The 144,179-nt window shown below is 40.6% G+C and overlaps 3 protein-coding genes and 1 pseudogene across 7 annotated transcripts; 1 reads left to right on the top strand and 3 right to left on the bottom strand.

Moving 5' to 3' along the window:
- The first annotated feature begins 21,541 nt into the window (after positions 1-21,541).
- Positions 21,542-28,088, top strand: LOC132437693 (chromobox protein homolog 1 pseudogene; annotated as a pseudogene).
- An 8,094-nt stretch (positions 28,089-36,182) lies between these two features.
- TMEM248 (transmembrane protein 248) lies at positions 36,183-68,337 on the bottom strand. Of its 3 annotated transcripts, none has more exons than XM_060032196.1 (7): positions 68,046-68,337; positions 48,676-48,855; positions 44,497-44,782; positions 42,671-42,821; positions 40,966-41,149; positions 39,474-39,617; positions 36,183-38,906 (listed from the first exon to the last, which is right to left on the bottom strand). In XM_060032196.1, the coding sequence occupies exons 2-7, from the start codon at positions 48,832-48,834 to the stop codon at positions 38,886-38,888; spliced, it is 945 nt and encodes a 314-aa protein (XP_059888179.1). In that variant the 5' UTR covers positions 48,835-48,855; positions 68,046-68,337; the 3' UTR covers positions 36,183-38,885. The 3 variants fall into 3 exon arrangements, with proteins under 3 accessions (XP_059888179.1, XP_059888180.1, XP_059888178.1); XM_060032197.1 differs by lacking the exon at positions 68,046-68,337 and adding an exon at positions 67,273-67,997; XM_060032195.1 differs by lacking the exon at positions 68,046-68,337 and adding an exon at positions 61,761-63,420.
- Positions 68,338-76,679: 8,342 nt separating this feature from the next.
- Positions 76,680-140,024, bottom strand: RABGEF1 (RAB guanine nucleotide exchange factor 1). Of its 3 annotated transcripts, none has more exons than XM_060032191.1 (9): positions 139,932-140,024; positions 112,057-112,242; positions 109,584-109,750; positions 96,389-96,558; positions 89,154-89,235; positions 88,130-88,262; positions 86,775-86,866; positions 81,787-82,043; positions 76,680-79,247 (listed from the first exon to the last, which is right to left on the bottom strand). In XM_060032191.1, exons 2-9 carry the CDS (start codon positions 112,233-112,235, stop codon positions 78,849-78,851), a joined length of 1,479 nt encoding a protein of 492 aa, XP_059888174.1. In that variant the 5' UTR covers positions 112,236-112,242; positions 139,932-140,024; the 3' UTR covers positions 76,680-78,848. The 3 variants fall into 3 exon arrangements, with proteins under 3 accessions (XP_059888174.1, XP_059888173.1, XP_059888175.1); XM_060032190.1 differs by having other exon boundaries at positions 139,937-139,995; XM_060032192.1 differs by having other exon boundaries at positions 96,389-96,555; positions 139,937-139,995.
- A 3,712-nt stretch (positions 140,025-143,736) lies between these two features.
- On the bottom strand, positions 143,737-144,114 carry LOC132438845 (large ribosomal subunit protein eL31-like). Its single transcript, XM_060033126.1, has one exon. The coding sequence runs from the start codon at positions 144,112-144,114 to the stop codon at positions 143,737-143,739; it is 378 nt and encodes a 125-aa protein (XP_059889109.1).
- Between the last annotated feature and the right edge of the window lie 65 nt (positions 144,115-144,179).

Here is a 144,179-nt window from a genome sequence, read left to right as displayed (position 1 = left end):
ATTTACCTATATAGGTTCTGTCCTTTCCTTTTTCCCTTTTGTGTTTTTCTTGTCTCAAATTATCCCTTTTTATTCTGTGAGTATGTTACCAAATTGAAGTAGCTATAGTTATTTTTCTACTCCCCTCTTTTAACCTTTATGCTATAATATAGTGTTTAAAAACCACTTCTGATACAGAGTTGCAATTTTCTGATTGTCTATCACCTTAATCAATGTTTTGTGTAGTTTTGCCTTTTTGTTTCTGGTAGAATTTCTTCTAACATTTCTTGTAAGATAGGTCTAATGTTGATGAATTCTCTCAGCTTTTGTTTGTCTGGAAAAGTCTTTCTTTCTCCTCCACATCTGAATGATAACTTTGCTGGATAGGGTATTCTTGTGTGGCAGTTTTCATCTTTCAGTATTCTGAGAATGTCATTCCATTCCCTCTGGGCCTGCAGAGTTTCTGCTGACAAATCTGCTCATAGCCTAACAGGAGCTCCTTTGTAGGTTACCATCCTTTTTTCCTTGGTTGCCTTGAAAATTCTTTGTCATTGAATTTTGACAATTTTAATGTAATGTGTCTTGTAAAAGGCCTTTTTGCATTGAGGTTATTAGGTGTTCTCTTAGCTTCATGAACTTATATATCCAGTTCCTTCCCCAGGTTTGGGAAGTTCTCAGCTATTATTTCTTTAAATAAACTCTCTGATCCCTTCTCCCTCTCTTCTCCTTCTGGGACACCCATTACCCTAATGTTACCCTTCCTAAAAGAATTGAATATCTCTCATAGAATTTCCTCATTTTTTAATATCTTATTTCTCTTTCCTCTTCTACTTATATCATTTCTAGGTTTGTATCTTTGAGCTCACTAATTCTCTCTTCCATATGGTCTGCTCTATTTCCAATGCTTTCTGATGCATTCTTCATCTCATTTACTGAGTTCTTCAGCTCCTGAATTTCTGTTTGGTTCTTTTTCGAATTTCACTCTCCTGGGTAAAGTATTGCTTCTGTTCATTAGTGTTATTCCTGAGCTCATTGCACTGCCTTTCTGAGTTTCTTGTATCTTACTGAGTTTATTCCTGGCAGTTATTTTGAATTTTAGATCACAATATTCCATCAGTTTAAGATTGGTTTTTGGAGAATTGTAAGTTTCATTTTGTGGCACGGTGTTACTGTGGTTCTTCATGGTGCTTGATGAGTTGTCCCTCTGCTGGTGCGTTTGAAATAACAAAAGCGTTTTTATTTGACTCTAAAGAATCATCCGGTAAAAATTTGGAGGCCATTCTTTTGTTTCTCAGTAGGTGGCGCTATAGCACAAGTTTTTGGTTTCTCTTACCTGAGCTGCTTCTGTTCATATTTGAGAGTTTGCACTTTCCACTGTCCACAGCCTCTGTCAGAGGTGTTGCCCTGTGCCCTTGCTGTTGCTTCTTGTGCCTCTGGGGTCTTAGGTACCTAGCTGCTCTCAGTGACTCTGGCATCACTGCCTAGGGCACTTGGATAGTGAGCTCTTTTTGCCATGACTGAGATCCCCTGATTCACAGGCTCTGCTGCAGCTGGGGGGTTGTGAGGGTGAGGAGGTAGCCAGGATAGTGGGGGCACCTCTGCTGCCTCCAGTGTTGTAAGGTTTGTAGGTTCCACCACTGTGGGGCATGGGAGTCGGGGCCAGAGTTGTGGGCGCCTCAGCAGCTGGAAGAATGGGTCCCAGGCTCCACTGCCACTGCTTCCTAGTTACCTGTGGCCACAGATGCCTTTTTGCTGCCTGAAGGCTGGAGTCATGTGCACCGCCTCCCCTGATGCTACCAGATTCTCTGGTGCTGTGGGTTTAGCCGTCCTAGCCAGAAGACAAGGGCTGCAGACACCACCTCCAGGTTCCCTGGCTCCACATCCTCTATGTGTTCCAGTCCACCCACCTTTAGACGCACAGACGTGTGGAATTCTCTGGAACCTTGTTGGGCAGAGGTATCTTTGTTGAGCTGTAGATGTTCTACTGGGTGTAGAGTGAAAAGGAGAGGCAGAGGGAGTGTTTCAATCGGGCGTGGTGCTGACGTCACTCTGCCCCCATTCTACATTTTGCCTCTATGGTTCTGACTATTCTAAGCTCTGCACACAAGTGGAATCATGTAGTATTTGTCTTTTGGGAACTGGCATATCTTCCTTAGCGAAATGTCCTCAAGGTTCCTCCACTTTGTAGTGTATGTCAGAATTTCCTTCTTTTTAGATGATGGATATTTCATTGTATTATACGTCACACTTGGGTTGCTTCCACAGATTTCCCGGTCCCAGAGTCCCAATGCACAGCAGCATATAAAGGTTCAGAGACATGCAGGAGACAGGAAACCGTGTTTATAAATTTTAAGCGTATGTCTGTGTATAGGCAGAGACAAGGACTCCTCCTCCTCTCTTTATTTATGTATTTTTTTTTTGCGGTACGCGGGCCTCTCACTGTTGCGGCCTCTCCCGTTGCGGAGCACAGGCTCCGGACGCGCAGGCTCAGCGGCCATGGCTCACGGGCCCAGCCGCTCCGCGGCATGTGGGATCTTCCTGGACTGGGGCACGAACCCGTGTCCCCCTGCATCGGGAGGCGGACTCTCAACCACTGCGCCACCAGGGAAGCCCCAGCCCCTCTTAATTTTTAAGTGTATCGTATAGTATTGTTAACTGTATGCACATTGTTATACAACAGATCCCAATAATTTTTTTCATCTCGCATGACAAACTATTGTAAACAGTGCTGCAATGAACATAGGGGTGCATATATCTTTTCAAATTAGTGCTTTAGAATTCTTTGGGTAAATACCCACAAGTGTGATAGCTGGATCACATGGTAGTTCTTTTCTTAATTTTTTGATGAATCTCCATGCTGTTTCCATAGTAGTAACACCAAATCACATTCCCACCAACACTGTAGGAGGGGCTCCCTTTTTTCCATATCCTCACCAGCGCTTGTTATTTCTTGCCTATTTGATAATACCCATTCTAACAAGCATGAGGTGATCGCTAATTGGGGTTTTGATTTGCACCTGCCTAATAATTAATGATGTTGAACATCGTTTCCTGTGTGGGAGAATCGACAGAATTCAAGGGAGGATGGAGACATAGTCTTGGAACAGACAGGAATCTGGCACCTTTGGGGGGGACAGTCAATAGTAGGAACTGCTCAACAGTCCTGCCTTGGAGCTACTGCCAGAGTGGCTTTAGCCGTTTTTCTGCCCTGTGTCACTGCCTTTGAGATGTGCAGTCCCGTGACAGATATACTGACCAGCTACATGTAGATCACACGTCAAGCTCTTGGCTGGGAGAGGGGAGAGAAAGTGACCAGTGAGGGGACCACATGGGTTTCTATAGCAGAATAGCAGGTGACTTGGATTTGCCGTCCCAGCAAGACGACACACAGTGGCAGAGAGGCGTTCCACTTTGGGAAATGACACTTTCTCCACATGAGCATTATACAGCACTCATCAGCAAAATATCTTTGGGCGCCTACAAGGGATATGGTAGAAAACAAAACCAAGAGAGTCCCTGCCGTCGTAGAAGACGGCAAAATAAACGAGTGTGGTGGTGGTCTTAGAACATGGCCCCAGTTCTCTGGCGCTCCTCTCAGGCAGAGGTGGAGTTGATACCTCTCCGCCCTGAGTCTGGGCGGGCCTGGGGTTGCTTCAGCCAATAGAGAACGGCACAAGTGACCTCCCAGACTAGCTCATAAAAGGCCATGTCTCTCGGAACACTTGCTCTTCTGACTCCTCTTGCGGGCGCACCTGTAAATGAGCTCAGAAGCGCATACCAGGTGGAAAAGCCACATGGTGGCACTGTACTCACAGTCCCAGGTGAGCATCGTCTTCCAATGAGCACAGCGCAGGAATCCAGACACGTGATTCTAGCCCCCAGCCATCAAGGTCACCCCCGACATCGTGGCACAGAGACAATTCATCCTTGCTGTGCCCTGTCCAAATTCTGACCCACAGAATTCGTGAGCACCGCAAAATGGCTATTGCCTCACCAAGTTTGGGATGGTTTGTTATGTAGCAGTATATATTCAGAACAAGCAAATATATAACGTTAGTGTTATGCAACAGCAGTGTTAAAAAGAAAAGCAGGGGAGGGGAAGTGCTGACGAGGAAAGTGGCAAATGAAGTGACTTCAGCCAAAGCTGTTAAGGAAGAAAAAAAGCGAGCCAGGACGAGGGGCAGAGCAAGAACTGAGAACCGTGACTTGTGGCGTCCAGGAGGGTGTAAAGCTGCCGAGCACTGCTTGCCTCGGGCTCACAGCTTCCCAGGGTGGCCCCTTCCCACCAGAGAACCACACATTGTGGCTCCTACATTCAGGCCAGCTGCTTCTCTGGGAGAACTCAACCAAATTTTTATAATTGATTTTTGTTTAATCCTGGGTAATTTAAGGGATCTTTACGGGCACTTTTGACCAAAGGCAATATTCCTACCCACTTTTTAATTTACTTTTTTGCACAGGGTATAAAATTTGAAAGGTACAAAAGTTCCAGAGCAAAAAGTCTCCCTCCCACTCCTCTCCCCACCCCACCCAGTTACCCTCCCGCTGAGGCAACTCTCTTACCAGTTTTTGGGGGGCGTCTTTCTAGAAGCGGTCTCAGCATTTACAATCAAACAATAGCAAACAATACCTATCATTCTACGACTTGATTTTTTTTCACTTATGTCTCAGAGTTTTCTCCAGATCATTCCATAGACATGTTTCTCATTCTTTAACACTTTTTCTTTTTTGCATTGGAATAATTTTAGTTTTACAGAAAAATTGCAAAGACAATATACAGTTACTATACACCCTTCACCCAGCTTCCCCTGATATTAACATCTAACAACTGTGGCACATTTATCAAAACTAAGAAGTTATCATTAGTACAATACTATTAATGAAATGACATAATTTATTCCAGTTTCACCAATTTGTCCACTGACAGTATTTTTCTGTTCCGGAACCCAACCCAGGGTACCATAACACCTAATCATCGTGTCCCCTTCGTCTTTTCCAATCTGTGACAATTTCTCAATCTATTTGTATTTTTAGGACCTTAACACTTTTGAAGAATACTGGCTAAGTATTTTATAGAATGTCCTTCCATTTTTCTGATATTTTCTCATGATTAGAATGGGGTTGTAGGTTTCTGGAAAGAATATTCAGAGTGAAGTACCCTTCTCAATGCATCATATTAGGGCGTTAACAGCATGACATTAATGGCGATATAACTTTAATCAGTAGGTTAAGATTGCATCTGCCAGGTTTCTCCACTGTAAAGTTATTATTTTTTTCCTTTCTGAGCTCTATTCCTTGGAAGTGGGTCACTCAGTCCAGATCACACACCAGGGGAAAGTAATTAAGCTCCATCTCCCAGAAGGGGGCAGGGATAATTTACACATATTATTTGGAATTCTTCTGTGTGGAAGATTTGTCCCTTCTCCCCCATTTATTCGTCATTCAGTCATGTTTTAAAATTTGAAATATAATTGATTTACAATATTAGTTTCAGATGTACAACATAGTGATTCAAAAAATTTATAGTTTATACTCCACTTAAAGTTCTTATAAAATGTTGGCTGTATTCCCTGTGCTGTACATTACATCTTTGTAGCTTATTTTTCTTCTATGCAGTAGTTTGTGCCTCTTAATCCTCTAAACCCCTTCCCTCTCCCCACTGGTAACCACTAGTTTGTTCTCTGTATCTGTGAGTCTGTTTCTGATTTGTTCATATTCATTCATCAGTTTTGTTTTTTTAGATTCCAAATATAAGTGGTAACATACAGAATTTGTCTTTCTCTGTCTGACTTATTTCACTAAATATAATACCCTCCAGGTCCATCTATGCTGTTGTAATGGCAAATTTTCATTTTTTTATTGCTGTGTAATATCCTACTGTGTGTGTGTGTGTGTGTATATATATATATATATATATATATATATCACATCTTCTTCATTCATTTGTTGGTAGACACTTAGGTTGCTTCCATTTCTTGGCTATTGTAAATAACGGTGCTATGAACATTGGGGTGCACGTATCTTCTTGAATTACTGTTTTCCTTTTCTTCAGATATATGCCCAGCAGTGGGATTGCTGGATCATATGGTAGTTCTATTCTTAGTTTTTTGAGGAACCTCCATACTGCTTTCAACAGTGGTTGCACCAATTTACATTCCTACCAATAGTGTACAAGGGTTCCCTTTTCCCACATCCTCACCAACATTTCTTATTTATGGTCTTTTTGATGATAGCCATTCTGATGGGTGTGAGGTGATATCTCATTGTGGGTTTGATTTGCATTTCTCTGGTGATTAGCAATATTGAGCATCTTTTCATGTGTCTGTTGGCCATCTGTATGTCTTCTTTGGAAAAATGTCTATTCAGGTCTTCTGCCCATTTTTATTTTTTTATTTTTTATTTTTTTTTCTTTTCCGATTTGGATTCCTTTTATTTCCTTTTCTTCTCTGATTGCTGTGGCTACAACTTCCAAAACTATGTTGAATAAGAGTGGTGAGAGTGGGCAACCTTGTCTTGTTCCTGATCTTAGTGGAAATGCTTTCAGTTTTTCACCATTGAGGACGATGTTGGCTGTGGGTTTGTCATATATGGCCTTTATTATGTTGAGGAAAGTTCCCTCTATGCCTACTTTCTGCAGGGTTTTTATCATAAATTGGTGTTGAATTTTGTCAAAAGCTTTCTCTGCATCTATTGAGATGATCATATGGTTTTTCTCCTTCAATTTGTTAATATGGTGTATCACGTTGATTGATTTGCGTATATTGAAGAATCCTTGCATTCCTGGAATAAACCCCACTTGATCATGGGGTATGATCCGTTTAATGTGCTGTTGGATTCTGTTTGCTAGTATTTTGTTGAGGATCTTTGCATCTATGTTCATCAGTGACATTGGCCTGTAGTTTTCTTTCTTTGTGACATCCTTGTCTGGTTTTGGTATCAGGGTGATGGTGGCCTCGTAGAATGAGTTGGGGAGTGTTCCTCCCTCTGCTATATTTTGGAAGAGTCTGAGATGGATAGGTGATAGCTCTTCTCTAAATGTTTGATAGAATTCGCCTGTGAAGCCATCTGGTCCTGGGCTTTTGCTTGTTGGAAGATTTTTAATCACAGTTTCAATTTCAGTGCTTGTGATTGGTCTGTTCATATTTTCTATTTCTTCCTGATTCAGTCTTGGCAGGTTGTGCCTTTCTAAGAATTTGTCCATTTCTTCCAGGTTGTCCATTTTATTGGCATAGAGTTGCTTGTAGTAATCTCTCATGATCTTTTGTATTTCTGCAGTGTCAGTTGTTACTTCTCCTTTTTCATTTCTAATTCTATTGATTTGAGTCTTCTCCCTTTTTTTCTTGATGAGTCTGGCTAATGGTTTATCAATTTTGTTTATCCTTTCAAAGAACCAGCTTTTAGTTTTATTGATCTTTGCTACCGTTTCCTTCATTTCTTTTTCATTTATTTCTGATCTGATTTTTATGATTTCTTTCCTCCTGCTAATTTTGGGGTTTTTTTGTTCTTCTTTCTCTAATTGCTTTAGGTGCAAGGTTAGGTTGTTTATTCGAGATGTTTCCTGTTTCTTAAGGTAAGATTGTATTGCTATAAACTTCCCTCTTAGAACTGCTTTTGCTGCATCCCATAGATTTTGAGTCGTCATGTCTCCATTGTCATTTGTTTCTAGGTATTTTTTGATTTCCTCTTTGATTTCTTCAGTGATCACTTCGTTATTAAGTAGTGTATTGTTTAGCCTCCATGTGTTTGTATTTTTTACAGATCTTCTCCTGTAATTGATATCTAGTCTCATAACGTTGTGGTTGGAAAAGATACTTGATACAATTTCAATTTTCTTAAATTTACCAAGGCTTGATTTGTGACCCAAGATATGATCTATCCTGGAGAATGTTCCATGAGCACTTGAGAAAAATGTGTATTCTGTTGTTTTTGGATGGAATGTCCTATAAATATCAATTAACTCCATCTCGTTTAATGTATCATTTAAAGCTTGTGTTTCCTTATTTATTTTCATTTTGGATGATTTGTCCATTGGTGAAAGTGGGGTGTTAAAGTCCCCTACTATGAATGTGTTACTGTCGATTTCCCCTTTTATGGTTGTCAGTATTTGCCTTATGTATTAAGGTGCACCTATGTTGGGTGCATAAATATTTACAATTGTTATATCTTCCTCTTGGATCGATCCCTTGATCATTATGTAGTGTCCTTCTTTGTCTCTTCTAATAGTCTTTGTTTTAAAGTCTATTTTGTCTGATATGAGAATTGCTACTCCAGCTTTCTTTTGGTTTCCATTTGCATGAAATACCTTTTTCCATCCCCTTACTTTCAGTCTGTATGTGTCTCTAGGTCTGAAGTGGGTCTCTTGTAGACAGCAAATATATGGGTCTTGTTTTTGTATCCATTCAGCCAATCTGTGTCTTTTGGTGGGAGCATTTAGTCCATTTACATTTAAGGTAATTATCGATATGTGTGTTCCCATTCCCATTTTCTTAATTGTTTTGGGTTCGTTATTGTAGGTCTTTTCCTTCTTTTGTGTTTCTTGCCTAGAGAAGTTCCTTTAGCAGTTGTTGTAGAGCTGGTTTGGTGGTGCTGAACTCTCTCAGCTTTTGCTTGTCTGTAAAGGTTTTAATTTCTCCATCAAATCTGAATGAGATCCTTGCTGGGTAATCTTGGTTGCAGGTTTTTCTCCTTCAACACTTTCAATATGTCCTGCCACTCTCTTCTGGCTTGCAGAGTTTCTGCTGAAAGATCAGCTGTTAACCTTATGGGGATTCCCTTGTGTGTTATTTGTTGTTTTTCCCTTGCTGCTTTTAATATGTTTTCTTTGTATTTAATTTTTGACAGTTTGATTAATATGTGTCTTCGCGTGTTTCTCCTTGGATTTATCCTGTATGGGACTCTCTGTGCTTCCTGGACTTGATTAACTATTGCCTTTCCCATATTAGGGAAGTTTTCAACTATAATCTCTTCAAATATTTTCTCAGTCCCTTTCTTTTTCTATTCTTCTTCTGGAACCCCTATAATTCGAATGTTGGTGCATTTAATGTTGTCCCAGAGGTCTCTGAGACTGTCCTCAGTTCTTTTCATTCTTTTTTCTTTATTCTGCTCTGCAGTAGTTATTTCCACTATTTTATCTTCCAGGTAACTTATCCGTTCTTCTGCCTCAGTTATTCTGCTATTGATCCCATCTAGAGTACTTTTAATTTCATTTATTGTGTTGTTCATCGTTGCTTGTTTCATCTTTAGTTCTTCTAGGTCCTTGTTAACTGATTCTTGCATTTTGTCCATTCTATTGTCCATTCTATCTCCAAGATTTCGGATCAACCTTACTATCATTATTCTGAATTCTTTTTCAGGTAGACTGCCTATTTCCTCTTCATTTGTTAGGTCTGGTGGGTTTTTATCTTGCTCCTTCATCTGCTGTGTGTTTTTCTGTCTTTTCATTTTGCTTATCTTACTGTGTTTGGGGTCTCCTTTTTTGCAGGCTGAAGGTTCATAGTTCCTGTTGTTTTTTGTGTCTGTCCCCAGTGGCTAAAGTTGGTTCAGTGGGTTGTGTAGGCTTCCTGGTGGAGGGTACTAGTGCCTGTGTTCTGGTGGATGAGGCTGGATCTTGTCTTTCTGGTGGGCAGGTCCACGTCTGGTGGTGTGTTTTGGGGTGTCTGTAGACTTATTATGATTTTGGGCAGCCTCTCTGCTAATGGGTGGGGTTGTGTTCCTGTCTTGCTAGTTGTTTGGCATAGGATGTCCAGCACTGTAGCTTGCTGGTCGTTGAGTGAAGCTGGGTGCTGGCGTTGAGATGGAGATCTCTCGGAGATTTTTGCTGTTTGATATTATGTGCAGCTGGGAGGCCTCTTGTGGACCAGTGTCCTGAAGTTGGCTCTCCCACCTCAGAGGCACAGCACTGACTCCTGGCTGCAGCACCAAGAGCCTTTCATCCACAGGGCTCCTTAATTTGGGATGATTCGTTGTCTATTCAGGTATTCCACAGATGCAGGGTATATCAAGTTGATTGTGGAGCTTTAATCCGCTGCTTCTGAGGCTGCTGGGAGAGATTTCCCTTTCTCTTCTTTGTTCTCACAGTTCCCAGGGGCTCAGCTTTGGATTTGGCCCCGCCTGTGCGTGTAGGTCGCCGGAGGGCGTCTGTTCTTTGCTCAGACAGGACGGGGTTAAAGGAGCCGCTGATTCGGAGGCTCTGGCTCACTCAGGCCGGGGGGGTAGGGAGGGTCACGGAGTGTGGGGCGGGCCTGAGGCGGCAGAGGCCGGCGTGACGTTGCAGCCTGTGGCGAGCCGTGCGTTCTCCCGGGGGAGTTGTCCCTGGATCCCGGGACCCTGGCAGTGGTGGGCTGCACAGGCTCCCCGGAAGGGCGTGTGGCTAGTGACCTGTGTTCGCACACAGGCCTCCTGGTGGCGGCAGCAGCGGCCTTAGCGTCTCATGTCTCTCTGGGCTCCGCACTTTTAGCCGCGGCTCGCGCCCGTCCCTGGAGCTCTCTCAAGCAGCGTTCTTAATCCCCTCTCCTCGTGCACCAGGAAACAAAGAGGGACGTAAAAGTCTCTTGCCTCTTCGGCAGGTCCAGACTTTTCCCCGGCCTCTCTCCCGGCTAGCCGCGGTGCACTAACGCCCTGCAGGCTGTGTTCACGCCGCCAACCTCAGTCCTCTCCCGGCGCTCCGACAAAAGCTGGAGCCTCAGCTCCCAGTCCCGCCCGCCCCGGCGGGCGAGCAGACACGCCTCTCGGCTGGTGAGTGCCGGTCGGCCCGATCCTCTGCGCTGGAATCTCTCCGCTTTGCCCTCCGCACCCCTGTTGCTGTGCTCTCCTCCGCGGCTCCCAAGCTCCCCCTCTCCGCCTCCCGACGTCTCCACCCGCGAAGGGGCTTCCTAGTGTGTGGACACTTTTCCTCCTTCACAGCTCTCTCCCGCTGGTGCAGCACCCGTCCCTATCCTTTTATCTCTGTTTAGTTTTTTCTTTTGCCCTAACCAGGTACGTGGGGGGTTCCTTGCCTTTTGGGAGGTCTGAGGTCTTCTGCCAGCGTTCAGTAGGTGCTCCGTAGGAGTTGTTCCACGTGTAGATGTATTTCTGGTGTATCTGTGGGGAGGAAGGTGATCTCCGCGTCTTACTCTTCCGCCATCTTCCCGGAAGTCAATTCTACTTACTTCTAAGTTCTCAGGAGATGCCTCCCTTCTGCCCATTTTTAAAATCAGGTTATTTTTTTGTTTGATACTGAATTAAATAAACTGTTTATATATTTTGGATGTTAACTCCTTATCAGTCATATCATTTGCAAATATTTTCTCCCATTCAGTAGGCTGTCTTTTTGTATTGTCAAGAGTTTCCTTTGCTGTGCAAAAGCTTTTAAGTGTAATTAGGTCCCATTTGTTTATTTTTTCTTTTGTTTCTTTTGCCTTAGGAGACAGATCTAAAAGAATATTGCTATGATTTATGACAAAGAGTATTCTGCCTACATTTTCTTCTAGGAGTTTTATGGTTTCCAGTCTTAAGTTTAGGTCTTTAATCCATTTTGAGTTTATTTTTGTATATGATGTGAGAAAATGTTCGAATTTCATTGATTTATATGTACCTGTCCAGTTTTCCCAGCACAACTTATTGCATAGACTGTCTTTTCCCCATTGTATATTTTTGCTTCCTTTCTCATAGATCAATTAGCTATACGTGTGTGAGTTTGTATCTGGGCTGTCTATTCTATTCCATTGATCTGTGTGTCTGTTTTTGTGCCAGTACTTTACTGTTTTGATTACTGTAGCTTTGTAGTATAGTTTGAAGTCAGGGAGTGTTATACCAACAGCTCTGTTCTTTCTCAAGATTGCTTTGGCTATTTGAGGTCTTTTGTGTTTCCATACAAATTTTAGAATTATTTATTCTAGTTCTGTGAAATATGCCATTGGTATTTTGATAGAGATTGCATTGAATCTGTAGATTGCCTTGGGTGGTATGATCATTTTAGCAATATTGGTTATTCTAGTCCATGAACACATTATACTTTTCCATCTGTGTGTGTCGTCTTCAATTTCAGTCTTATAGTGTAACATCCTGAAAATGCTCCAAGTGTGCTTGAAAAGAATGTGTAATCTGCTGCTACTGTGTGGAGTTAACTGAATAAACATCAGGTTCAATTTTTTTTTTTTTCTGTGGTACGCGGGCCTCTCACTGTTGTGGCCTCTTCTGTTGCGGAGCACAGGCTCCGGACGCGCAGGCTCAGAGGCCATGGCTCACGGGCCTAGCCACTCCGCGGCATGTGGGATTTTCCCGGACTGGGGCACGAACCCATGTCCCCTGCATCGGCAGGCGGACTCAACCACTGCACCACCAGGGAAGCCCCAGGTTCAATTTTTGATAGTGTTTTTCAACTCTTCCATTTCTTATTGATTTTATGTCCAGTTATCCTAATAATTTTTGAGAGTGTGGTATGGAAATTTCCAAGTATAATTTTTGAACAAACTGTCTTTTTCTCCATGTAGCTGTTCAGTTTTCCCAGGACCACATATTGAAGAGAATGTCTTTTCCCCATTGTGTTTTCTTGTATCCTTTGTTATAGATAAATTGGCCATAAGTGCATGGGTTTATTTCTGGGCTCTCTATCATGTTCCATTGATCTATGTGTCTGTTTTTGTGCCAGTACTATACTGTTCTGATTACTGTAGGTTTGCAGTACAGTCTGCAGTCAGAGAGCATGATACCTCCAGCTTTGTTTGTTTGTTTTCCCTCAAGATTGCTTTGACTATTTGGGGTCTTTTATGGTTCCATATAAATTTTAGGATTATTTGTTCTAGGCCTGTGAAAAATGTCATGGGTATTTTGATAGGAATTGCATTAAATCTGTAGATTGCTTTGGGTAGTAAGGACACTTTAACAATATTAATTCTTCCAATCTATGATCACAGGACATCTTTCCATTTCATGTCATCTTTCAGTTTCCTTCATCAATATTTTATAGTTTTCAGAGTATAGGTCTTTCACCTTGTTAGTTAAGTTTATTCCTAGGTCTATATTCTGTTTGATGTGATTTTAAATGGAATTGTTTTCTTGTTTTCTCTTTCTGATAGTTGATTATTAGTGTATAGAAAAGCAACAGATTTCTATATATTAATCTTATTTTTGAATTTTATTTTTTTATACAGCAGGTTATTAGTCATCAATTTTATACACATCAGTGTATACATGTCAATCCCAATCGCCCAATTCAACACACCACCATCACACCACCCCGCGCCGCTTTCTCCCTTGGTGTCCATACGTTTGTCCTCTACATCTGTGTCTCAATTTCTGCCCTGCAAACTGGTTCATCTGTAAAATTTTTCTAGGTTCCACGTATATACAATAATATACAATATTTGTTTTCCTCTTTCTGTCTTACTTCACGTTGTATGACAGTGTCTAGATCCATCCATGTCTCAACAAATGACCCAATTTTGTTCCTTTTCATGGATGAGTAATATTCCATTGTATATATGTACCACATCTTCTTTATCTATTTGTCTGTTGAAGGGCATTTAGGTTGCTTCCATGACCTGGCTATTGTAAATAGTGCTGCAATGAACATTGGGGTGCATGTGTCTTTTTGAATTATGATTTTCTCTGGGTATATGCCCAGTAGTGGGATTGCTGGATCATATGGTAATTCTATTTTTAGTTTTTTAAGGAACCTTCATACTGTTTTCCATAGTGGCTGTATCAGTTTACATTCCCACCAACAGTGCAGGAGGGTTCCCTTTTCTCCACACCCTCTCCAGCATTTGTTGTTTCTAGATTTCCTGATGATGCCCATTCTAAATGGTGTGAGGTGATACCTCATTGTAGTTTTGATTTGCATTTCTCTAATAATTAGTGATGTTGAGCAGCTTTTCATGTACTTCTTCACCATCTGTATGTCTTCTTTGGAGAATTGTCTATTGAGGTCTTCTGCCAATTTTTAGATTTGGTTGTTTTTTTTCTTAATATTATTGAGCTGCATGAGCTGTTTATATATTTTGGAGATTAATCCTTTGTCCATTGATTCGTTTGCAAATACTTTCTCCCATTCTGAGGGTTGTCTTCTCATCTTGTTTGTGGTTTCCTTTGCTGTGCAAAAGCTTTTAAGTTTCATTAGGTCCCATTTGTTTATTTTTGTTTTGATTTCCATTACTCTAGGAGTTGGATCAAAAAAGATCTTGCTGTGATTTATGTCAAAGAGTGTCCTTCCTATGTTTTCCTCTAAGAGTTTTATAGTGTCCAGTCTTACATTTAGGTCTCTAATACATTTTGAATTTATTTTTGTGTATGGTGTTAGAGAGTGTTCATTCTTTTACATGTAGCTGTCCAGTTTTCCCAGCACCACTTACTGAGGAGACTGTCTCTTCTCCATTGTATATCCTTGCCACCTTTGTCATAGATTAGTTGACCATGGGTGTGTGGGTTTATCTCTGGGCTTTCTATCCTGTTCCATTGATCTATGTTTCTGTTTTTGTGCCAGTACCAGATTGTCTTGATTACTGTAGCTTTGTAGTATAGTCTGAAGTCAGGGAGTCTGATTCCTCCAGCTCCGTTTTTTTTCCTTCAAGACTGCTATGGCTATTTCAGGTCTTTTGTGTCTCCATACAAATTCTAAGATTTTTTGTTCTAGTTCCGTAAAAAATGCCATTGGTAATTTGATAGGGATTGCATTGGATCTGTAGATTGCTTTGGGTGGTAGAGTCATTTTCACAAGATTGATTTTTCCAGTCCAACAACATGGTATACCTCTCCATATGTCAGTATAATCTTTAATTTTTTTCATCAGTGTCTTAACAGTTTTCTGCCTAAAGGTCTTTTACCTCCCTAGGTATTTTATTCCTAGATATTTTATTCTTTTTGTTGCAATGGTAAATGGGAGTCTTTTCTTGATTTCACTTTCAGATTTTTCATCATTAGTGTATAGGAATGCCAGAGATTTCTGTGCATTAATTTTGTATCCTGCTACTTTACCAAATTCATTAATTAGCTCTAGTAGTTTTCTGGTAACATCTTTAGGATTCTCTATGTATAGTATCATGTCATCTGCAAACAGTGACAGCTTTACTTCTTCTTTTCCAATTTGGATTCCTTTTATTTCCTTTACTTCTCTGATTGCTGTGGCTACAACTTCCAAAACTATGTTGAATAAGAGTGGTGAGAGTGGGCAACCTTGTCTGGTTCCTGATCTTAGTGGAAATGCTTTCAGTTTTTCACCATTGAGGACGATGTTGGCTGTGGGTTTGTCATATATGGCCTTTATTGTGTTGAGGAAAGTTCCCTCTATGTCTACTTTCTGGAGAAGTTTTATCATAAATTGGTGTTGAATTTTGTCGAAAGCTTTCTCTGCATCTATTGAGATGACCATATGGTTTTTCTCCTTCAGTTTGTTAATATGGTGTATCACATTGATTGATTTGCATATATTGAAGAATCCTTGCATTCCTGGAATAAACCCCACTTGATCATGGGGTATGATCCGTTTAATGTGCTGTTGGATTCTGTTTGCTAGTATTTTGTTAAGGATTTTTGCATCTATGTTCATCCATGATATTGGACTTTAGTTTTCTTTCTTTGTGACATCCTTGTCTGGTTTTGGTATCAGGGTGATGGTGGCCTCGTAGAATGAGTTGGGGAGTGTTCCTCCCTCTGCTATATTTTGGAAGAGTTTGAGAAGGACAGGTGTTAGCTCTTCTCTAAATGTTTGATAGAATTCGCCTGTGAAGCCATCTGGTCCTGAGCTTTTGTTTATTGGAAGATTTTTAATCACAGCTTCAGTTTCATTACTTGTGATTGGCCTGTTTATATTTTCTATTTCTTCCTGGTTCAATCTTGGCAGGTTGTGCCTTTCTAAGAATTTGTCCATTTCTTCCAGGTTGTCCATTTTATTGGCATAGAGTTGCTTGTAGTAATCTTTCATGATCTTTTGTATTTCTGCGGTGTCAGTTGTTACTTCTCCTTTTTCATTTCTAATTCTATTGATTTGAATCTTCTCCCTTTTTTTCTTGATGAGTCTGGCTAATGGTTTATCAATTTTGTTTATCTTCTCAAAGAACCACGTTTTAGTTTTATTGATCTTTGCTATCGTTTCCTTCATTTCTTTTTCATTTATTTCTGATCTGATCTTTATGATTTCTTTCCTTCTGCTAACTTTGGGGGGTTTTTTGTCCTTCTTTCTCTAATTGCTTTAGGTGCAAGGTTAGGTTGCTTATTCGAGATGTTTCCTGTTTCTTAAGGTAGGATTGTATTGCTATAAACTTCCCTCTTAGAACTGCTTTCGCTGCATCCCATAGGTTTTGGGTGGTCGGGTCTCCATTGTCATTTGTTTCTAGGTATTTTTTTATTTCCTCTTTGATTTATTCAGTGATCACTTCGTTATGAAGTAGTGTATTGTTTAGCCTCCATGTGTTTGTATTTTTTACAGATCTTTTCCTGTAATTGATATCTAGTCTCATAACGTTGTGGTTGGAAAAGATACTTGATACAATTTCAATTTTCTTAAATTTACCAAGGCTTGATTTGTGACCCAAGATATGATCTATCCTGGAGAATGTTCCATGAGTACTTGAGAAAAATGTGTATTCTGTTGTTTTTGGATGGAATGTCCTATAAATATCAATTAAGTCCATCTTGTTTAATGTATCATTTAAAGCTTGTGTTTCCTTATTTATTTTCATTTTGGATGATTTGTCCATTTGTGAAAGTGGGGTGTTAAAGCCCCTACTATGAATGTGTTACTGTCCATTTCCCCTTTTATGGCTGTTAGTATTTGCCTTATGTATTGAGGTGCACCTATGTTGGGTGCATAAATATTTACAATTGTTATATCTTCTTCTTGGATTGATCCCTTGATCATTATGTAGTGTCCTTCTTTGTCTCTTCTAATAGTCTTTGTTTTAAAGTCTATTTTGTCTGATATGAGAATTGCTACTCCAGCTTTCTTTTGGTTTCCATGTGCATGGAATATCTTTTTCCATCCCCTCACTTTCAGTCTGTATGTGTCTCTAGGTCTGAAGTGGGTCTCTTGTAGACAGCATATATATGGGTCTTGTTTTTGTATCCATTCAGCCAGTCTGTGTCTTTTGGTGGGAGCATTTAATCCATTTACATTTAAGGTAATTATCAATATGTATGTTCCTATTCCCATTTTCTTAATTGTTTTCAGTTTGTTATTGTAGGTCTTTTCTTCTCTTTTGTTTCCTGTCTAGAGAAGATCCTTTAGCATTTGTTGTAAAGCTGGTTTGATGGTGCTGGACTCTCTCAGCTTTTGTCTGTAAAGGTTTTAATTTCTCCATCAAATCTGAATGAGATCCTTGCTGGGTAGAGTAATCTTGGTTGTAGGTTTTTCTCCTTCATCACTTTAAATATGTCCTGCCAGTCCCTTCTGGCTTGCAGAGTTTCTGCTGAAAGATCAGCTGTTAACCTTATAGGGATTCCCTTGTGTGTTATTTGTTGTTTTTCCCTTGCTGCTTTTAATATGTTTTCTTTGTATTTAATTTTTGACAGTTTGATTAATATGTGTCTTGGCGTGTTTCTCCTTGGATTTATCCTGTATGGGACTCTCTGTGCTTCCTGGACTTGATTAACTATTGCCTTTCCCACATTAGGGAAGTTTTCAACTATAATCTCTTCAAATATTTTCTCAGTCCCTTTCTTTTTCTCTTCTTCTTCTGGAACCCCTATAATTCGAATGTTGGTGTGTTTAATGTTGTCCCAGAGGTCTCTGAGACTGTCCTCAGTTCTTTTCATTCTTTTTTCTTTATTCTGCTCTGCAGTAGTTATTTCCACTATTTTATCTTCCAGGTAACTTATCCGTTCTTCTGCCTCAGTTATTCTGCTATTGATCCCTTCTAGAGTATTTTTCATTTCATTTATTGTGGTGTTCATCATTGCTTGTTTCATCTGTAGTTTTCTAGGTCCTTGTTAAATGTTTCTTGTATTTTCTCTATTCTATTTCCAAGATTTGGGGTCATCTTTACTATCATTATTCTGAATCCTTTTTCAGGTAGACTGCCTATTTCCTCTTCATTTGTTAGGTCTGGTGGGTTTTTATCTTGCTCCTTCATCTGCTGTGTGTTTTTCTGTCTTCTCATTTTGCTTATCTTACTGTGTTTGGGGTCTCCTTTTTGCAGACTGCAGGTTCATAGTTCCCATTGTTTTTGGTGTCTGTCCCCAGTGGCTAAAGTTGGTTCAGGGGGTTGTGTAGGCTTCCTGGTGGAAGGGACTAGTGCCTGTGTTCTGGTGGATGAGGCTGGATCTTGTCTTTCTAGTGGGCAGGTCCACGTCTGGTGGTGTGTTTTGGGGTGTCTGTGGACTTACTATGATTTTGGGCAGCCTCTCTGCTAATGGGTGGGGTTGTGTTCCTGTCTTCCTCCTCAGAGGCACAGCACTGACTCCTCCTCAGAGGCACAGCACTGACTCCTGGCTGCAGCACCAAGAGCCTTTCATCCACACAGCTCAGAATAAAAGGGAGAAAAAGTAGAAAGAGAGAAAGAAAGAGGATAAAAGAAAAAATAAAGTAAGATAAAATAAAGTTATTAAAATAAAAAATAATTATTAAGAAAAAAAATTTTTTTAAGTAAACAAAATCGGACAGATAGAACCCTAGGACAAATGGTGAAAGCAAAGCTACACAGACAAAATCTCACACAGAAGCATGCACATACACACTCACAAAAAGAGGAAAGGGGGAAAAAAATCATAAATCTTGCTCTCAAAGTCCACCTCCTCAATTTGGGATGATTCGTTGTCTATTCATGTATTCCACAGATGCAGGGTACATCAAGTTGATTGTGGAGCTTTAATCTGCTGCTTCTGAGGCTGCTGGGAGAGATTTCCCTTTCTCTTCTTTGTTCTCACAGCTCCTGGGACTCAGCTTTGGATTTGGCCCCACCTCTGCGTGTAGGTCGCCCGGAGAGCGTCTGTTCTTCGCTCAGACAGGACGAGGTTAAAGGAGCCGCTGATTCGGGGGCTCTGGCTCACTTAGGCCGAGGGGAGGGAGGGGTACGGAGTGCGGGGCGAGCCTGCGGTGGCAGAGGCCAGCATGATGTTGCAGCAGCCTGAGGCGTGCTGTGCGTTCTCCTGGGGAAGTTGTCCCTGGATCCCGTGACCCTGGCAGTGGCGGGCTGCACAGGCTCCCCTGAAGGGAGGTGTGGAGAGTGACCTGTGCTTGCACACAGGCTTCTTGGTGGCGGCGGCAGCAGCAGCCTTAGCGTCTCATGCCCGTCTCTGGGGTCCGCACTGTTAGCTGCGGCTCGCGCCCTTCTCTGGAGCTCCTTTAAGCAGCGCTCTTAATCCCCTCTCCTCGCGCACCAGGAAACAAAGAGGGAAGAAAAAGTCTCTTGCCTCTTTGGCAGGTCCAGACTTTTCCCAGGCAGATTCTTTTTGTTTATTTATTTGTTTTGTTTTTAATTTTATTTTTTAAAATTATTTTTACATTTTTACATTTTATTTTTTTATACAGCAGGTTCTTATGAGTTATCTATTTTATACGTATTAGTGTATATATGTCAATCCCAATCTCACAATTCATCACAGCAGCACCACCATCCCCGGCTTTCCCCCCTTGGTGTCCATACATTTGTTCTCTACATCTGTGTCTCTATTTCTGCTCTGCAAATCAGTTCATCTGTACCATTTTTCCATGCATTAATATACGATATTTGTTTTTCTCTTTCTGACTTACTTCACTCTGTATGACAGTCTAGGTCCATCCACATCTCTACAAATGACCCAGTTTTGTCCCTTTTTATGGCTGAGTAATATTCCATTGTATATATGTACCACATCTTCTTTATCCATTCGTCTGTTGATGGGCATTTAGGTTGCTTCCATGACCTGGCTATTGCAAATAGTGCTTCAATGAACATTGGGGTGCATGTGTCTTTTTGAATGATGGTTTTCTCTGGGTATAGGCCCAGTAGTGGGGTTTCTGGGTCATATGGTAATTCTATGTTTACTTTTTCAAGGAACCTCCATACTGTTCTCCATAGTGGCTGTATCAATTTACATTCCCACCAACAGTGCAGGAGGGTTCCCTTTTCTCCACACCTCCTCCAGGATTTATTGTTTCTAGATTTTTGGATGATGGCCATTCTGACTGGTGTGAGGTGATACCTCATTGTGGTTTTGATTTGCATTTCTCTAATGATCAGTGATGTTGACCAGCTTTTCATGTGTTTGTTGGCCATCTGTATGTCTTCTTTGGAGAAATGTCTATTGAGGTCTTCTGCCCATTTTTGCGTTGGGTTGTTTGTTTTTTTAATATTGAGCTGCATGAGCTGTTTATATATTTTGGAGATTAATCCTTTGTCCATTGATTTGTTTGCAAATATTTTCTCCCATTCTGAGGGTTGTCTTCTCATCTTGTTTGTAGTTTCCTTTGCTGTGCAAAAGTTTTGAAGTTTCATTAGGTCCCATTTGTTTATTTTTGTTTTTATTTCCATTACTCTAGGAGTTGGATCAAAAAAGATCTTGCTGTGATTTATGTCAAAGAGTGTTCTTCCTATGTTTTCCTCTAAAAGTTTTATAGTGTCCAGTCTTACATTTAGGTCTCTAATACATTTTGAGTTTATTTTTGTGTATGGTGTTAGGGAGAGTTTCATTCTTTTACATGTAGCTATGCAGTTTTCTCAGAACCACTTACTGAAGAGACTGTCTTTTCTCCATTATATATCCTTGCCTCCTTTGTCATAGATTAGTTGACCATAGGTGTGTGGGTTTATCTCTGGGCTTTCTATCCTGTTCCATTGATCTATATTTCTGTTTTTGTGCCAGTACCAGATTGTCTTGATTACTGTAGCTGTGTAGTATAGTCTGAAGTCAGGGAGTCTGATTCCTCCAGCTCATTTTTTTCCCTCAAGACTGCTTTGGCTATTCGGGGTCTTTTGTGTCTCCATACAAATTTTAAGATTTTTTGTTCTAGTTCTGTAAAAAATGCCACTGGTAATTTGATAGGGATTGCATCGAATCTGTAGATTGCTTTGGGTGGTATAGTCATTTTCACAATATTGATTCTTCCAATCCAAGAGTTCTATCTCTCCATCTGTTTGTGTCATCTTTGATTTCTTTCATCAATCTCTTACAGTTTTCTGAGTACAGGTCTTTTGGCAGGAGGATTCTTAACCACTGTGCCACCAGGGAAGCCTTCTCCTATGTTTTCTTCTAATGTTTTATAGTTTTATGTTGACATGATCCATTTTGAGTTAATTTTTGCATAACATATGGGACTTAGGTCAAAGTACAATTTTTTTTCTATGAATGTCCAGTTGCTTCAGCACCATTTATTGAAAGGACTAGTCATCCTTCACTGAATTGCTTTTACACCTGTGTCAAAATTCCAATGGGAAAGACTCCCCCAGCCAGCCCAACAAGAAGTGCCAGTAGGGATTGGTTCAAGATGGTGGAGTAGAAGGACGTGCTCTCACTCCCTCTTGCGAGAGCACCAGAATCACAACTAACTGCTGAACAATCATGTACAGGAAGAAACTGGAGCTCACCAAAAAAGATACCCCACATCCAAAGACAAGGGAGAAGCAATGAGATGCTTAGGAGGGGTGCAATCACAATAAAATCAAATCCCATAATGGCTGGGTGGGTGACTCACAAACTGGAGAACACTTATACCACTGAAGTCCACCCGCTGGAGTGAAGGTTCAGAGCCCCAAGTCAGGGTTCCCAACCCTGGAGATCCGGCAACGGGAGGAGGAATTCCTAGAGATTCAGAGATTGAAGGCTAGTGGGATTTAATTGCAGGGCTTTGACAGGACTGGGGGAAACAGAGAGAGACTCCACTCTTGGAAGGCACACACAAAGTAGTGTGTGCATCGCGACCCAGGGGAAGGAGCAGTGACCCCATAGGATACTGAACCAGACCTACCTGCTAGTGTTGGAGGGTCTCCTGCAGAGGCGGGGGGTGGCTGTGGCTCACCATGTGGACAAGGACACGGGCAGCAGAAGTTCTGGGAAGTAGTCCTTGGTGTGAGCCGTCCCAGAGTCTGCCCTTAGCCCCATCAAAGAGCTGGGTAGGCTCCAGTTCTGGGTTGCCTCAGGCCAAACAACCAACAGGGAGGGAACCCAGCCCCACCCATCAGCAGACAAGCTGATTAAAGCTTTACTGAGCTCTGCCCACCAGAGCAACAGCCAGCTCTACCCACCACCAGTCCCTCCCATCAGGAAGCTTGCAGAAGCTTCTAAGATAGCCTCATCCACCAGAGGGCAGAAGCAGAAGAAAGAAGAACTACAATTCTGCAGGCTGTGGAAGGAAAACTACATTCACAGAAACACAGACAAAATGAAAAGGCAGAGGACTTTGTACCAGGTGAAGGAACAAGATAAAACCCCAGAAAAACAACTAAATGAAGTGAAGATAGGCAACCTTCCAGAAAAAGAATTCAGAGTAATGATAGTGAAGATGATCCAGGACCTCGGAAAAAGAATGGAGGCAAAGATCGAGAAGATACAAGAAATGTTTAACAAAGACCTAGAAGAATTAACAAATAAACAGAGATGAACAATACAATAACTGAAATGAAAACTACACTAGAGGGAATCAATAGCAGAATAACTGAGGCAGAAGAACGGATAAGTGACCTGGAAGACAGGACAGTGGAATTCACTGCTGCAGAACAGAATAAATAAAAAAGAAAGAAAAGAAATGAAGAGGGTCTAAGAGACCTCTGGGACAACATTAAATGCAACAACATTCACATTATAGGGGTCCCAGAAGGAGAAGAGAGAGAAAGGACACGGGAAAATACTTAAAGAGATTATAGTTGAAAACTTCCCTAACATGAGAAAGGAAATAGCCACCCAAGTCCAGGAAGTGCAGAGAGTCCCATACAGGATAAACCTAAAGAGAAACATGCCGAGACACATAGTAATCAAGTTGGCAAAAAATTAAAGACAAAGAAAAAATTTGAAAGCAACAAGGGAAAAATGACTAATAACATACAAGGGAACTCCCATAAGGCTAACAGTTGATTTCTCAGCAGAAACTATAAGCCAGAAGGGAGTGGCATGACATACTTAAAGTGATGAAAGGGAAGAACCTGCAACCAAGATTACTCTACCCAACAAGGATCTCATTCAGATTCGATGGAGAAATCAAAAGCTTTACAGACAAGCAAAACCTAAGAGAATTCAGCACCACCAAACCAGCTCTACAACAAATGCTAAAGGAACTTCTCTAAGTCAGAAGCACAAGAGAAGAGAATGACCTACAAAAACAAACCCAAAACAATTAAGAAAATGGTAATAGGAACATACATACCAATAATTACCTTAAACATGAATGGATTAAATGCTCCAACCAAAAGACACAGGCTTGCTGAATGGATTCAAAAACAAGACCTATATATATGCTGTCTACAAGAGACCCACTTCAGACCTAGAGACACATACAGACTAAAAGTGAAGGGATGGAAAAAAATATTCCATGCACATGGAAATCAAAAGAAAGCTGGAGTAGCAATACTCATATCAGATAAAATAGGCTTTACAATAAAGAATGTTACAAGAGACAAGGAAGGACACTACATAATGATCAAGGGATCAATCCAAGAAGAAGATATAACAATTATAAATATATATGTACCCAACGTAGGAGCACCACAATACACAAGGCAAATGCTAACAGCTATAAAAGAGGAAATCAACAGTAACACAATAATAGTGGGGGACTTTAACACCTCACTTACACCAATGGACAGATCATCCAAACAGAAAATTAATAAGGAAGCAGAAGCTTTAAATGACACAATAGACCAGATAGATTTAATTGATATTTATAGGACATTCCATCCAAAAACAGCAGGTTACACTTTCTTCTTAAGTGCGCACAGAACATTCTCCAGGTTAGATCACATCTTGGGTCACAAATCAAGCCTAAGTAAATTTAAGAAAATTGAAATCATATCAAGCATCTTTCCCGACCACAAAACTATGAGGTTAGAAATCAATTACAGGGGAAAAAAAAGTAAAAAAACACAAACACATGGAGGCTAAACAATACGTTACTAAATAACCAAGAGATCACTGAGGAGATCAAAAATACCTAGAGACAAATGACAATGAAAACACGATGATCCAAAACCTATGGGATGCAGCAAAAGCAGTTCTAAGAGGGAAGTTTATAGCAATACAGGCCTGCCTCAAGAAATAAGAAAAATCTCAAATAAACAATCTACCTTACACCTAAAGGAACTAGAGAAAGAAGAACAAACAAAACCCAAAGTTAGCAGAAGGAAAGAAATCACAAAGATCAGAGCAGAAATAAATGAAATAGAAACAAGAAACAATAGCAAAGGTCAATTAAACTAAAAGCTGGTTCTTTGAGAAGATAAACAAAATTGATAAACCATTAGCCAGACTCATCAAGAAAAAGGGAGAGGACTCAAATCAATAAAGTTACAAATGAAAAAGGAGAAGTTACAACAGACACCACAGAAATACAAAGCATCCTAAGAGACTACTACAAGCAACTCTATGCCACTAAAATGGACAACCTGGAAGAAATGGACAAATTCTTAGAAAGGTATTACCGTCCAAGACAGAACCAGGAAGAAATAGAAAATATGAACAGACCAATCACAGGTAATGAAATTGAAACTGTGATTAAAAATCTTCCAGCAAACAAAAGTCCAGGACCAGATGGCTTCACAGGTGAATTCTATCAAACATTTAGAGAAGAGCTAACACCCATCCTTCTCAAACTCTTCCAAAAAATTGCAGAGGAAGGAACACTCCCAAACTCATTCTATGAGGCCACCATCACCCTGATAAGAAAACCAGACAAAGATACTACAAAAAAAAATTACAGACCAATATCACTGATGAATATAGATGCAAAAATCCTCAACAAAATACTAGCAAGCAGAATTCAACAACATATTAAAACGATCATGCACCATGATCAAGTGGGATTCATCCCAGGGATGCAAGGATTCTTCAATATATGCAAATCATTCAATATGATACACCATATTAACAAATTGAAGAATAAAATCCATATGATCATCTCAATAGATGCAGAAAAAAACTTTTACAAAATTCAACACCCATTTATGATAAAAACTCTCCAGAAAATTGGCATAGAGGGAACCTACCTCAACATAATAAAGGCCATATATGACAAATCCATAGCAAACATCATTCTCAATGGTAAAAAACTGAAAGCATTTCCTCTAAGATCAGGAACAAGACAAGGATGTCCACTCTCACCACTATTATTCAACATAGTTTTGGAAGTCCTAGCCATGGCAATCAGACAAGAAAAAGAAATAAAAGGAATACAAATTAGAAAAGAAGAAGTAAAGCTGTCACTGTTTGCAGATGACATGATACTATACATAGAGAATCCTAAAGATGCTACCAGAAAACTACTAGAGCTAATTAATGAATTTGGTAAAGTAGCAGGATACAAAATTAATGCACATAAATATCTTGCATTCCTATACACTAACAACAATGATCAGAGAGAGAAATTAAGGAAACAATCTCATTCACCATTGCAACAAAAAGAATAAAATACCCTAGGAATCAACCTACCTAGGGAGACAAAAGACCTGTATGCTGAAAACTATAAGACACTGATGAAAGAAATCAAAGATGACACAAACAGATGGAGAGATATACCATGTTCTTGGGTTGGAAGAATCAATACTGTGAAAATGACTCTACTACCCAAAGCAATGTACAGATTCAATGCAATCCCTATCAAATTACCAGTGGCATTTATTACAGAACTAGAACAGAAAATCTTAAAATTTGTATGGAGACACAAAAGACCCCGAATAGCCAAAGCAGTCTTGAGGGAAAAAAATGAGCTGGAGGAATCAGACTCCCTGACTTCAGACTATACTACAAAGCTACAGTAATCAAGGCAATATGGTACTGGCACAAAAACAGAAATATAGATCAATGGAACAGGATAGAAAGCCCAGAGATAAACCCATGCACCTATGGTCAACTAATCTATGACAAAGGAGGCAAGGATATATAATGGAGAAAAGACAGTCTCTTCAGTAAGTGGTTCTGGGAAAACTGTACAGCTACACATAAAAGAATGAAATTAGAACAGTCCCTAACACCATACACAAAAATAAACTCAAAATGTATTAGAGACCTAAATGTAAGACTGGACACTATAAAACTCTTAGAGGAAAACATAGGAAGAACACTCTTTGACATAAATCACAGCAAGATCTTTTTTGATCCAACTCCTAGAGTAATGGAAATAAAAACAAAAATAAACAAATGGGACCTAATGAAACTTAAAAGCAAAGGAAACTACAAACAAGATGAGAAGACAACCCTCAGAATGGGAGAAAATATTTGCAAACAAATCAATGGACAAAGGATTAATCTCCAAAATATATAAACAGCTCATGCAGCTCAATATTAAAAAAACAACCCAATTGAAAAATGGGCAGAAGACCTCAATAGACATTTCTCCAAAGAAGACATACAGATGGCCAACAAACACATGAAAAGCTGGTCAACATCACTGATCATTAGAGAAATGCAAATCAAAACCACAATGAGGTATCACCTCACACCAGTCAGAATGGCCAACATCCAAAAATCTAGAAACAATAAATCCTGGAGGAGGTGTGGAGAAAAGGGAACCCTCCTGCACTGTTGGTGGGAATGTAAATTGAGACAGCCACTATGGAGAACAGTATGGAGGTTCCTTGAAAAAGTAAACGTAGAATTACCATATGACCCAGCAATCCCACTGCTGGGCCTATACCCAGAGAAAACCATCATTCAAAAAGACACATGCACCCCAATGTTCATTGCAGCGCTATTTGCAATAGCCAGGTCATGGAAGCAACCTAAATGCCCATCAACAGACGAATGGATAAAGAAGATGTGGTACATATATACAATGGAATATTACTCATCCATAAAAAGGAACAAAACTGGGTCATTTGTAGAGACATGGATGGACCTAGAGACTGTCATACAGAGTGAAGTACATTAGAAAGAGAAGAACAAATACCATATATTAATGCATATATGTGGAACCTAGAAAAATGGTACAGATGAACCGATTTGCAGGGCAGAAATAGAGACACAGATGTAGAGGACAAATGTATGGACACCAAAGGGGGAAAGCGGTGGAGGGAGGTGGTGGTGCTGTGATGAATTGGGAGATTGGGATTGACATATATACACTAATATGTATAAAATGGATAACTACTAAGAACCTGCTGTGTAAAAAATAAATAAAATTCAAAAAATAAAGAAATGGACAGGAATGATATAAATTGCAAAATTTTACTGAAAAAAAAAGAAGAAACAACCAGCTGTATAAAAATAAAATAAAATTCAGAAATTCAAAAAAAAGTAAGCATTTTCCTAGCTTATTAAAACTCCTAATAACCTTAACTAAATGTCTATAAATGACTTACCATGTGTCTGTGCCATGACTTTTTAACCATTGTTTTCATGTTTACTTCTTAAATAATTATTTTCCTCAAAAAAAAGCACCAGTAGCGTGGCCCTGATTCTTCTGAGGCTCGTGGGCGCTGCTCTGAGCAGCGTCACCCTTTATAGCAGAAAGCTGGCGGGCACTGTGGGGGAAAAACAAAACAAGCAGCAAGTGGAGGAGGTGCTAGAAGAAGAGGAAAAAGAATATGTGGTAGAAAAAGTTCTCGACCATCGAGTGGTAAAGGGCCAAGTGGAGTACCTCCTAAAACGGAAGGGGTTCTTAGATGAGGACGACACATGGGAGCCAGAAGAAAACCTGGATTGCCCCGACCTCATTGCCGAGTTCCTGCAGTCACAGGAAACAGCACACGAGACAGACAAATCAGAGGGGGGCAAACGCAAAGCTGATTCTGATTCGGAAGATAAGGGGGAGGAGAGCAAACCAAAGAAGAAAGAAGAGTCAGAAAAGCCACGAGGCTTTGCTCAGGGTTTGGAACTGGAGTGGATTATTGGAGCTATAGACTCCAGTGGAGAACTCATTTTCCTGATGAAATGGAAAAACTGATGAGGCTGACCTGGGCCCTGCCAAGGAAGCCAATGTCAAGTGCCCACAGGTTGTCATATCCTCCTATGAGGAAAGGCTGACGTGGCATTCCTACCCCTCAGAGGATGATGACAAAAAAGATGACAAGAATTAACTCTCCTGAGTACCAGCCCTTGTCACGTCTGACCGTGGGGTTCGAGTGGGGAAAGGAGTTCTACTTGTCTTGACACCATGGAGGTGGCTTGAGAAGATGTCCTTCGAAGAGCCAGTATAGTTTCTGTGCCCTACAGCAGCCCAAGTGCTTTAAAGCTGCTCTATGCTGTATAGTTTGCACACCCATCCCAGTGGAGGGGAAGGACGGTCAGTGTTTCAAGGCCACCCATTCTGAACTTTACTGAGAAAGGCAAAGGGCCTTCTACATAGGACAAAACTTGCAGGCTGGGATGTTGGAGAGCAGAAGATAACTGTAGATCTTCAAAGAGCATCTCCACAACCCACAGCCTTCTTCCCAATAGTGTTAACTCTGCACTTTTACAGCATAGCATGGATGTAGTTTTTGGCCGTTACTGGTGTATTATTTGGGGCGGGAGGGATGGGGTGGGAAGAAGGGAGATGGGTTAGGGTCATTTTTGTTAAAATCTGGGGACTGATTGAGTAAATGGTGAAACAAAGGAAAGAACAACTAATGATGATTTGATTCTGTGTCCAGAATATTTTATCCTTTCAAAAAATGTCATTGGCAACCTAAATGAGGACTGTGAGAGATCGTTTGTAAGCTGCGAATGCCTGAAACTTAGAAGCCAAGGTGTTCCCTGCCTCAGCATAATGCTGTTCCCAGCAAAGGACTAAGCCAGTTACGAAGTTACCGAAGCTGCCATTTTGGGGGATTGAAGCCGGCTGAGGAGGAAAAGTCTTATTGGAGTGTATACACAGGCAGGTCATTCTGTCCTAGAGGTGCTGATTCCTGAAATTGACAAGAAGACCCTTTCTTCTCCAGTCATGAGGTTATAAATATCAGCTTCTCCATCCAAGCCACTGGCTGAAGTATCTGGGGAAGGGCAGAGGGTGGTACAGGAGGTGGGAGAGTAGGGAAAGACAAAGGCCGGTGCTCTTAGGGTGGAAAACTCTTGGAGCCTCTGTTTTTTGAACTTTGAAACCGTTGGTGGCAGAGTTCAGTCTCTGACAGCACAAGTTCACTGAAGCACTTCAAGAGTTGAATGATTTCAAAAGCCCTGGTCTCAGGAGAAGATTAAATTTTCACACTGGGGCAGTGGTTCACTTTAAAACAAAACTTTTTTTTTAATCCTAAGCATTAACTAAAACCCCAAATGCTGTCATGACTCATGAGATCCATCAGTTCTTGACATCATCTAGACCTGCATCTAGAACTCCATTGTAAAAGGCATGTGTTAGGTTTCTGTGAAAACTTTTAAATGTAAACTTCGTACCAACACTGTCAGTTCGTCTTAATAAAATTATAGATTTATATTTTAAAAATCCAGCAGCATACTTGTGTGGGTCTATTTTTGGGCTCCTCTATTTCATTGATCTATGCATCTGTCCTTCTACCAATACTCTATTGTCTTCATTACTGTAGCTATATAGTAAGGCTTATTTGGGTGATTTTATTCTTTTCCAAGATTACCTTAGATATCTAGCTAGGGCCTATGGCTTTCCTTATGAATTTTAATTTATAAATTAAAAATTATAAATTTATATAATTATAAAATTATAAAAATTAATTATAAATTAAATAATCTTTTCTATGTCTAAAAAAACCATTGCTAGGATTTTGATAGGAATTGTATTATATCTTTAATTTGGCAAGCAGTGACATCTTTACTATGTTGAGTCTTCCAATCATGAACATGATATGTCCCTCCATTTATTTAGGTCTTCTTTGATTTCTTTTATCAGTATATTATAGTTTTCAGCATATATGTTCTATATATGCTTTTGCTAGATTCATACCTAAGCATTTTTTTTAACATCTTCGTTGGTGTATAATTGCTTTACAATGGTGTGTTAGTTTCTGCTTTATAACAAAGTGAATCAGTTATACATACACATATGTTCCCATATCTCTTCCCTCTTGCATCTTCCTCCCTCCCTCCCTCCCTATCCCACCCCTCCAAGCGGTCACAAAGCACCGAGCTGATATCCCCGTGCTATGCGGCTGCTTCCCACTAGCTATCTACCTTACATTTTGTAGTGTATATATATCCATGCCTCTCTCTCTCACTTTGTCACAGCTCACCCTTCCCCCTCCCCATATCCTCAAGTCCGTTCTCCAGTAGGTCTGTGTCTTTATTCCTGTCTTACCCCTAGGTTCTTCATGAAATTTTTTTTTCTTAAATTCCATATATATGTGTTAGCATACGGTATTTGTCTTTCTCTTTCTGACTTACTTCACTCTGTATGACAGACTCTGGGTCTATCCGCCTCATTACAAATAGCTCAATTTCATTTCTTTTTATGGCTGAGTAATATTCCATTGCATATATGTGCCACATCTTCTTTATCCATTCATCCGATGATGGGCACTTAGGTTGTTTGCATCTCTGGGCTATTGTAAATAGAGCTGCAATGAACATTTTGGTACGACTCTTTTTGAATTATGGTTTTCTGAGGGTATATGCCCAGTAGTGGGATTGCTGGGTCATATGGTAGTTCTATTTGTAGTTTTTTAAGGAACCTCCATACTGTTCTCCATAGTGGCTATACCAATTCACATTCCCACCAGCAGTGCAGGAGTGTTCCCTTTTCTCCACACCCTCTCCAGCATTTATTGTTTCTAGATTTTTTGATGATGGCCATTCTGACTGGTGTGAGATGATATCTCAGTGTAGTTTTGATTTGTATTTCTCTAATGATTAATGATGTTGAGCATTCTTTCATGTGTTTGTTGGCAGTCTGTATATCTTCTTTGGAGAAATGTCTATTTAGGTGTTCTGCCCATTTTTGGATTGGGTTGTTTGTTTTTTTGTTATTGAGCTGCATGAGCTGCTTGTAAATTTTGGAAATTAATCCTTTGTCAGTTGCTTCATTTGCAAATATTTTCTCCCATTCTGAGGGTTGTCTTTTGGTCTTGTTTATGGTTTCCTTTGCTGTGCAAAAGCTTTGAAGTTTCATTAGGTCCCATTTGTTTATTTTTGTTTTGATTTCCATTTCTCTAGGAGGTGGGTCAAAAAGGATCTTTTTTTTTTTTAACATCTTTATTGGGGTATAATTGCTTTACAATGGTGTGTTAGTTTCTGCTTTATAACAAAGTGAATCAGTCATACATAAACATATGTTCCCATATGTCTTCCCTCTTGCGTCTCCCTCCCCAAAAAGGATCTTGCTGTGATTTATGTCATAGAGTGTTCTGCCTATGTTTTCCTCTAAGAGTTTGATAGTTTCTGGCCTTACGTTTAGGTCTTTAATCCATTTTGAGCTTATTTTTGTGTATGGTGTTAGGGAGTGATCTAATCTCATACTTTTACATGTACCTGTCCAGTTTTCCCAGCACCACTTATTAAAGAGGCTGTCCTTTCTCCACTGTACATTCCTGCCTCCTTTATCAAAGATAAGGTGACCATATGTGCGTGGGTTTATCTCTGGGCTTTCTATCCTGTTCCATTGATCTATCTTTCTGTTTTTGTGCCAGTACCATACTGTCTTGATTATTGTAGCTTTGTAGTATAGTCTGAAGTCAGGGAGCCTGATTCCTCCAGCTCCGTTTTTCGTTCTCAAGATTGCTTTGGCTATTCGGGGTCTTTTGTGTTTCCATACAAATTGTGAAATTTTTTGTTCTAGTTCTGTGAAAAATGCCAGTGGTAGTTTGATATACCTAAACATTTTTAAGTTGTTGTAAATGGTACTGTATCTTTAATTTTACTTTCCTTTTTTTGTTGATGAAAAGTGGACGTTTTATTTTTTAAATATTTATTTATTTGGTTGCGCCTGGTCTTAGTTGCGGCACGTGGGCTCCTTAGTTTTAGCTCACTGGGTCTTAGTTGCAGCAGGCAGGCTCCTTAGTTGTAGCATGCAAACTCTTAGTTGCGGCGTGCATGTGGGATCTAGTTCCCTGACCAGGGATCGAACCCAGACCCCCTGCTTTGGGAGCGTGAGTCTTCACCACTGCGCCACCAGGGAAGTCCCAAAAAGTGGACATCTTAGATAATACATTGTAGCACCTGTGGATTCTGATTTTCCTCCAAGGCTGATGTTATTGTTTTGCTTTTAGTAAATTGCCTATACTCAATCTGTGGAAACTATCTTCTCCATGGTATGTAGCCCATGATGTCTCTGCTCAGTTTAATTTATATTTTTAGTTTTTTGTAAAATAAAAACTCCCGAGAGATTGCCCCTGGATCTGTATAGCACAGGAGACCAGCAATGACTGGTTTGAGGTTCTGATCAAACACTCGAGCCAGTAAGGCTTTCACCATTTGCTCATAGGTCTGGGGCCGAGTGGGGAATCCTATTCAAAATTCAATCTGTTTTCAAGCCTATCCCAGCTTTTACTTTCCACCACAGAGCTTGAGCTTTCTTGAGTCTCCCGTGTGTGTGCACACAGCCTTCCATTCAACCAGGGATGTGTGGAACCTCTCTGGTTCTCGCTTTTCCAGGAGTTCCTTGGTAAATTTCTATAGAGTCCACTGGTCTGCCACCTGCCCCAAGTGGGACTGCAGCCTCAGGCTAACAAAATTGTGGGCTTTCCCCGTTCATTTCCTATTGAGTTTGCTATTTTTACAGATAATGCCATTGCACACGGGTCTTTCACCTTTCCCTCCAGATCAAGCCCAACAATGAAGCTGCTAGTTTTTAGAGACACCTTCACCCTGCTAGCACTACAAACTGGGGATGAGGAGGGAAATGGAAGCAGCTCCAGGCAAGATACTCAGTGTTCTTTCCTGAAGTTAAGCAAGTTTTTCCATAAATAGATGCTTCTCAATTTTTTTAATTTACTTGCCTTTGGTCAACTTCCAGCGCCCTGAAATGGCTGGTTTAGACAAATTTGTCCTGTTTTATAGTTGCCCAACACTTTGGCAGAAATATCCAGGCATTACTGAACTTTTCAGCCTTGGACACAGCTTGGGATCCAGCCGGGATCCAGACTCTACCCTACCAGCTACAGCCCCAGTGGGTGAATCAGCCTTCTGTAAATGAAGCTCTCCATTCAAAGCAGACCTCGCGCTGCTGGGGAGGGAAGGCTCAGTGTCATGCAGCTTTGGGGCTGAGCTTGCAGGGCCAGAACTCAGTACGTAACCAGCGGACTGATCCCTGCGTCCTCCGACATCACTCCCCTGCCTCATCCCAAGGTACCCACTTTATCAATGGGTGCTCGTGACTGCAGATGGGCTACGTCCTAGTCTCTACATCTTCCATCAGAGAGGTCATGAGAAGTGTCATCTTTCACATAGTTCAATCTGTACGATGGATCAGATCACTGGTGGAATTGCACCATTAACCTTTAACTTTTCCAGGGACGAAAGTAGGGAGGGTGTGAATAGGACGGTAGACAGGGCTCGTGGGCTCAGCTCTGGTCCTGTTTCCACCAACTGACCCCCAAGTGCTGGCCCCTACACCCCCACCAGCTCCCCTGCATGGAGGGGATCTAGGTAAGCGGCTGACTCTGGGCCTCCACAACGACAACCAGCATTTATCCTCTATAGGCTCCACACATTTTGATGCACTGAATCCTCACAAGAACCCTAGGAAGTAAACGCTATTATCAATCCTTATTTTTACAGATGAAAAAAAACGGTGGCAGAGAGTATAAATGAAACTTGCCCAAGGATCCCCAAGAGAAAAGTTGGCAGTGACAGAATTTGAACCCAGACAATCCGGTTCCTAATCCTAAACCCAAGCTGCTAAACACCGTGTTCTCTTGCCTCCCCATATGCTACCATCTGTCGATGACCTGGTCACTATTACTGCTGGCACTAGGACAGTGCTTTTGAAATTGCAGGCTGCCTGCCTTTAAGTTGGCCATGCAATCAATTTCGTGGCTAAGCCCAGTTTTTCAATTAAATAGAAGAAACTAAAAATTTTGAACATCAGTACGTGTTATGTGTGGTGAGGGTGGTTTTTATTTCATGAAATTTGTTTGTTATAAACGCATCCTTTTCAGACATCAGTTCTCAAATACTTCAGCAAATGACAGGAACCCATGGCAAAGGCAACACCACTGTTGATGGAAGACTACAGCTTAGAGGAGATCTCTTTGCTTTGTTAGTTCTCATCTACCAAAGGTAACCAGAGGTGACCCACTAGCCTTGCTCTTGGACACCCTCCACAGCACACTGTTAAATGTTTCCAGAGTGCCAGGCACTGTTCGAAGCGCTTTGTTAACCTGCTCCTGGGAATTTCCTGGCGGTCCAGTGGTTAGGACTCCGTGCTTTCACTGTCGAGGGCCCAGGTTCAATCTCCGGTCAGGGAACTAAGATGCCACAAGCCGCACGGTGTGGCCAAAAATGACCCCCAAAAAACAAACCTGCTCAATCCTCACTGCATTCAAGTGGGTACGGTTATCCTTATTTTACAGATGAGGAAACAGGCACAGAGAGGTTAAGCCACTCAGTCAAAGTTACGTGGCCCGTCGGAGTTGGAGCCAGGGTTTGGACCTGCCATGCCGATTCCAGTCCTGAGAACACCCTTCCTGGACCAGACGGCGCTGCAGCATCTCCCTGCAGAGCCTGTGGCCTGCCATGCCTATGTGGCCACCCCGTCAGCAGCCTGGAGGAATCTTGTCCTCAGGTAAGAAGACAAATCCCTGTAGGACTCCCATCTTCCACCCCGTAGTAAGCCAGGGTCCTAGGAGTACAGTCTCTGCCCTCCGCATGGAATGCTCCAGGCCAGAATTCCCCCTTTGTGTGCCTTCAAAGCACACCTCTCTCAAGATGGCTGCTGCGACCACCGCAGCTGGCGTCACAGCCATCACCCTCATCCAGGTAACCCTCCTGATCGCATCACTGGCTGCCATGAGATTATAAATATATTTCTGTGTGTCTGGACCGTCTCCCCACCAGAGGGCAGGCATTTTGTCTACGTGCTGCTGTGCCTCTAGCTCCTGGATGGGTGATGGCACATATGAAGAACCCCAGAAAAATCTGTTATTGACTGACCAAGAGTTTGGAGTAAAGAGGGTGAATAACCTCAAAAGCAAAACTTATCCCCCTTCAACCTGCTATCTGCTCCTGCAATGATCAAACCACTCTAGTTCATCCATCATCAACTAGCATGGTGTAAGGAGTCTGGGGTCTTCAGCGACAAAAAAAAAGATGGTCTCTCACAGACGGGCAGAGAGAGAGTTTGTTCAAGACAGCAAGTAAGTTCACAATGAGCTGGACTGGACTCCACAGCACACCTCGGGTCTGTGCATTCACTCCGCTTCTCTTGAAATCCGCAAGGACAGTGGGCACGTCCGAGGACCTTCAGGCACAGTGCACCCACCAGGACAAAGAGGTGCTTACAAAGCACCATCTCCAACTGGACTTGTGGGCTGGGTCCATGTCAGATTTTACAGACGGTAGGGAAGGAAGATGTGAGCTCTTATTCTCCAAGGGCTTCTGCATTGCGATGGAAACACCACACACAAACCTCCGAGTCCGAGGAGGGAGCAGCGTTCCACGCACTAGAGACGGCAGGACGAAGCGAAGGAGGTAGAAGCAAAAGCCCGTTGAGGTGTCCCGTCCTCAGCACTGTCCTGTCCCACAGAGCACCCAGAGGCTGGCCCCTACCACCCAGCCCCTGCTGGAGAGCGAGGGAGGGAAGAGCCACAGAGCCCCTGCCCACTGGGAAAGGGAAAAATTCACGTTAGTGAACATGACTGTCCTTTACAAATGCGGAGGATGCATTTCCTGGCAAAACAGGCCCGGCCCACGCGGGAGCTCTGTGCCGGGAAGTCAGAGCCGGCTTCTGGAGCCCCGGGCTGAGTGCACACGGAAGGCGCGTGTATAAGAAGAAGGGTGTCTTTAAACTCCCATCCCCGTGCAGATGCTCCTCACGCTCTGTATTACGTCCTCCTTCTGGGCAGGAGTTGAGTCAGCTCTGCGAGCACTTGTTGGTCCAATACACTAAAAGAGGTTTGTACTCTCAGCGAGAAGACCCGTGTGCTTGGTGAGACCCAGAAGGATACCACTGCCCGCCCCTCATCCTGACGACGGGTGACACTTGGAAAGAACAGCTTACAGAACACCCCCAATTACTTACCGCACGTGTTCTTCCCTTAGAAAACACCCATCAGACAGAAGGAAATGGAGACACAGCAAATTCAGATTTTTTATTCTGGAAAGCACATATGCACATATTTCAAACACAGAAAATTAATTTGGGAGTGAATGCCGTAACACATCAGCTACTGACCATCATGCAGCAAGGTAAGTGAAATGGATTCGCTGGCCCTCGAAACCCCACAGTGCCTGCAGGAGGGTTGAAAAACTAGGATGCTGAATCCCTACGTACTGCCAAAGAAAACGCAACCGAAGTGGCAGGTTCCTAATGACGAGAAAAACTTACAGCTAGATAGAATCAAAACTGATTCAAGTCATACAGTGAAAGGACAAAAGGAAAAAGGAAAGAGATCAATATGATCTGAAACAACCATTTTAATAGTAAGTTGCTGACCTTTTATTGGACTCTGGTCCAAGATGCCTGAGGATGAGCCAGTGTTCCTGCACGGGGTCACCCCTGAATGGCAGACAGACCCTGTCTGTGACACTCTTCTCATCCTGAGGCCCTCCAGCAGGAGACAGCAGAGGACGAGGCCTTGTCTGCTAGTGCCCAGGTAGTAACAGGTCCTCTGGGCTTGCTGAGGGTCAGTGGGCCCAGGCCCCATGGGCTCCCCTCCTCCCTTTGTACACCTGGCTGACGCTGGGTTTCCGGAAGATCTCTGAGAATCACCTGCGAGGGAGAATGCTGGATTTTAAAGTGAGTGACCCGACCTCATGACAAGTCATACCATCCAGGCATTTTGGGCACTTCCTTTCCTCATGCCTAACAGTGTCCCTGCTCCCCTGGCTACAGATGCCAGCCAGTCCCTGTGATTAAAACAAGGGCCATTAATGTTAGCAACAAGCTGGATCGAACAAACCAGTGAAAGTGACTTTTTTCACCTGTCTTCCTTTTATATTACTCTGCCAGTTCTAAATCTATTCCTGTAACTCTACTTCATGGGGATTTTATTAATTCAGTAGCAGCTTCCTCTAAATCTGTTGGTCTTAGTGATACTGATGTTTCTAAAGGCCAAGCCAAATGGCTCTTTCTCAATCTTGTCTCAAAGTCTCTAAAGAGAAAACTAAATTAACCGGTTAGCCATGCATCATGTAAGCAACTCATATCATAAAAAAACTGGATAGACAAGTATGATTACTGCGCTTGAAACATACTAAAAGGAAAAAAAGGAATATTAACATATCAAGTTACTATGATGATTATTTTAATAACAACCTTAAGTAAAAGCCCACAAATGTTTTCCATTTAAGAATGCCTGGATATTAAAAGAAAAAAAAAAGCCTGGGATAAAATGTTCTAGGCCAATATATTTCAGACTGCAGGGCTGGTTCTAATTTAGAACAGAATACAGACCTGGAGTTAAGAGAAAAAAGTGCTGACTGACAGTCGCGCCCAAGGTTTTAACTGCCCTTCTGCTATAACATGGCTTGGGAGAACACAGAAATCATTAACGACTATGGGTTACGGCAAAAAGTTATTAAGAAAAAGAAAAATGGTAAGAATACAAGTAACAAGAAAGGGCTGGAAAAGATGCACAACTGTTTTAAAATGAAGATGGTTTGGAAGGAAAACAGGGATAAAGGAATTAGATCATCAAAATGTTATAGGAAAGAAAAATGCTTTTGGTTTTCCAGATAAATGGCAAATCAGAATTGCTTTCCTTCAAATTTCACAGGCATCGTTTACTTAATGTTACTGATCTACTACTAGTTGCCATTTCCTTCTGAGAATGTTAATTGCATAAAAATAAATGCCAAAAAACCAAAGAACACCCAGGAAAGAAAACCCATCCCCTCTTCAAAGAAAACAAGAAACCCTGTCATAACTATTAGACCGACTCATCACCCTCTCTCTCCATACTGTCATCTGCATTCCAGAAGAGAACAGCTCGTTTTCACTCTAGAGCCGTGTGTACTTCATTTTTAAGCCCTTTTGAGTGAGGAAGCTGTTTTAACTTTTATAATGGAGGGAAGGGACAACAGAGAAGAAAAAGACAGTGGAACATTCTGTGCCAACTCAACTCAAACAAGACCGAATTCCTCACTGTCCACGTGGAAAATGAAACTTAGATCTGTACCATGTAGGTGACTTTTAAATATTTAACTTTTTACTCAACATAAAAGCACAAATCTGTCTTAATTATAGTATTAAAATGTGACTATTTTTTCTTCAAAGGAAAAAAAAACTTAGGTATGTTTTCTTGCAAGCAAAATGGAGAAAAAGGTATTATTGTTGTTACTATAATTATTAAGCCACAGACACATAAAATCCACAAAATGGATTGGGGTGGCTTTGGAAATGCAGTATCATATCAAAGGTGCAGACTGTTTTGAACATTCTGTACAGATCGGGCTGAAACAAGAACCAAAGCAAACCTCAACCCCACCAGCAGTGAAGCGCCTCTGGGACCCTGGGAAAGACAGCATGGCCTGCTCTGACGGCGAGGTCACGAATCCTCTCCGGCGCTACTCAGGATCATCCCGCCAAGTCCGCAGGTGAGGCTGAAGGGTTCTGGCGGTGCCCAGTGCGAAGCACGTGCATCATTGGACCAATTTCTGAACAGATTTTTTATAAATATATACAAATCAGTTACAGGCACTTGAAATGTCTTTGGCTGGAATAACCCAACATTGCAAGATAATGTATTCACAGAGTGTCCAGGCCCAGGCTGGGTTCAGCAGGCAATGATTATGGTTCTCTCAGTCTCTCTCAGAAAACGGCAGCCGTGGGATTAGGCATCAGCCAAAGCCACCTAGAAGAGAGCAAGACAGCAGCCCAGTCACGCAGCAAAGCCTGGATAACTCGGCCCCACCAGCAGTCTTACCAGGTTCTGGTCCTATCCCAAACCCAGGGAGCCACACCGCACACATCTATCAGTCAGGGGAACTATTATCAGTCAGGGGAACTATTAAACCCCTAAGAAAATAGACCTCATCTAGGAGGGAATGAATAGAAATCTGAGCCTCCTGCAAGACGCAGCTGACCCTGCAGAGCCACTGTGCTGCGATACAGCGTTATGTGTCTGGAAACCCGGAAGAGCATTCTGGGAGGTGACTTCTCAAGCTCGTGGAATCGGAGGGGAGGCAGCCCTCAGGGTCAGCCGCTTGCCAGTGGGGATTAGAGAACACTTTTTTCCCAGCTGAGGCCTGGGTATATGGTTGAAGATGCAACACCATAATTGAGGCTGAGGGGAGATGACTGCTGATAAAAAGACAGGAAGTAATTTCGCTGGAGGAAAGGAATCACCCACAATAAATGGAATAAGGACTAATTGGGACCTTCTGGTGCAATGCTGGGTCAGACCCCACCCACTGCTCACCTTCTCAGGACAAAATTCAGGATTGCTCTGACGCAGTTTGCTGGGTCTGCCTTTGATAACCGCATAGCAAAACATCGTTATTACCATCACGAAGAGGAAGTAACTGGTGTGCATGAGGTGCAAGTTTATTAATGAGCGGTCATCCTAAACAAAGAGAACAAACCAGAAACATGTGCACTGAGTTACTGAGGATTTTAATGCTGGGTTCCTGGAATCAGGGTGCACAATTTCCAGACTTGCCGCAACTATCAATTCACACGGGAATCGACAGCTAAGCTATTAACGCTGGAGCTTGTTAAGTGAAGACAGAGTGTTCCCGACACCACCCATACCTTCCCTTCCTAAGGGGGTCCTATGCCCGAATCCCCCCGCCCCTGACAAGGCCCCATAGTCTTTAACCCCTGCTCTTCTCTTTATGTCTTCTTGCTCTGACAGCCCTCAGGTTGCATGGCTGACAGCCCAAGCCTGTGTTCCTAACTCCTAACTCCTTCCTGGGCCTTTCCCCACTTGGACAAGCCCCTGGCTGGAAACGCTGAAGCCGGCCTTGACTCACTCCTCCTTGATGTCCCACAGGCAAGCAGCCACCGGGCTCGGCCAGTTGTTGAGATCCCAGCCAGGCCCCCACTCCTGTTCCTTCTCACAGCTCCAGGCCTCAGGCGCCATCCCATTTACACACATCAGTTGGGCAGACAAGTCTTCCTGACACACTGCTCTACAAATTCCCTAGAGCCCAAACTCAGGCAGTGATGGCCTCGTCCGAGGAGAAAGTCTAAACACCTCAGCGAGGCACAAAGGGCCTTCTGGAGCCTGGCCCCTGCCCACCATACAGCCTGATCCCCATTGCTGCAGGCCCCTGGTATACCACTGTCCACAACTTGATAAAAACGCGGCATAAGGAAAGAGAAGGACGGACCGGGCAAAAAGAAAAATCCACCTGGCATATACAGACAGAAGAAAAGAGGATTTACAAAAATTCAGTGCAGTCTGTTAAAGGTGGGCTCAAGTCAGAACAGCAAACTAAACTAGCAAATCATCCACTAGTCCATAGTACAGTGCCTTCTGCCCATTTCCTCCTTACAAAGTAAAATCCTACACAGGCATCAATAACTAGCCAGAGTCATCTCCTCCTATTGACTTCTGCCTTTCTGGATTCTGAACTATTTATTGCTCAGACTGACACTAACCCAATACGCTTCAGTGAGTGGCTGCGTGGATGAGTAAGACTGAACCAGCCTCTGCTGTAGCCCCAGGTTAGGCACACAGCAGTGCTCAATAAATAACTGCTGTTGAACAAAGCGGGAAACAGAACAGAAGCAATTTTCTTAACCCAATGGGCGGCATGTTTTTCCAAGTCTCCAGCACTCCACCTGGTCTCCCAACCCAGCTGGACAGCTAGAATGGCAGGGGCTAAGCTAACCCAAGGAGGTAAACAGGGCCTGCTCTAACAGTTCCTGGACACACACACACATACACACCAACTGTCCTCACTTACATCTGGAACAATAACTGTAAGCTTGGGATTTAAAGCATGATAGACTTTTCCAATGGCCCCCTTGTAACACCAGAAAGGATTGTAGTCTTGAGCATATTTTGTGTTGGCATCTCTGGCAGTTGTGAAGATCTTGTACCAGAGCGTGGCGTTGCTGTAGGTGTCAGGAGCACAGTGCGGCGGCTGTCTGCAGGAGAAGACGGGGCAAGACACATGCTCAGTGGCCTTGAGACATTTACTTGTGTCTCAGCCACCAGCGCTGGCATAGCACCAAGAAGAGCCACACGTGCAGAATGAATAAGAAACATATTCTCTTGAGATAAATACCATTATATTTTTAGTTCAGTGATTTTTTTTTTTTTTTTTTTTTTTTTTTTTTGTGCGGTACGCGGGCCTCTCAATGTTGTGGCCTCTCCCGTTGTGGAGCACAGGCTCCGGACGCGCAGGCTCAGCGGCCATGGCTCACAGGACCAGCCGCTCCGTGGCATGTGGGATCCTCCTGGACCAGGGCACGAACCCGTGTCCCCTGCATCAGCAGGTGGACTCTCAACCACTGTGCCACCAGGGAAGCCCAATTTCTTTAAAAAAATTAATAAACACGTAAAGAATAAGAAATAGGCATCCGGCACTTAGGAGTCTGGGTGTTAGACTTCTGCCTTCAGAATTCAACCCATGTCCTCTCGCATATGATGTGGCCAGAAAAGGACTCGCTCCTTTTAAGCCCATTTTCTCAAATTATCTAAACTCTTAGTCACAACTGGAAGTCTTACATACAAAGTTCTCTATCAGATATTACAACCAACAGCAAATAATGCTTAACTTGTCCTACAAACCTCCAAATGTCTAAAACAGATAAATCCCAGGATTATTATTTTTAAAGGATTCACCCTAAGATTCTTTTAAATAGGCTACATCTTGTGTATTTCATGTAATTATAGATCATTATCTCCTTTCCAGAGAAAGGAGAGGCAAGAAAAGCCTTAAAGGCAAAGCGGTTACACTGACAGCTGCTCAAAAAAAATATGAAGCAGGGCTTCCCTGGTGGCGCAGTGGTTGAGAGTCCGCCTGCCGATGCAGGGGACACGGGTTCGTGCCCCAGTCCAGGAAGTTCGCACATGCCGCGGAGCGGCTGGGCCCGTGAGCCATGCCACTGAGCCTGCGCGTCCGGAGCCTATGCTCCGCAACGGGAAAGGCCACAACAGTGAGAGGCTCGCATACCGCAAAAAAAAAAAAAAAAAAAAAAAAATATATATATATATATATATGAAGCAAAAGTTTCAGAAACAGTAACTATATCACGGAAAATAATGTTCAATTTATACTATCAATTTAAAAAATAACTCTTCCTGGATAATGGAGACGAACAAAACCTTTATCTTTCAGGAGCCTTAAATGTCATTATGGTCACAGGATCAGCTCTTATTCATCTTTCCTGTGGCTTCTTCTACCAACAGGAAAGGCCACCTAAAACTTACACACAGCAACCAGATGCTTTCACAACCTTGTTGAAACACTAACCCTCTGATACTTCTATGCAGAAGTTTTACCTTTAGAAAACCAAAATTAAACTGAAACAATCTTATAGACAGGTCCCAGTAATGACAATTCTACAAAGTAACACGAGGCAAGCTGTCCTGAGAATTTGCTCAGGCATCCCAGTCACGTTTACAGTAAATGGAGCTTCTTATGGGGTCAGGAAAGTACTTACACAGTGACAGGGAACACGCCAGGGTGGGCTGTGAGGGTCATGCAGGCTGTGAACACCACCTGCTCACAGTGGCCGTGAAGGGCACAGTCGTCCGAGCTCCAGGCTGTGGGCAGGGTAAAGGTAATGTTTATCTCCTCGTGGGCTTCTCTGCCTGGAAAGAGAAATTGGTTTTTTGGTAAGTAAAGCGAGAATTCATACATTTATTATTCTCTGGAATCTGAATGAATCCTGACATCAAACCCACCCAGGAATCACCTATCAGCCCACTGAACTGGGACCCCTGCTTTTGTGGGGTTTCAGGAATAACAGCAGTTCCGAGCCAGACTGAGGCCTGCTCACCTAGCAGAGCCACAAAATGGCAAACGGAGAGGGGTCACCTTCAGCCAAGGCCTGGAGTTGCCACGCAAGGGCCCAGGCCATGCCTCAGTGGGAAGGCTGGGGCTGGGTAAGTCATCACCATTGTTACAGCTTTCATACAGCACTCTTACCATTTTCAAACTGCTTTTATATGTACTACTTCACTTAAGATGTACCACTATCCTAAGAACATGACCAAAGAAGTGTTACTGTTCCCCTTTACAAACGAGTAGACTGAGGATCAGACGGCTGAACAGACTTAAGAAAGGTCATGAGACGGGTGAGTGATGAAGCGTAAATGAATAAGGTATTCGAACATCACAGCGGAAGAAAAAGGTCCACTTGCTACGTGGAAAACCCAGATGTCGCCCTTACCTCCTTACATGGGAACAGCTCTCACCTGGTACAGCCAACAGGAGGCTGGCAGGCACTCCCAAGTTCCTTCAAGGACTTTAAAAGGTTCTTGGTAACCAAACCAAAGATGATTCTTCCAAGGCCCAAGCCTCTGGCACAAAGCCTTTCCTGATTATTCCAGCTTCTACTTTCCAACCTTCTCCTAAATCACCTACAATCACCTGAATCACCTACAGTCTGTCATGGGTTTAGCACTAGTCCAAGGGCAGTGCTCAATGTTCCATAAGTGTTTATTTTTAATATTATTTAACAAGCATTTATATAGCATTTCCTTTGTGCCAGGAACTATTTTAAGTGCTTGATGAATATTAACTCACATTACGCTTGTCTCTTCCTTATCCCAAAATTCCAAAGGGAAGAGACCAGGCTTTTTCTAGTTCTTAGCCCAGTGCATTCACAAAATTTTAAGACTAGTAGCAATATCTGTAGTATGTACTGAAAACTCCAAAATGATGAGCCAGAATAAAAAATTGGTGTTTTTAACAGACTCACAGATATAGAGAGCAGACTTGTGGTTGCCAGGGGGTGGGCTGGTGGGGGAGGGATGGATTGGGAATTGGGATTAGCAGAGGCAAACTATTATATACAGGATGGATAAACAAGGTCCTGCACAGGGAACCATATTCAATATCCTGTAACAAACCATAATGGAAAAGAATATGAAGAATATGTATAACTGAGTCACTGTGCTGTACAGAAATTAACAACATTGTAAATCAACTATACGTCAATAAAATTAAAGAAAAATAAAAACTCAAATTTTAAAATGTGTGTTTTTAAATATTAAGACCAGAAATAGGCCTTATAATTTTTTCCCAGTCTCCTACTCTTATGGGCTTTTATTGAGAGCCTACTGCATACCAAACACTTTAATAGGTGAAGATGTAGTAGAAATGGTCCCTTCTTGGCTTCGTTTAGTTCAAACTCAACAAAAGGGAAGACATATACAAAAAATAAAAAACAGTCTGATGAGTAAAACCGTACACTCTAATGCTCTGTGTTGTAACAGCTGTTACCTGAGAAAGCCTGGAGAGAAGTGGCTAACACTCACATACCTGAGAGTCCAATCTGATGCCCGAGAACGGTCGAGTACAGATGGGTGACGTTGCGAGAGTACCCGCCAAAGGGTTTGAGTGGGTCCAGGGTTAGTGTGATTGCAACTGAGATGTTCACTGGGCCTGAATCCTCCAGGGACTGTGGGGACTGGGTGGACATCCTGGCCTGGCCGCTGGTCACTGTGCTTTCCAGAGCTGTGGTGTCGTTTGTGAGATGCTTTAGTGTTTCATTCTCTGATACGCACAAGTCCAAATCATTAAACCGCAGCAGAAAGGTATTCCAATCCTTCAGTAAAACGAGAGAGGAAAACAAGCCTGAGCCGACTGAAAGTGCTGCCAGTGCAGTGACAGTCACAACCCACGGTGTGGCATCACACAACAGGGGGACCATGCCTCAGAGTCAGTCCTTCAAAATACAACAACACAGCATTCAGCCTCTTGTGCTGGCGTAATAGTGTGGTTTTTCAACCACTCTCACATTCAAAATCTAAAATATAAACTCTTCATTGGCATGAGCTATTACACTGTGAGATTAAGCCAACTTAGGAAAATATGTAAAGAAAAAAAGGGTATTAAACTTACAGGAAATGATCTAGCCTCAGAATCAAGCTTGAAAAGAAAGATTGAACAAAAGTAGTAAAATATTAAAAGTATTAATCCAAACTCATTTAGCAGTTACAATTAGTTATTTTTTAAAAATTAAGGCCGCCTTAAAATATTTTCTCATAAGGTCAATTTTCTACACCTTGCTTTCTGTCTTGGGAACGCAAAACTGCAGTAACTACCAACACTCGTGTGGTACTTTCCCCCCTCGTCATGGACTTTGGATGCCACTTTAGAACAGGAACAATTTCAAAAGGGAGGAGAAAAGATGTTTTCAGGCTTCTCTTAATATCTGTACTGATGGTTTAAATTATAAGCAGTTTTAAAACTGACACCAACAAAGTACCCACCAGGGTGTGTGTTTTTAGTTTTAGCAGACACCCAAAGATGAACTCAGGCTAAAATAGCAATAACAAATCAACTGAGGCTGTTACATACAACTTCTTTCTCCCAAGCAACATTATCTACAAAAAGGTGCCAAAGGTGAAGACAAACCAAGTTACATTTTTTTAAAATAAATTTATTTATTCATTTTATTTTTGGCTGCGCTGGGTCATCATTGCTGCATGCAGGCTTTCTCTAGTTGCGGCAAGCGGGGGCTACTCTTCATTGAAGTGTGCAGGCTTCTCATTGCAGTGGCTTCTCTTGTTGCGGAGCATGGGTTCTAGGCATGTGGGCTTCACTAGTTGTGGCTCGTGGGCTCCAGAGTACAGGCTCAGTAGTTGTGGCGCATGGGCTTAGTTGCTCCACGGCATGTGGGATCTTCCCGGACCAGGGCTCAAACCCGTGTCCCCTGCATTGGCAGGCAGATTCTTAACAAGTGCGCCACCAGGGAAGCCCCAAGTTACATTTTTAAAAAAAATTTGTTTTTATTTTTGGCTGCATTGGGTCTTCGTTGCTGCACACAGGCTTTCTCTAGTTGCGGCGAGAGGGGGCTACTCTTTGTTGTGGTACGCGGGCTTCTCACTGTCGTGGCTTCTCTTGTTGCGGAGCACGGGCTCTAGGCATGCAGGCTTCAGTAGTTGTGGCACATGGGCTCAGTAGTTGTGGCTTGCAGGCTCTTGAGCACAGGCTCAGTAGTTGTGGCACGTGGGCTTAGTTGCTCCACGGCATGTGGGATCTTCCCGGACCAGGGCTCGAACCCATGTCCCTTGCATTGGCAAGCAGATTCTTAACCACTGTGCCACCAGGGAAGCCCCAAGTTACATTTTGAATAATTCTAACATTGATTAAAAATGCCATTCGGAGTAATCCCTAACCAGTCAGGTCTACCTTTATAGCCTCAGTTTATCAGTATCTGGCATTTAGTAAGAAGGCAACCAGATATTTCAAATTACATTTTCCCTGACACCTACAAACTCAGCAGACCATTAAAGAACATTAGGGCTGAAAATGAACATCCTAGTCTCACCCCTTCCTATTCCAGACATGAGGAAACTGAGGCCCAGAGCAAATCAGGGACTCTCCAATGCCAGCTGAGTTGAAGGCAGACTTAGAATTGTTTTCTGATTCACAGCACCAAACTTTCCCCATACACCTAGGATCCTCATTTGAAAATAAAATCACTAAATTAATCATAATCAAAGTTCTGCAGCATCTTGCAGCTCTGCTTTCCTGCAGAGTTCGAGTCCATTTTGAACAGCTGGCCAAGGCTAATGTCAGGCCCCATTTTGATTAAGGGCTAATTATCCGGGCTACATCTTAACCATTGATCTTGGCTGCGTGTTCAACATGGACTTGAGCTTTGAGGGAGAGCAATGCCAGGATGCTGAAGAACTTTGGTTGCGACTAGAATGTTCATTTTCAGCCCTAATGTAGGTACAGCCTGTTTCGATAACCTTTAAAGATTCAGGCAGGGTCAGAAAAGGGGGAGAATGAAGCCAGCCAGCATGTATCTTGGTAAGAAACTCTTTGGAAGGGTTTCACAGGAGAAATAGCTAAAACTTGTTACTTTGTATTAGAGACTTAATGTGGGAAGGTGGTCCCTTCTTGCTAACATCACCTATGATCTAGAATGCCACAGAGCACAAGAGGAAGCATAATCCCCGTAACACTGAGCAAAACTCTCCTCTTCATCACAAGGCACACACGATGCAACAATAATGCAATCCCTATCCCCGCCCCCATGGCCACTCTCACCAACGAACACACCCAAGAAGAAAAAGTGTAAGAGAAGACACTCACAGAATCTAAGACGGGAACTAATTTGTCCTAAAAGACACTTATCCACCAGTAAATTCACCATATCATTGATTCAGCATAATTTCTAACGCATAAAATAAATTTATTAATAGGGATATTGTTATTCACCTCTATTAAACAAGATTATCAACTGTATTGTTTTCTGATATGCAGAAACACTTTTTAAATTTATTTTATGATATTTTTGATTTTTGGCTGCATTGGGTCTTCGTTGCTGCATGCAGGCTTTCTCTAGTTGTGGTGAGCCGGGGCTACTCTTTGTTGTGGTGTGTGGACTTCTCACTGCGGTGGCTTCTCTTGTTGCGGAGCACAGGCTCTAAGCATGCGGGCTTCAGTAGTTGTGGCATGCAGGCTCCATAGTTGTGGCTCGTGAACTCTAGAGCGCAGGCTCAGTAGTTGTGGCACACGGGCTTAGTTGCTCCGTGGCATGTGGGATCTTCCCAGACCAGGGCTCGAACCTGTGTCCCCTGCACTGGCAGGCAGAGTCTTAACCACTGTGCCACTAGGGAAGTCCCACACACATCTTTTAAAATCTGTATTATGACTGTTCAAAAATTATTATATGCCTAGACTAGCGATTAAAGAGCAACGCCCAAATAATTCACTTAAATTGACCAAAAAATAAAATCTAGAAGGCAAGTTTGTAGATTACTGAAGCTTTCCTTGATAAGAAAAAGGCAAATATCTTTGGAAATAAGATCCTGCTTTCTAATTTCTTTAGAATTTCTTCTTCTCCAATGAAAAAGCTATCAGTACAGCTGATAAAACTCCATGACAATATATGGCTTTAAAATAACAAATGTTGGCTTCCCTGGTGGCGCAGTGGTTGAGAGTCCGCCTCCTGATGCAGGGGACACGGGTTCGTGCCCCGGTCCGGGAAGATCCCACATGCCGCGGAGCGGCTTGGCCTGTGAGCCATGGCCGCTGGGCCTGCGCGTCCGGAGCCTGTGCTCCGCAACGGGAGAGGCCACAATAGTGAGAGGCCCGCGTACCGCAAAAAAAAAAAAAAAAAAAAAAAATTTACAGTTTTTAAAAATTGTAGTTAGCTAATTTAATATGAATAGCAAAGAAGTTAGTTCTTGATCTTCTTGACACAAACATTTTGCAAATATATTTTCCGAAATACATGTTTCATTGCTGAAACAGTCTAACTAAAGCTGGTAGCATTATTTAAATCAATAACTATCTGACTAGGTTATTTCCTAACAAAGTGAGCCACAGCAAGATGCAAGACCAAAAATTCTGAATAAATATTACTCTTTCTCACTGGGATAAAAGTCACAACCAAAGAAAGGTATATGGAGAGCCAAAAGGTGTTTTCCCACTCTATAAAGGTCCAGCCAGTCTGAGAGGAGAACTTAGAATTTACTATACCTCTGCCATTTCTGGTGACTTGATCTCCTTGATTTTGAAGAAATAGCCCAAGGTCAGGAAAGCTATTGCCATGGCGCTTACACTGATCATAAAGACCACCAAGGGGGGCCGGCTGCTGATGTACACCTTCAGGTTCTCCAGGGGGTTGATGTTGAACATTATTATTCTGATCAGCTCCACCTGAAAGGAATGAATCAGAAGATTCACCCACTGACTCGCCAAAAGAAAACCTATGACTCTCACTTCTGTTTCTTTGACGGTTTGGGGGGATGAGGAGGTCACTCGTTATTGAACTTGAGAACTATCTGATCATAAATCCATTCAAAAGACTAGAAGGAAATAGAAGACCACTAAATGCTAACTGTCATTATTTCCAAGTGGTAGGATCTTGAAAGATAGGCATTCTTTCAGTTTGAATTTTCTAATTATTCTTTAATGAACACTTGCTACTTCCATATTACTTAAGAAAATGTTTAAGTCAGTAATACGACACAAATACATGCCAACATGTACAAAAATAAACTGAGGATACTCTTATTTCCTACCACTGAAGAGCTGAATCCTATTTATTCAACATTCTGTCCTGTTCACCACCATACTCATGCCCATCCCAGCACCTGGCAGAGAGCAGGCACTCAACAAGTACTGAATTTTATCACTCCCCTGCTTAAAGCCCTCCTAAGGCTTCCCACTGGACCTGGCATGAGATTCCTGTGAAGGCCCACAGGGTGTCATGATCCAGAAGCCCCGCCAACCTCTATGACTACCTCTCCACCAACATTCCATCCTCATTCACCGGCCGCTGGCCACACTGGCCTTGCTATTTTTCAGGATCAGCTTGTCAATTTCTGCAAAGAAGTCAGCTGTGACTTTGATAGGGATTACACTGAATCCACAAATCAGTCTGGGGAGTACCACCACTTTAACAATATTATCTTCCAGTCCACGAACCTGGGATGCCTTTCCACTTATTTCCGTTCTCTTTCATTTATTTTAATATTTTGTATTTATCAAAGCATATGTGTGCACTTCTTTTGTTAAACTTATTCCTAAGTATTTTATTCTTGGAATTTTGAACATGTCCTATCTGCAGGCTTTTTACCTCTGCCTGGAATGCTTTAGCCCTAAATTTCCACATGCTTGCTCTTCTTAGAATGCAGGTCTATGCTCAGTAGTCAGTTCCTCAGAGAGGCCTTCCCTGACCACCCTCAGCCCCCGGCCTCCCAGGACCCTGCTTGACTTCCTTCACACTGTCTAGTTACGTTTCTACTTGTTCATAGTCTATCACCCCTCATTTGTGAGCTCCAAGAGAGCGGACATTTTGCCAGTCTTGCTCACTGCTATGGCCCTGGCTCCTGGTCCCCAGAACAGTAGCTGGCATGTAATGAGCTCTTATATACATGATCAGACTACAACACTAAAGCTATTTAAAAAATCTGTGCCAGCTTTTAAATTTTAGAGAGAAAAAGATGCATCAACAGCCCCTAAGAACCAATACCGACCGCGTGCAACAAGCCAGGCTGTGTACCTGTTTGTTTTCACAAGAGTCTTTGACTCAACATTCTGTTTCTGAGATTTATCTCTGTTGATTCAGTCTACTGGGTTTACCTGCTGTATAGGATGCAAGTGTATCACAGTTGAGTTATCACAGGCATAGAAGCCCAGCTGGGTTCTTCCCACTGTTTCACTCACAAAGGGCACCAGAGCAGGCACAAGAGTGGTTCTAACACAACGAGGTCACCAGTAGGCCCGTCTGCAACTTGACTTTATATTGTCAGACTCTCCGAGGAAGTCATACCAGTTTACACTTCCCCCAGCAAGGAAAAGGTTCGCTCCATTTCCCAACATTCATGCCAACGCTTGATATTCTAAGGCAATCTTTTGGATCTGGACCAACGAGATCATGTGAAATTGTATCTCACCATTATTTTAAATTACAGCTCCCTGAAACAGAATATCCTTTTACTTCTTTATCGGCCATTTAGATTCTTCCTAGGTGAACTGCCTGAATCTTTGGCCATTTACCAGTAGGATGTTTGTCTATGTCTTCTTAATGTTTAAAATAATTTTTTGACATTTTAGACACTGAGCCTTTTCCAATTTTTTTAAAATGACATATATAACTACTCCAAGCTTTACAACAAAGGTGAATCATCACAACAAACCAGCTTTACAACATATGCTAAAGGAACTTCTCTAAGTGGGAAACACAAGAGAAGAAAAGGACCTACAAAAACAAACTCAAAACAATTAAGAAAATGGTAATAGGAACATACATATCAATAATAACCTTGAATGTAAATGGATTAAGTGCCCCAACCAAAAGACACAGATTGGCTGAATGGCTACAAAAATAAGACCCATATATATGCTGTCTACAAGACCTACTTCAGACCTAGGGACACATACAGACTGAAGGTGTGAAGGGATGGGAAAAGATATTCCATGCAAATGCACAACAAAAGAAAGCTGGAGTAGCAATACTCATATCTGATAAAATAGACTTTAAAATAAAGGCTGTTACAAGAGATAAGGAGAGACACTACATAATGATCAAAGGATCAATCCAAGGAGAAGATATAACAATTATAAATACATATGTACCCAACAGAGGAGCACCTCAATGCATAAGGCAAATGCTAACAACCAAGAAAGGAGAAATCGACAGTAACACAATAATAGTAGGGGACTTTAACACCCCACTTACACCAATGGACAGATCCTCCAAACAGAAAATAAATAAGGAAACACAAGCTTTAAATGACACGATAGACCAGATAGATTTAATTGATATTTATAGAACATTCCACCCAAAAGTGGCAGAATACACTTTCTTCTCAAGTGCACATGGAACATTCTCCAGGACAGATCACCTCTTGGGTCACAAATCAAGCCTCGGAAAATTTAAGAAAATTGAAATCGTATCAAGCATCTTTTCTGACCACAATGCTATGAGATTGGAAATCAATTACAGGAAAAAAAGTGCAAAAAACACAAATAAATGGAGGCTAAACAGTGCGCTACTAAATAACCAAGAGATCACTGAAGAAATCAAAGAAGAAATAAAAAAATACATAGAAACAAATGACAATGAAAACACTACGACCCAAAACCTATGGGATACAGCAAAAGCAGTTCTAAGAGGGAAGCTCGTAGCAATTCAATCTCACCTCAAGAAACAAGAAAATTCTCAAATAAACAATATAACCCTACACTTAAAACAACTAGAGAAAGAAGAACAAAGAAAACCCAAAGTCAGTAGAAGGAAAGAAATCATAAAAATCAGAGCAGAAATAACTGAAATAGAAATGAAGAAAACAATAGCAAAGATCAATAAAACTAAAAGCTGGTTCTTTAAGATAAACAAAATTGATAAACCATTAGCCAGACTAAGAAAAAAAGGGAGACGATGCAAATCAATAAAATTACAAATGAAAAAGGAGGAATCACAACTGACACTGCAGAAATACAAAGGATTATAAGAGACTACTACAAACAACTATGTCAATAAAATGGACAACCACAAAAAAATGGACAAATTCTTGGAAAGGTTCAATTTTCCAAGACTGAACCAGGAAGAATTAGAAACTATAAGCAGACCTATCACAAGTAATGAAACTGAAACAATAATTAAAAATCTTCCAACAAACAAAAAAGTCCAGGAAGAGATGGCTTCACAGGCGAATTCTATCAAACATTTAGAAAAGAGCTAACACCGATCCTTCTCAAGCTCTTCCAAAAAACTGCAGAGGGAGAAACACTCCCAAATTCATTCTACAAAGTCACCATCTCCCAGATACCAAAACCAGAAAAAGATATTACAAAAAAAGAAAATTATAGGGACTTCCCTGGTGGCGCAGTGGTTTAGAATCTGCCTGCCAATACAGGGGATACGGGTTCGAGCCCTGGTCTGGGAAGATCTCACATGCCGTGGAGCAACTAAGCCCGTGCACCACAACTACTGAGCCCCCGTGCTGCAACTACTGAAGCCTATGCTCCTAGAGCCTGTGCTCTGCAACAAGAGAAGCCACCACAATGAGAAGCCTGCGCACTGCAATGAGAGTAGCCCCCACTCGCCACAACTAGAGAAAGCCCATGTGCAGCAATGAAGACCCAATGAAGCCAAAAATAAATTAATTAAAAAAAAGAAAATTATAGACCAGTATCACTGATGAACAAAGATGCAAAAATCCTGAACAAAATACTAGCAAACAGAATCCAATAACACATTAAAAGGATCATACACCATGATCAAGTGGGATTTATCCCAGGTATTCAAGGATTCTTCAATATACTCAAATCAATCAATGTGATACACCACATTAACAAATTAAGGAATAAAAAACCATATGATCATCTCAATAGATGCAGGAAAAACTTCTGACAAAATTGAACACCCATTTACTATAAAAACTCTCCAGAAAATTGGCATAGAGGGAACCTACCTCAACATAATAAAGGCCATATATGACAAACCCACAGAAAGCATCATACTCAATGAAAACTGAAAGCATTTCCACTAAGATCAGGAATAAGATAAGGATGTCCACTCTCGCCACTATTATTCAACATAGTTTTGGAAGTCCTGGCCATGGCAATCAGAGAAGAAAAACAAATAAGAGGAATCCAAATTGGAAAAGAAGAAGTAAAACTGTTACTGTTTGTGGATGACATGATACTATACATAGAAGATCCTAAAGATGTCACCAGAAAACTACTAGAACTAATCAATGAATTCGGTAAGGTTGCAGGATACAAAATTAATGCACAGAAATCTCTGGCATTCCTATACACCAACAACAAAAAATCAGAAAGAGAAATTAAGGAAACAATCCCATTTACCATTACAACAAAAACAATAAAATACCTAGGAATAAACCTGCCTAAGGAAGCAAAAGACTTTATTCAGAAAACTATAAACACTGATGAGAGAAATCAAAGACGACATAAACAGATGGAGAGATATACCATGTTCTTGGACTGGAAGAATCAATATTGTGAAAGTGACTATACTACCCAAAGCAATCTACAGATTCAAGGCAATCCCTATCAAACTACCAAGGGGGGCTTCCCTGGTGGCGCAGTGGTTGAGAGTCCGCCTGCCGATGCAGGGGACACAGGTTCGTGCCCCGATCTGGGAAGATCCCATGTGCCGCGGAGCGGCTGGGCCCGTGAGCCATGGCCGCTGAGCCTGCGTGTCCGGAGCCTGTGCTCTGCAACGGGAGAGGCCACAACAATGAGAGGCCCACGTACCACAAAAAACAAAAAGAACAAAAAAAACAAAAAAAAACACTACCAAGGGCATTCTTCACAGAATTAGAACAAAAAATTTTACAATTAGTATGGAAACACTAAAGAGCCCAAATAGCCAAAGCAATCTTGAGAAAGAAAAATGGAGTTGGAGGAATCAGCCTCCCCAACTTCAAACTATACCACAAACCTACAGTAATCAAGACAGTATGGTACTGGCACAAAAACAGAAATATAGATCAATGGTACAGGATAGAATGCCCAGAGATAAACCCACACACATACGGTCACATAATTTATGACAAAGGAGGCAAGAACATACAATGGAGAAAAGACAGCCTCTTCAATAACTCTTACAGGAAAACATAGGAAAAACACTCTTTGACCTAAACCACAGCAAGATCTTTTCTGACCCACCTCCTAGAGTAACGGAAATAAAAACAAAAATAAACAAATGGGACTTAAAAGCTTTTGCACAGCAAAGGAAACCATAAACAAGACAAAATGACAACCCTCAGAATGGGATAAAATATTTGCAAATGAAACAACAAAGGATTAATCTCCAAAATATACAAACAGCTCATGGAGCTCAATATCAAAAAAACAAACAATCCAGTTAAAAAATGGGCCGAAGACCTTAATGTCTAAATTTCACCAAGGAAGACATACAGATAGCCAAGAGGCACATGAAAAGATACTCAACATCACTAATTATTAGAGAAATGCAAATCAAAACTACAATGAGGTATCACCTCACACCAGTCAGAATGGTTATTATCAAAAAATCTAGAAACAATAAATGCTGGAAAGAGTGTGGTGAAAAGGGAACCCTCTTGCACTGTTGGTGGGAATGTAAATTGATACAGCCACTATGGAGAACAGTATGGAGGTTCCTTAAAAAACTAAAAACAGAACTACCATATGACCCAGCAATCCCACTACTGGGCATATACCCTGAGAAAACCATAATTCAAAAAGAGTCATGTACCACAATGTTCCACTGCAGCACTATTTACAATAGCCAGGATGTGGAACCAACCTAAATGTCTATCAACAGATGAATGAATAAAGAAGATGTGGCACATATATACAATGGAATACTATTCAGCCATAAAGAGAAATGAGTTACTTGTAGTGAGGTGGATGGACCTGGAGTCTGTCATACAGAATGAAGTGAGTCAGAAAAACAAATACCATATGCTAACGCATATATATGGAATCTAAAAAAAAAAAAAGGCACTGATGAACCCAGTTGCAGGGCAGGAATAAAGACGTAGACTTAGAGAATGGACTTGAGGACATGGGGTGGGAGGGGGAAGCTGGGGTGAAGTGAGAGTAGCATCAACATATATACACTATCAAATGTAAAACAGTTAGCTAGTGGGAAGCAGCGGCATAGCACAGCGAGATCAGCTCGGTGCTTTGCGATGACCTAGAGGGGTGGGATAGGGAGGATGGGAGGGAGGCTCAAGAGGGAGGGGATATGGGGACGTGTGTATGCATATGGCTGATTCACCGTGGTGTACAACAGAAACTAACACAGTATTATGAAGCAATTATACTCCAATAAAGATTTAAAAAAAAAACCACTGTAGTATAGCAGAAACTAATGCAACATTGTAAATCAACTGTACTCTAATAAAAATTAAAAAAATAAAGTATTGCAAGCAATAACAGTGTTTCTTTCCAACACATTTCATTGTTTTTTCTTTTTCTTACTACTTTGACTAGAACCTTCAGTGAACTGATGACTAGAAGTGGCAACAATAGGAATCCTTGCCTCATTCCTGGCTTTAAAGCAAATGCTTCTACTGCTTCACTATTAAATATGGCATAGGTTAAAGGTTTCTGAAATTCCTCACCAGGTTAAAGTACCCTCTACTTCAAGTTTGCAAAGATAATTTCATTATAAATGTTACACTTTAATGAATGCTTTATCTGCAACCTCTGAACAATCAATTTTTCTCGTTTAATTTGTTAAAAGGAACTATGTTAATTCATTTTTTTCACGATGACTCACATTTGCATTCTTTGGATAAACTTAATCATGATCTTTTAAAACTACATTGCTGACTTATGTTTGCTAAATTTTATTCTGAATTTCCACACCTATTCACAAGTGAGATAAAAAAAATTATAAGCCATTATCATTCTCTCTTTGACTGTATATACTCCTTGACTAGTATGACTAAGTCATTCTAGTACCATAAGATTAACTGAATGTGTCCACTCATCTTTTTTCTAGAACAATGTGTGTAAGATATTTGCTTCTATTTCTGGGAAGCTTGATAGACCTTGACCAAAAAACCATCTGGACTCCAAGTTTTTCTCTAGTTTTGTATTTTGGTGGGCTGTCTTAACTATTTATTCATGTTTTAAAAGTAAGTCTATGTTTTCTATTTCTAGTAAGTCAATTTTGATAAGATGTATTATTCTAGGAAATTGCCCAATTTATATATTTTTTTAAGATTGCTGGCACAGTATTATCTTGTTATTTGTTCAATTTTTACTTGTAGTCATGTTCTTTTTCATTACAGATGTTTTTGTGTTTTCTCCTCTCTCCTTGTCATCAGTTTTACCAGAGCTGTATCGTATTTGTGTTTTCAAAAAGCCAGTATTTGGTTTTATAGAGTATATCCAGATAACTTCTTTTTTTTTCTTTTTCAGTAATTTCTACATTTAAAAAAATTATTTTTCTCCATCTGCCTTCTTTGGGTTAACTCAGTTTGGTTTTTCTAACCTCTTCAGTTGGAATCTTATCTCGGATTTTTTTGTTCTTTTTTAATAGAAGCATTTCAAAATACAAACTTCCCTCAACATACTCCTTCTTTAGCTGCATTACTTTCCCTCACCATTAGTATCAATCTAATCCATCAGCAAATCTTGATTTTCTTTCCAAAATGCATCTCGCATCTACCCACTTTGCCCTATCTTCTTGTAAAGATGACAGAGACTGATCACTGTATCAGTCCTCTACATGTCTCTACAGCCCTATGACCTCTATATCCAAGTGCCCACTGAACATCCTTATATATTCTACAACATGTCCAAAACTGAACTAATCTGCATTCCTGCCTAATCTGACTCTTCCTCCTGTATTCCCCATCTCAATCTAGAACTTTGGAAAACATCCTAGACTACTTCTGCCCCATATCCAAGCAACTACTAAGTGCTAAAGATTCTATTTTTTTAAATAAATTTATTTATTTATATTTTTTATTTTTGTCTGCGTTGGGTCTTCGTTGCTGTGCGTGGGCTTTCTCTAGTTGCAGCGAGCAGGGGCTACTCTTTGTTGTGGTGCGTGGGCTTCTCATTGCCGTGGCTTCTCTTGTTGTGGAGCACGGGATCTAGGTGCATGGACTTCAGTAGATGTGGCTCGCAGGCTCTACAGCACAGGCTCAGTAGTTGTGGCACACGGGTTTAGTTGCTCTATGGCATATGGGATCTTCCCAGACCAGGGCTCGAACCCGTGTCCCCTGCATTGGCAGGCGGATTCTTAGCCACTGCGCCCCCAGGGTAGTCCAAGATTCTATTTCTTTAACATTGCTTACTTCTGACTCTTCCATTCCACACTCCTCTGCTACTCCCCTTAGTTCAGGCCCTCATCATCTTCTTGTGCAACTATCGCTAAGAGTCTCTCAACTGGATCTTCCTGCTATCAGTCAAATAATCCATCTTCACATGCTGTCAAGAGTGATTTTTCCAAATGCAAATCTAATCACGTTACTGCTTAACTAGCTCAGAGCTCCAAATGACCTAGGGATAAAGTCCAAGCTCCTTGCAATGGCAGTCCACCACAAACTAGGTCTTGTCTACTTCTCAATGGTTTGACTAACTGCTTGCAATTCCCAGAACATATTAGACAATATTACAGCTTCAGGCCTTTGAGTCCACTGGTCCTCCTGACCATCACGAACCACATCTTACTACTTCAACTCCCCTCTTTCAAGGCTCAGCTGAAGGGTTACCTACTCTATGAAACTTTTCCCTCCCCCACCAGCCCCTCAGGGAGAAGTGACCACTTTCACTTTTATGCCCCCACTATACTCCAAACATTTCTCACACAGAATGAAACACCTTACTGCAGCTGCCTGTGTATACATCTATCTTCCCAACCAAGCTGTAAGCCTCTCAAGGGCAGGTATATCTTATCGTCTCTATATTATCAATATCTAGACACAAAATAGGTGATTTAAAAATGCAAGTTCATTAAATGAATGAATCAATGAATCCAGACTTAAACTAAAAAATAATCTAGAAAGCAATTTCAGCAAGGATTGCAGGATACAAGGCTAATATACAAAAGCCAACTGCTTTCCTATATACTAGCAAGGAACAAGTTGAATTTGAAACTAAAAACACAATATCATTTATATTAGCACTTCCCCCATAAAATACTTAAGTATAAATCTAACAAATGTGTACAAGATCTATATGAGGAAAACTACAAAACTCTCATGAACAAAATCAAAGCACTAAATAAATGGAGAAATACTTCATGTTCATGGATACAACAACCCAACATGTCAAGATGTTAGTTCCTCCCAACTTGCCCTACAAGTTCAACACAATCCCAATCAAAATCCCAGCACGTTATTTTGTGGATATCAACAAACTTCTTCTTAAGTTTATACGGAGAGATAAAAGAACCAGAATAGTCAATACTGAAGGAGAAGAACGAAGTGGGAGGAATGACTGTATTTGACATCAAGACTTACTATAAAGCTACAATAATCAAGACAGTGTGGTTTTGACTGGCAAAAGAACAGACATATACATCAAAGAAACAGAATAGAGAGCCCAGAAATAGACCAACATAAATATAGTCAGGTGATCTTTGACAAAGAAGCAAAAGACAAGTCTTTCAACAAATGGTGCTGGAACAACTGGACATCCACATGCAAAAAAATAAATCTAGACACAGACCTTACACTCTCAAAAAAGAACTCAAAATGGATCACAGACCTGACTGTAAAATGCAAAACTATAAAACTCCTAGAAGGTAATATTGGAGAAAACCTTGAGTTCGGTGATGACTTTTTAGATGAGGTCACCAAAGGCACCATCCATGAAAGAAGGAAGTGGTAAGCTGGACTTCATTAAAATTGAGAATTTCTGCTCTACAAAAGACACAGTTAAGAGAATGAGAAAATAAGCACAGACTGGGAGCAAATATTTGCAAAAGACATCTGATAAAGGACTGTTCTCCAAAACATACAAAGAACTATTAAAACTCAACAATAAGAAAATAAATAACACATTTTAAAAATTAGCCAAAGAGCTTTAACAGACACTTAAACAAAGAAGATTTTCAGATGGCAAATAAGCACATGAAAAGATGCTCCCAAATCATATGTCATCGGGAAATGCAAATTAAAACAAGATACCATGACACACTTATTAGAAAGGCCAAAACCCAGCACACTGACAATACCAAACACTGGCAAGGATGTTGAGCAACAGGAACTCTCTATTCATTAAATAGGATTCAAATAACAAATGCTGGCAAGGATGGGAACTTCCCTGGTAGTCCAGTGGTTAAGAATCCGCCTTCCAATGTAGGGGATGCGGGTCTGATCCCTAGACGGGGAAGATCCCACATGTCGCGGGGCAACCAAGCCCGCGCGCTCTAGAGCCGGCACGCCACGACCAGAGAGCCTGCGTGCCAAAACTACTGAGCTCACGCGCTCTGGAGCCTGTGTGCCACAACTAGAGAGAAGCCCATGCACCACAGCAAAGAGCCAACACGCCACAGTGAAAGATCCCACGTGCCACAACTAAGACCCGATGTAGCCAAATAAATAAATAAGAATAAAAAAAAATGCTGACAAGGATGTGGAAAAAACTGAACCCTAGTACACTGTTGGTGGGAATGTGTAAATTGGTGTAGTCACTATGGAAAACAGTATGGAAGTTCCTCAAAAAACAAAATAGAACTACCAATATGATCTAGCAATTCCACTTCTGGTATATATCTGAAGAAAATGAAAACAATAATTCAAAAAAATACATGCAACCCAATGTTCATATTAGCACTATTTACAATAGCCAGGACATGGAAGCAACATGTGTCCTAAATTTCTATCAACAGATGAACGAATAAAGAAGATATTCCATATATACAATGGAATATTACTCAGCCATAAAAAAAGAATGAATCTTGCCACTTGCAACAACATGGATGGACCTGGAAGGTATTATGCTTAGTGAAATAGACAGAGAAAGACAAATACTGTATGTTATCACTTATATGTGGAACCTGAAAAATGAAGCAAACAAATATAACAAAACAGAAACAGACTCACAGATATAGTGAACAAACTAGTGGTTACCAGTGGGGAGAGGGAAGGGGGGGCGGGGCAAGATAGCAGTAGGGGGTTAAGAGGTACAAACCACTATGTATAAACAAGCTACAAAGATGTAACGTACAGCACAGGGGATACAGCCAATATTTTATAAGAACTTTAAATGGAGTATAATCTATAAAGTACTGAATCACTATGTTGTACACCTGAAACTAATATTGTATATCGACTATACTTCAATTAAAAAATAAAATAAAAAAGATTAATAGGCTTCAGAAACAAAAACATCAACAGTAAATTACAGTTCCATTTATTAAGAAAGACAACAAAATCTGAATCATATATAAAATAAATAGGAACTATTCACCAAATGGAACTACAATTATGAAACATTTAGAAAAGCAAAAAAATCTGAATTAAATTCCCTTCTAGATAAAACTAATGGTCGTTAAAACCATGTCACACTAGAATTTAAACATATATATACATATATATATCTCAACATAAATACCCACAAATTAGCAAGCAATGTCAACATAAGCCAATTTAATTAGAGAAAGTTCTAGAGGTGGCCAATTGTATTTACTCAAAAAGTAAAAGCATTTTTGTTTTTTTAGTAAAACTATTAAAAGTCCAAATATTTCATAAACTTAAAATTCCTTTCCACCATTTACAAGTGTTTTCAAATATGAAATTAACAAGGGATAAACAAATGTTATTTCCCCTGCAAAGAATTACAAGAAAATTTCTGTAATCTTCTCAACAGTGAATGTCACTTTTAATTAAAAAATAAGTCAAGCTCCATGGGGAGAAGAAAAGTGGATGGAGAGAAATCACACTATCCGACCTCCATCCCCTATATTCATTCATCCCAACTCCAACTGGAGACTTTCACCAGGATAAAGATAAGAAACGACCAGGGCTGTGAAGCTGCCTCTCTGGAAAGTCTAGGGATTTAAGGTACACAGAACACGGCCAAAAGCCAATTTCACACGTGTGTGAGAGCACACGACTGAAGTCCATCGACTCAGTACCTAGAGCTCCGAGACTAGTTCAATGACAACATTAAACATCAGGTTGCAATTCAAGTAAGCAAAAGGCAGTACTAAGATTATCCTAGAGTTAATTCAAGCAACCCACAAGTTAGGAGATCCTAAAAAGGGGAGGGGAGGCTATTACAAACTTTCTAGAGACCAACCTGGCCATACATACCAAGAGCACTAACACTTAGCGCACTCTTACTTCTGTGATTCTGCCTCTAAAAAGTTCACCTGAGAAGACACCCACTGCTGAAAACAAAGACTTAACTACTAAGATAGTTATCTCAGGAGTGTATAAAACAGTAAAAACTGGAAAACTAGATATCCAACAATAGTAGGGAAATGGTTCAAGTATAATATATCATCAGTAGGAAAACTATGTAGCTGTTAAAAAACACAGGACCTAAAATATACAAAATGAGGCTATTTCAGGTTTTTAATGTATGAGAGCTACACAAGCACTCACATGGCAAAAAAATACATAACGTACCTTCAAATGTAAACAGGGATGGTTATCTCTAGCTGGTGAGATTACATATGTCTTTTCTTTTTTTAACGTTTCCATCATGAATATGTATTTCCTCTGCAGTAATTTCTAACAATAAAATTTATAAATAATCTTCCATTGATCCTGCTGGCCTTGTGGCCCAAATAAAACTTCATTAAATCTTAATTCCATTCATTTTCTTCATTAATAAAGACAATATACAGGGAAAAAAAAAAGAGTGATTTCTTAAACCCACCTAGAAAAAAAACAAAACAAAACAGGACAGTCCTTTAATACGTCCTGGTGCTAAAGAAAGGCAAAGCTTAACTTGCAGTGATTTGTACTTGGATCTGTGAGAAACCAAAAATAAAATGAGAAAGAACACTGACTAGACTCCTCCAGATAACCCAGCGCTGCACGCTCCCGGGTCAGGAGGTGCACACAGCTTCTCCAGACAAGCGCAGGTGCCCCCATTAGGGCAGAGGTTGCGAGGGTGTGGGGGTAACCACGAGCCAAAAGGGTGCCCAGGACGGGGAGGGGTCCTGCAAGGCAGCAGAGAAGAGTTTCAAGAAGGAAGAGGTATCAGCCAAATATTGCTGGGAAGTGACCAAGTGTGAGGAGTACAAAGAAAGGGTCTCTAGGCCCCTCTGTGCTATAAAAAGTACTCAGGTGAACCTGTGCTTGCCTAATCACAGTTCTCCACCTGGCAAGATCACCGGTGGCCTCCGAAACCTCACTCTGGCAGGGGGCGGAAGTCAGACAGTAAGGAGATGATAACAGGGAAGGGGAAACAGAGGCAACAGCGGAACATCACTGGTTCAAATGGGAGGCAGGAGGGACAGTGGGGTCACGAGAAGTGAGGAAACAAACATATCTGTAAGCAGAAAAGAAGCCAGTAAAAGAGGAAGGCCTCCCAAGGGACCAGTGAAGGCAGAAATGTATAATTTTGCAACTTGATTATAATATTTTATTAGAAAGGAAGTAAATTAACATTCATTATGCCAGATACATGAGTCCTTCGTGTGTCTCTCTCCCTCTCTCCAGAGCCCACAAACTATTTAAAGTGTACCACATGGTGACCTGTCTAAGTTTAAAACTAGAATCTCTGGACAGGATGGGGATTCCACATTTCCAGATGATATTTCCTAAATAGTTCCTAACTTATTTTAAGATACACTAAACCACTACTTGTGACCCAGATGAACAAGTTCACTTCACATGAACAACAAAACCACCATTCATCTTATTAAACTGGATTTTCCACCTTAGGCTAAATGAGAAATTTCTTAAAGCTCTCCTATAAAGTCATGCCCTTTTCAAAGTTCTGAAGAGACTAGGAGTCAGAGAAGTGGTAGAAGAACACCACAGGGGGACTGAGAGGGGAGGATGAGAGAGGCAAGCTTCCTCTAATACCCACTGCAGGAAATACACTGGTCTTGTGCTAAGAGAGAATAGCAGGAACTCACCTTGATGTGGGAGAGGCCCATTTTGAATGTAAGAATTAAAGTAGCATTTCTCAAATGTCCTGTGATGTTTGAGATATTCAAAGGGCTTTAAGGCTGGGACTGTAAACTCTGAGCCTAATAAAGAACGTTAATGGATGCGATGCCGGATTATCCAAGACTCAGCAGAGATGAGGACACGGGCTGGTATCAGAGAGACCCTGGGCGATCTCAACACCCAACTATCCAGCACTGAGGAGAAACCACCCTCCCTCCCCCACCACACAGCGAATGTAGATGGAAAAGACCCTCAAAGAGGCAAACGCGGAGCAACAAAGTCGAAAGAGAACTTCAAGTCTCCACTAAGGTCTCAATGCTAAAGCCAAAGTATGGGTCACACCGAGGGCCACACCACCTTCTGGCTTCCGGGACCTCACTCTCCTGGCCACCCTCTCACTTGTCTGGCCACATTTCCTTCTCACTATTCTTCAAAAGTTGGGGCTCCCCGTGGGCTCCGGCTGGGCTTCTGCTCAAGGTGGACACACTCATTCTCAGCTTCCTGTCAATTTCACCTACCCCCTCACTCCAGATGGAAACATCTACCTACCCAACACTCCACGCAGATGACCCACAGGCTCCTGAACCATCAAGGCCAAAACTCATCCAATATCCCCAAATCAGCTCCTCCTTATAAAGAAAAACAGAGCTTTCTACCCAGGGACCCCTGGCACCCATTCTGGACTCTCTCTCCTACAACTGAACAGTTACCCATCACCAGCCCTGTCACGCCCATCGCTGCAGTGTCTCTCAACAGCAGCTTTTGCTCCAGCCCACGGCCTCCTTCAGCCAAACTGAACCCCAAATGTGTCCTGCTCCCATGCCCTCTCATCTCCGTGACACCGTTTCTGCACCCTCCTACCTCGGGCAGGGCCTGGCACCGGGAAGGTGCTTACCAGTAATGTCTTACATTACCGCCCACTTTTGTGAACGAGGCACGCTGTTCTAAGAGTTCTGCACATGTTTCATATGGTCCTCACAACATCTGCATTTTAGAGATGAGCAAATTCAGGCATAAGGAAGTTACCTAAGCTGCCCAAGGTCCTAAGCGAACCTGGATTCAAATGCAGTTGGCCTCCAGAGCCCGTGCATTAACCACTAAGTGCTCTACTGCCTCCCAGTAAACGTTATTAGTCTAAATAAAGAGTCGACCCCATCAAATGAGATAAACACTGAAAAGCATCCATACAATTTTGTAATTAAAATATCAATAGTGATGTAAGCAGAAACCTCTCTCATTAGGGGCTAAGAAAAGAGTATCATTTTTAATAGCCACCATTTAAAATGTGCTGTGGGCCAGGCCCCATGCCAAGTGCTTTACATACGTCATATGTTCTAATCCTCACAACACTAAGTAGATATTACTATCCTCATTTTACCGAAGAGGAAACTGAGTCAAAAGAGGTTAAGTAATTTATACAAGGTTATACTACAAAAAAGTGGCAGTAAGTAATTAAGACTCTGACTTAATTCATCTGACCCCAAGCTGGGCCATCAATCACAATACCAGGACTGATAAGTAGGTTTCAAGTCCAATGCCAGACAGGAAAAAAAGATTCACATGCCATGGACAGTGTATTTTAGCCACCGACTTCAATAGAAGCACAACTAAAATGGATTTTACTGAGGTTACCTTATTTCCCATCTCTTCAGTAAGGCAACTCCCACCTCAGCACCCTCATCAGGGTATAAAGCAAAGACAAGTGGAATTTCCTGCCAATGGTTTCTTGTTTGTTAATCGAATACAACTCACAGTGCAGAGAGACTTTCAAAAACTTGTTTCACTCAACAAGTTTAAATGATCAGAAGAGAAATTATGACAGAAAGCATAAAGTTTTAGTTGCTAAACGTGCATTTTAGGCAACATCGGTACTCAAAGACGAGAGGAAAAGGAACAACATGGGCAGATAATAATTTCACGGACTCATTTCCATGAAATTTGGACTTATTTCCAAAATTCAGACTTTGGCTGTATTTCTACTCACTTACAACTAATTAATACATCGCTCCATTTTCAAAATCATGATATAAAATCGCGGGAACTTCCAACATGCTCCCTCTCCTTTTAACAAATAAGTTCATCTTAGTCCCGAAATTGAAAGAAATTTATCTCTTTTTTGTTAATTTTTTTTAAATTGCTGACCTACATAAAAACCAAATTAAAAGTATCCCCATATTAAGATGTAATGATCTGGGGTTTAATTAACAGATACTTAAGAAAACAAATCATGAGTGATGACAAGATTAAACGAACACTAAAAGCTCAATATGAAACTATAACATCCAAACTCAGTGTAAAGACTGGGAGATGTTCTGAAAACAGCATTTTTAAACAAACAGCACAAAAGTCCAAATGACAAATGACAGCGCTTTGCAAACTATCATCACCAAACATTGTTCTATAGTCCCCAGGACTACACTTAGGTATATAATTATACACAAAACGAGCTGTAGACCTCTGGTCAAATTTATTTTCTGTATGGAAAAGATAATTTAAGGATTTCTATGTTTATCAGAAGAACTCCACGGAAATTCCATTTGCTAAAAACCCCATCTTTCCTCCATTTCTTTTTTCATTTTAATTGGAATGTCGTGGTGAAAAAAAATTTTTAATTCTAAAGCCCTCTTACATGGCAATATTATTTGACAAAAACATCCCATAGATCTGCCATGCCTATTAGGACCACCCTTTCTCAGACATTTGTCTATAACAAGGAGGAGACAGAGCAGTGGGTAGAGAGGGAAGAAGAGTCAAAAAGAAGCATGGAAAAGTTAACACGGTCCTGACCACGTTTAGAGAAAAGCTAGAGTTGAGGCCAGTGTGGTCCTAGGACTAATCATAATGTTCCAGGGTGATTACATGGCATCCCGTTTTAACAGCTTCAAAGGTTCTTCAACAACTGAGTAATAGAAACAAACAGCATCTCTGTGAAGCGAACTAGATGTCATTAAAAACCCTCAGGAGACGGCTAAGAGCCTGCCATTTGGCACTTGGCTGCAGCCAGAGTAGCAGAGATGGTACTAGAGCTGCGCTCCTGCACACTAAACACAGGCACTGAAACAAATTGCACACAGCAAATTTAATTTCCTGATTGTTAACACCAGACAGGAATTACAATCAGCCTCTTTTTCATTGTCTTTAAAGTAAGTTAAGCACTGCTTTGTGTCATTGGCTGTTTAACAGAACAAGACAAACTCACCAAATGAAAACAATTCTCTAGAACCCAGAAATCCACCAGAAGCCAGATTAGGTAGCACGTGTTTTCTGTCTTAGAAAAGCACTTAACCCTTAACCAGCTGCCTCTGTCAATACTTCCAGGCATCTACTGCCCAGTTCCTAAGTGCCCTTCCACCAACTGGCCCGAGCTTTTTCACTTCCCAGCGAATTCTGAATGACCCAAATCCTCCCAATCCTTCGAGGTCCACCTCAAAAGTTACTTCCTTTATGAAGCCTTTTCTGATCCTAATCAGAAGAAAATCCTTAATAGCTGGTACCTCCATATGACACTTAAGTCCTGCCACATCTTACAGCCTACTGCCTTCTCTAATTAAGTTCCCTGCGGGCAGAAACTGTATTTGCACTTACGTGTGTCTCACTTCCCTGCAGTAGCTACAGCTATGGCCCCAAAAAGCAGGTGCGCTCAATCAGCATCTGTGACCTTAGTACCCAGAGGCCAGTGGCAGCCATGATTCCAGTCCATCTCAATTAGGTCACAGAAATTCTTCCCGGACCTTTACTAGTAAGTCAACCCACTGCCTCCTTACTCCCAGAGAGTAAATAGGCTTGGAGTCATGAAGTATGACTGCACAACAGGTCCATATCCTTTGAGAATCCTGAAATGAAATGAGGGAGCAGGAAGGTGCGCACACCAGCAAGCACTGATGGAGCATTCATCTACACGTGGGATACAAATGCTCAGATTCCAAGCTGACCAAAACGAGGGCTATAGGGACAAACCAACAGTCATCACCAACCCTGGAGTTCTGCCTCCCGCCACCTCCCAGAGCGGGCTCACCTGACACAGGAAAGTAGCAATTCAGGAGCTTTCCTGCTTTCAAGCAGACCGCAAAGAAGCTCATCATTCAACACTCTGCCAAGGCTGTCATCTGCTAGTTGAGAATTAAACTACAGACGTCGGATTTTTCAACAAAGGCCCCCTCACCAGCTGTCCACCGGTTATGGTGTTTGCACAATTCAAAACAGCACAACAGGCGTAGATTTATTCCGGGTGGTGCCTATCAAGGGAAGTACAACTACGTGCCGCTACATTATCTTGACGCCACACAATTTAGTTTATTAAAATATGAGTGAAGATGATAATCCACCCCACCTCTGGAAACTTAGCAAGCTTGACACAAAAAATACCACTATTTCATTTCAAGTGTCGGCACATACGCAAGTCTCTCCCTCCCATCTTCTTTCTGAGATATGTATCCTTTGCAAACGGAGGAGTAACGCAAACACAACCCAAACTCAAAAACGGCAAACTACCAACACGTTCCCAGTGCCAAACCCAAATTATCCAGGCCTCTGCTCCAGACGTGAGAAGCCCCACCATCTTGAGGGCGGCCAGGGAACTCCGGCTCCGGGGACGCGAGTGGACAAACACCAGTGGCGGGCGACCAGGCCGAGGCCACAGAGCAGGCCAGACCCGGGCCAACTCCCACCGGCGGCTGGGGCAGGGGCTGGAGCCCGAGACGTGAGGAAGAAACCCGGCCAGCTCGTCCCCTCCCGGCCACGGGTCAGCCGCGGCCGAGCCCCAACCCCGGGCCGCCCGCCCCGGCTCACCCCGCCCCGGTGGGCAGCGGCGCGCCCCGGGCCCGGCCGGGCCAGCTGCTCGCCGGACGCCCGCGGCCGCTCGGAGCTCACTCGCGGCGGCGCGCGGCGGGCCCGGGGCCGCTCGGTACCATCCTCCCCGCCGCGCCGGGGGCAGCGTCCGGCTCCGCGGGGCCGACGCGAAGACCAGAAGCCAGTAGGGCTCGCGCCGCCGCGACACGGGTTGGTGTCCGGGTCCGGCAGTCGTAGTTTCCGGGTAGGAAAAAACACCACCGCCAACGCCACCTTAACCCCCGACACCTGGCGTCCGACGGCGGCGCGGCCGGGACAAGACTCCTCAGTCGCGGGTGGCGGAGACCACGCCTCCTGGCTGGGTCACGTGAGGGGGCTTGCGCGTGAGTACGTGGGCTGCGTGCGTGCGGGCGTTGAGACCGGGACGTCGTTTTGTGTGTCTTTGTGAGTGGGATGTTGTGAGAGTGTGCGTGCGTGGTGCACGTTTGTGGATGTGTGTGTCAGTGTGTATCATGTACAAAGCCGTGGCTGGTGCACATACGTGGATCTCTGAATCTGTGCGCGAGTTTAGTGTCTGGTGTGAGTGCAAGATGTGTGCGTGTGTGTCTATGTGTTTCTCTGCTCCTGTATTAATCACTGCTGATGAAAGTATCGCTTGGTACAATCAAAATTATGAAATAATTTTGTAAAATGATTTAAAATAATTTTGTAAAATAAATTTGGCATTGTCCAGTAAACTTGAAGATACACATCATCTCTGGAGAATATGTGTGACCCTGGAGAAACACTTGCGTATATGCACAAGTAAACCAAATAATGTTGATAGCGTCACTATTTGTACACACGAAGAACTGAGGGGAAAAAAAAACGCCCATACAGTCAAATGTAAACCTAGACTTAGGTATATTCATAAATAATCAAATACAAAAGAGCTGTGAAAATAACTGAAAACAGCTGACACACAAGGGGGCGCAACCTCAGGGAGCAAATCAAAAAAGGATTCATTGCAGCATAATTCCATTATATAAAATTCCAAAACATGCTAATCTCATGGACATATTGTTTAGAGATGCATACATAATTGGTAGAACTCTGACAAGCACCATGAGAAAAGATGCACAAACTTCATGTTAAGTGTTAAAATGATGGAATTGGGGAGGGGCACACAGGGCACTTCAAAGGTAAGGGAAATGTTCCCTATTTTAAAAAGTCTCATGGGTACACAGCTATTTAATAAATTTAAGTTACTGTTTATATTTTATGTGTAAGTTAAAATTTTAATTTTGTATCTACTAGATAGCTAAGAAAAACAAAAAACGGGGAGGAGGGATAAATTGGGAGATTGGGATCGACATATACACACTACTATATATAAAACAGGGGCTTCCCTGGTGGCGCAGTCGTTGAGAGTCCACCTGCCGATGCAGGTGACACGGGTTCGTGCCCCGGTCCGGGAAGATCCCACATGCCGCAGAGCGGCTAGGCCCATGAGCCATGGCCGCTGAGCCTGCGCATCTGGAGCCTGTGCTCCACAATGGGAGAGGCCACAGTCTCTCTCTCTCAGTCTCTCTCTCTCTCTCTCTCTCTCTCTCTCTCTCTCTCTCTCTCTCTCTTCTCTCTCTCTCTATATATACTAGGCTTTACGGGCCGTGGGGTCTCTCTTGTAACTGTTCATCTCTGCCATGCAGCATGAAAGCAACAGAATGAATGGGAGTGGCTGTGTTCTAATAAAACTTTATTTACAAAAGCAGGTGGTGGGCCAGATTTGGCTGCCGGCCATATTTTCTGACCCCTGCTTTAGGCTGTGAGAAACTCAAGGCTGCATCCCATGGTCGACTGGAAATTTATGGTTGAAAGTGACAAATTCTCTTAAAACATGAATCAAATATTACAGCTTGAAATGCTGTAATCCTAATTGCCTAATAACTAAGAACCTTCAGCCATGTCCCACTTAAAAAATTCTCTCCTCTTCAACTTTTCTCTAATAAAAACTCTTCAAATCTCATTATCTTCCTGAAGCCCAAGGTCTAAAGCACCAATGCCTACCATCCTCTCCCTTCTCAGTTCTCTGGGGAGAGTTGGTATAAAACGGTGCTTTGAAGTGGGAACTCTGCGGGTGTAAAACGGGGTGGCTGCTATGAAAAACAGTATGGTGGTTCCAAAGAATTAAAAAGAGACCCACCATGTAATCCAGCACTTCTGGGTATACATATTAAAAAAATAGAATCAGGATACTGAAGAGATATCTGCACTGCCGTGTTCACTGCAGTACTATTCACAATCGCTGAGATGTGGAAACAACCTAAATGTCCACCGACAAATGAATGAATAAAGAAAATGTGTATACAAACGATGGAATGCTACTCAGCCTTAAAAAAATAAGGAAATTCTGTGCAAGCTATTATATATAAAACAGATAAACTACAAGGTCCTACTATATAGCCCGAGGAACTATATTCAATATCCTGTGATAAACCATAATAGAAAAGAATATGAAAAAGAATGTGTATATATATATATATGTATGTATTACTGAATCGCTTTGCTGTATAGTAGAAATTAACACAACACTGTAAATCAACTATACTTCAATAAAATAAATTAAAAATTAAAAAATATTTTTTTTAAAAAAGGGAAGTTCTGCAATATGGGACATGGATGGACCTTAAGGACATTATGCTAAATGAAATAAGCCAGACACAAAAAGACATGTACTGCCTGATTCTACCTCCAGGTGGTACCTAAAAGAGCCAAATTCATAAAATCGAAGATGGGAAACGGAGGTTACCAGGGGCTGGGGAAATGGGAGATAGGGAGTTATTCATCAATAGGCGTAAAGTTTCAGTTAAGCAAGATGAAGAATAAGCTCCAGAGATCTGCTGTGCAACACTACCTAGAGTCAACAATCACGTACAAAATTTAACAAAAAATTGTTCGGAGGATAAATCTCACGTTGAAAGGATAGATCTCACGTTAAGTGTTGTTACCACAATAAAAAGTAAAAAAAAAAAAAAAAAAACTAAACTAAAAAGAGTGGGGCTTTGGAGCTAGAGGCCTGGATTTGAATCCTGGCTTCCCACTTCAGCTCTGTGATCTCGGGCAAGACACATCTCTGTGCATCAGCTTCCTTTTCGTGTCTCAGGGTAATAGTAATACTTCCCCGCAGGGTACCTGAGAAGATTAAATGTATTGTTCTAGGTGAAGCACTTAGCACAGTGCCTAGCACCGTATTAAGCACTAATTAAGGCTACCTATTATTATTCCCGCTAGACTAGGTTTATTAGACACATTCAAGAAGTAATACATTTTACAGGCTTGCTTAAGGGTACCTTGTACGTAACAGCTGAATACATGTGAGGTGCTATAATTACTCCACTGGGCAGTTGAATCCACATTTAAAAGTGCTTTGTCACTTTTGGTGTATCTTACACTCATTTAAGTCTTGAGCTATTTGACTTTTCATATTTTTACAGCTTCCTATTTCTACTGGGTTGTAAATAGGCTGAAGGCAAAGTCCAGGACATGTGCCTTTTTACAGTCCCACCAGCACTGTTCTATATATGTAGCCTGGACTCCACCTATATTTAGGGCAGAGAATTAATACGGTTTAAAGGAAGACCCTTCCACAGACTACCTCGTCCAGCCCCCTGCTGACTGGTTCACTTAAACACACAGAAAGGGCTCATTTCAGAATGAGTCACTCTTATTTACAAAGTACTAAGCGAAAGTTTCCACTTGAAATAGTGACCGTGTGCATCACCCCCTCACTTTCCAAATCAGGAGAAAATGACCAGACTCCTCCTGCATCCCGCTTGTCCACCACCCAGAGCAGATGCCACCAGAATTTCAGGTTATTTCTGACGACAGACTCTTCTTAGTGCTTAGAGGAGATTCCTCTATATTTAAGAATGCTTACCAGTCTTCTGGCTGCCACTCCAAATCCAAGAAACTAGATTTCTTTCAGCTTCATTGACTTTTTATTAAGGGAACAAGCAGTTTTCTTCTGGCAGGGAAACCATGCAGCAGGTGCGTACTTCTGTAGAGGAAATTTAAACCAGATACCTATCCCTGCACACAACTCATTATTCTTTTAAAGAGGGGCAGGCCTCAGAACCTTCCAAGAGGGTGATTCCACCCCTAGAGGTGGCATTCTGTATTGGCAACCACCAAGAGGTTGCCTGGGAAACCCTGTTCAGAGACAGCTGTGTCACTTTTAAAACAAACTTCTCCCTTTAAGAGCTAATGTGTATTATTACAATTCTGTGTCATGCGGTGGTTTGGAGCTTTTGTTTTTATACTATGAGAATTATTTTTTCCTGTTTTCTGATAACTAAACAACCATGGTATTGTATAAAGTTAGGAAAACTTAGAAAACTTTAAAAAGGAAAATTAAAACCATCTGTAATCCCCTAACCCAATGGTAACTACTGATGAGATTTTACTGTATTTCTTTTTTTTCTCTAGCATTGCTTGGGATTTTAAAACAAATTTGGAACTATACTTAATATTATGCAAGGATAGCTATCTTCATACTTATTCTTTAATTAAAACATTCCCCTCTACACACTTTAAACACTGAATATTTTAACTTCTGTACTTAATATTTTTATATAAATTTTTGTTTTTTAATTATTTTCTTAGCATAGCTTTATAGAAATAGGATTATTGTGCCAGAAAAGTAAAAAGATTTTTAAGGCTCTTGACACGCAGCCCTGATCTGCTCTCGGCAAATGTTATAATTTGTGCTTTCATCAATGCGGTACATTTCTCTGGACATTCATAGTCATAAAATGCTATATTTGCCATAAGATGTTCACCTTTGCCGATTTGACAAGAAAAACATTCATTCTGTTATTGAATTATTTTCTATTTCTTTGATTATTAATGAGGTTGAATATTTTTCATCTGTTGTCCATTTTTAAGTCTAAATGGTGAATTGTTCATGTCCTTTGTTGTATTTTTAAATGTTTGAATTTTCTTACATTTTCTTGTTTGAAAAAGTACTTAATTTTTTTTTCAAATTTGTATTGGTAATTTGTCTTTCTTTTTCTCCCCCAGCTTCATGGTGATATAATTGACACATCACATTGTGTAAGTTTAAGGTGTACAACGTGATGATTTGATACAATATGAATATTGTGAAATGATTTGATACAATATGAATATTGTGAAATATGTGGTATTTTACGTCTGGCTTCTTTCCCTCACCATAATGTTTCCAAAGTTTATCCATGCTGTAGAATGTATTAGTATTTCATTCTTTTTTTATGGCCAAATAGTATTCCATGGAATGGATATACCATTTTTGTTTATCCATTCATCACCTGATGGGCATTCAGCATTTTTCTACATGATTTTAGATTTTAAAAATTAAACTTTTTATTTTGAGATCATCACTGATTCACATGTAGGAGTAAGAAATAATAGATCCCTCCAATGGTAACGTCTTGCATAACTATGGTACAATACCACAACCAGGAAATTTACACTGCAACAATACACTGGTTTTTTACAGATTTCACCAGTTTTGCCTAATATTGTGGTTTAGCTCTAGGCAATTTTATCACATGTGTACATTTGTGTAATCACCCCTGCAGACAAGACACAGATAGATTCCACACCAAAGAATCCATTGTGCTGCTCTCTTATAACATTCAGCTCCCTTCTCACCCTATTCTGAATCCCTGTAAACCACTAATCTGTTCCCCATCTCTATAACTGTCATTTTAAATTATATATTTTAAAAATTATATGTATAAATTGACTCATACAATATGTAACCCTCTGAGATTGTTTTTTCTCCACTCAGTATATATCCTTTAAGATCCATCCAAGTAGTTTTATCGGTAGTTCATTCTTTTTATTACTGAATAGTGTTCCATTGTATGAATGTACCACACTTTGTTTAATCATTCATCTGTTGAAGGATATTTGGATTGTTTCCAGTTTGGAGTTAACATGAATAAAGGCGCGATGAGCATTTGTGTATATGCCTTTGTGTGAATGTAAGTTTTCACTTCTCTGGGATAAAAGTCCAACAATGCAGCTGGTGGGTTGTATGATAATTACATGTTTGGTTTATAAGCAGTTAATTATTTTCCAGAGTAGTTTTACCATATTAGATTTCCATCAGGATTGTATGAGTGATTCACTTTCTCCACATCACTGTCAGCATCTCCTTCTAGGCACCATGGTTTCTGATGAGAAATCCAATGTCATGCAAGTCATTGCTCCGTTACAGGTAATGTGTCCTTGCTAACTACTTTTAAGATTTGTTTGCCTTTAATTTGGAGAAGTTTGTGATGTGTCTTTGCATGGATTTCTTTGGGTTATCTTGTTTGCGGTTCACTCAGCTTCTTGAATCTATAGGTTTATGCCTTTGGCCAAATTTGGTAAACTTTCAGACACTTTATTTTAATATTTTTTTAGCCATAGACTTTTTCTTCTCTCCTTCTGGGACTCCGATGACAAGAATGCTAGATCTCTCATTATTGTCCCAGAGGCCCCCGAGGCTATCACTTTTTAATTTCAGTCTATTTTGTGTTTAGCAGATTGGGTAATTTCTATTGATCTATCTTCAGTTCACAAATTCATTTCACTGTCATCTCCCTTCTGATATGTAGCCCATCCGTGAGGTTTTGGGTTTTTTTAAAATTTCAGTTGTTGTAGTTTTCAGTTCTAACATTTCCATTTGTTCTTTTTTTTAAAGATTTTATTTATTTATTTATTTATTTGTGCCGGGTCTTAGTTGAGGCAGGCAGGCCCCTTAGTTGTGGCTCCAGGGCTCTTAGTTGTGGCTTGCTGGCTCTTTAGTTGTGGCACGTGGGCTCCTTAGTTGTGGCATGTGAACTCCTAGTTGCGGCATGCATGTGGGATCTAGTTCCCCGACCAGGGATTTAACTCGGGCCCCCTGTATTGGAAGCGCGGAGTCTTATCCACTGCGCCACCAGGGAAGTCCCCTTATTTCTTCCTTGTATCTTTGTTTTGCTGGGACTTTCTCATTTGTTTCTTTCCTTCCCCAGTCCTGGATTCAGGCTTTTGTCCAACGAGCATGCTGAATCAGGGGTGGCCGAGAGGTTTGTCCTCACCCCCAACCCCCTCCCAAATGGCCAGCTGGCTAACAGCCAGATGCACCTTCATGCCCTCGCCCAAGACACCACAGGCATGTACACCCAGCCCCAACCATTCCTGAGTGCCCAGGCCTTGGCTAGAGTGTCCACAGGGTGGGAGCAGGGAGACCAAGAACCTAGCCTGGGGTTTGAGGAGGGGGAGACAGGACTGTGCATGAGTTGGACTCCAAGCCCCCATTAGGCTCCACTGTCCCATCAGGCTTCACTTGAAAGCACAAATTCAAAGATAAAATTAAGAATTCCAAAATGGCAAAGATAGAGCATTAAAGTCCAAGTGCAGGGAACTTCTGGGCACAATCCCCGTGTATGTTTATTCTTTTGTTTCTCACTCAATTTTGTAATTTTGTTTCATATAAATGCTAAAAGCTCTTGTTACTTATAGGTGATTTATATTTGTTTCTATTGTGAATAAAATTTTCCCATTATAATTTGCTAACTGGCTAGTAATGAGAATATAGAAAAGTCATTTTTTAGTTACTTTTGATGGCTATTTTAGTATTTCTTATCTCACCACTTTAGTAAAATTTAGTAAAGTTTCAGTATCAGTTCTTAGGTTTTCTACATATAAGTCATGTGAAGTAAGTCAGAAAGAGAAAGACAAATACCGTATGCTAACACATATATATGGAATTTAAGAAAAACAAATGTCATGAAGAACCTAGGGGTAAGACAGGAATAAAGACACAGACCTACTAGAGAATGGACTTGAGGATACAGGGAGGGGGAAGGGTAAGCTGGGACGAAGTGAGAGAGTGGCATGGACATATACACACTACCAAACGTAAGGTAGATAGCTAGTGGGAAGCAGCCGCATAGCCCAGGGAGATCAGCTCGGTGCTTTGTGACCACCTAGAGGGGTGGGATAGGGAGGGTGGGAGGGAGGGAGACGCAAGAGGGAAGAGATATGGGAACATATGTATATGTATAACTGATTCACTTTGTTATAAAGCAGAAACTAACACACCATTGTAAAGCAATTATACTCCAATAAAGATGTAAAAAAAAAAAAGTCACGTACAAGTAACAGCGATCACTTGAGCACTTAGCATTGCTAGGTACTGTTCTAAGTCATTTAATCCTCACAACCCTTTGAAGCAGGTACCATTATTACCCCCATTTCACAGATGAGGAATGTGAAACATGAGAGGCTTGCCCACGGCCAAAGAGATAATAAGTAAGTGGCAGAGTCTAAATTCAAAACCAAATCCAAGCCTTTTAGCTGGAGTCCATGTCCTCAAACACCATGCTATAATAACTGTATATTGATTAGATTAACCCCCTTGATTTCTGTCTGAAGACTGAGTGCCTTTTTCTGACTGCGTCAGAAAAAGGCTAATTGTAGTGACAGCAAATATCCTTCTCTTGTTCTTAATTTTAATTAATTTAATGCCTGTTTCATTTTTAAGTATGATAATGATGGCTGTGGCTTAAAAGGGAAACCTTTATAACATGAGAATACTAATAATGTCTATTTTCCTAAGATGAAGAACCAAGAATTAACCTATTTGCAAGAGGAATGGATCAGGAAACTTTATTGATAAGGACTTCTGTTCCAAAAGTTTATTCTAATCACATTTATAGTACATAAAATATCAATACTTTCTTGTTGAGAAAACAAACTCTGGCCATAGTACTGATGCTGACTTAAGAGAAATATAAGAATCCAAATATGAAGAACTCAACCAATATGAGATATATACAAAAAAACAGTTCAACGATTTACTTTAAACATAGGTAAGAAGTCAAGAGAAGACAGCTTTTTGGGGAGGCTGATATGCATTTTATTTAACAAACATAATGTACAACGACTAAAAGAACGGTATATTCCCAGGAGAATTAAGAGTGTGTATACCTGGATTAGCACCTAGAAAGTACATAGAAAAGAAAAAAGAGGAAAGCTTTCTATGAAGACCATCTGGGCCCAGGTTTCTATGAGCAGATTCTCCCTGTATTTGATGGTAACTCTTTACATTCCAAGTCAGCTTGGCTATCAGCTGACTCAGTTAACTGCTTCATGTCTTCAGTGCTTTAGGACAACAGATGTGTCAACGTGATGGATTTTATATGTTAGTTTAAGGGTAAAAAGTTTTATACCCACCCCAGTTTTATTCCAAAACTACTGCACTACAGATCTGTGGTACACCATTAGGAAGATACTGGAAAAGCAAAGGAAGCTTTCTTAACTGCTTGTGTGATGCGATCTTGTTCAAAAATGGTGCCCTGGGAATTACAATTTCACAGGTACACTGAGAATCTGTAGAAATCACTGAATGCAAGGAGGATCATAATGGTGTATTTAGGTTATGAAAGGTTCCATTAGGATTAGAAAAGGTCCCACGCTGCCAGGGGCTGCGAAGCCTCACTGCATAAGCGATCAGTTCACGTCATACTATGCATTTAGTGCAATATTCTTTGGTTACATCGTATTACCCACCAGGAGGAAAACTCCTTTGCTTACAAAGCAGATCAGTAGTTCCTAACCGGGGGCAATTCTGTCCCCCAGGAGACATTTGGCAATGTCTGGAGATGATTTTTCACAACTGGGGGGGACTGCTACTAGCATCTAGTGGGTGTAGAGGCCAGGGACACCGCTAAACACCCTACAGTGCATGGGGCGGCACTCAAACAAAAACGTCCTCAGGCTCCAAACAGTACTGAGGTTGAGAAATCCTGAAAGAGGCTTATATGATGTGTGTCTGGGTTGTCCATAAAGTCAGAATTACACCATGGAGGCAGAAAGGCCCCCCTGCACTTTAAAGCTCAGAGGGATTCCCCGTCAGCTCTCATCTGCAGAGACCTATTCAGTCCTGTCTTCTGACCCAGACCCAGGGCCACCTCCCTTACCAAGAGCTCAGTAAATATTTGCTGAATGAAAGGAGGAAAGAGGTGCCGAAAGCATGGTTCAGCCTTCAATTGACAAGTTACTTCAGTAACTTTACATGACCTAAAAAGTATCCTCAACCTCAATAGTGTCACATTCTCTGACTGTACAGGACCTCGAAGTTAGGGCTAACACATTGTAACGATGGAGTTAACATTTTAGGGGAGTATGTCTAAATACTTCTAGATTCATTTTAGTGGGGCAAACCAAATAAAACGGTGTTAAAGGCAAACATTCAATATACTTCATTTTAAACTTAAAAAAAAAAATTAACACATGAAATGCCATGCACAGCAGACACCATTCCTTTTTTTACATATTTACAATTTTACATATTTACTTAGCAATATATCTTCTATCTTTACAATTATAAAATTATTTTAAACTGTAGAACAGTGGTACCGTTGTATTTTCTTAAACATACATTTTTGTAGCATTCATTTGTTTTATCCTTTAAAAGGCAATTATTTAACCAAATCCAAAACACACTGAATGCCACAGAGAAAGCACGTAGGAAAATCATGGAGAAAAAACAGATTTGCAGACAAAACTTTCAAACAAGTCTTAAATGAATCTATTCAGTGACTCAAATAAATAGTACTTTTTTTTACTAAGTCTCCCCAGACAGGAAAAACAAAACAAAATGAACAAAACAATCCCCACAAACTGTACCTTTAAAAATGCTCTGATATTTATAAGCAATTAAGTTATACTCTAGACCCCAATCAGTGGACTGTAGTAAGGGCTGGCTATAATTTAGGCTCAAATAAATACTATCCATGTAAATTTTCATCATCCTGCATAAACTTGAGGTTGCAATGGTGGAGGAAGTTTATCATTTTCAACATTTTCAGAGTCAATAGAAGCTAAAGACTGATTTGGGGGCCTAATTTCAAGCGGGTATTTCTCAACAATGTCTTGAACCTCTTTTGCGATTCCATCCGTCCAATCTATTAGGTCTTTCTCAAGCTTCTTGGCTTCATTCATAATCCTTTCCTGCCGTTCATTCAATTGAGACAGGAGATCCAAATTCTTATACATCTGCTTAACACCTAAGCAAGCATCAGGAGACCAATTCTCAGATTCCTGCTTCCTGGGAGAAGTCTGGCCAGACATGTATCGATCAAAATCTTCCTGACTTAAATTCAAAGATTGAGCGTCTAATTTCTCAATGAAAGCCACGGCACAACACTATAAATATAAAGAAGAGAATGTTATTTATTATAGTTCTATGAGGAAAGCTACAAATATTCAAATAGAATGTTAAAAATCCTTTTATTATGGAGAATTTAAAACAGAATCAAAAGTCGACAAAATAATCTCATGAGCCTCCATGGACTTTCACAGCCACTCATGTTGTTTCCTTTATACTCCCATCTGCAATAATACATTTCTTCCTTAAAAAAAAATAAAATTAAATCTAATTGTCATCTCCATCGAGTCTGTCAGAAATTCCGTCCTCTCCTTGGGTTGTTCGCAGGTCCTAGGGTCTTGTACAGAGTGAAATATTTGAAGAGGCACCTTCAGTATTTGTTCTGCAATGGTTATCACAGAGTTTCCTGTGTGGTTCCTTGAGGTCAGAGGCTCTCTGCTTCCCTGCCATGCTGCAGGGCAGAGGAATCCCTGTTGTGGCCAGGAGCTCCACGGCCAAGGATCTGGGGCCATGCCCCGTAAGGCCCTTTGCTTCTGAGGCCGTGCCAGCTCCACAAGGCCCACCCAGCGCACGGCCAGCCACTGAGCGTGTCCTCAGGTACTGGTGTGGCACACAGATCTTTGGTCCTCAAAGAGAGATTTTAACATCAAACGGTTAAAAGAATAAGCTTAGAAATCAGACAGGCTGAGTGAATTGCCACCTCTGTCACTTTGACAGCCCAGAGTTGTGTGACCCTAGAAAAGTTACCTTAGCTCTCTGTGGTTTCCACATCTGTAAAATGGGGGAAATACCACCCAGATGTATTGTGAGAATTAAACAACATAACACATGTAACATGCTTAGCTCAAAGGTCTGTAGTAAGCAATGAATAAATGGTAGCAATTATTAGTACAACAAATGCAAATGTTGAGTGACATAGACATGGTAGTTATACTTTCTTATATTAAATTTTTCTACAAGGAGCACATACCATTTTCACACTTTTTTAAAAAAAGCTATTTTCATAAGAAAACATGCACTATAAACAGAAGAAAATAGGCAGCTCTCAGAATTTCTTCTGAGAAACTCATTCATGGGATCTTACCTTATTATTCATAAAAAAGCGAATCACCTCCTTAAAGAATATTTAGCAAATCTATTTCAACAGACTCATCTGATGATAATGTGCCCGTCTGACCCTTCCCCATGGGCTCACACTATGTGTGTGGAATCGCTGCAGCCCATTATCTGGAAAGAGGAGGCATCTAAGACGATTCTAACATTCCTGGCTTAGGGGAGTAGATGTGCGGTACTGCCACTAATGGAGATAGTGTATATTGGAAAAGAAAGAAACATTTGATGGGAAAGCAGTTTCAGTTTTGAACAAATTAAATCTGAGGCGCGATAAACAGCTGGGAGTGGAGCTCAGTGTGAGGTCAAAACAGGTGACCTGCGGGTCCTCACTGTACAGGTGACCGGCAGAATTACGACCAGAGGAGACAGTCTAGGGAGAGAGATGCACAGAGGACAGAACCCCAGGGAATAACTCATTCTAGGGGAAGTGGAGGACACGAGGCCTAAGAAGAACCCAGGAGGATGGAGTGGAATTATGGAAGCCAAGGCGCATGAGAAGTTCCAGAAGGAAGGAGTCAGGAAGAGTGTTAAAGAAGTGAAGTGAAACTGACAGTTCCCATGAGATTTGGCAACTGGCAGGTTTTTTACTTTTGCCACAGCAGTTTCATTGGGGCAGTGGGAGTAGAAGCCAGACTCTGAGTCAGGCAACAAGAGGATGAAGAAAGAAGATGCAAACACCGTTAAGGCTGTAGGTCAGGGGGCTGGGAGGCTGCAGAGTGCAGGTGATTCAAGTACCCATCTTTTTTAGACAATTCACCAGAAATGCTTCCTTATGTAACCTGGCCTCCCCTGCCTACCTATCACCCTGTACAACTTCCAGCACAGGAAACAGAGAACACAGGGTGTCTCGAGGCTCAAACTCACTGGCTTGACAATAAATCTAGTCTAAAGCAAACAAGCAGTAGTCCAGCGGTCAGTAAAAGGAAGTATTCTGTCTTATAACTGAGATGTGCATACTTCACTACTGTTCTGCCTAGAGTTAATTAGCACTGTAGAAAAACAACAGCTGAAAATCATTTCACATCCTCTAACCTGATGCTTTCTTAAAATATCTCAGTATTCAGTTTTAAGACATAACTTGTAAAAATAAAACAAAAAATAAATATTAAGTCTTTTAATAAAGGAAACAGTCCAAGATCTGACTTACTCATGGTTGAAACAACCAACTAAGTGAAAGGCTCTTATACCCAGGAGCCCAGAGGCAAATGCCCAGCAGCAGCAGAGACCCCTAAATGTGGCCGTCATGTGTCCTGTAGGGGAACCACAATGGCTAAGTCCCAGGAGGTGGCATGTGTGCATGGCCTGGTCACATGTGCTCTGTGACACCAAGCAAGCATCCTCAGCTATGCTGACCCCTCAACTCAGGAGCACTAATGTGTCACAGGCCTGTGAGTGACCTGTCACATCCTTAAAATAAATACCTTCTTGCTTCTTCTCCGCAACACCAAGAAATCAAATACTCACCAGGTTGGTGAAATAGTAGCCATCCTCTCCAGTCATCAATCGGCTTGGGTTGCAGAAGCGGGTGATATACTGGATATTGGACTGAAGGCGTGGGGGGTTGCCCTTCAGAACAATGTAGATGAGAGTGGGTAAGAAGTCATCAGCTGAAGCTGGCTCGTTCTTGGTGACCTTGATGGCATTGAAGATGTGCTTGCTGCACTTGGTGATGCAGGCCAACTTATCCCGGGGCACACGCTTAGAATCCATTTCAATGATATCTGTAAAGGAGAAAAGATGCTGCTTCCAGTGAGAAAGTCATTACATCAAAGAGGCATTGGGATAATCATATTTTATCTACTAAGTTACAGAGGTACCCTCGCTAACCCCTTCTCCACCAGTTAACTTAGTGTATGAAAAACTTAGACTGTAGCAACAGTCGATACTAGCTCACACTTAGGGAACACATGACGATGAGCCAGGCCCTACTCACTGTGCTCTACAAGCATATTTCTCTGCATCCCCAGATTATGCACGTGCACTATTATCATTAAGGGAACTGAGGTTCAGAAAGGTTCAGTGATTCGCCCCAGATCATACAATAAAAAGGGACATAGGGGGGATCTGAAGTCAAATCTATCTGACTCTAAAGCCCATTCTTTTAATCATGATGGTACAAGTGTTTATGAGCTCCACAGAGAAATAAGTAGAGTCTCTTTACTGTTTTTTTTCCTCTTAATACATTGTATAACTCAGTTTAGAAGGCCTCATTTGCATAATGCTTTTTAGAAATGTGGCTACTATATTGATACAAGGCATCTCTGTACTGGATATCAAAGTGCAAGCGGCTGAAATCCATCACATGGAGGTCCATGGTGGCCAGTCCTCGTGGCATGTAAATCTCCACTAGCAGCGAATATCTACAACACCTTTATGATACTTATAACCTGCTGGTTAGCAGAGAGGATGAGCATGGGTATACATTTAACCTCATAAACAATATTTTATTTCTCACAGAAATATTTCACTGCCCTTAACTACCACTAAGTCCATCTGGTGGGCTCTTATAAGTTCATTCTTTGTCACAAAGACTAGGGGGCAATGAGGAATAGTCAAGTGCAAACTCAGCACTGTCAGAACAACACAAGAGGAGGGCAGGTGTGTGCCTTTGAAGATGGACACATCGGTTGCAGTCTAGAACATCATGAAAGAAAAGAGCTGAGGCAGCTTAATTTGACACCAATTTCTTGCCATTAGCAGGAATATAAGTTCCAGATTTACATGGGATGGTGGTACATGCCAAAAAGTTCTTTCTGCTCTTAGCTCTCATCCCTGAGGTCAGCTACCTGGGGAAACCCTCACAGGACCACCAGCCATGGAAGACTAATGTGTGTGGAACAGGAACGCTGGACAGTGCAGAGGCCTGATTGTAACTTATTAATATTTCCATTCCCCCACTTACCTGTCTATTGTATGAATGATATAATTTTTGTTTTATTGTTTAGTTCCTTTAATCTTTTAATTCTGGGTTGTAATTATTGTTACTATGTCTCAGTCTATTTCTTTTTCTATTTAAATAGAACTTATTACCAAAAAGATCTGGGGAAATGTATATTTTTTATACCATTTTCATCCTATTTAGCCTTCTGCCTTTTACTGTTGGTTTTCATTCTCTATTTCAAACATTTAACCATTTTCTCATTAATCTTTATTCTTTAAGTTTTAAAATGAATGAAATGTGAATTACACGCATACATCATGTTATTGCGCTTCACAGATATTGTGCTTTTTAAAGATTGAAGGTTTGTGGCAACCTGCGTCAAGCAAGTCTCTCAGCACCATTTTTCCAACAGCATTTGCTCATTTCATGTCTCTGTGTCACATTTTGGTAATTCTTGCATATTTCAAACCTTTTCATTACTATTATATTTGCTATCATGATCTGTGATCTTTGATGTTATCATAGTAACTGCTTTGGCATTTTTAGCAATAAAGTATTTTTTAATTAAGGTATGTATATTGTTTTTTAAGACATAATGCTATTGCACACTGAATAGACTACAGTCTAGTGTAAACGTAACTGGGAAACCAAAAAATTCGTGTGACTCACTTTATTGCGATATTTGCTTTATTGCAGTGGTCGGGAACCGAACCCGCAATATCTCCGAGGCCTATCTGTACTTTTTATCTGGATGCATGTGTAGCTGCCACTGCCAAGGAGCAGGGCCAGTAGTGTAAAAAGGAAGAGAACAGAAGGAAAAGGAAGGAGAATAAAGGGGAAAACCCAAGGGATTTCTCCCACACTCTTCATCTTGTTGTGAACACCACCCTTCCTAAGTATCCTTTAGTCTGAGAGAAGTTTCTTTTAGTTTCTGGATCGCCCACCCCAATGAGCAGTTCCATGATTTGCACTGCGCTAAAGTCTAAACTAGGAGACATGGAAAGAAAAGTAAACAAAACAGGAAACTCACCACTGTATTAGTTGTTCCTCTAGTAATGACCTTCCCTTCCCAATCTACCTGCTATTATTTACTTTTCAGAGTCCTCAGATACTGCTTTGCACCTTCTGTTCAGGGCTTTTAATTAGTATGAAAGATAGGGTTGAGTGTGGGTACTCTATCTTAGCAGATGTCCAGGCTTATCTTTAATGGGGTTTTGAAAACAAAGTAGGCTATACTTCTAGGTCAGTCAACCTGGGCACTACTGACATCTGGACTGGATAATTCTGTTGTAGTGGACTGTCCTGTGCATTGCAGGGTATTTAGTAGCATCCGGGGGTTCCACTCACTAGAAGACAGAGGTCAACAGAAATGGCAAAGGCCTCAGCTCAGTGTATTTATAAACAAAACTGACAGTCCTCATTAGTAGCACACAGGACAATTTGGAGAAATTTCACTGATTATCTCCATATTTAAGACCGTTGTTACAGACTGTCCTTTCTAAGGCTGACAAGTTTAGAGTAGGAAGAAAGTGATCATATAAACTTTGGTCCTCAGAGACAGAATGTGTCTGCACTTGGATTGGCAAGAAGAGGGGGCTAAGATGAGAGAGTAAGAAGGCTTTTAAAATTTTGTGGCTGTATTTTTACTATCAAAAGATCTCTTGAAACACCATCTTAGATGCCTCAAGAGAAAAGTTCCACCTCTCAAGTTCTTTTTTAACATCTTTATTGGAGTATAGTTGTTTTACAATGGTTAGTTTCAGCTGTATAACAAAGTGAATCAGCTATACGTGTACATATATCCCCATATCTCCTTCCTCTTGCGTCTCCCTCCCCCCCTCCCTATCTCCCTCCCACCCTCCAAGCTTTGTGACCACCTAGAGGGGTCACAAAGCACGGAGCTCATCTCCCTGTGCTATGCGGCTGCTTCCCACTAGCTATCTATTTTCCGTTTGGTAGTGTATATATGTCCATGCCACTCTCTCACTTCGTCTCAGCTTACCCTTCCCCCTCCCCATGTCCTCAAGTCCATTCTCTACGTCTGCGTCTTTATTCCTGTACTGCCCCTAGGTTCTTCAGAACCATTTTTTTGGGAAAACTTAAGTACAAGTTTCAGGCTTCATCTTTGATCTCTTACAGATGTTCCCTGAGCAAAAGATGGGGTTGGAGGTGGGTCTTGACCCAAAGTAGTCATTCATGGGACCCATGAGTAGCCTAGAAGAAAAGCTCTGAACAACAAAGTGGACAGTATTTAGTGAGGCCAATTAAACTCTACAAAGGGAAATACAGAAAATAATTCATTTCTTAATGAGAGCTGAAATGCAAAGCCGTACAAAGAGAAGCAGAACCTGAGAAAGTGGAAGAATCATGTTAACCGGGAGATAATTCAGTCCCTAGAGGGGCCTTGAAGCTAAGTTTCTGTGACAGCCTCACCTCCCTTCCAACCCTGAGAGTATCTTAAGCAAACCACCCCCCCCATTTCTTCCTGTAACTTGAGTCTCTGGTTCTGAAAACCAGCGGAGCCTACTTAATGGCGCGCCTCCAGCATGGCTAACATCAGCTGGCCCACTCTCCTTCCCAGCAGAATTTCATTAACAATCTCTAAAGCATCAAGTCTTTCCAACTCTTCTCCTTAATTAAGAAGTTGGGCAAGTTGGATGTCTTCTCCATTAGGAGCGTTTATTTTTGTTTTTCTGGGTTTTTTTAAAACTTTTGTGTTGCACTTCTGCTGGATTATTCCTATGAATAAGAAACAGAAACCTTATTAGATGCCTGGACCTGTCCAGAATGTCAGAGCCACATCGATTTAGGGCACTTCATTTACTTCTTGAACAAACCAGAAAAGTAATTCAAAGCACATCTCTGATGAACAACTAATTAGAGGCATCATTTTTTTTTTAAGCTTTATGATCTTGTCATAGACAAAGATTTCTTAGATTTCTTAAAAAATACACACACACACACATATATATATATATTTTTAATTTAGTTGTGCTGGGTCTTAGTTGCGGCTCACTGGCTCCTTAGTTGCGGCACATGGGCTCCTTAGTGGTGGCTTGCGGGCTCCTTAGTTGTGGCATGCGAACTCTTAGCTGCAGCATGCATGTGGCATCTAGATCCCCGACCAGGGATCGAACCTGGGAGGGCAGAGTCTTAAGCACTGAGCCACCAGTGAAGTCCCTAGAGGCATCATTTTAATATATAATTCTAGCTTGGGCATGACCTTACCTCACCAATTCCACTTCTCAAAATTATTTTGAATATATAAATGCAACTGAGTTTTAAGAAATTTACCCTAGCTGTATTTGGCTTTAGTTCAATGCTCAAGAAATAAGTCATGGAAAATGAAGGGGGAAAGTGGTTTACCTGCCAATCTGCATGCTTCAAATTCATAAAACTAACACTCTTAAATCACTTTTACCACATTCCAACACAGCTTTGGCAGTTTGCATTTTAAAAGTACTTTAGGAAGACTGTCTTTTTACTCACTGAAATAAGTATAGATTTATAAAGCCAAATGCTAACTTCAAGGGAAAAGCATCCAAATATAAAAGCTCTCAGTCTCACTGACCTGTAATTGCTTTCACCACCATATCAGACACTTCTGGAATTTCTTCATTAACAGGGACACAAAGCATCTGAGGTGTAACCCAGTGCAGGGCTCTACCGAGAGAGAGAAAGAGAGAGAGACAGTGAAAAAAGGATGGACTGTAAGCAATTACCTTGCCATTTCCTCAGTTAAGGGAATGGGGATGGGGCACCACTGACTAATCAGGCAATCCTAGGCACACGCACATACTAGGAGCTCAGCTGATGTGCTGAAGTAACTGGAATCCTAAAACAAGGCTTCTCTTCTGCACTTATCACAAGAAAGCAGAAGACAATTTTACTAGTTGAAATGAGATTATACTATGATTGAAAAGCACTTGATACTTGAATGAGGATCTGAGAAGCCTCTGCTGCTCCCTGGCCTTACTGTTGCCTTTCTGGCTCTGCCCTCGGCTTCTGAGGCACACCAGAGCCTGAGTAAGAGGTCAACAAGCATGTGTCACCTCTGCCTGAATCACTGACATTCCTGGTCACATGCTACCTCTGCTCCAGAGATTCTGCTGCTGACCCTCACCACTTGCTTGACTAACACTCTCACCCTGCACCTCAGTCCAAAGCCCACCTAGTTACTTCTGGCTCTGTCTTCCATCTTCCCAAGATCAACTCCTCACTTCTGGTGAGACATCATCAAGTACAAAGCTACCAATTACCAGCCCCGCTGTCTGGGAACCCCATTTGCGATTCCTAGGTCCCTCTCCTCCAGAAGCACCTCATCATGCTCAGGCTTGGCCCTGTTCCCACATGTAGACGGCCTCTTTCCTCAGTGTTTTGCTGCCATTGGAATGCAGAGCACTGGGGCTCACTCTTCTGGCCATGGAAGAGTGGGTGCTTTGTGAAGTGTTAGCAACCCAGTGGTAGCGGAAAGATGCGACTGGAGGAATGGCTGAATCGTATCACAAGCACCCGTGGTAGGAATGAGGAAAAACGACACACACTGCCCTGATATGGATACTCACAGCTTCCTGCCTGACAAGATAGTTAGTGCAGTGAAATGAGAAAACAATGAAATTTCCTCCTGTTCCTTGGAGATTTTGGGGATTTAAACAGTCTCACATATCAAACACGGTTCTTATCTAAAGCTGCCTGGATTCAAATGAATAAGCAAGATGGTGACTTAAGCCTTTTCATCCTGTCAATTTACCACATTCCTTTTCTTTCTGACACCACAAAGGAGTTTATACGCTAAGGATGGCAGGTACCTAAGCTGTTACTTGCTCTGAAGGTTTGAAACTCAAGTGTCCTGTTTTCCTGCAATGTGTTCTTCCAACAGGAGGTAGTAAATAAATAACAACAAGAAAAAGCAGAACAATCAGCTACCTGATCCTTTTTTGAATAGCGAGATCTTTCTTCTCATCATCAGTAGTTTCTGGACAGAACACATATTTATAGAGACGAGTCATGATGTACTTTTCAATCTGATCCATTATCTTCTCAACTCTTTCTGGAGGCACTGAAATATCCAAATGGATATTTGAATGAAGGATGAACATTTAAAATTAAAAGTATGTTTTCACAGTACTTTCAATGTAGCAGAAAACTAATTTACCAGAAATACATTAAATATACTCAGAAATAAAAGTATAAGATGTCACATTAAAAAATACCCTTTAAAAAATTACCTCAACTTTTGGGGCTGCCTTTTATAGAACCCCTACTTCTAACTTAAGCTGTATGGCAGGACCTAACAGTTGTACACCCTGCCAAGTGGGAAGACCTCAGCATGGGTCATTCCCTACTGCTACATTAGAAAAGCACATGAAATTCCCAAGACTGATGAATGCTGGCAAGACTCACCCTTTCATTTTTCTGAGGTTTCCTATGAAACCTTAGGGGTTGCTCTGAGGTATACATATAGGGCAGATTTCTCAGATATACATGTACGCTAAGTACACCCTAAAATCTACATCAATGCAAGTCAAATTCAAGAAGAATCCCTAAAAACCTACAGCACGGCCAGTGGTTCTCAATTTCTTTCCTGCCCCAACTCACATGAGGAACACAGGGCCATGAACAACGACTCACCAAGATGGCAATTCCAAGATGGGGGTTTCATTTAGAAGCCTCCCAAGGGGTTTTAGTCTGTCCCTATCCCTAATGAAATTATTAAACATTGCTCAAGAAATTATCCAATTGCTTAATTATCTTGGAATGATATACATGGTGGTATTCAAAGACACTGTTAAGTATAACACCAGCTACCTGAATGTCAGTGGAGTAATTTACAGAACAGAGCAGGCAAACCAACCAAGCCTTTTGAGAAAGAGGGAAACTGCTAAGAGACTCAGCAGTAGGCCCTAGCAAATACCAGCAATCCCTCAAAGGCAGGCTAACAAGGTATTACCTTTTCCACGAGTCTGCATTCTCTCAGCCACATTCTGGTAAAAATCCTGAGTACACTCTGACTGTTCCTCAATGCTTAAATCCTGAAACAAAGGGACGAAGAGTCTGCTTAGTAGCTGAAGAAAGATCACGAGGAAAGCTCTAAATTTTACGAAACCCACTCCTTGAACTAATCTCAAAAGTACTTACAAATTAAATTAATGCTGCAGGGGAGAAAAGCCTGTCCATTAACATTATTTACAACATTCCATGACCTCTCACTTCTTTTTGCTGTATATACACATTTTTATATGGGTACAATGCATACTTTGATAATTTGCATGTTTATGTACATTTTGATTTATCTAATCTACTTAACCATCTGATGGCTTTATAATATTCCACTATATTAACCGATTTATTTAACCACTTCTACCACTGTGTACTTGGGTTCTTTCCCTTTTTTTGCTAATTATATATTGCAGCTATTAACAACTATGCGAAGACTGGTTCTTTTAGGTTATTTCTTTGTGATTCATTTTCAAAAGCGGCATTAACAGCTTAGTAAGTCTGGACAACTTTACAGCTCTAAACATCCATTGCTAGATATATAACCTTCAGAAACTCCAAGTACAGTCACTAACCATGTAGGTGTGCTTGTTTCTCCACAGCCCCCTCTAACACTGGGCTTTATCATTTTTATTTGGTTTTACTGATTTTATAGGTGTAACACAAATATATATATTCACATATACTTTCTTCCAAAAAATATCTGAAGTCTATATAAAAGATAAACACAGTTCAGCACAATAACCTAGAAAATGATAAACAAAACAAAACACGGACAGAAACAGAAACAAAGTAGAGCCAGGAAAGATAACACAAAAATGTATTCCTTGAAGATACAGAAGTTAGCAAAAAGTCAGCCCATAAATTTGTCTCTAACTAAACTTTCTAGCAATCATCACTAAGATGAAAAGAGTCACATAACTGAGTGTCCAAAATGTAAAAGCAAACTAATTCTTCAGGTGAAATTCTGACACCAAAATCAGGAATTTCTGCAAGGGTTCTCATAGATTTCATCACAGATGGGCATGAATACGGCCCAAGACAAATTCCACAGGACTGCTTCTCACAGACTACCTCTGCACAGGCCAATGACACGGGCCAATAAAGCCCCGATGAAGCACGCAGACCCTGATGCTTTGGCTACCTTAGAAAAGATGCCTTGGGGTGAGGGACAGTGACCAAACCTTGCCTATCTGCCTTTACAATGTCTCTCCCGTCGAACCTTCCCTGGTTTGGGTCCTCATTATCTTTCACCTGGAGTTCAGCTGCTCTCCCCATATTTGATCTTTCTCTCTCAACTGACCATCTTATCTTATGATCTGGTCCCCACTTACCCTGCCAGGTTACCTACTGTTGAGAATCTGCATTTAGTTTTCCCGCCTCTCTAACACTGTGAAATTATTCTCTGTCCAGATGACTTTTTTTTTTTTTCGGTACGCGGGCCTCTGACTGTTGTGTCCTCTCCCGTTGCGGAGCACAGGCTCCAGACGCGCAGGCTCAGCAGCCATGGTTCACGGGCCTAGCCGCTCCGCGGCACGTGGGATCTTCCTGGACCAGGGCAAGAATCTGTGTCCCCTGTATCAGCTGGCGGACTCTCAACCACTGCGCCACCAGGGAAGCCCAGTCCAGATGACTTTTACTCCTCTCCAATCCTCCAACAGCTGCCCAAGGAAGTTCCACAGTACCTCCTTTAAGGCTCAGTCCACATCTTGCCTCCTCTAAGAAGGTGCCCTCCATTCCCTCGGTCAAAATAACTTGGCAGGCCTCACAGTACTCAGAGCGCTCTGTGACCACCTTGACTGCACACTTGTTACTGCCTGAATGTTTTCTAATACCGTTAAACCTTTCTCTGGTCATTAAGAACAATTCTTCAACAGCTGAATTTAGCTCCTCTCTGTAGGTGAAACAAATCTTAATCTGCTTTCTTCTAAGTTTTTTCCTGCTTAGCTCTTTTATTTGGCTGGCATGTAAGGTTCAAAGTATGAAAAACAGACCTTAAATAATCTGCATACAAACTTCCCTTTTTCAGCGGCAATTAGTAAAAAGCGATCCTGTTCCCCTTTGTTTTCCAATTCTCATACAATTTGCTCCTGAGAAACTGAATTTATTTCTGGAATCCCTAGTTTATTTCACTGCTCTCTTTCTCTCTACATATTGAATATATATATATATGAAAATCATATGTAGTTGTGGTAACGTTCATTTTAGTATATTTTGAAGTCTGCTACATTTAGAAACCTTCCCTCACAAACCCTTGCTTCCTTCTTTTTCTAGAATAAACAATGTAACATTGTAATTTAATATTTTAAGTGTTCATATTGACCTGCAAAGTCAAAGTAAGTTTATCTTTTTGTTTTCCTCAGCTAGATCCAGGGTATTATACTCCCTCAGCTAAATCCAAGATAAAATCGAGAAAGTCTTTTAATTCTTTGAATGAGCCTCTAACTTTCTATATTAGATTAAGTTATTATTTAATATTTAATCTTTTTATTGCTATTGTCTTTAAAAATTGCTATTTTTTAAAAAATGTGTTAGGTTCTTTAGCTTTTTATCTCTGGCATCTTGTACTATAACTAAATTTTGTGTATTTATCTCACCATGTTGCTAAACTTATACCTCTATTAGTATTCTGTTTTCCCTCGGATTTTCCGGTAAGATTATTTTTCCCCAATTTCTGGAAAATGATATTTCTATTCATTCTAAAAACATTTACTACATGGTTAATAGACTTGCCAGCCACTGTACAAGACAATAATATAAAAAATATTAAAATTCTCAGAGGGCAATCAGGTTAAACAGGAAGACTGAATGCTCATAATTCAGTACTTTCTGCAATGGATTATCTACTTAGGTAGCTTACACATGGCTACCTTTCATTTGCACCAAATCGTAACACTAAGAACACACTTCATTCTTGTGATTATTACTAGTACTTACTTCTAACCAGAAACCGTGATCTCCTTTTAAAGGCCTAAATGGCTTGTTTCACTGTTGGCAATGGATCACCTATTCCTACACCAGTTCCACACAATCATTAATTTTGTTACAATTCAGAAAACTCCTTTGTATATCTCTATTTCTCTTGCACAGATTTACACTTCAGTCCAGTGTTTAATTCGTAATGTGAACTCCCTTGCCACTCTGTCCTCTTTTCCTGCTTTAGATTATTTGGAGGACTTACCACTGTTATATATTATAAATTAGTTTATTGTCTATCTTCTCCACTAAAATGTCAGCTCCATGAGGGCACTGTTCACTACTGCACCCTTGGTGCCTACAACAGAGCCAGGCATAGTGCTCAACACTAGTTGAATGAAAGAAAGAATGAAAGTGGCCATTTACTACTGTTCCACCCTTTATAATATTGTAAAGATGTGGGGAGACAATTCTACATAGACCTCTCCTATTTCTACACATCTTGTGAGGAGAGACACTGACTGCCTTTGTTCTGCACCCTTTTCAAGGATAGCTGTATAGCAGACAGGACTGGAAGACAGAGGTAGAGCCTCCCTTAAGTGAAAAGGGTAGATTGTTTACTGTCTAGTATAATAATGTTTCTCTCTGGGGCAAAGGTCAGGCAAGCTCATGGCCCTATAAAAGACCCTCTTCTCTATTATAACTTACTGCATGTGCAGGCATTACTTGGTACCTGGTCTTCTTTGCACTGCCCTGTGGGAATTGATACGTAGGGAATTGGTACAAACACTGATATACTCTGGTTACTGCTAGTGCTGTAATAAACTGGCCTCTTTTTTTTCTGACCCAGGAGGCTTGCGTCTTCTGCCAGTATCCATGAAACTATGGCAGGCTAACTTTTAACTTGCAAGGAGAGTACATCTCAGATCCTTCAAAGTTCTTGCCAAAGGAGCTAAGTGATATGATTGTAGGTTTGTGCTGGTAAATTCTTTTAAAGGTTTTTTCATAGTTTTCTAAGAAAAAACACAGTCTAGCAGTGTAAATGAACCCTTTTCTTTAAGTATTCTCTAATACTTTCTTTAAGTATTCTCTAGCCAATGCCTGGGATCATCTTTTCTATAATGTCTGTGTAAAGCCATTTTATTTTTTTTCCTAAAAAACTTTTTCTTTGTAGTGTAAAAGTTTGACAAGTGGGTATATTCCTTTGAATATTCCGAGAGGCTCTCTGTATTCTTTCTTAACTGTATGGCTGAAATCTTTTCTTCCACCCCCATTTTGAAAATCTTTGACTACTTCCTTAATTATGTTTTCTGTGTATTTCATCTTCAGAAACTGGATCTCCATGATCTGTTTTCTGGATTAATTTTCTTTTGTACTACAGTTAACTGTTTGATCTATTTAGGTTTTAACTTTAATGTTCATTTTTTTTTTGTATTGCTACTTTCTGCTGCCTTCAATAATTTTTTTTACGAAACTAAACACATTAGGGCTTTACTCCTCCTAAATAAAACTTAAAATTAAACATTAACATTTAAAGTACGACAAGCATGCAGTCCTCAGATTTTAAGATAATCCACCTTATCAGGGAATATACCTTGAGGTCATGTAGGATACATGCTTCTGCTCTCCTAACAGTAATTACATAGGAGGGGAAACTACTCTTTACACACACATATGGTTTAGAATTATAAATCTATTTTAAAATATAGGAGAACACCTAACTTTTTACTTATTTTGGGGAAGAGAAGATATAGCCATATTTTAAATTATTATATTTTCTTTCTCCTCTTTCAGGTTTAGAAAACAGTTTTTCAGGAGAATTAGTATCAGAAAAACTTTAAGTATATAATATAATCAATACCAGACTTTTACAGAATGAATGGCTGGGAAAAGAACACTGAAATCAGCAAAAGGTCTTAACATTGTGCTTGACTGCTTCCTTCGCAAGGAAAAAGAGCATATTTGAACTACTACTAATACAGAAATCATGTTTTAAAAACAGCACTGAAAAACCCAGAAAGTTCATTTATTAAAAAGCTTTAATGCAATATCCAATAAATTAAAGGGTCTAAATTTTGAGGCAGCAGAGGGTTACAAAGGTTATACTTTTAAAAATGGGGCAAGCTACACTTTCAGAACAGGGGAAAATGTATGTGAGGGATTTATCAACAATTAGCAAGGACAGTATTTAAACGGTTTGGGCAGCAAAAGAGTTTCTCTAGGAGTCTTATTTACTTTGATTTAACTGTGGTCTGTGTGTTTTGAAAATATTTTCATATGAATAAATTTGTGGAAAAAAAATTTTTTACCAAGTCAGGGAGCTTATTAAGTTAGAAAATATGGTTTTCAAGTTATGATGGGAAAGGTGAACATCTAACTGGGTCTACATAATGTTTTAAAATTACCCTGGGCACATACAGTTTTTCGTCCAAATGTCAAAGAAATCTAGACATTCTTCATTTCACTGGTGACCATATACATCCCTGAGTCCATGGCCACTCTTAAACCTATTTGAAGCTTGGTTCTCACAGTGAGATTCTTAAATTCTAGTTATGTAAACTAAATATGTAACAATAATAAGTTTAAAAAACTAAACCTTGTAAATTCTTCTTTAGCTTCTTCTTAGCACCCCACTCCCTCCCCCACCTTCTCATTTTCTCAATAAAATTTAAATTCTTGCTGTGGTAACTTCAAAGAAGAAAAAAGTAGCTGATGACAACTGTATGTTCAACATAAATGAATTCTGTGCTAATGATGTCACTGCCTGTCTTGTGTGTAATAGAAATATCTCTTAAAGAATGTGAAAAGGGACTACAAGGGACTATTAAGCAGCTAATGAGATTAATCAAAAAGAAAAAAGGGTAAAAAAATAAACCCTTGGGCTTCCCTGGTGGCGCAGTGGTTGAGAGTCCGCCTGCCGATGCAGGGGACACGGGTTTGTGCCCCGGTCCGGGAAAATCCCACATGCCGCGGAGCGGCTAGGCCCGTGAGCCATGGCCGCTGAGCCTGCGCGTCCGGAGCCTGGGCTCCGCAACAGGAGAGGCCACAACAGTGAGAGGCCCGCATACCACAAAATAAATAAATAAATAAATAAACCCTTCAGCTTCTGAAGAGTCTTAGCAAACAACATTAGTTGAAAAGTCAAGCGTTACATTGCAATACTGCAATGTGTGTGGATTATGTAGGTGCTGAATGAAATTTCAGCCAAAAGAGATACCTTCTGGGAATGAGGAAATTAAAAAAAAAAAATCTTGGTAGAGATATTAAATGTTTCCTGATAAAGATAAAATGGTTGAAAAAAATTTAATGCAATTCTGAAAATACTTAATTTTCTAGACTTGACCCATATGTGGTAAAAAGGTTGCTCACCACTGGGCATACACTAGGACTAGAGAAAATAGGAATGAAGAGGAAAAAGATGTGGGCAAGAGTGGTTCATTGTTGAAATTATGGGTTAGAAAGTACAGGTCAAAGACACATGTGTGGAAGACACAAGGTGTTATCCAAGTGACCTTGGACAAGTCACTTATCCTCTCTGGCTCTCAACTTCCCCACCTGTAAAATAAAGGGACGGTAACTATATAGTTGCTAAGGTCCCTTTCAATGTTTAAATTTTAGCTTTCCCTTCTCTACCTGAGAAAGGAGAGGAAAATTAAAAATCAATACAGGGCTTCCCTGGTGGCGCAGTGGTTGAGAGTCTGCCTGCCGATGCAGGGGACACGGGTTCGTGCCCTGGTCCGGGGAGATCCCACGTGCCGTGGAACGGCTGTGCCCATGAGCCATGGCCGCTGAGCCTGCGCGTCCAGAGCCTGGGCTCCGCAACGGGAGAGGCCACAACAGTGAGAGGCCCGCGTACCGCAAAAAAAAAAAAAAAAAAAAAAATGAATACAAAACAAAACTAAATAAACCTAAAATGATTACTATTGGTCTAATGACTGTTACTTAGAGTTCAAGGTCTACTATGGCTCTCTTGGCAGTTTACACTATTTACAAGGTGACAAGTTAGGAAGGCTTATTACTAAAGTACACAACATAAGTAGCTCTGATGCCAGACGTTCCATGCGAAGATGATCCAAACACCATTGAGTTGCAGAGGAAAAGTATTAGCCTAGGAGGCGTGTTTAACTTGGTTCAGTGACATTTCTCAGGTAAGTCACTTAACATTTCTGGGTCTTTATTTTCTCAGTTGTAAAATGACAAAGTTGCACTACATTATCTCTAAGACCTTTCCTAAAACCAAAACTCTATGTTTCTAAGTGGTTCCCAACCTACCCTTTTGTAATGCATTGTTTCCAAAAACAGCTTGGTCTGCTTATAGATTTCTTGGCCTGTCTTGTGGAAGGTCTTGAGAAATTCTATGAACTCTTTAGACACTCTATCCGTTTCAATGCTGGTTTGCCGGTTTATAGAAGGACTGGGAGCTTTTGGTTCCTGAATTTCTGCTGGGAAAATTAAACATAGTAAGTTTCATTACACAGAAGAGCCATGCATGGAATTAGTTTCAGTATCTAATTTAAGATTATTTAAATTATGCTAAATCAAAGTTAAACTTGAATTTAAATTATTTTATGTTTAAATATTTGGATTTTCCTTAAAGTAAGCTAAATCTATTTTATGAGTAGGAAGTACAATTAGATAAAACTACATATCTAAAAGATACTCCTATTCAAATAAAGGTGCTCTATCAGTATCTTCTTAGCCAAAATATATCATGCTTTGATCTATATATTTAATCGTTAACACTGAAATGGCATTGCTATCTTGAACAACTCTCTCAAAGACTGCATGAATTTACAAAACCAGTCAACATGTAAAATAACAATCAGTAGAAGCACAAAAATTATAGATGACTTATGCTAGACAAGCTTCCCAAATCCACTTGATTTGCCAAAAAGGCAAAGAGATGAACAATTTTTATGTGGAGATGAACAATTATTTACCCACCATTCAAACTTCAAGTCATACTGCTCAAAGTGAAAGTATGCATCCAAAGTAGCACAGTGACCATGACAGAGCAGAGGCAAGAGAAGCAAAAAAAAAACCCACTGTCCAATCAGTTGGCCACACAACTCTTTGCCCTCTTCAAATAAATACACTGAAAGGAAAATAAGACCTTTACATAACAGAGATAAGGGTGTTGTAATAGGGTAAGTGCTCTCAGAAAACATGAACTATCACTTGGTTTCTGATCACCTTCTAAGCCTCCTGATTTTGAATTGTGCTCTCTAATGCAATACCTGAAAGGAATTAAAGTATCTCATATACCCATGATCCTTTTCTATACACACACAAAAAAAGATAATTAGGAAGAAAAAGTACCTTTTGTAGGTATTAAAATCAACCTATTACATGCTTTCTCAGAGCAATTTCTTTTTTTTTAACTGAAGTATAGATGATTTACAATGCTGTTAGTTTCTTGTGTACAGCAAAGTGATTCAGTTATATATACATACAAATATATTCTTTTTCATATTCTTTTCCATTATGGTTTATTACAGGATATTGAATATAGTTCCCTGTGCTATACAGTAGGACCTTGTTGTTTATTTTATATACAACAGTTTGTATCTGCTAATCCCAAACTCCTAATTTATTCCTCCCCTACCCCCTTTCTCCTTTGGTAACCATAAGTTTGTTTCTATGTCTGTCAATCTGTTTCAGAGTAACTTCTTACAACCTTATTTTTTGAGCTTTAGTATCTGAAATACATTTTAATGATGTAGCAGCAATAAAGTTTTAAGATAATAAAAGCATTACCCCTATTAGAGTGACTGGTTTATTCAAGTGAGACAAACACACACAGATCATGTAAAAATATATCTTAACTACATAGGTCAAACTAAAGATTCCACCTCTCACTTCAAAAAAACCCTTTTCCAACGTACACAAATCAATGTGATACACCACACCAACAAAAGAAAAGACAAAACCACATGATCATCTCAACAGATGCAGAAAAATCATTTGATAAAATTCAACATCTATTCACAATAAAAACTCTTACCAAAATGGCTATAGAGGCAACATATCTCAACATAATAAAGCTATTTATGACAAACCCACAACCAACATAATACTCAACGGTGAAATGCTGAAAGCCTTCCTGCTAAAATCTGAAACAAGACAAGGATGCTCATTCTTACCACTTCTATTCAACATACTATTGGAGGTCCTAGTCACAGAAATCAGACAAGAAAAAGAAATAAAAGGTACCCAAATTGGAAGAGGTAAAATTGTCATTATATGGAGACGACATGATACTATACACAGAAAACCCTGAAGACTCCACACAAAAACTACTAGAACTGATAAACAAATTCAGCATGGTAGCAGGATACAGGATTAACATAAAGGAATCTGTTGCATTTCTTTACACTAACAATGAAACATCAGAAAAGTAAAAACAAACAAACAAAAACCCTTTAAAATCACATAAAAAAAAAACACAAAAAAAACTTAGGCATAAACCTGACCAAGGAAGTAAAAGACTTACATGCTGAGGACTATAAAACACTGATAAAGAAAACTGAAGATAATTCAAATAAATGGAAAGATATCCCATGCTCTTGGATTGGAAGAATTAATATTGTTAAAATGGCCATACTAACCAAAGCAATCTACAGAGTTAATGTGATCCCTATCAGAACTAAAACAAAAATCCTAAAATTTATATGGAGCCATAAAAGACCCAGAATTCCCAAAGCGAAACTAAGTAAAAAGAACAAAGCTGAGGGCATAACCCTTTGAAACTTCAGACAATACTACAAAGCTACAGTAATCAAAACAGTGTGGTACTGGCACAAAAATAGACATATGGATCAATGGCACAGAACAGAGAGCCCAGAAATAAACCCACACAGCTACAGTCAATTAATCTTCGACAAAGGAGGCAAGAGGGACTTCCCTGGTGGTTCAGTGGTTAAGACTTCATGCTTCCACTGCAGGGGGCATGGGTTCAATCCCTGGTTAGGGAACTAAGATCCCATATGCCAAGCAATGCAGCCACAAAACAAAACACACACACACACACACACCCCCCAAAACAAAGACAAAGGAGGCAAGAATATACAATGGAGAAAAGATAGTCTCTTCAGCAAGTGGTGTTGGGAAAGCTGGACAGCCACACGCAAATCAACAAAGTTAGAACACATTCTCACACCATACACAAAAATAAACTCAAAATGGCTTTAAGACTTAAGTGTAAGACATGACACCATAAAACTCCTAGAAGAGAACATAGGGAAAACATTCTCTGACATAAATCCCACCAACGTTTTCCTGGGTCAGTCTCCCAAGGCAATAGAAATAAAAGCAAAAATAAACAAATGGAACCTAATCAAACTCATAATATTTTGCACAGCAAAGGAAACCAAAAGGCACAAAATGACAACCTACAGACTGGGAGAAAATATTTGCAAACAAAGCAACTGACAAGAGCTTAATTTCCAAAATATACAAACAGCTCATATAACTCAGTAACAAAAAAAACAAACAACCCAGTCAAAAAATGGGGAAAAGACCTAAACAGACATTTCTCCAAAGAAGAAAAACAGATGGCCAAAAGGCACATGAAAAGATGCTCACCATTGCTAATTATTAGAGAAATGCAAATAAAAACTACAATGAGGTACCACCTCACACCGGTCAGAATGGCCATCATTAAAAAGTCTACAGGGCTTCCCTGGTGGCGCAGTGGTTGAGAGTCTGCCTGCAGATACAGGGGACATGGGTTCGTGCCCCAGTCTGGGAAGATCCCACATGCCGCAAAGCAGCTGGGCCCGTGAGCCACGGCCACTGAGCCCGCACATCTGGAGCCTGTGCTCCGCAACGGGAGAGGCCACAACGGTGAGAGGCCCGCATACCACAAAAAAAAAAAAAAAAAGTCTGTAGGAATTCCCTGGCAGTCCTGTGGTTAGGATTCCATGCTTCCACTGCAGGGGGCACAGGTTCAGTCCCTGGTCAGGGAACTAAGATCCTGCATGCAGCACTGTGTGGCCAAAAAAAAAAAAAAAAAATTCAATTAAAAAGTCTACAAATAACAAATGCTGGAGAGGGTGTGGAGAAAAGGGAACCCTCCTACACTGTTGGTGGAAATGTAAATTCGTGCAGCCACTATGGAAAACAGTATGGAGGTTCCTCAAAAAACTAAAAATAGAGTTGCCATATGATCCAGCAATCCCACTCCTGGGCATATATCCAGACAAAACTGTAATTCAAAAAGATACATGCATCACAATGTTCACAGGAGCACTATGTACAATAGCCAAGACATGGAAGCAACCTAAATGTCAGCAGATGAATGGATAAAGAAGTGGTGTATATACACAATGGAATACTATTCAGCCATAAAAAAGAAAGAATGCCATTTGCAGCAACATGTATGGACCTAGAGATTATTATACTAAGTGAAGTAAGTCAGAAAGAGTACGACAAATACCATATGATATCACTTATATGTGGAACCTAAAATATGACACAAATAAGCTTATTTACCAAACAGAAACAGACTCACAGACATGGAAAACAAACTTATGGTTACCACAGTGGGTAGAGGGTGAGGGAGGGATGAAGTGGGAGTTTGGGATTAGCAGATACAAACTACCACATATAAAAATAAACAACAAGGATATAATGTATAGCACAGGGAACAAAATTCAATATCCTGTAATAAACCATAATGACAAGAATATGAAAAAATAAACAAACAAAAAACCCCCTTTTCCCCTCTAAACTGCATGTTGATATTAAGTAGTTAGCAGATCAAAATTGCACTTTATGGTTATCTTTCCAAATCACGTATCTGCCTATCTTCTAAAGTATCAGGTGCTTCCTAACTATGATTCAAAATGGAGAAGCCCTGGGACTTCCCTGGTGGTCTAGTGGTTTAAACTCCATGCTCCCAAAGCAGGGGGCTCAGGTTCGATCCCTGATCAGGGAACTAGATCCCACATGCTGCAACTAAAAGCCCACACGCCACAAATGAAGATTCTGCATGCCGCAACTAAAAGATCCTGAGTGCCGCAACTAAGACCTGGCGCACCTGAATGAATGAATAAATAAATAAATAAATTTAATTAAATTAAAGAAAAAAATTTTTTTAAGTTATGAAAAAAAATGTAGACACCCTAAAAGAATTCAATCATATTAAAAGAAAACATAAAGAAGACAAGAAGGGCACATAAAAACACACTATATGTATGGCTAAAAATACTGTCAAAAGTCAGACAACCAACTGGAAAAAATGTTTGTAAGCTACATCACAAAGGGCTGTTCTCCCTAATATACAAGGACTCCTATAAATATAGAGGAAGAAAAATCCAACGGTTCAATAGAAAAATGCGTGAAGAATACTAACACTGCACAGAAGGGAAACATAGATGGATCTTAAGCATAGGAAATATACTCAATCTCACACACGATAACAAATGTGCAAATTAAACCTACTAGTATTGTTGTACAGCAGAAACTAACACAACATTGTAAAGTAATTATACTCCAATAAGATTTTTAAAAAAGACAAAGAAAAAAAACTATTATTAAAGGTCATTTTAAAAATTAACAAGTCGGCAAAAATCTGAAGTTTGATGTTGATGAGGATATAGGGGAAAAGGCACTTATACTATGGAGGTAGGAATGTAAAATGACACACCTGCAATGGAATGCAATTTGGCAATAATCATCAAAATTAAAAATACATTTATCCTATGACCCAACAATTCCATTTCTGAGAAATTTTCCACTGACATAATTGCACATGTACAAAATGAAATATGTACAAGGCTACTCATTTTAGTACTTGTAAAAGGAGAGGTCTGAAGATGGCATAAATGGCCACTACTAAAGGACTAAATAAACTTTGGCTTAATCCATAAAGTGGAATATTACGTAGCTTAAAATTTTAAAAGTATCCTTTTTCTGTACCGATAAGGAAAGAGTTCTTAAATATATTGCTAAGCTAAAAAAGCAGGGTATGCGTAGTGTGCTTTTATGTAAAATAGGAGGACTGGGATAAGAACAAATGTGTTTATAAATGAAAACAAAAGAATGATACACAAATTAGTAACAAAAGTTGTCTGAATATGGGGGAAGGTCTGGGAACTAGACGGGTGAGGGACCATATATACCTTTTATTTTTGAGCCATTTGGATGTACCTTTTTTTTTTAAGCAAATAAGGCATAATTTAACTCAAAACAAAAACTGGCACATCGTTTCTGAAACTTTTTTTTACCAATACGGAAAACCTAAAATTATATTTGACACCCTGTACAATTAGAAAATATTCTTTAATACTTGGAATTTAACCTTTCACTCAATCTGATAAATTCCACCCCTAGTCGTGATGGAACAACAGGGATTAGGTTTACCCTACTGCCTTAACAACTAGAAAAATCAGACAAAACATATGAAAAAATGGTTTTCAACACTGGCCAACAGGCAGTGGGGAGAGTAACCCCTGAGAGAAGGGGACAAACATGGTAAATCTTACAAGTGCCCCAGCTCACTGCAGGTAGAGTTTTTAGGCCTTGGCACAGGGAGAGGCAACTCAAACAGAGCCCAGCAGACTTGCTGAATTGGGGAAACAATATTTAGAGCTCAAGAAGGCCAGAGTTTCCAGAATTTGCGTGGCAAAACACATAGTGGATGGGCTGCAAAGAAAAATCTCCAGATAACTGCAGAGGGGTTCCCTTGAGTCTCTGACTGAGTACTGCACATGCACGTGAGAAAAAACTGGGTAAAGGAGTGGGCAGAACAATCTCCTGAGCACACATGACAGGAAATGATTCATTTTTCCTACTAGGCAGGAACAAAGAGTATCAGCAATGACAAATATGTGGGCAACTATAAAAGACATTTTCTCATTCAAAAATTTACTTAAGGGCTTCCCTGGTGATGCAGTGGTTAAGAATCCGTCTGCCAATGCAGGGGACACGGGTTCAAGCCCTGGTCCGGGAAGATTCCACATGCCGCGGAGCAACTAAGACTGTGAACCACAACTACTGAGCCTGTGCCCTAGAGCCTGTGGGCCACAACTACTGAGCCCGCCTGCCTAGAGCCCGTGCTCCACAACAAAAGAAGCCACCGCAATGAGAAGCCCGCGCACCGCAACAAAGAGTAGCCCCCGCTCTCTGCAACTACAGAAAGCCTGCATGCAGCAGCGAAGACCCAACGCAGCCAAAAATAAATAAATAAATTTATAATTAAAAAAAAACAAAACACAAAAAGAAGGCAAGAAAAGAGGAGAGAAAGAATTATATCCAGATGGGATAAATAGAAAACAGAGCAAAATGGTAGGTTTAAGCTCCATCTTATCAAAAATTTCATTAAATATAAGCAGTCTAAATAGCCCTGTGTTTTTAATACAGAAGCAAAACTTGTATTTCAAGTATAGCCAGTCTGTTATGATTATCAAGCTTTCCATTTCCCAATCCAAACACTCAGTTTTAAAAAGTCTTGGCAGCAGAACAAAATGTGCTCTTGAATTATAATGTTTAAGCTATCATTCAATGACAATTTTCTACATGGCAGACACTGTGCTTTACTCCACATTCTCATCAACCCTTAACAATTTTGTTATATTCCTGAAAGCATATGAAATAATAAATGTACACACCAATAAAATTTTTTTGTTAGGTAGGTGGAATTATCATTTTACACATGAATACAATGAGGTTAGAGGTTAAGTCATTTACGTGAGACATGTTACACAGGTTAAGAAGAAAAGCTGGGGGCTTCCCTGGTGGCGCACTGGTTTAGAGTCCACCTGCCGATGCAGGGGACACGGGTTCGTGCCCCGGTCTGGGAAAATCCAACATGCCGCAAAGCGGCTGGGCCCGTGAGCCATGGCCGCTGAGCCTGCGCGTCCGGAGCCTGTGCTCCGCAGCGGGAGGGGCCACAACAGTGAGAGACCCGAGTACCGCAAAAAAACAAACAAACAAACAAAAAAAACAAAGAAAAAGAAGATAATCTGGGATTTAAATCCAGATCTGTTTGACTCCCAAGCCCAAGTTCTTCACAGTCACACCATAATTCCCTCCTATCATTACAGCATATTTATTCCTATTTAAATTAAGCAACGAGTATCAACTGAGCACCTACTACGTAAGGCTGTCTGCAAGCCAGATGACATATTAAATCGAATTAAATCTTCAATAAAGTAAACCTATAAAAGCAAAATCTTCAAGGGGCTTCCCTGGTGGCGCAGTGGTTAAGAATCCGCCTGCCAATGCAGGGGGGACAGGGATTCGAGCCCTGGTCCGGGAAGATCCCACATGCCGCGGAGCAACTACGCCCGTGCACCACAACTACTGAGCCTGTGCTCTAGAGCCCGTGAGCCACAACTACTGAGTCGGCATGCCACAACTACTGAAGCCCACGCGCCTAGAGAAGCCACAGCAATGAGAAGCCCGCGCACCGCTTGCAGTTGTGCAAAGAGTAGCCCCCTCTCGCCGCAACTAGAGAAAGCCCGTGTGCAGCAACAAAGACCCAATGCAGCCAAAAATAAATAAATAAATTTATAAAAGCAAAATCTTCAACAAAAAGGCTATTTGAAGGATAGCTGTGAAAGAGTAAACACAACCTAAAAATGTCAATATCAAAATAGAGCGTGATCATGTAGTAAAGATGGTTAACACCATTTTAGTATTAAAAACATATTTTGTATCTCAATGTTAAAAAAATTTACTGAAAATCCCACGTTTCTCAGATTATCCAAATAGAATAAGGACAACTCAGTAGAATATTATAGTTCTTCTGACTTTTTCAGCTGTTTTGACCATAGATATATAATATGGACTAAAAGGCAGATAGTCTGTAGTATAATAAAAAATATATATATTTGGTTTTTGGCCCAGGGATAGATATTTTTGATCACCAATGGCCAATGATTTGATCAGCCATGCCTACAAAATGAAACCTCCATAAAAACCCTTATATGACAAGGTTTGGGGAGCTTCCACATTGATGAACTCATCGAGGTGCTGGAAGCAAATGCCCAGATGGCATGGAAGCTTGGTGCCCCCCTCCCCTACCTTGCCCTAGGCATCTCTCTTCCATTTGGCTGTTCCTGAGTTGTATTCTTTAATAAACCCATAAGCATAAACAAACTGTCTTCCTGAGACAGTTCTAACAAATTATCAAACCTAAGGAGAAGGTTGTGGGAACCCCCTATTTACACCTGGTTGGTCAGAAGTACGGGTGTCCCCACTCCTGGGGATTGCAACTGGCATCTGAGGTGGGGGCAGTCTTGTGGGGTCCAGCCCTTAACCTATGGAGTCTGTGCTGACTCTGCGTAGTTGGGGTCGGAACAGGACAGACTTGCTGGACATCCAGTTGGTATTGTAAAATAAAAGAAACCACATATTTGGTTCAGGGAAAAAATTTCTCATTGTCCTTAACAATGAAAGTCAGAAACTGATCATGTTCCAAATACATTATATTCAAAACATTATAAAAGATGATTTTACAAGATAAAAAAATTTTTGGAGTAGACAAGAAAAGGCAATCAAGCTGAGTGTACCTGAGAAATGACTGTAAAAACAGGCACAATTATAAAACTGGTTCCAAATTCAACCTGGGGAATCGTTACTTCAGTTTCATCTAAGTACCAAAGAGGCCCACATGATTAAAGTAGCAATTCATTAGTAATTCTTCAAATGATGTAATTAACACCATGCTTCAACTTAATTAACATCTGAAATTCGGGTCTTGGGATAGCACTGAGTGTAAGAGGATTATAGTTTTGTTTTTTAAATCTTATTTTGAAATAACTTCAAATTTACAGAAAATCTGCAAGATTGTTACAAAGAATTCCTTTATACCCTTTATCCAGATTTACAAAATTTTAACATTTTGTTCCCTGTCTGTGTGTATTATTTTTCTAAATTTTTTCAGAGTAGATTGTATGTTTCATGCGCTTTACCCCTTATAGTATGAGTATTTCTCAGCAACAAGGATATTCTGTTGCTAACTGTAGTTATTGAAAAAAAGTATTTGTTTTTTACACAGGATCAACTTGAGGGTCACACATTCATTTAGTGGTCATGTATACTTAGTCTCCTCTCATCTAGAAACGTTCTCCAGACTTCCTTTGTTTTTTTATGACACTGACAATTTTGAAGAATACAGTCCAGTTTATTTTATTCAATGCACTTCAATTTGGGTTCCTCTACTGTTTCCTCATGACTGGATTTCAGGTTATAAATTTTCAGCTTAGTTATTACATAATTCATGTTGTGTTCTTCTCAAAGTAACATATCTAGAGGCACAGGATGTCCATTTCCCCCCATCATTATGTAGCTGCCATTTCCCTACTTGGAATTAATAAATAAGTTGTGGGAGTTAATTTGAGATCATGTTCATAACTTGTTCCTCGGGAAACCCCCTCCTCTCATCCCAGACTTAGCATCCACACTGATGAAACTTGTCTGAATCAATTCTTATTAGGATGACTACAAAATGGTGATTTTCTATCTCCATCACTCCTATATTTATTAGTCAAGATCCTATGGTAAGGTTCTCCTCTTCTTTATTTAATTATTTATCTATTTTATTAGTTGGACGGACTAATGAATTATTGTTTTATTCATTTACACTCCATTTATTGTCTTTGGCCAGTGGGAACCCATTCAAGCTGACTTCTGGGCCTTTGACCTGTCCCCAACATTTCTGAGGGGCCCTTCTTTCCCAGCTCAAGTTCCAGAATCAGTCATTTCTCCAAGGAACCTTAATTCACTTCAGTGAAGAACAGTACTTAGACTCTAAGGTCTGAGTAGAAAGATTGGTATTTTAATTCTAAAAAAAGAAAAGATATTCCTCCTTAGAGCACTGCTTTCAGATTAGTTTGTAAAAGATGTACACAAGAGTCTACTCTGGGTGACAACATCTACTTGAGCTCCAAAAGAAAAGGGCATTTTGGAACATATGAGCACGTATTTCGACTTGGCTGACCCCATATGATTTACTCTAAACTATAGCTCACTCAACCTTACTTTGGAGAGTAAAGAACTAAAAGTAAATTCTCTGAGTCTTTACAGTCAAGCTGTTCCATTTACCTCCTCTGGAGGGACAGCCAATTCTAACAGGAAGTTAAAATACTTTTCAAATCCCTTAGGTTATTTGATTTCTATATACTACCAACCTGCCCTGGCTTAAGAGCTTTCTTTCATGCTACCAATAGAAGCAAGTAAAATATTAAGAGCAAGGACATCTTGGATTAACAAAGTGAAATAAAGAATACAGAACACAAAAGGTTTATTGTAGTCTACAGTCAATAAATTAAAACTGCATTTAGTATAGGCTAACTTTATCCACAGGCAAAGGCCAAACAAATAATCAGCCTGAAATGCAAAGTTCGCCTGGCAGAGTTACATAAGCAATCTGTGAAACAAAGATCCAAGAGCATCCTCTTTTCTAATGTACACACATCAATTTTTTCCTCAACACTCTGAGGTCTTTCTCACCATATGCTTTCTATAGACAAAAAAACAGCTAAAGATCAAAAAAAAAATCTATCATTCTAAAGAGAAGAAAAAAGTAAGAACTATTCCACATAAGAGTTTTTAAGATAAAAAATCACTTGAAATTTTTCTTTTAAAGTACAAATCTTCTCTCCATAATATAATGTATACTGTACAGAAGGTCTTAGGACATGATTTTTTTAAATTGCCAAGTATAGTCAATGAATGTATGTGACTATTAAGCACTTCAGTAATAGAAACTTCATTATCTATCTATCTAGATACAGACACAGATACAGTTATAGATAAAAACACATATTTCAAGGTCAAGGGATATAATGGAAAAAAGCTTAACCAGGAGTTAGGAGACCTGAGGTCTAATACATCAACTCATTATATGACCCTGGGTAAATTAGTTAACCTTTATGGGCTTTCATATTGTTATGTAAAATGTGGCAGTTACAGCTGATGTGTTTTACAATTTCTTTACTATTTCATCTGTTGTCATATACCATTTCACCATACATCTATAAATTCATAAGGTTAATGAGACTTTCTCAAAGCAGGAAACAGAATTTAAGCTAAATAGGAATGCATGGCTTTGATCAATACCTTTGAGCTCCTTACCAGCAGAGATTATTTTGTCAGAAAAACAACAGGCATTTTAAAATAGCTAACACTTACTGGAGATTAACTATGTGTGTCAGGTACTGTGCTGAACTCTGTACACACATCGGCTCATTTAATCCTCAAGACAGGCCTATGATAGGTATTACTGTCCCTCAGAATAGACAGGGCTTAAAGAGATTAGCTTGCTTAAGGTCACACAGCTAGCAAACTGCAAAGCTGAGACTCAAACCAGGGTGACTCCAAAGCTTACAGTTTTAATCACCCTACTACATTATCTTCTAATAAATAAATCATGAGCCAAATACATTCTTATCAAATACATTTAATCTCTAGCAGGTACTGATTATTTCCCTTCTTACTACTGTAGAGAAAACTGCTGAGTGACAGCCAACCAAGAACAACTCACGTGAACAAAAAGATTATTTAAAGGTTTGCCTCTATTAAAGAGACGTGCTGTGTTTTTAGATAAGCAATTGTTCCTTTTAATAAAACAAAAACCAAGTCATTAAATCTGAAAGACCAGAAAAGATCTTAAGGTGTAATATTTATTATTATTAATTTTTTTAAAGGTGTGATATTATTATGCCCCTTCCTTTAAGCAGACCAAAAATCTCATGACAATTACCCCAGGTTGGGGGGCAGGGGGTGAGGGGGTGCAAGGGAGTGTCTAAGAGAACAGCTCTACTGAAAGCATCAGTGTTGGTTCCCAGTATCCCTCACCATTTCAAATTTACTGCATAGCTCTGATTACCAACATAAAGGTTCAGAGACTAAGCCCTAACAACAGACATTCTTTCTTGCTTCCTACTAGGCCACTTCAACTAGCCTACCTGCTCACTAGCGAGAATCTTCCTGCTTGTTTAATATGGAATTTTAAGAAGTAGGATGAATAAGGTCAAGTACATACAAAAGTAAGCCTTTTCCTACATGTTCTCTACATAGTATTTCCTCAACACACAGGCTGTCTCTCTAACAAGCTCTCAGAAAACTTCTTTTTTAGACAACTTTAAGGCTAGAAACAGTCATTTCTGATAAGGTACGGATAGTGAGGATATTAAACAAAGGAGAATAAACCAATATCCAAAAATTAAAGGCACAAAAAATAAAACATCCAAACAGATGGGATGGGAATGAATTTTACAACCAAAACTACATATTTCAATTACTTTTATTCCTCTTATAGAGTAAATAAGTTCTCTAAAACACAATGTCCTCCAACCAAAGAGATTTCAAACGTCATCTGCACCTCAAACCCAACATCTCAAGTCTGCACTGATATTCTCTGAACGCTTACAGAAATTAGAAAGCTGAGCCCACATACACTGTGGATCTACTCTATACCTCTTTGGGCACAAAAGAAAAAAGAGAATCAGAAAATTACCCTTCTTTGATCCAACCCTGGATGAAGCACTGAAGAATTTCTTCACTGTGGTAACCTTGCGGGTCTTCTCATTGGTTTTCTTTTCTTCAAACTTGGAAAATGTGAGGGATTGGGCCCCTTGGCTGCTCTGGCTGCTGGCAAAGGCCTCTTCTTCCTCCCGCTGTAGTCTGTAAGTCAAGGAGAGGTTAAGTTTAACCCTGATATTCTCCAAGTTCTCCTTGTATCTAAAGGTAATAACTCAATGATTTGGGGATTTAAAATTTGTAGAGCTAGAGGCTAAATACACCAAATAGGTCTGAGGTCTCTGACAGGAAGCTCTCCTATGTGCTACTACAAACTTCAAGAGGGACTTCTCCGTGGATCATGTTCATTCAGCAATTGTACTAGTGTTACATAAGGCAAGTAAAGTCTAGTCCTTTTCCCTGACAACCTCAAGGTTGGAAGAGAGAAAAAGACAAGTAAATAATTACCACACAATGTAACAGTGCCTATAGTAGAGAGCAAAACCCAAGTGCTATGAGAACATAGGAAAAAATAAACTAAATCTGCTGAAGGAGTCCAAGAAGGTTTTATAATGGTGACATTTAGGCCAGTCTTAGAAGGATCAAGAGGATTCCGCCAAGTAAAAGGGCATTCCAGGAAGAAGGTACTACACATGTGAAGGATGTGGCGTTTGTTGTGGACCAAGCTCATTCAACGTAGTCAGATCACTGACGGTGTGATGGACTATGATGCTGGATGTACAGTTGGGCACCAGGTGGTATGAAACCTTGACTGCCAAGCCTGCTATAATCCTGGATTTCATCATGTGGTGGGGAACCAAGAAAGACTATAATCCAGTAAGTTACCATTATCTGATCTGCGTTTTAAAGGTAATGCAGGTAGCTGTGTGACAACTTGAGGGGCAGAGAGACTAGAGACAGAGACAATAATTAAGAATATATTACAAAGATTTAAGTGAGAGAAATAAGAACCTGGAAAAAAGGAAAGGATGAAATTCAAAACACTTCTCTTAGCTAGAATAAGCAGAACTTGCTTAATTAGTTGTAAACAGTGTGGGAGGTGAAGGAGAAATTAACGTTTTTTAGCCAACTGAATAAATAGTGATGTCGTTAATTGATACCGGAGGAGGGTTAGGAGGAACTGCTGGGAGTGGGGATTAGAGTAAATAAAAGCAAGAAATCTGGCCTTGGACCAGCTGAATTTGAGGTATTTATAGTAAATCTCAAAGGCTATCTATAGAACTATGGTTCTCAAAGTGGATTCCCCAGACAGCAGCATCAACATCACCTTGGAACTTGTTAAAAATGCAAACTCTCAGGCCTCACTCCCAACCTACAAGAATCCGAGATTCTGAGGGTGAGGTTCAGTGACCACGGTTTTTACAAGCTTTCCAGGTGATTCTCATGCCTGTTCAAATATCAGAAAGTGCTGTAGGAAATCTCAAGCAAGGTCGCAATTGGAAGCAGTAAGAAACAGCAACAAAATCACAGGTAGAGGTGTTGGTGTGAGAATGGAATACGCACACATCTTTCTCTGAGACAAAACAGAAGTTACTATAAAGACACAGTTTGATAACCAGGGAGAAAGCTAAGGGAATTCATGCCTAGTGGCCTCTACTTTCTTTCTAAAATAGGATCAGCTACAGAGACTATCAGGAATGCAATGGGAAACCCGAGGAAAGAGTTAATGTTATATGTCTATATTTGCTGTCTTTGACTGACTATGGAGTCACTGAAAGCAGCGAGTGTACTTTATAATATTGAGTTCATCACAGATAGTAGCAAAGTAATCACTCAACGAATATACCTGATTAAATACAAAAAAAAACTAGCAAAAGCTGTCAGAGATCAGTCTTTCTTTTATTGAGAAGCTTCACAGTTTCTAGGATGTTTTGGTAAAGGATTAACATTATTCATGGTATTTTATTAGTTCCTATGCTCACTAGACATTCTATGTTTTAATTTTTATCATAATCATATTTCTGCATAATACTAACAAATGCCATTTTTTTAAAGAAAAGTTAAATTTCCATAATGTAAGGATTATATATACAAATCAACAGGTTTCTATTATTATGTGCTTATCACTGGGCCAGATGCCATGCTGGATATATTAAAAGAACAAGGAAAATAATGCTTGATGAAAGTCATGTGCAATAACCTCATTTAATCTTCACCACAAAATATGTTTATCTCCATTCTTCCACTCCAAGGAGCTTACTGTTTTTATTAGAGAACTAAGACTAACGCATCCCAAACACAGAACAATTAAAAGTGAAGACAAAGACAAAATAAAGAAATCACTGAAAGCTACTCATTAAACGCTGAATGAGGGGAAAAAATTCATTTCTCTTAATATTAAACTGACTTGCTGACAGATCAAAACAGAAGAAAAAAATGTATTCTGACAATGACAGAGCTATGTATCCAGTTATATCACTGTTAAACCACCCCTAGTTAAGTTCTTTTACCGCTCTGCTAGTTCCCAATCCTCCTGAATCTGCTTCTGCCTGGCTTTGTGGTACTCCTCCCTCCAGCACTTGGAGCAGAAACCCTGCCAAGCAGGGTTGCCGTAATAACCACATCCTTTCTTGCACAGGAGCTCTGATTGATCCACATGAATTCCTCGGCGCTCAGACTTAAGACTCATCTTCTTCCTGTTAATCAAAGAGCAAACAAGAAAGTTTTGTTGAAAATGAATTCACTATCATTCTACTCACAGCAAAGCAATTAAGAAAAAAAAATGAATGAGTCTATCATCTTCAAGCTATAATGGAAGAAAGGAGAGAGGGAGGAAAGGAGGGAAAAAGAAAGTTTAAATATTACAAATTACTGTCATACTAAAGAACAAACTTCTTATTCCTGCCCAATAATATAAAGAACACTTTAAGAAGGACTAATACTGGATTAAAGACCTAAACAGAAGACATGAAACTATAAAACTCCTAGAAAAAAACATAGGGGAAAAACTTCACAACGTTAGATTTGGAGACAATTTCTTGGACAGGACACCAAAAGTACAAGCATCAAGAGCAAAAATACACAAATGGGACTACATCAAACTTAAAAACTTCTACACAGGAAAGGAATCAACAGAGTGAAAAGGCAACCTATAGAATGGGATAAAATATCTGCAAACCATATATCTGATAAGAGGTTAATATTCAGAATATGTAAAGAACTCCTAAAACTCAACAACAACAAAAATCCAATTAAAAATTAGCAAAGGCCATGAACAGACAATTCTCCAAAGAAGATGTACAAAGAGCCAACATGTGAAAAGATGCTCAATGTCACTAATCATCAGGTAAATGCAAATCAAAACCACAAGGAGATAGCACCACACACCTGATAGAATGACTATCATCAAAAAGAACAAAAATAACAAGTGTTGGCAAGGATGTGGAGAAATTGGAACCCTTGTGTACAGTTGGTGGGAATGTAAAATGGTACAGCCACTGGGGAAAACAGTATGATGGTTCCTCAAAAAATTAGAAATAGAATTATCATATGATCCAGCAATCTCACTTCTGGGTATACACCCAAAAGAACTGAAAACAGGATCTTGAAGAGATACCTGCACACTCATGTTCACTGAGCATTATTCACAACAGCCAAGAGTTGTTATTCACAACATTCAAGCATTATTCACAACATTCACAGCATTATTAACAACAGCCAAGCAATCTAAATATCTATCAAAGGATGAATCTATAAACACAGGATGAATGGATGAAGAAAACATGGTATATACAATGGAATATTATATAGCCTTAAAAAAGAAGGAAATCCTATCACATGCAACAACATGGATGAACCTTGAGAACATTATGTCAAGTAGCCAATCACAAAAAGGCAAATCAAAGACATTATTCCACCTACATGAGGTATCTAAATTAGTCACTCTCAGAACCAGAAAGTAGAATGATGGTTGCCAGGGGCTGGGGGAAGGGAGGCAAAGAGGAGTTGCTGTTCAATGGGTATAGGGTTTCAGTTTTGCCAGACAAAAAAGTTCTAGAGATCTGTTGTACAAGGTGCACATAGTTAACACTACTGTACACTTTATTTTTTAATTAATTAATTTATTTATTTATTTATTTATGGCTGCATTGGGTCTTCATTGCTGCACACAGGCTTTCTCTAGTTGTGGCGAGTGGGGGCTACTCTTCGTTGCAGTACGCGGGCTTCTCACTGCAGTGGCTTCTCTTGTTGTGGAGCACGGGGTCTAGGGCGCACAGGCTTCAGTAGTTGTGGCACATGGGCTCAGTAGCTGTGGCTCGCAAGCTCTAGAGTGCAGGCTCAGTAGTTGTGGCACACGGGCTTAGTTGCTCCGTGTCATGTGGGATCTTCCCGGACCAAGGCTCAAACCCGAGTCCCCTGCATTGGCAGGCAGATTCTCAACCACTGCACCACCAGGGAAGCCCCTGTACACTTTAAAAATTGTTAAGATGGTAAATTGTATGTTATGTGTTTTTTACCACAATAAAAAAAGATTTTAATATTAAAAAAAGGGGGACTAATAGATCCTTCTTTTTTTTATTATTTTTTATTTTTTTTTATTTTTTTATTTTTTTTATTTTTTTTTTGCGTTACGCGGGCCTCTCACTGTTGTGGCCTCTCCCGTGTGGAGCACAGGCTCCGGATGCGCAGGCTCAGCGGCCATGGCTCATGGTCCCAGCTGCTCCGCAGCACGTGGGATCTTCCCGGACCGGGGCACGAACCTGTGTCCCCTGCATCAGCAGGCGGACTCTCAACCACTGCGCCACCAGGGAAGCCCAGATCCTTCTTATTTGCTACCATTTTAAACCTGAGGGACAAAGTACCATCTTCTTGAAATACTCTGTGTTCTTACTACATTATGTCATTTGGCTCAAAAAGACAACTTCATTTCAACGATATAAAAGTGAATACTTTGTCCCAAATGAGATAATTTAACATTCACCAAGAAAACAAGTGTAATTAAAGCATCAGAATAGAATCTAAACTCCTTGAGACGGCATTCAAGGCCCTACTGTTTGCCACCACTCACTACATGCCTAATATTGTGACAGGTACTCAGGATAATTATTTCTCACAAAAACCAAGGTAGATATTATCTCCATTTTATTAGATGTGAAAATTCATAAACAAAAACACAGGCAGCATGAACAATGAAGAAAAAGAGAAAAGTGCTATGAAATCGAGAGGTGGTGGGAGAAGGTGAGGTCATTCTGACTTAGGGAGCATGGAGAGACCACCTGGGCCAAGGAGTGAAGGGTGGGGGATGTAGACCTTCAAGAGCCTTGAGTTGAGGCTTAGAGGGTCTTGGAGCAATGACACAAAAGAGGGAAGACATTCCGGACAGGAAGAACATCTTTTGCAAAACACTCAGAGACAGGACAGCAAATGCAGAACATGAATGATGTGGTATAAGTAGGAGGTAAACAGAAGCAGTTACGTGTGAAGTTCAATTATAATGCCTTTTTAAAACTGCAGGCAAGAGTCTGGGTTACAGCATTGTTGTTTCAGTGAAAAGGGGAAATCAGGATAGGGGTGTCTATTTTAAGACATAAAACTTGAGAGGTGGAGTTCTGTCTTCCAGTATGATGAAGTGAGGAGGACAATAAATCCTCTCCACCAAAATCAACTATAAAGATAGACAAAACGTCCTCTCTGCTGATGGATCAAAGTGTGAACCAAGGAATGCATTCAAACTTCAAGCCACCAACTGGCTCTCTCGCATCTCCTGTGTGTATGCACAGTCTCTGTTGGCCAGACATTGGAAGCCTTACTGGCTAGAGATGTTTGTGCACAAATTCAGTCTTTGAACAAACAACAATCTTCGGCTAAACATTAAGGGATGCAGGCAGATGGGTGACCCCGAGAAGGAAATCAAGGATAAAAATAAATATAAGAAAAAAAAATGAGGACAGACAATAAGCAGCCACAGGGTGTGGGGAAGAGAGACCTCACAGGTGTAGTCCAGCTATAAAACCTAGATGGCATGCGCTAAGCACTATTTTTGAGGATTTTCAAAGGCAAAAGGGAGGAGAAGAATTAAGGAAGAAGACCAGAATTCAGAATATCACTGAATCCTCAGTGAGTTTACCCTTTTTTCCCCTCCAGTATCACCAAGCCAACCCAGAAATGGACACCAGGGCACAGAGAGAGCTCCTCTAGCTCTGGCTCAAAGAATGAGAAAAAGAACTCCTAATACTGAGAGGAAATATGAAAATCCCTCCATTTTCTTGTCTTTTTTTTTCCTCCTTCTCTTGAGCCATGAGCAATCACATGGTGTTCACAGAAGCGGCTGGAATGAGAGACTGCAGGAGCTAAACTCGGAGGAAGGGGAACTATCCATTTTTCCCACTCTCTAGTCTCCTAGACAGCGATGGGAGTACAAGACAGAGTGGGGTAACTAATTCCACAGCTTTCCACCCAGAGGAGAGAAGATGAGCCCCAAGAGAACTTTAAAAATACAGGAGGAATCAATGAGGAGAACTCAAGAAAGCAAGCTGAAAATGTGTGCATGGGTCTGATGCTATTCAGGATCAGAGACTAAAATTCACACTAATAGAGACCACTGCACAGGTTTCAGACTGACACACGCAGGAAACAGATCAAAATAGCACTGCGAAGCCTCTGAAAAATGAACCAACGTGGGAACCACAGCTCACAGAAGTAGGGTTGGAACCTGCGGCCCAAACTTGGCAGCAAAACTAAAAACTTTTGCTTCTCCAATGACACTACGTGGAAAATGAAAACACAAACTACAGACTGGGAGAAAATACTCGCAAATCATATATCTGACAAAGGACTTGCATCCAGAATATATAAAGAATTCTCAAAACTCAACAGAAAGAAAAACCACCCAATTAAAAAAATGGGCAAAAGACTTGAACAGACTTATGCGAAGAAGATATACACATTGGGAGACAATTCTCCACGGGTGTCTCACATTTCTGTACAAGAGGCCTTCGTGACAGACTATCTCTTCAAGGATATTTGCATATCTAACATTCTCAGGAGGAACAGATCACTGCCTCCCTCCAGAGAAAGGGCAAGTTTGTTTACTGTCAAGTAAAATAGATATAATGTTTCCCTCCAGGTCAAAAGTCAGGTGGGTTTGTTAGCTGCCCATTATAAAGGATTTGGGTCCCTTAAGCTTAGGTTCCTCAGCTGTGACACCAGCCCCATGGGACTTGGGGGCAAAGGTAGCCCATGTGAGATGAAGCTTGTTTTATTGATGTCCTATGAATAATAAAGTCCTTTGTCTCCGACTCCAGAGTCTCATGACTTCTGCCAGCATCCATGAAACTGGCAGGCTAACTTGTTACGTTTAAGAGGGTAAAAACCCATGTCAGTCACAGTTCTTGACAACATGGCAAATAAGCACATGAAAAGTTGTTCAACATCATCATCCGTTAGAGAAATGTAAATTAAAACCACCATGAGGGCTTCCCTGATGGTGCAGTGGTTGAGAGTCCGCCTCCCGATGCAGGGGACACGGGTTCCTGCCCCGGTCCGCGAAGATCCCACATGCCGCAGAGCGGCTGGGCCCGTGAGCCATGGCCGCTGAGCCTGCGCGTCCGGAGCCTGTGCTCCGCAACGGGAGAGACCACAGCAGTGAGCGGCCCGCGTACCGCAAAAAAAAAAAAAAAAAAAAGCCACCATGAGATTTCACTACACACCTATTAGAATGGCTAAAATTAAGAACAATACCAAGTGGTAGCAAGGATGCAGTGCAACTAGAACCCTCCTAGTGGGATGCAAATAGTACAACCACCATGGAAAACAATTTGGTAGTTTCATAAAAAGTTAAATACACTTACCATACAACCCAGCAATCCTATTCCCAGTTATTTCCTCCAGAGAAATAAAACTGATGTTCACTCAAAAATCTATACAAAACTGTTTCTAGTAACATTATGATCATTAAAAAATGGAAACAACCAAAATATCCTTCAATAGATGAATGAATAAACAAACTGTGTGGTACATCCATGCAGTGGAATGCTACTCAGCAAAAACAACAACAACAACAAAAAAAACATACCCAACAACTTGGATGAAATCTCAAAGGCGTTATGATGAGTGAATGAAGCCAGTTTTAACAGTTTACATACTGTAGGGACTTCCCTGGTGGTCCAGTGGGTAATACTCCACAATCCCAATGCAGGGGGCTCGGGTTCAATCCCTGGTTGGGGAACTAGATCTCGCATGCATGCTGCAACTAAGAAGCCCGTGTGCCGCAACTAAAGATCCCGCACGCTGCAACGACAATCCCACATACTGCAAATAAGACCCGGCACAGCCAAAATAAATAAATAAATAAAGTAAATAAAATAAATATTTTTGAAAAAAGTTTACATACTGTATAATCAGGGTTTGTTAGGAATTAGGGTTGGAGGGAGGGTGTCTATAAAGGAATAGCACAAGGAACTTTTTTAGAGGTGATAGAACTGTTCTGTATTCTGATTATGGAGGTGTTTACAGAAATCTATACATGTTTTTAAATTCACAGAACTGTATACTCCCCCAAAATTCAACTTTACTGTATGATTTTTTTTTTTTTAATTTGAGAGGCAATTTCTAGTTTGGATTGGTGAAAAGTGCAGAACAGGAGACAGGGATAGTGATCAAGAGACAGATACAGTAAGAGGTTATAATAATAGAGGTAATACAGTGGGAATGGAAAGGGGAGGGATGGCAACACACTCTGGCAGTAGGGTCTGTAAGAGTTAACTAATGAGACATGGCAGGGAGACCTGCACGTTTACAAATACTCTTCACTGCCTCTATGAGATTAAAGCCCTCCAAGGACAGGATTTAGATCTATCGCACTTATCATTTAGTAAATGAGGCTGAGGTAGAAAGGAAGAATAACAAAATATAGCCAGAGTCTAAAATGATAAGTTAAGAAACTTTAAAGGCCATCTACTTTCTCCTATTATAATATAGATAAAGACACTGAGACTGAGAAATTATGATTTGTTCAATCAAAAAGGTAGTAAGTGGCAGGGACATCACAAGAGCCTACACTTGTACTAAGTCCTGAGTGCCATCAAACTATTTTGAGCGTCTGAGCTAATCTCACCATAAACATCCTGTGGTCCCTTTCTTCAATTCCAAGAGCAGTAGGCAAAAAGAAATATGTTTTTTCCTTATACCAATTCAGTAAGTTTAAAATTTTTTATACTACAAAGACTATAGCACAGGTCTGTTACTAAAATGAACACATTTTAGGGAGTCTACCTAACACATGTGTCAGCAACTTCCCTTTCCTCAGGGAACTGTTCCCCAAATCTACAAAGGTCAGCTGCCATGTTTGTATATGGTGCAGTCCCCCCTTCCCCACCACTGCAGGGCCACAGCTGATTGATCCAGAGGTGGACACTTGACCCAAAATGAAGTTTTGGAAATGGGACTAAGTCTGGGCTGTTTTCTTGAATGACAGAGAAGTTGTGGCATGACCACCTTCCAACAAGTGGTCTGAGTAACCAGTCTGCAGATACAACAGACTGGTATACAACAAGATATACAACAAGAAGCAGAGAAAAGTGGCAGAAGAAAAATACTCTCTAGGTCCTGAGGGGTTTCCATTTCTCAGTTCCAATCCTTTTCTAAGGTTTAGCTGCTTGCCTACCCTCAGATTTTGAAACACACCCCTTGATCCCTGACTGTTTTTTTCTTATGCCAGCTCCAGTAGAGCCTATTACCTGCACAGAAAACATAATAGAATTGCTGTGAGGACTACTTAGCATATACTAAGAACTCAACAGGTTAAGATGAAAACTTAAAAATAATAGCTATGTGTCTATGAAGACCAATTTGATGTGCACATGAGAACATGGAGATCGGTCAAATCTGCATTCAAATCCCAGCTCTGAAATGTGACTTTGGACAAATTAATATTTCTGAAACTTCCATTCATACCCTTCTATCCAACTTCTGCTCCCACCTTTTCACAAATCTAAGCGTCATAGGCTTTGTGCCCCCATGACCTTCACTCTGTTTTACACCTGTGATTATGTTATCTCACATGGCCAAAAGAAGACTTTCCAGACAAGATTACTAATCAGTTGACCTTAAAATAGAGAGATTATCCTGATTTTCCAGGTGGGGCCAATATAAGCACATGAACCCTAAATGCAAAAGAGGACAGGAGCCCAGAATAGTCAAAACAATCTTGGAAAAAGAATGTAGGAGCACTTACAGTTACCAATTTCAAAACTTACTACGAACCTATGATAATCAAAACAGTGTGGAACTGGCACAAGGACAGACATGTGGAGCAATGGAATAGAACTGTGAGTCCAGAAATAAACCCACATATCTATAGTCACAACTATCAAATGGAAGAGTCTTCTCAACAAATCGTGCTGGGACAATGGGATCACCATATGCAAACGAATCCTTGTCTCACACCACGTATAAAATTTAACTAAAAATGGATTAAAGACCTAAATGTAAAAGCTAAAACTATAAAAACTCTTGGCCAAAAAGCAGGTAAAATTTCATGATCTTGGATTTGGTAAAGGATTCTTAGATATGACACCAAAAGCATAAACAACAAAAGAAAAGAGATAAATTGTACTTCATCAGAATTAAAAACTTTTGTGCTTCCAAGGACCCCATCAAGAAAGTGAAAAGACAACCCACAGAATGGGAGAAAATATTTGCAAATCATGTATCTAATAAAGAACTTATATACAGAATGTGTAATGAACTGTTATAACTCAATATTTTTAACGATAAACAACCCAATTTCCAAAATGGGTAAAAGATCTGAATAGACACTTCTCCAAGGAAGATATGCCAATGGTCAATAAGCACGTTAAATGACTTTTGACATCATTAGTCATTAGGGAAATAAAAATCAAAACCACAATGAGAGAAAAACAACAACAACAACAATGAGATACCACTTCACATTCAGTTGGATGGCTAGTATTAAAAAGTCAGATAGGACCTCCCTGATGGTGCAGTGGTTAATAATCCGCCTGCCAATGCAGGGGACACAGGTTCGAGCCCTGGTCCGGGAAGATCCCACATGCCACGGAGCAACTAAGCCTGTGTGCCACAACTACTGAGCTTGCACTCTAGAACCCGCGAGCCACAACTACTTGAGCCCATGCGCCACAACTACTGAAGCCCACGTGCCTAGAGCCCGTGCTCCGCAACAAGACAAGCCACTACAGTGAGAAGCCCATGCAACTGCCACAAAGTGTAGCCCCCGCTCACCACTAGAGAAAGCCCACATGCAGCAACGAAGACCCAACACAGCCCGCCCAAAAAAAAGTCAGATAATAACAAGTGTTGACAAAGATGTGGAGAAACTGAAGCACTCATACATTGCTGATGGGAATGTAAAATGGTGCAGATGCTTTTGGAAACCATCTGATGGTTCCTCAAATGATTTTTTTTTTTAATATTTTTGGCTGCGTTGGGTCTTTGTTGCTATGCATGGGCTTTCTCTAGTTGCAGCAAGCGGGGGCTACTCTTCCCTGCGGTGCGCAGGCTTCTCATTGCGGTGGCTTCTCTTGTGGTGGAGCACAGGCTCTAGGCACGGGGGCTTCAGTAGTTGTGGCACGTGGGCTCAGTAGTTGCGGCACGCAGGCTCTAGAGCGCAGGCTCAGTAGTTCTGGTGCACGGGCTTAGCTGCTCTGTGGCATGTGGGATCTTCCCGGACCAGGGCTCAAACCTGTGTCCCCTGTATTGGCAGGTGGATTCTTAACCACTGCGCCACCAGGGAAGTCCTGAATTGTGCCCTTTAAATGGGTGAATTCTATGGTATGTGAATTATACCTCAATAAAATTGTTTTTAAAATATAAAGCAGAAGAGGAGGGCAGAATGGGAAGTCAAAGAGATTCAAAGAACCATTGCTGGCTTTGAAGGTGGAGAAATGTAAGAAATGTGGGTGGCTTCTAGAAGCTGAGAATGACCCCTGGCTGACAGCCAGCAAAGAAATGAAGACCTCACTTGCATAACTTCATTAAACTCAATTCTGCCAACATTTAAGTATGTCTGGAAGCAGATTCTCCCCATAGCCTCCAAATAAGAGCCCAGATTGGATGACATCTTAATTTGGACCTCTTGAGAGCCTTAACAGAGTACCTGGCTGAGCTGGCCAGGAGTGCTGACTTAACAATACTTACAATACTCTGGGTGTTGTTTTAAGCTGATAAGTTTGTGGTAACTTGCTATGGCAACAACAGAAAACTAATATAGGCCTCCTTTCAATTTCTCTCTTTTGGGGGCCTTTGCACAAGTGTTCTAATGCCTAAATGCTGGGACCCTTGCTATTTATATGCTGATTTCCCTCTCCTCATTTAGGTCTCGGCTTTCATGTCATACATTCAGAAAGGCCTTCCCTGGCCACTCTATCTAAAGCAGTACCTACCCCAACCTGCCCAACCCTCACCTCCACTGTGGGCCCAGAATTGTTTCTCCATATCCAGGAAGAGTTAACCAAGCAGGCCTGAGTTGCTCAAATTGTGCACATTCTCGTTTTCAGAAGGGCCTGCTTCTGTGGCTGACTCCTGGCCAGCTCCTGGGAACTGAGGTCTTAAGAGTATCTTTATGTACTAATTGATAAGGGTGTTTTGTATGCTTGGAGTCTTGATCCACACTGTACCAACTTGTCTAGACAGTTTGTGCAGACTGTGTGATGTATGGTGAATACTGCTTTCCTTTTTGGGCAGGGGGGGTCAATCATGAGGGTGCTTGTGCCTATGTGACCAGCCTCCAATAAAAACCCTGGAATCTTAGGCTTAAGTGAACTTCCCCAACAGAAAACACTTCACACATGTTGCTAGAGTTTGTTGCTGAGGGATTAAATGCACCCTGTCAACTCCACTGGGAGAAGACTCTTGGAAACTCATGCTTGGTATCCTCCAAATTCTGCTCAATGCACTGTTTTCCTTCACTGATCCTGTTTAATATCCTTTCACTGTAATAAAACACAGCCAGGAGTACATGAGTTCTGCGAGCCCTTCTAGCGAATTACCAGACCTGGGGGCAGTCTTGGGGTCTGCCGACAGGACGTGATTATAAAGGGGTGGTATAAGGGAGATCTTAGTGGCAATAGTTCTGTATCTTGACTATGTTGGTGGCTACAGGAATCTACATATGTGATAAAGTGGCACAGAACTATAATACACATTGTAGAGATGTCAACTTATTGGTTTTGACATTATACTATAGTTAACATAAGACATAGCCATTGGGCAAACTAGGTGAAGAGTACACAGGACCTTTCTGTATTATCTTTGCAACTTCCTGTTAATCTGTAATTTCAAACTAAAAGTGTTTTTTAAAAATTCCACTTAAAATTTATTAAATAAAAACACCTATGATTGAATTAACATGTATCAGACAGTTGTACATATCACTCAGATCATTTCTGTTCCTAAGTATGGGAAACAAAGTGAGCAACCAAAAAAAAAGTACACGCCCTGATTTGAAAGGCTATGCAGTGATGATGAAGCTGTTTTGGTGAGGCAAAGCAGGTACAGTCAGCACATCCAGATTAGACATCAGAGTAGACACCATACCCTCCTCAGTTAGGGAGAAACATGGGGGAATCAATTCTGAGACTCAATTCCGTCTTTCCCAGGCAGAAAGATCTATCACTAGCCACAATCCAGAGGCAACTACCATCACTACTGCACCCAGTGGGGGACGTCAGAGGGGCCACACCCAGCTCCTATTTGAGCTCTGCACTCCGGTAAGTAGTCTTTTACTGAGCAACCTGGGTACAAAGATTGCATAATTCAATTGGCCCACTCACATTAGGGAGGACAGAGTAAAAATGATCTCTGTTGCTGAGATAGCTGAGATTCCTGTGAATTCTGCCTCAGGGCTAGGTACCCTAAAAAGGGCCAGAGGAGCACAAAGCCCACAGAGCTGTGTATGTTATTCCTTAAGGCTCTGCATGCAAACCATGTTCATTTCATAAAACCAAAAAAAAAAATACTTTGTAGATTTGAGTAGCTTCCCACTATCTTCCTTGTAAGAGTCCTGCTTCCTATTCTTAGGTTTGATGTAATGTCCTCATAGATCATTCCTCTGGGCAACACACCTGGGATTTACAGAAAACATCCAATCAACTCTACTAAAATGATAAACTATCCTTGAACCTCAGTTAAGAAATAGAATTTAAAGTTAAGCTTTTTCCCTTAAATTTGTTTTTTTTCCAGTTATAGAAGTAAAAGATGGTTACTCTAAAAAACCTGAGACATAAGTAGAAAATAAAACATCACCCAGAGGCAGTCACTATATTTTCATAGTGCTTTCTCTACTCATCATGATCTCATTCATTTATTCAACAAATATTTATATACTGATTTACATTACATGACAGGCACTTAGGATACAAATTTAAGTAATAATAAAGTTTCAGTCCTCATAGAGCTTACTGTCAAGTATGGAAGATGTGACTATATACCTAGAAGGCCTGAAAGAAGAAATTAAAGCACTATGAACACTGAGGAATTAATTAATTTTAAAATTACTGAATTTCATAAAAGAATTTATATTTATATGAAACAAGCTAAATATGTGTACATGAAATCTATGAAATTCTTACAATAGCCTGACAATAAGAAGTTAGGATATATAGAGATCGATCTCATTCCCAATAGTATCGAAATGTAAAAACATCTAGGTACTATTTTAATAAGAAAATTATGTCATCTACATAAAAATACTGAGATATAAAGACGGCTTAAATAGTTGGCAACACATACCAGGGCACAGTATGAGAAAGTTAAATATTTTATAAATGGCAAATGTTTCAAAATTTTTAAGTTTACTATAAATGACAAAAAAAATTCCAGAAGACTTTTTTGGAACTTGACAAAATTATTCCATATTTTATCAGCAATAATAAACAGGCAAGAATTTTAAAAAATACTCTAAATTGGGCTTCCCTCGTGGCGCAGTGGTTGAGAGTCCTCCTGCCAATGCAGGGGGCACAGGTTCGTGCCCCAGTCCGGGAGGATCCTGCGTGTCGCGGAGCGGCTGGGCCCGTGAGCCATGGCCACTGGGCCTGTGCGTCCAGAGCCTGTGCTCCACAATGGGAGAGGCCACAACGGTGAGAGGCCCGCGTACCGCAAAAAAAAAAAAAAAAAAAAAAAAAAAAAAAAAAAACCTCTTAGTTTACTGAACTTTAATTTTCTGCAAACTAGTTAAAATAGTGTGAACTTAGCAAAAGAACTGGCAAATCACTTCAGAATGGATTAACCCCCAAATGAATTGCTAATACATAAAATAATTTATTATTAGAGGAAGGAGGAGAAGGGAAGAACTTTCAATAAACAATGCAGGGATAACTGGTCAGCAATCTGGTACCCCCCAAATTAATTACAGGAATCTTAAACAGGAATCTTAAAGAGTTAAAGTTTTTAAAAGACTAATGAAAAAATAGAAAGGACTAAAATTAAGTATTTATGAAACTTCTAAAGAGGTGAGGGCTATCTAAGCTCACAGGCTGCAGGAGAAATCAGAAAGGAAACCGATTTGAATAAGTACATTGAAACTTCTACCTAGTTTTTAAAAGGCCCCACTTAGAACCAAAATAGAAAGGCAAATAAGAGACTAGGCAGAATATTTTAAGTAAACAGGACGAGAGTGTTTTACCATATTTAGAAATTACACTAATAAGATTTGTAAAACTCTGGTATGCAGTATAAGGATATGAGCCGACCATTCACAAAACGGAAATAGCTTCCTGGGAACAGACATAGAATGTCAGAGGGTTTGTGCCTTGTGAACTCTGATTTATATCACCAAATTGGTCTCACAAAAAGGTTATACCTATTTACATTCCCACCTACAGTGATCCACTTTCCCACAAACTCATAAAAACTGCATTATTAGTCTTTAATTTTTGCCAATCTGAAAGGCAAAAAAAGAAGCATTTCTTGTTTTAATACCCATGTCCTTAAATTGACCATCTTTATAGATATTTATTGGCCATTAGCATATTTTCTTTGGAGAATTAAACTGTTCCTGTTCTTTGCTCACTTTTCTATGACATCTTTTTTCTTTTTATAGGTGCTCTTTTTATGTTATCTTTTAGCCTTTGGCTGTGTATGTTAAGATACTATAGTTTTTTGGGGTTTCTTTGTTTTTTTTTTGCGGTACGCAGGCCTCTCACTGTTGTGGCCTCTCCCGTTGTGAAGCACAGGCTCCGGACGCTCAGGCTCAGTGGCCATGGCTCACGGGTCCAGCCGCTCCGCGGCATGTGGGATCTTCTCAGACTGGGGCACGAACCCATGTCCCCTGCATCGGCAGGCGGACTCTCAACCACTGCGCCACCAGGGAAGCCCCGATACTATAGTTTTAATCAAAGACTGTATCCAGGTTTCGCTGACTTTCATAGCGTTAAATACATTGCCTCCAAAATGAATGTGAATGTCACACAGATAATCAGTGGCAGAGTTCCAATGTTAAATATAACAATACAAAGTATCCAAACACTAGCCTGCCCAAATAATTCCAAATGATAATCAAACCCATGGAATATAATGTAGAGTTTATGCTGCTGGAATGAGCAGAGCCAGCAGAGCAACATTCTTAAGGAATGAATTCTAGACAACAATCTTCTATTGTATTATGTCACACCCTCTTCATCAAAGTGAAATTATGACTCCAATCGGAGCATGCCATTCCCCAGGCAAATAACTCAAAATTACATGCAAAACAACCTGGCTGCTCGAGTCTATTTCTACCATGCTCTACCCTCTCTCTTCCATAGAAACAGCCAATTCCTCAACTGGTCTATTTATTCAATAAGTAACTGACCAAAAATTATGTCTCCTAACTTAAAGTAACAGCAAACTGCAATATATAAGGTGGTTTCAATGATCAAAGGTTTTTGGTTTTGTTTCTGCAAACTTACAGCTTAGTTTTAGCTTTGCTGCAGCCATTTCAACCTTAGCCAGTTGCTGTGGCTGGGCTAGACATACACATATCTATGAGATAAGAGAAATATAAAAAGCAATTGCCTGGACAGAAATGTACTTATTCAGACTTGTTAGAGGGTTCAATCAAATAAATATTAGTAGTATATTCTAAGTTTTTGAGAAGTGCCTTGTGCATAACAAAAAATTAAACGGCAAAAACTTTCAAAAGCTACTAAAACCATCCCATCTGCAGAAACTTTCAAAAGCTACTAAAACCATCCCATCTGTTTTAGGTTGAATTGTGTCCCCCCAAAAGATAGGTTGGACCCCAATATTGTAAATGTGACCTGATGTGGAAATAAGGTCTTTGCAGATGTAATTAGTTAAAATGAAGTCATACTGGATTAGGGTGGGCCCTAAATTGAATGACTAGTGTCCTCATAAGAAGGCCCTGAGAGACCCAGAGACACATAGAGGCCGTGTGGCCACAGAAGCAGAGACTGGAAGGATGAAGCTACAAGCCAAGAACTCCAAGGACTGCCAGCAATTATCTTCCCTACAGCCTTCAGAGAGCATGGTCCTGCTGACACCTTGATTTCAGACTTCTAGCCTCCAGAACTCCAAAAATATTAATTTCTGTTGTTTCAAGAACCTAGTTTGTGGTAATTTGTTACAGCAGCCCTAGGAAACAATAAACCATCCAACAAGAATTGTGGTAAATTCTAGAAATAATTTAAAGAAATGAGTTTTCCACCAGTTGACAGAACTGTGGATTCACAGCATTACATGCTCTTTACAAACAGGAGGATCATATATCTCAGTTAATGAGAACAGTCCTGGCTTATGCCTGTTGTCCTGGTATAAAAGCATCCCTTTGGTTCTCAAAAGTGACCTGCTTTCGATAATAAAGTACATGGTCATCTTATGTATGAACAAGCCTAGAATACACTTCTGTTTGTCTGCCTTCAAATCCCACCTATTCAAATAATGTCAAATGCCCCCTCCCCACCCTCAGAATAATTCCATCTCTCTGGCTTCTATAGCATTTTATAAATACATCTATTATAATACTCATGTTTTATTACAATTACTTGCTTACTTGTCCACTCCATGTTCGTAGACAACACAGTGCCAGGAACAGAATGCATACTCAATAGGTATCTTCTAAATGTATTAAATGATTTATTCAGGAGACTGACAAAGTACCTGCAGAGACAGTTTTCTTTCACTTTTGTCCCTTGTGAAAATTAAAAAAAGAAAATCTCGACTAGAACTGGTGACGGGAAGGCCTGGAAAGGGAGCTCTCACGCCCTACCACTACACTCATCATCCTCTAGGTCAGTTACCCCAAACAGGAAGCCATCAATTACCCAAAGAGAAAGAGGTCAGTTACTGACTCCAACAGGAAAAGATGTACCTTGCACTCCCAAACAGGAAGTACACTACTTTACTACGTCAGCAAGAGAAAGACTTCCTTCTTTCCCAGCAACCAGCCTAGCCAACAGAAAATGCCATAGTTCAGCCAATGAGAAGCTGGCGTCACCTGAACTTTTACTTGCTTCCAATGAACTTTCATTTTTTCCTTGCTGATGACTTCCTTTCCTGTCCCCCCTCCTCCCTATAAAAGTCTTCCATGTTGTGTAACCCCTCAGAGTATCTCTGTTTGCCAGATGAGATGCTGCCTGATTCATGAATCACTTGATAAAGCCAATTAGCTCTTCAAATTTACTCAGCTAAGTTTTGGTTTTAACACCCTTATATACTCTCTGGGGCGTAGGAGGTAGGAAAAGAAACTTAAACAGCTAAATGACTTGCTTATAAAGCCATGGTTCTCAAATTTTAGCATGCATAAGTGTCACCTGGAAGACTTGTTAAAATACACAGTACGGGGCCCCAACCCAGACTTGCTGATACAGGAGGTCTGGGGTAGGTAAGGCCTGAGAATTTGCATTTCTAACAGGTTTCCAGGTGATGCAGCTAGGAGCTACTCTTTGAGAACCACTGCTATAAAGTAAGCACCACAATTACTAAAAGATTAATTTCTTCTTATAACTTCATTCCTAGCAGGAAACTCTCTCTTCTGAATATGACTGAGTAGCTTGAGGCACACCAACACTCCTGCTGAGAATTAGGAAAGCCAGATACATTTTTTTTTTTTTTTTTTTGCGGTATGCGGGCCTCTCACTGCCGTGGCCTCTCCCATTGTGGAGCACAGGCTCTGGACGTGCAGGCTCAGAGGCCATGGCTCACGGGCCTAGCCGCTCCGCGGCATGTGGGATCTTCCCGGACCGGGGCACGAACCCGTGTCCCCTGCATTGGCAGGTGGACGCTCAACCACTGCGCCACCAGGGAAGCCTGCCAGATACATTTTAAAAATCAATGTTTAAAGGCATGAGAAAGCAGCTGAAGCAACCAAGACTAGAAGGGTCTAGGTTCTGGAAAAAGAGAGGAACTGTAGAGAAACAAAATGACATTCTGCAGCCACTTTTCCCCCAAGTGCATTTGCCGATTCTGGGGCAAAAAGCCGAGAATCCAGACTTCCCTTCAGCAGAGGAACCATGAGAGCTTTTGGAAGAGGTGAAAAGCAAGACTCAAGGAGTCAAGATCCCAGTGAAAGAGGAGAGTTGAAGAACTGGGCCTAACAAAAGGCTGGCTTTCCGCTGAAGACATTTACTAAATTCTGCAGTTGCACAAAGAAGGCTTCAAAACAAAACTAAAAGCCTCTGAAAATCAAGAGTAGAATTTTCAACAATCTCATTGTTCTCAGGAGACAAAAATTACAGTACAGAAGATACAAGGAGGAGGGACCCCTGTGAATTCACAAAACTATCAGTTGGAAGCCCTGGATGCCTGGCTACTTGCTAGCATTAAAGCCAAACTAGAGGGAAACACTGCCTTACCAAACCGGCAACACAACCTCAACCAACAACTCAGTCCCTAATAGGATTAGGTGATGAGCCCCTACTCTACCTGGCTAGCAAAAGGGAGGGAGGATTTCCTCTGAAAAAGAACAGCATCATCTGGAGCTTCATTTTATTCATAACGCTCAGCATTCATATAACTGAAAACCAAAAGGAAAAAATAGATAGAAACAGATGCTCAGATAATCCAGACATTGAAGTTAACAGAAAGACTTTTAAATAATGATGGCTATTTAAATTTCCTATTTCAAAAAACAGGGGAAGTAAGAGGAAACAACATATAAAATGAAGAACTGCAACTGAGAATTGGAATCTATAAGAATCAAACTGAAATTCTAGATCTGAAAAGTATATTAACTAAAAGAATTCAAAGGGTAGACTTAAGAGCAGGTCAGACACAGTAGAAGAGAGGATTAGTAACTAGAACCCAAGTCAATAAAATATAACCATACTGAAGCAGAGATAAAAACTAACAGAAAATACAAGGGCAGGTGGGAACGTAAAAGGGAATGAGGAACACTGTGAAAAAGTCTACCAGGTGTGTAACTGGAGTCCCAAAAGGAGAGGAGAGAGTAATTAGGTCAGAAGTAATATTAAGAGGAAAGAATGAAGGTTTCCAAATTGATGAAGACAACCCATAAATTTAAGAAACTCTGTGAACCCCAAGCAGAATAAAGACAAAGAAAACCATACAAAGACACAGCATAATTAAACGGCTGATCATCAAAAACAAAGAAACTCTTAAATGTAACCAGTGGAAAAAAGATACATACTTTCTTAAGAGCAACAATAAAACTAACAGCTAAATTCTCAAAAGAAACAATAAAAAACTCTTAAAAGTAACCAGTGGATGGGCTTCCCTGGTGGCGCAGTGGTTGAAAGTCCGCCTGCCGATGCAGGGGACACAGGTTCATGCCCCAGTCTGGGAAGATCCCACATGCCGCGGAGCGGCTAGGCCCGTGAGCTATGGCCACTAAGCCTACGTGTCCGGAGCCTGTGCTCCTCAAGGGGAGAGGCCACAACAGTGAGAGGCCCACGTACTGCAAAAAAAAAAAAAAAAAAAGTAACCAGTGGAAAAAAGACACATTACTTTCTTAAGAGCAACAATAAAACTAACAGCTAAATTCTCAAAAGAAATAATAAAAGACAAAAGACAATGGAGAGACTTCACTGATGGCACAGTGGTTAAGAATCCACCTGCCAATGCAGGAGACACGGGTTCTAGCCCTGGTCCGGGATCCCACATGCCGCGGAGCAACTAAGCCTGTGCACCACAACTACTGAGCCTGCGCTCTAGAGCCTGCAAGCCACAACTACTGAGCCCATGTGCCACAACTACTGAAGTCCGTGCGCCTAGAGCCTGTGCTTCGCAACAAGAGAAGCCACAGGAGTGAGAAACCTGTGCACTGCAATGAAGAGTAACCCCCGCTCGCCACAACTAGAGAAAGCCTGTGCACAGCAACGAAGATCCAACGCAACCAAGATAAATAAATTAATTAATTAAAAAAAAAAGACAATGGAATGACACCTTAAAAGTGCTGAAAGAGGGCTTCCCTGGTGGCGCAGTGGTTGAGAGTCCGCCTGCCGATGCAGGGGACACGGGTTCGTGCCCCGGTCCAGGAAGATCCCACATGCCGCGGAGCAGCTGGGCCCGTGAGCCATGGCCGCTGAGCCTGAGCGTCCGGAGCCTGTGCTCTGCAACGCGAGAGGCCACAACAGTGAGAGGCCCGCGTACCGCAAAAAAAAAAAAAGAAAAGTGCTGAAAGAAAATAAATTTCCACCTAGAATGCGGTGCTCAGTGATTATTTCCTTTAAAAATGAAAGCAAAATAAAGATATTTTTCAGACAAACAACAAATGAAAGAGTTCATTATAGGCAGGCTTGTATTAGAAGAAATACCAGAGGGAACTCTTTAGATGGAAAGGAAATTATCCTATCCCAAACAGAAACAAAAATACAGGAAGGGATAAAGAGCAATGCAAAGAGTAAATATGTAAGGAAATATACATGAATATTGATTATTCAAAAACAATAATTTCTTATGGGTCTTCAAATATATGTCGAATTAAAATGGATAAAACAGAGTAACACAAAAATACAGGAAAAAGACAAATGGAGTTAGTATCTAAAGTTCTAGGGCAGTGGTTAAGACTCTGCACTTCCAATGCAGGGGGCCTGGGTTCGATCGCTGGTGGGGGAACTAAGATCCCACATGCCTCCTGGCATGGCCAAAAAATAAAATTAAATAAATAAATAAAGTTCTAGCATTATTGAAGAAGTGATAAAAGTTATAATTTGGGGCCTCCCTGGTGGTGCAGTGGTTAAGAATCTGCCTGCCAACACAGGGGACACGGGTTCAAGCCCTGGCCTGGGAAGATCCCACATGCCGCAGAGCAACTAAGCCAATGCACCACAGCTACTGAACCTGCACTCTAGAGCCTGTGAGCCACAACTACTGAGCCCACGTGCTGCAACTACTGAAGCCCATGTGCCTAGAGTCTGTGCTCCGCAACAAAGAGAAGACACCGAAATGAGAAGCCCATGCACCGCAGGGAAGAGCAGCCCTTGCTCACTGCAACTAGATAAAGCCCCCACACAGCAACAAAGACCCAGTGCAGCCAAAAAAAAAAAAAAAAAAGTTATAATTTGTATTAGACTATAAGAAGTCAAGGGTGTATGCTATAATCTCTATTGTAACCACAAAAGAATAAAAGAATGTATAACTAAGAAGTTACTAGAGAGGAAAAATTAAATAATAATTGAATAATAAATAATCCAAAAAGAGGTTAAAAAAAGGAAAAAGGAACAAAGCAGGTGAGTCAAAAAGAAGATGGTAGATATAATACCAAATATAGTGACAATTACATTAAATGGACTAATGATTCTAATTTAAAGACTAAAATTGTCAGACTAAAGAAAAAAAAACTAAATCTAACTTCATGGTGCTTTCAGTGACAAAGAAAGTTGGAAAGTATAAGGATGGAAAAAGATATATATAGCATGCAACATTTATCAAGAGAAAGCAAGTAGAGCTATACTGGTATCACACAAAGTAGACTTTAAGGCAAAAAGCACTACTAATGAATTAAGGATAACAGTGTTAATCCACCAAGAAAATTCTAATGTGAGCCAACCGGTTAGAAATTAGTCATCGCTGGGAGCTAAGAAGAATACACTGGCTGAAACCAATTCTGTTTAAGAAATCTATAGCAGCTCAAAGAAGGGTAGAACTACACAGTAACATAGAGCTTAAATACCGGACTTCTTTGCAATACAATAAAACTCACATATGTACCTTATGGTGAGTTCTGAAATGCTTACACAAAATATTAAAACTTTAAAATCAAGAAATAACAGGTAGACAGATTTAGACAACAAAAACATACACATTAATAAAGATCAGAAGATATTCTGGGGTGATGTAGTGTTTACTAGACTAGGTAGTTTGGTAAAGGCACTAAAATTCATGACTATAAAAACTAGACTTCCTGAAATGAAACACTCAGAAAAAGAAAAAAAAATTTTAAGTATTTTTCAGTACTCAGATTGTTCTCCTCCAAACACAGCTGAAGCATTCACTGAAGACTGAAATTGAAATCTTTGTATTACATTTACTTAAACGGCAGACTCACCATTATAACCATTATTGGTGGTGTTTGGAGCTGGAAGTGATTGGACTAAAATCCAACCTCCTAGTCAGTTTTTCTGTCAGAATCTAAGAACTTTAAACTTCAAAAGAACCTCAACTTATTTCTCAAGCATTATTTTGTAAGAAATAAGTTGAGATTATATATATATATATATATATATATATTTATTTATTTATTTATTTATATGGGGGGGTCAGTTATTAGACCAACATACTGAAAAGGCAAAAATTCTTCTTTAGGGAAATAGGTTACAACCTCTTATGGGTAACAACAACAAGAAAATCTGCTGCAATTTGTTCTCAAATATGTGCAAGAATAAAAGTAGGCTCTTGAAAAGAACTTATTTACAAAACAGAAACAGAGTCACAGATGTAGAAAACAAACTTATGGTTACCGGGGGGAGGGATAAATTGGGGGATTGGGATTGACATATACACACTACTATATATAAAATAGATAACTAATAAGGACCTACTTACTGTATAGCACAGGGGACTCTACTTAATACTCTGTCATGGGCTGTATGGGAAAAGAATCTGAAAAACAGTGGATATACGTATATGTATAACTGATTCACTTTGCTGTACACCTGAAACTAACACAACATTGTAAATCAACAATACGCCAATAAAAAATAAAATAAAATAAAATGAAAGTAGGCTCTTGGGAGAAAGTGGTGTCTACTTCATACAGTTGATATTCAAAGGACTTAATTTCAATTTTGTCTCTCATCAGCCACTCTATTTCCTGGCGCAGGTAACATCACATGATGCTTTGTAAAGGTATCAGCAGCTAGCATGTCGTATAAAAATACTTTGCCATCTGATTATTCCTTATAAATGATATTTAAGATGTGTCCATTCATAACTATACAACATTTGAGACCACAAATGAAATCTACACACTTATCACACTACAACCCCAACTGCAAAGGCTAATTAATTTACACAAATACATAATCCAATTTGCTAAGTAAAAGCCAAGCATATTACTTCCTGAGACACTAATTATAATGGATTTTAGACATTCTGTTTCATTGGCCTATTTTTTGTTTGTTTGTTTTCACATTTTTAATTTGTATTCTTCTTATAATATCCTATTCAAAACTCAAGTCACTAGCCTACCTAATTTTTCAGGAACCTATTTAACAATGACAAAAGCTCTGTGGAAATGCAATTAAGGAAACACTACATTACATAACTATATTTAGGCAAGGACAGTTCCACCCACTGTTTACTAATTAAGGATGAATAAGGATGTTCTCTACTCTTTAGTTTTGTAGGCTAGGTCACAATTTACAATATACTGTAGGAACTATATTACAATACTTCAAAATAAAATAATCTGGCATAACCTGGAATAGTCTCATATGAAAACTCACAATAAATAATGGTTTACTTATCTGTACAACTCTAATGCAATACAATTCCTAATAAAACATGGAATAAGATTTAAGAACATATACACCTAGCAATGTCACTACAGAGGCATAACCTAAATTCATCCCAAATCATAGCAGTGAGATCACCAGCTAAAGTTTTACTCTAAAATATAAATATAGACCTCTCTTTCCAGAATGGCACACTATCTTTAAAACTATATCATTGTGGTTTTCCTGATCTGATGAGACAAATGTGTAACAAATAGAAAGAAAAAATACATGCATTTCAGATGCAAACAAACACATAAAATAATATTCCCACTTTTCTAACCCTGATAGATGCCTAGAAGATGTATGTTTCCCAGCTTTATAAACTATGGCCAAATGCCCTGAACTTGTAGCTCTCAGCTCATCTTCTGGATGGAAGATTCAGAACTGTTCAAGGCCCTTCTGCAGTGGTGGGTTCTAATACTGGCCAGTGGGTTTACCTCTATTAACTGTATGGTCTAGCCCTATCTGTGGGCCCAGTCTAGTCCACCTCAAGCAGTATAAAGTCATATGTGCAGACCACTGAGTCTGTCAGACTACCTGAGTTCAAATCTCCATCACCTCTTGTATGACCTGGAACAAGTTACTGCTGCGAACCACATTTCTTTATATTTTTCTTTTAAGAAAGGGAATAAAGGAAGATGACAACATTGAGATAATGCATGTAAAGAGCTTATTATTAGCATGCCTGGCCCATGCTAGCACTTGATAAGTTCTAACTAATTACTTAAAAGGTCAACTTTTTATTTAGCTTGAGCAAAATACAGATACATTAATTTACTGGACACTACATCTAAGATAAGTGGATCTGTTCCCTTCTTAAAAATAAATTACAGGGCTTCCCTGGTGGCGCAGTGGTTAAGAATCCGCCTGCCAATGCAAGGGACACAGGTTCGAGCCCTGGCCAGGGAAAATCTCACATGCTGTAGAGCAACTAAGCCCGTGCGCCACAACTACTGAGCCTGAGCTCTAGAGCCCGCGAGCCACAACTACTGAGCCCATGTGCCACAACAACTGAAGCCTGCGCGCCTAGAGCCCATGCTCCGCAATAAGAGAAGCCACCGCAATGAAGAGCAGCCCCTGCTCACCGCAACTAGAGAAAGCCCATGCACAGCAACAAAGACCCAACACAGCCAAAAATAAATAAATAAAATAATTAATATTAATTAATTAATTACATGCCTGGACTTTTCAAGCCAATGCTCTCTGTGCTGGAGCTAACACCCCAAACCTACTTCCAGAAATGAATCTTGGTATTCACTGATATTCCTTCAGCCCATCTGAGTGTGGAGGTGAAGTGACTTTTACTTAAATATTTGTCAGTCTCCTCCATTTTCATATCCCCCACGATAAAGCATGCCTGCTAAAAATATGGCTCTGTGATTAACCAACAACACAAAAAATGTATGTACTTAAGGACCTTGTTGGGAAGCACCACTGCTGATAAATTAATAACAAAAGCTCCACTGAGAAACAAAACATTTATGAAAGGTAACTTGAAAAATGTGTGATCCCCATCTACTTATCTAGATAATGTAAAACAGATCCTTAAATTAAATCAGTCTACAGAGCTAAGTGCTTAGTCCACATTATTTTGCCAACACCAGAACTGTTTTTATTGAATTATGTTTTGATCTTACGTCGTCACCCTACACAGTGAGGCAATGAGGAATTTTGCTGTATTTATACTTAAGGATGTAGTTGAGGAGTTTCTCAATACAAGGCATCTTTGGGAATCCAAAGGAGAAACTGGTCTTTTATCTTATGGTCACTGAACCATGTAACTGATTACATTTCTTTCTGAACTGGCTACTAAAAAGCAGAGTCAAATTTGTGGCCCTCTAACAAATACTTAAGAGTTCAGTGCTACTTTGTGTACAGATCTCATTTCTGTTTCCATCTTAATTTTTCTCCCACAGTCCTAAATCCATCACCCCTTTATTTCTGTCTGTTACCAAACAGCATGTTGTTTGTATCTTTGTAAGTCACTATGAATCCTTTCTGGAACAAGAGGTGATATAAGTAAATGGTATGCTCCACTTAAAAAACAGTATAGCACAATAGGAAGATATTTTCTTCCATTAACAAACATGTTACGAGTTCAATTTCTAGAGGCATTATCTTTCTTGTGCTCCAAAAGAAAAAAAAGAAAGTGTTGTAGCAAACATTGTATTTAAAATTAGGAAATTCTAACAACAGAGGAACTACCAAAATAAAACACTTTCATTATGTATTTTTAACTGTGGAGCACACAGAAACTTGTAAATATATCCCATGTAAAAATCCCCCAAAAGTCATTTTTATTTTTAAAATACAGACGAAATCACCACAAATGCAGTTGCATTTGAGTATTTATTCTGAACGAGAACTGAATAGGCTAGCTTCAAAAATGATTTATAAAATTTTTGTACAGCTCCTTCTGAGTTGCCCTGTGCCTAGCACAGGGGATGCTGCCAACCATTCCTTACTGGGAGACAGCACAGAATTTAAAGCCCCAAATGCTCTTGCTACATTCTTGCTTCAGGGATTTCAGTAATCTTATTGCTGTCATCTGAGCAAAACAAAAAGCTTAATATTCTCTTAGTGGGTAAAATTTTACCCTATCATGAACTCATACTTAGCATTCTGATCATAACTTCTAACTACAAATTTATCTAATTAATTGATTATAATTATAGTCCTTCACCCTCCTAGTGACCACAAACAAGTGAGCTATGCTACCAGAGACTTGAAAAACTGTTTTACTACACAATAAAAATTACACTGCCTACCCCAACAACAGTAACTTCATCAACAACAGGAATCTCCCAGGGTAACTTGAAAGCAGCACCATAAAGTATAGCCTTTTCTTAAAGCATTTTAGGAGCTTTATCTAAATAACAAACAGATAAAGTAAGAGCCACATAATATTATGTGGGATAAAGATGAGTCAATCGTTGTTTCTCCTAAGTGTTTATTCAACAAACAATAGTCTAGATTATTTCAAGGCCTTTCAGTCATGTGAAACAACATACATTATGTTCCTACAATGCTTTATGACAGAAATGAACTTTTAATATGACTTTCAAAATGTTTGGCCTCTATTGTGAAACTTTTTTTTAGGGTGACAACTTTATTGCTGGGTTAAGAAGCTACTTAAGAGCATTTCTATTCTACCTCACAGAATAGACAGGTATGTTATGTCACATAGGTATCTCCTATATTTTAGGGATGGGTCATCTCTGCTAGAGATGTTTACTTTGCAACCAATATAAACACATGTGCCAAAAATTAAACTCACATTGTCAACACAGAAATTCTATGTCTCTAGCCAAAGACTGAGAAGAGTAAATGAAACAAGACCTTAGTTCTTCTATACATAGATATTAAAATAAGTACCGGTCAAGTCTTTTTTTCACTGAAAATCAACATCAGAAATCAATGATTGCTCATCGTCCTGATGGAACACTCATGAATGCCTGACTTGGATTGAGATGCAAAGAGATAAAAGCAGAATTCCTGTTTATAGAAGTTTACAAATAAGCAGGGTCACACACTCTCATACAAACAATTAGTAAATGAATATAAAATTCAATTCAGGGCTTCCCTGGTGGCTCAGTGGTTAAGAGTCCGCCTGCCGATGCAGGGGACACGGGTTCGTGCCCCGGTCCGGGAAGATCCCACATGCCGCGGAGCGGCTGGGCCCGTGAGCCATGGCCACTGAGCCTGCACGTCGCGTCCGGAGCCTGTGCTCCACAACGGGAGAGGCCACAACAGTGAGAGGCCCGGGTACCGCAAAAAAAAAAAAAAAAAAAAAAAAATCAATTCAAACATTTAACAAGCAGAAACGATTAAAATACAAGCTAGCACATAATCAAGCACTATACAGGGCACAATCCTCATCAGCCACATAGCAGCCCGTGTGTTAAGCAGGCAAATAACCCTCCTTAAAACCCTTCCCCGGTTCTGTCACCATCAGAGAAACGCCCAAGAATCTCCTGCATCTCTGCCCCTATCTGCCACCCGCCTCTGCCTGCATTTTTTCACTTTTCAAAAACCACCTCCTGGGAGTTGCTGGCCTCTTCTCCTTTAGTTGCCCCACGTCCACATTCCCACTACCTCTAAAATTCTCACCTCACCTTGTTAGGCTGAATGTTACTCATTCTTCAAGACACTTCCAGAAATATTCCCTGGTACCTTCCTCCACCCTCCACGCCCTGCAGTCCCTCAAGACACCTGGGGTGTCCCCCCTCTGGGCTCTGCTGCTCACCACACTGCATGGCGAGTATCCTCGCTGTCCCTCTCTCCTGAAGTGGCTAACTTCTAGAGAGAAGAAAATGATTGCTTGGAAGGTCAATAAAAATTCAAATACTTGAACACCTTAATCTTCCACCTAAGAACCAGTAACTCTTAAAATTAACATTATTTATCATTAAAGGGATTAAGTAAAATCAAATCTCCTTGCAACTCCAGCAAGCTTTCTTGGTACAACTATTTTAATTAGTAACCTTGATAGATTTTGGGGGGTTTGTTTTGCAGTTTTAGATTTACTGAGAAAACAGGTACAACTATTTTTTAAACTCAAACAAAACTCTTCAGATCCCCCCCCCAAAAAAAACTATTCCCCAGTGATGCTGTGAACTCATCCTGACAAATTTTCACATCTAATCTCTCTGCTAGGCGAGTCCCGGCGCCCAATGACACATTTCCCAACCACAGGGCTTGGTCACCAGCGCTGAGACACCACCAGCAGGCTCTGACCTATTCTCTGAAGCGCCTGAGTCCTTCCACCCTGTCGACTAAACTTCCGTGATGGGCATCACCTCTGCTCTCCTCCGAGACGATTCGGAAGCAGGGACTTCTGCTCCTAACCCCAGGCCCACAACTTCGCCCTCAACCACGGGGCGAAAGTTAGGACCAGTCTTCCAGTCCCCGCGCTGCGAAAGAGAGCATCCTCCCACCTCCAGGACCTTTCCCTCCCCGAGACCGACGCGGGTCCCTGAGGTCCCGGCGCCCCTGCCCAAGCCGGGCTGCGACAGGTCCCCGAGGGGCTCGGGGCACGACCTGCCCGGTCACCACTACAGGTGTCCCTCGGCACTCCGCCGACTGGACAGTGAGGAGGGAGCCGGCTGGAGCACAGCCATCCCGCGATGGGTGGACGGGTGGCAGGCGGCGGCCAGGAAACGATACGTGTCTGCCCGTCGGAGCTGGGCCGGGCCTCGGAGAAGTTGGCGACGAGCGCCCGAAACGGGCAGGCCGAGCACGCAGAGGATGAGGGGGGCCGGCGACGGCCTGGGACCGGCCAGGGCCGCGCCGCCGGGCCCCGGGCTGAGCCGGAGGGCGGCAGGAGGCACCGGTGCGAGACGGCCCCAACCGGGTGTACAGCCCGAACCAATGACCCAGTAACCGTCACCGGTACGGCGCCGCCGCCCCACTCCCCCGACGCCACCCTGGGCCCCCGTCCATCCGCCCCGTACCTCACCTGCTGCTCCACCGACGTCCAGACCGCCGCTCTCTCCGCGTCGCTGGAGTAGGTCCGGGTGCTAGTCACAACCCGCCCTCACGCCGGCCCTCCCTCTCGCAGCCCCGCCCCCGGCGCCGCGCGCGCACGACACGCACGCACGGACGTCACTTCCGGGGCCTCTGCGCGCCGCCGGGAGGATGAGGGTGTCAGTCCGAGTCTACCTTGGGTGGAGAGGGGGTGCGAGGCTGGCGTGGATGACGGCACCGACAGAGCCGTAGGGCGAAGGGAAGGAGGCGGCTTCGACGCTGGCCCCGGGGCGCTGACCTGGAGCGTTCGGGAGCCAGCGGAGAAGCGGGTGTTTTCCTTGTCTTTTCCTCAACCCCTGCTACCGGGATCCCACTAGGAGTAGCCTGAGGGTGACACTGCCCATTCTTAGCTTGGAATGGGAGGCGGTGGCAAAGGCTGCGGCAGAGCGGTGTTTGGGCCAGTGGAGGTTCCATCCCGTAGGGAATGAGGCTGCCTGAGAAACTAATGAATCCCATCGCTTCACACGGATTTTAGGATTTTAAAAGTTCTTGAGTTACTTAAAGAGATTGGCTGATCTATTAGCCGGTTTTACAGCCGAGCATAACTGAGTTCCAGAAGTTAAATACGTTAGCCAGTGTCACACAGTATTAATGGTCGAGTTATAAATGGAATCCAATTCTCCGTGATTCCCATCTCAGGAATGTAGGAGACAGCAGCTGCCTCTGTATTCTGGATGCCATCTATGGCACAAAGCGCAGCCACGACTGGAAAATAAATAAATAAATAAGAGACAGAAAAGAAAATACTATAGTACAGTGTCTGGGAGGGAGCCCTGGGTTGGAATCCCAGGTTTGCTAAATGCTGCCTCTGCGATTTTGGACAGTTTGCCTAATACCTCAGTCTTTGCTCGTTATTTGCAAAATGGAGATTGATTTGTTCCTCAAATTATTCCTAAACGCTGGAAGGTAGCAGAATATGCCACCCCAAAATATGCCTCTTTGACATAGGGCTTATTCTGAGAAAGTAAACACAGAGAAGCCCTGAAAATAAACTAGAAGTTAACCTTTTGTAAGGGAAACGTACATTTAGGAAGGAAATCGCTATTTGTAAAAGTGTCTCCCCCGCTGTACCTGGAAGAAAAGGACAACTCTAATAAATCACTAGAGACTCATCAGTGGAGAAGACACTGACTTAAACCTGTATAACAAACTTCTTAGCTTGTTTAGTTTTCTTTCCCTGGTCACCTCCATAACTGGTCTCCACCCTCCCCCCACCCCACCCCCCCAACAGACACCTTTCCTTGTTTGTCTTCACCGGAAAATGGTATTTAAGTTGGCATTCTAAGCCTTTTCCCTGGGTATCTCCTATATATATGTGAGGTATACATGTTAACAAATCTCTATTTGTTTTCCTCTTTGTTACTCTTTTATTATAAGGGTTTCAGCCAAGAACTCAGAAGAGAACTCAGAGGGAAAATTATTTTCCCTCCCCTACAGTACCTAATGTATGCTAGGCTGAGGATACCAGACTATTAAAAAAAAAAAAAAAAAAAAGTACCTAAGCTGAGAAGCTTACATTCTAGGGAAGAGGTGGAGGAGCCACCAAACAATAAATTATTTACAAAAGTACATAGCATAGTGACCATTGCTATGGAAAAGAATAATGCAAGGGAGAGGGATAGCCAGTGCAACCAGGAAGTTTGATGTTTTAGGGTGGACAGGAAAGCCTTGGCTGAGAAGATGACCAGAGCAAAGGGTTAGGGAGCTAGCTATACTACAGTACTATGCAAGTATTTGGGCAAGAGTGTTCTAGGCACAGGGAACAGCAAGTGCAAAGGCCCTCCTGATGCCAACTTGTGTAGCTGTAGCAGTGAACTGAGGAGAGAAAGGAGAAGAGATCAAAAGGTAAGGGGCAAACTCCAAAGTCAAAGTGGGAGGGGACTAGCAAAAGTGAGGACAAAGTCTGACTCATTGGGGCCATTAATGCAACAAACTACCACACTTCCCTCTGGGAGAAGGGGTGGCAGTAAAGGCTATTGGAAAGGGGCACCAAAGTTACAGTCAACTGAACAGGCAATGTTTTAGTTCTTGAGCTGGGTGATAGGTATATGGCTACTCACTGTATTATTCTTTATTTCAATTTATGTGTTGTTTTGCATATTAACTTATAAAAATCAGTCCCATTGGAAAAAGTGAAGATAAAAGAGGGCTAAGAGTAAATCCTGGAGTGTGTCAAAAGAAAAAGAGCCATCAAAGAGAAAAAAAAAAGAGGAAAACTATAAAAGAGGAGTAATGTGGAGGCTAAGGAGAGAGAGAAAGCCAAGGGATTGATCAGATGAGTCAAATTCTGCAGAAAAGTTAGGTAAGATGAATCTACCAGAGAGAAATGAAAACATACTAATAGAAGTGCTTAAACTACACATCCTTGTCTTGTTCCCAATCTTAGTGAAAAAAACTTTCAGTCTTTCACCATGATATGATGTTACCAGTGGGTTTTTCATACATGGTCTTTATCATGTTGAGGAAGTTCCCTGCTATTCCTGGTTTACTGGGTGTTTTTCTAATCAAAGGGTATTAATTTTTTAACTTTATTTTTAATTGTAAAATATACATAATATAAAATTTACATGCAAAGGAGTGAAGTTGGACCCTTACCCAACACCATGTAAAAAAATTAACTCAAAATGGATGAAAGACCTAAATGTAAAAGATAAAATTTAGAAGGAAGCACGGGGGAGAAAAGCTTCAAAACATTGGATTTGGCAATAATTTCTTAGATATGACACCAAAGGCACAGGTAATAAAAGAAAAAAATAGACATATTGGACTTACCAAAATTAAAAACTTTCGTGCATCCAAGGCAACAATCAACAGAGTATAAAGGCAACTCACAGAATAGGAAAAAAATATTTGCAGATCACCTATCTGTGATAAGGGACTGTTATCCAGAATATATAGAGAACTCCTAAAATTCAACAACAAACCAATTTACATGAGATGTCTTTCCATTTATTTACATCGTCTTTCATTTCTTTCAGCAATGGTTTTGCTGTTTTCAGTGTACAAGTCTTTCACCTCCTTAATTAATTCCTAAGTATTTTATTCTTTTTGATGATATTGTAGGTGGAACTCTTTTCCTAATTTCCTCTTTGGATTGTTCATTATTAGAAATGCAACTGATTTCTGTGTTGATTCCGTACTACTACATTGCTCAATTCGTCTATTGCTTCTAACAGGTTGTGTGTGTGTGTGTGGTGGGGGGAATCCTTAGGGTTCTCTACATATAAGATCATATCAGCTTCAAACAGATAATTTTACTCCTTCCTTTTCAGTTTGGATGGCTTTTCCTTTTCTCGCCTAGTTGCTCTAACTAGAACTTCCAATACTACATTGAATAGAATTGGCAAAAACAGTCATCCTTGTCTTCTTTCTTATTTTAGCAGATAAGCTTTTAATCTTTCACTGCTGAGTACAATGTTAGCTATGGGTTTTTTATATGTAGCTTTCTTATATCTATATTCCTAGTTTTTTGTAGTGTTTTTATCATGAAAGGGTATTAAATTGTGTCACAAGCCTTTTCTGTATCAATTGAGAAGATTGGGTAGTTTTTTCAATATAGTGAATAACATTTGATCAATTTTCATATGTTGAACCATCATTGTATATTCCGGGAATATATCCCACTTGGTCACAGCATGTAACCTTTTTAATATGCTGCTGGATTCTTCGTTAGTATTTTGTTGAGGAATTTTTTTTTTTTGGTGGTTCTGTAACTTTATTGAACAAGCACAGTTAGTTCTCATCCACATTAACTGTCTGTAGATTTTTGAAAGTGGTGACAGATACATAGGTAACAAACGTATAGAGCTTGTTTGGTGAATCTTCATCTTCATTACGTTTTCTAGACAACCGCACACGGATATGGTATAGGACATTCCTTATTCCTTTGGCCCAGACAGCTTTGTTGATCCTGGTGTCAATGCATACATATGGAGTTCCCATCTTCTTCATGGCAGACTTCCGGATTTCTTTGAGTGCCTGAGGGGCACGCTTCTTGAAACCCACTCCATGGATGCGCTTGTGAATGTTGTTGGTGTATTCTCTGGTCACCACCTTGTTGACGGCGGACCGGCCCTTCTTCTTCTCACCGCCCTTCTTTGCCGGAGCCATCCTGCCCGTCCCGGGTTGGAAAGGGAGGATTTTTATATTAATGTTCTTAAGGAGTATTGGTCTGT

The sequence above is a fragment of the Delphinus delphis genome, chromosome 15 (assembly GCF_949987515.2).
Source record: "Delphinus delphis chromosome 15, mDelDel1.2, whole genome shotgun sequence".
In the NCBI taxonomy this organism is placed as follows: Eukaryota; Metazoa; Chordata; class Mammalia; order Artiodactyla; family Delphinidae; genus Delphinus; species Delphinus delphis.
The sequence above is the reverse complement of the archived record's forward strand: the minus strand, read 5'-3'. Positions and strand labels throughout refer to the sequence as shown.

Excerpts from the sequence above, each read along its gene's own strand:
- TMEM248 (XM_060032195.1), bottom strand. The coding sequence starts at position 61,838 with ATGATGGAAACGTTAAAAAAAGAAAAGACATATGTAATCTCACCAGCT. Across the intron at positions 48,856-61,760 it reads ATCCCTGTTTACATTTGAAG|GTGGAGCTGATCAGAATAAT; the intron begins GTACGTTATGTA and ends CATTCCTTTCAG. Across the intron at positions 44,783-48,675 it reads AGTCACCAGAAATGGCAGAG|GATTGGAATACCTTTCTGCT; the intron begins GTATAGTAAATT and ends GTTTTACTGAAG.
- LOC132438845 (XM_060033126.1), bottom strand. The coding sequence starts at position 144,114 with ATGGCTCCGGCAAAGAAGGGCGGTGAGAAGAAGAAGGGCCGGTCCGCC.
- RABGEF1 (XM_060032191.1), bottom strand. The coding sequence starts at position 112,235 with ATGAGTCTTAAGTCTGAGCGCCGAGGAATTCATGTGGATCAATCAGAG. Across the intron at positions 89,236-96,388 it reads AAACAATGCATTACAAAAGG|GATTTAAGCATTGAGGAACA; the intron begins GTAGGTTGGGAA and ends CCTTTGTTTCAG. Across the intron at positions 86,867-88,129 it reads GCTATTCAAAAAAGGATCAG|AGCCCTGCACTGGGTTACAC; the intron begins GTAGCTGATTGT and ends CTCTCTCGGTAG.